General features: G+C 45.3%; 1 pseudogene; it reads right to left on the bottom strand.

Moving 5' to 3' along the window:
• Positions 1-67633: 67633 nt before the first annotated feature.
• On the bottom strand, positions 67634-68756 carry LOC123157100 (senescence-specific cysteine protease SAG39-like; annotated as a pseudogene).
• Between the last annotated feature and the right edge of the window lie 75423 nt (positions 68757-144179).

Below are 144179 nucleotides of genomic sequence, written 5' to 3'. Positions count from 1 at the left end.
ATGTTGGGTCCCACCAGTCAGAGGGTGAAACAAACAATTAATAAGAAAAATTAAAAGCGTCAGAGGTGTATCTTACCTCACACATCTCGCTACTGCTCGAGAACACTGTCCAATTGATCCCTCTATTCGCTGACATACTATTTTAAGTGGATCCTTATAATAACATGCACACAATTTTGGGCACTTGTATTCGACCTAAGTCAGTGTGCCACCGTATCTTGTACTTACTACTCCCTCCATCTAGGTGTAATAAGTCACGTTCGAAGGTGCAGCGAGACCAAGGTGCAAGCAGATTGGAGGAGAAGGAGAAACTTGACCGGTCATTCCTCCAATCAAAGCCCTGATTTCTGTCTCTCAATGCAACAAGTAATCCAAACAACTAAGAGATGCCGTTTTAGATACCATGCAGGGCCACGTATTAACTCGCATGCATGTCGACTTTGATTTCTTGACTGATCAACATGTAGTTGCGCTCCATGCATTGGGTTTCCGGGGGAGATAACAAGGTAAGTAACAACGCTCGCTAGCAACGAGGCCAGGAGGGGATTGAGATGCGAAGTTAATGGACGATGCCTAAACATTTTGGGAATATCTGATTTCCGTATGACTTAACACCTAGACGGAGGGAGTACTACTCCTCAGTCCAGGTTTGATGGAATATTCGTCACCTCTTCTCTTCTTGTATGTACTCCATTTGTATCTCACTTCCTGTGGCTTCTCACTCGCACGATTTTCCTGTTCTATGAACCTGTGTGTGCGTGTGTGTGCGCGCGCATGTATGTGTGTGTTTAACAGCATGTGTGTGTTAGAGAGAGCGACAGATCGACTGACTCCTACAGAGAGATGGTGTGTAGTGTACGGTTTTAGCCGCGAGAGTCGGTGCATCCTCTCGTTTCCTGGCGTCCGGTAGGGACAGGTGGACAGCTGGCATGCCCGCTCCTGACCAGCCTGGCCCACCCAAAGCCCCTCCATCGCCCGCGCGCTCTTCCCGCCCAAAACGGTCAGCGCCGCTCCAAAGAATTGGTGCCGCATTCATGCCCAGGCAGAGGGACGCGACCTCTCACTGGCGCAAGAGTGATGGTTGCTTCGGCCATCCAACTTACTGTTGGGTCTATGTGATTTGATGGCTCATTGGTCTTTATTACTAAGGTGGTAGGACTGCTGGATGTCCCACGCTTTCGGCGAAAGGAGGTACTACTAGATTACAATTTTCTCCATTCTTATAGCGGAGGAGTGCAAGGGCAGTGAAAACACGCAGGCTCAGTGATTACATGGCCCACCTCACACTATCACCATATTTTCTGGACATTGTGCGACACCTAACTCTTTACATAGTACTCCCTCCATTCCTAAATACTAGATGAGTCCCGCGCGTTGCTGCGGAACAGACGTATATCTCTCTGCGTAAAATTATCAATTTCATAGAACTAAAAAACTCTATAACCACATGAGAAATGTGGTAGCCAAACTAAAAAAACTCCCATCATCATTTAGATCATCCCACGTAAGGAAAAAAGATCAGCCAACTTCTACTGCGTAATGGGATTATATTTTTCTTTTTGACATGTTAATGGGACTTAAAAGCTCACTTACATGCATGCTACCGGTGCATCCTTGCATGCAGACATGTTGATGTGATTTAAAACCCACTCACATGCATGCCACGGTATTTCTGCATGCTTGCATGTGGCTTAGTGCGGAGCCTCTCAATGTCTAGATCAGACGGCTATTATGGACCGATTTAGTTCATCTAACGGCTACATTAATTTTGATGATGTGGCTCAAGGAGTGGATAGAGAATTCCTAGTAGTGGGGGCTAGCTATTACTAGTAGATAAGTCTTTGTAGAGATTCCACTAGGTGAACTACATATGGAATAAAATGAATGAATCTACACTTAAAATGCATCTATATACATCTGCATGTGGTTCATGGTGAAATCTATACAAAGACTTATATTTAGGAACGGAGGAAGTACTAGTATAGTACGTACTGTAATTTATCAGCGAGATTAATTTGTACAATGCTATGAAGCTTCCAGCTTCTGTTACATGTATCTTGCGTCCAAGGTTGCCCGTTGCAACATTTCATCAAATACAAAGGAGACTAACATGCATGCTATTGCATCTCAATGATTGATAGATCATAGCAAATATGTACTCCCTCCGTTCCAAAATAAGTGTCTCAACTTTATGCAAACTTTAGTACAAAGTTGTACTACTACTAAAGTTGACACTTATTTTGGAACATAGGCAGCTAAAGAAAAAAATGATCCATGCAGTCCCGAGCCCTTGAACTGTGAACCCTAACCAGGCTTCAATTTGCTGGCAACGTTCGAGCTTCCTAGGAAATGAAGTTTGCAATCTTTTGACCATCGGATCATTTTGTGCAGTTTCACCAAAATCGAGATGAGCATCCCTGTGCAAAGAAATTGAAGAAGCGTGATTAGAATAAGATTACTGGGACTAGTTGAGGAGACATAAACTCATCACAAATATAGTACATAGAAGCCAGTAGAGGTATGTGCGGGGCAAAGAAGTAGAGAAATATCCACATGGAGTGATGTGGGCAGCTGGAGCAGTGGTGCAAGACGGCTGTAAAGGGAGTTGTACCTGAGGGATGTCGGGACGTAGCTCAACCTTGAGGAGGGCGGCGAGAGGCGGCAACTGCCCACGTCGCGGCAGTGAGCAAGGGACGAAGGCAACCTCACCGGCTTTGTGAGAGAGAATGGCGGGGACCCTTGATCGGGATGTGCCGACAGTGGGTTTTTGCCGTCGGCGACGGCAACCACATCTACACTAAGAATCCACCCCTTCCCCCGGCGGACGTGATCCGCCGGGATGTTAGAGATGTGGCCACAGTTGTTTTGTGTGAGAGAGTGTGAAGAGAGCAACCCCAGCAAGCAACCGTGTAGGCTGGCCCGTCTTGACAATGTGTATAGTGGAGCAGTTTCCTTTTCTCTCCATATGAACCTATCATATTGCGTACGTGCCACTGAAGAAAAAAAACTTTATTTATAAATGACGCGGCACCTACTACTCGTTCTCCTATAACCTTGCGCTTGGCATCTCAAAAATATTAACCTTGCGACTGGCTCTTTGCCTCTTCGGGAAGTCGAGCAATAATGGTAGTGCGGTATATATCGTTCTAGCTATATGAGACCGAATGAATTGCTGCACGTCCACCACGTGGGCAAGGGTCGAGGGGCGAGGGAGAGTGCTACATACGGAGCAAAATGAGTGAATCTACACTCTAAAATACGTCTATATACATCAGTGTTTGGAGTATGTACTAGTAGTTCATATTGAAATCTACTAAACGACATATATATTCCAAACAATATGACAATCTCTATAACCAAGGTAGTAGGGACGAGGAGTAACCGGAGGGAGTAGTAAAATTTTCTCCTCGTCCTGCGAGCCACCGCGCGCGTGGGCGAGGGAGCGGGCGTAAGGCGTATAGTACTAAGCAAGCTTCACCTCATCCTGCGAGCCACCGCGCCCGTGGGCGGGGGAGACGGCGTACTAAGCAAGCTTCTCCTTGTTCTGCGAGTTGATGGGACACATCAAAAGTACTCTAGTGTATAGAGACTTGCCTCTAAGGTAGGCCCCACATGGTTTGCCTCTTTTCTAACATAACGCGTCAAGTCGCAATTTCCTTGTTCACCTGTGGTAGACGATCCTCCCTCCACCAAGTGGACAACTAGTACACATGCCAAATTACCACGTGGTCTGTCTTTTAGTACAGAAATGAGCTCCACCGTGTACCCGCGCGGGTGTGGTTGGGAAAGAGATAGGAGTATGTGCACCGTGCATGCACCTCTTATGTTCGTGCACGTCCCCCACCTACATGGGTGTGTGTAAGAGATACAAACCGCGTTCATGGGTGTTTTTTGTTTGGGGGTGGGGGTGGGGGTGATTTCGTGAATGTATTTGTGGGAATATGTGTCGATGACATCTCAAACAAAATTTTGCATGCAATGTGTGTGAAATGGAGGCCTATCCATATCATATATAGAGGGTCAGGCGATCCACGAGAAGAGAGGGAGGGGTCATAGATATCAATAGAGTCGAGGAGAGGATCAAGTGGGTGGGTGCGAGATCGATGAAGAGAGCCATTGAAATTGTGTGTGTGTGCAAGTCAAAGATATAGGGCGACTGACCTACCGGAACATTAGAGGGCACAGGTCAAGTTTGTGTGTGGTAGGGAGACATGACTAGAGTGCTCGATGTATCGGTGTGTGTGGGGGGAGGGGGTGGGAGAGGGGTAGGCAGAGGCCTAACTATAGAGGTAGAACAACTCGTATATGTGTTGAGAAGGAGAGATGCAGCTATGTCTTGAGGGAGATCGGTCAACATCCATACATAACTGAACGACGGGAAATATGATGGGACAGAGAGAGAAAGGGACAGATAGTGGTAGAGTGCTGGATGGGTGATGGAGTTGCTTCTCAAAGATGGTGGGAGAGGCCTACTAGACAAACTGGGGGTGGAACTGCAATGTTATCAATAAGAGTGGGGATGAGTTTCTATGTGTGCCTGTGCGTGATACATCTGTCTGGACGCATCCATGGATGATGAAGGGGAACCATGTGTTTGGTAAGCAAACGTAACTAGATCGGTAGATCAATTGTTGTTTGTCGGAGGAAGGGACAGACATAACTAATGAGGTAGATCAATCGACGCGTGGGTAAAAACGAGTTATAAGGACCTAGCTGGCTATATGTATAGCGGGAGATCGGTCGGTGTACGTCCATTTGTTAGAGGCAAATAAGGCCCAGCGAGATGGATAGACAAAGAGAATGGAGCTAGGAGGTGGTGCGAGAGGCCCAGCTGCTAGCTAGATAGGGGGAGGAGTGTGCGGTTGTGAGATCAATGCAAAGAGGGGTGAGAGTTTAGACGTGTGTGGGACCGTATGAGAGACACAAGGCAAGGACACATAAAGGAGGAGATTGAAGGTGTGTGTGTATGTTGTAGGTAGGCATCACTGGAGAGGTTTATCGATCGGTGTGTCTCGGAAAGGAGTTGTGGAGACTCTGGGAGAACGACCTAAAGAAAAAAAAGAATGTGCGTGGTGGATAGAATGTCGAGGGAGGGGGAGGGCGAGGAGGGCATGTGCATGCATGAGAGAAAGTTAGTGGTAGCTACAATGGTTAGAGGATTGTGTTGGTGTACGAGACCAACAAAGATCATAATTTGATATGAAAGTGGATTCATATATTTTAATAGGAGATCATAGTGTTTTAAACATATGCATGCATGAATATAGAGGTGATACGCGTGATGTGCACATGTTATACCATAATGTGATAATGCATGGCGTTTGCAACTCACAGCTAAATGTCGAACAATCTAAACCATACTATACATCAAACAATCTCACATTTTACTTGAATTTGTGATAATGTGTGGCGTTTGCAGCTTACAACTAAATATCGGACAATCTAAACAATACTATATATCGAACATTCTCACATTTTATTTGAATTTGTGGTAATGTGTGGTGTTTGCAACTCACATCTAAATACTTGTAGGCGTAGGGGGCGGGGCACCATACATAATGTGATAAACACATTATACGTATTAGACATGGTTTAGATTATGAAGATCTAGCTAGAGCTAGAAATGTAATGTGATTTGAAATCAACATAAAGTGGATTCAAAAAATCGAGTTCGAGTTCATATAGTACACATAGTTCATATGTAACTCGAGACTAATCATGTGGTGTGCTGTGAAGATAATACACAAACGATGGTTTAACTTGACAATAATGATGATTGTAGATCTTATTAAAACAAAGAAACGAATTCAAATGCTATGACTTCACAACAATCATTACTGTAGATCTTATTCAAATAGAGAAACGAATTCAAATTTAGTTCATATTGAAGCGGTAGATATACGTTTGGAATGCACTAAAATGTTCATTTGAGTAGTAGGTTGCATGCATTATACACGTAGCGAAATAATTTAATTGAACATAACATGAATTCAAAGTTTTGAATGACATTTGTAGTGCGAATTGATTTGATACAGTACACGTTAGGCTTGTCCGGAAATTTCAACCCGCGCCTTGTTAGCCCGAAATATTTAAGATATATCTTTGTCTCGTTGTGCTCCGACAACTCCCTCCATCTCAACCTGCGCCTTGCTATTCCGAAATTACAACGCGCGTGAAAACTCCCACCTCCTGTGAAATCCCGACACGTGAAATGCCCGTGGTACCCCTGAACCGAAAGAACCGCCTCAAATCGGTGGGGGTACTTTCGTAAGTTACCCCACATTTCGACAAGCGCGTCCCTAAGCCATGGTTCCCCACTCCCATCCCATCCACCCACCCATTCGTACACCGAGGCTGTGAAAATCCGCGACGAAGCCCCACAACCTCCTCCATCCGCCACCCAGCCAGAGCCTCTTCCCCGACGATGTCATCCACAGTAACACCTCGACGTCCCTCATCCACCGTACCGGATGAGGATCCGTCGTCGATCTCGCCGTCCCGCTGGTTCAGCCACCCCCCTCCACCTCCAAGGAGCTGCCCCAACATTCCCCTTGTCTTTCGCGCCACCTCCATTCCCACACCACCGTCTTCACCTGCACCACCGGAAGAGCATCATCATCATCATTTCCTCGGATGAAGCTGCGGCCTAATCGGCGCCACCAAAGAGGTTGTACACTAATCGCCGCATTTTCTTATTGATTTGATCTCACGTTCTGCCGGCGCTCGGTCCCAAGCCGACAGGGTGCGGCTCCATCCACGGCGGTGTCGCCGGCCACTTCCTCCACGACGTTGCTCCCTCGGCGGCGACGTCCACATCAGTAGGAGCTGCTGCTACTTTAGCTCTTGCTTGCGCTGCTGCTCTGCTCTTGCTCTCGGTCCCCTGCCTCTAGCTCTTGCTCTTGCTCGCACTGCTGCTCTCGCTCTTGCTCTTGCTTGCGATGCTGCTCCGATTTAGCTACACTTCAGTCGACTGAATTGACTTTTGGGTCAGTCAATTTTCATGGGGTGGGGGGGTGTTGGTGTCAAAATCGGTGGATCTCGGGTAGGGGGTCCCGAACTGTGTGTCTAAGGCCAATGGCAACAGGAGACAGGGGACACGATGTTTACCCAGGTTCGGGCCCTCTCGATGGAGGTAAAACCCTACTTCCTGCTTGATTGATCTTGATGATATGAGTATTACAAGAGTTGATCTACCATGAGATCGTAGAGGCTAAACCCTAGAAGCTAGCCTATGATTATGATTGTTGTTGTCCTACAGACTAAACCCTCCAATTTATATAGACAACGGAGGGGGCTAGGGTTACACAGAGTTGGTTACAGAAAAGGAGATCTACATATCCGAATTGCCAAGCTTGCCTTCCACGCAAAGGAGAGTCCCATTCGGACATGGGACGAAGTCTTCAATCTTGTATCTTCATAGTCCAATAGTCCGGCCAAAGTATATAGTCTAGCTGTCCAAGGACCCCTTAATCCAGGACTCCCTCAATAGCCCCTGAACCAAGCTTCAATGACGATGAGTCCGGCACGCAGATTGACTTCGGCATTGCAAGGCGGGTTCCTTCTCCGAATACTCCATAGAAGATTGTGAACACAAGGATCGTGTCCGGCTCGGCAAAACAAATTCCACATACCACCGTAGAAAGCACGATGTTCCATAAATCTAATCTGCTGACAGCTTTTACGCCACGGTTCGGTCATTATTCAAGCCGTTTTCCACAACTTGCCACCGCACATATCGTGAGGCAGCTTCATTGGCACGTCTTGTCGAAGCAGAGATCGTGTCCCCTTATCACGGGATTCTCATTAATATGGGTGTGGGTAACCCCACCGTGCCATCAATTGTGGCGCTCGGGGAGCAAGCGATTTCAGCGGGCAAGTGGGGAGACACAGGATCTCCGCTACCTTTATAAGGGGATAAGAACTCCCTTTTTCACCCACGCCCTTCTCTACTCATCCCTTCCTTTTCGCTCGAGCCCTAGTGCCCAAGCGCTCCTCTTCTCCGCCAAAAGAGGCTTCTCGAAAATGTCCGGATCCAGAGCAGGAGGCAAGTGGATGGACTCTACCGTGTGGGAGAAGGATATCAAAAAGCTTTGGGGGGTCGGGTATCTGGCCAAGAGAATTGGCCACCGTCTTCCGATGGCGGGACAGATCATCCCCACTCCGGAACCCCACGAGAGGGTGGTATTCCTCCCTCATTTTGTCCGCGGGCTATAGTTTCCCCTTCATCCGTTTGTTCGCGGCATCATGTATTATTACGGGATTGATTTTCATGATCTACACCCAAATTCCTTCCTCAACATCTCGACATTCATCGTCGTGTGCGAGGCCTTTCTCTGCGTCCCGCCGCACTTTGGCTTATGGCTGAAGGCTTTTAATGTGAAGCCCAAGGTAGTGAGCAGCGAGCATGCCGAGTGCGAAGGCGCCATGGTGAGCAAGATGCCCAATGTTACATGGCCAACAGGTACTTTTAATGATTCCATCAAGGACTAGCAGCAGCAGTGGTTTTACATCACTGAGTTGCGTGGCAAGGAATGGGCCGCCGCTCCATAGTTCAAATCTGGCCCCCCCGCGACTTACGTCCTAGCAAAAGAAGGGCCTGAACTGGGCTTCGTTTGACGATCTATCGGAGCTCCAAACACGCGTCCAAGAAATGGAAGACAAGAACATCAAGCTCGTCAATGTAGTCCAGGTGATGTTGGTTCGCCAGATTCTACCATGTTAACACCGGGCTTGCAATCTATGGGAGTTCGACCCAGCCAAGCACCAGACCCTGCTAGAGCTCTTTGGCTCTACGCACAAGGACATCTGGAAGGTGCTTTTTAAGTCCGGTAAACCGTGGTCGGACTCCGCCGAGGACCGTGGCTACCAACTGTCCCGCCCCGCAAGTTCGGTAAGTAACTGTATGTTGACAATTCATGTGTTTTATCTGCACATTCTTGGGAAACTACTTAACGTATTTCCCATCAATTTCCTAGGGCTGGGCAAAGAAGGCGCGGCGGATCTACTGTCCGGCCCCACTGCCAGAAGAACTTGCCGGCCCACTTCTGATGAAGATGCTGGTCTCGGCGCCTTATAAGGCGCCGAAGAAGAAGGCCGAAAAGGAGACCAAGAAGACCAGGGGCGGCCTCCATCGTTGTGGAGCCTCAGACACGAAATCCGAAGATTCCAATGCCCATCCTTCCTCCGAAGAGGAGGAGGAGGAAGACGAATCCCCCGCGGGGGGAAGAAAGAAAAAGGACGGCCTCCACATCCTTGGAGGCCGATTCGCCTAAGAGGGGAAAAACTCCTCTTCAAGAGGAGTCCACCACCGCCGCCGATAGCAGCCCGGAGTGGGATCCCAGGGCCGATCCCCTGGTCAACTCGTGAGTATAAAATACGAACACACTCATGTGTCCAGACTTGTCACGGCATGATAATTTAATCTGAGTCGTACTTTGTTCAGTCCGGCGAGGTCCCGCGCCGAACAATCCTCGTCAGAGGATTTACTGGGTTCGGATGCAATGGGGAGTGGGACACCCCCGAAGGCCCCCACCTCCAAACATATGACTGAAACCGAGGTTTCATCCCAGAAGGACCCAGGCCACGAAGGGGGGGGGGGGAGATCGCCCCATCAGCTGGAGGAGGTGTGTCTGTTCCACCGGCGACCTCTATCCAACCAGAGGTGCCGGATGCTTTATTGGCGGCGCTGAAGGGTGCCTCCATCGTTGATGAACACTGTACCCTTATGGGTGCGGTGATTGAGAAGATTCAGTCTACTGAGAGTGGACTGAATGAATCCTGTATCAGCCTCATAAGAGGCTTTGAGGTATGTTTTATGAAGTTTGGAAGAGTGTCATGGTATAGATAGCAGCCCCTGATACACTGTTCGGTGAAAGAAAGAACCGGACAGAGGATCATTTTTTATGTTCGCATGAGACTCACTTGATGACATCTATCACTCTTTTTAATAAGCAGGCGTCTGTAGCGACTGCTGCCTCTCATGCTGCGGAAGTATCCGGACTGAGGCATAGTCTGGAGCGGGCCGAAGGAGAACTTGGCCAAGTGAAGAAACAACTGGAGGGTAACCAAGGTATGCAGAAACCTTGTTTATTTAGCACAAATGAATAAATGTGAATGATGAAAATATTTTTATAATGTGCTTTAGGGGCGACGGCTGAAATTGAGGCTCTTAAGAAGGCTGTGGCCGAAGCCGAGAAGAAGGCAGCCGCAGAGCAAGCTCTCCTGAGAAGCATGAGGCCGGAGTTATTGAAGCTAAGCGGGAGCTTCAGGAGGCCGTGAAGAAATGTGAGTCCTTGGAGCATAGATTATAAGGGAAAGAATCCGAACTCTCCCAGGCTCGCCAAGCCGCCAGTGATGCCCATGGGGAAGCCCAAGGTGCCCTGAAGGAAATCCAGGAGGCGAGGAAGATTGCGGCTGGTAAGGCTTTTTCTATACAAAACGGGTATTTGAGAGGAGAAAATCAAGTTTGATAGCTTGAATTTTGATTTCTACAGGGGTATTCGCAGAGCTGCCATGCAGCATATCTGATGCCGCCCAATTCTACCAAGCTGAAGAGAGGAGTACTGCGGATAAGCTCTTCTGGATGCAGTATCTGGTGCCGAATTATCCGTTGCCTTTCTCCGATCAACTGAAGCAGCTGATCGAACTGCATAAGGCGGCTGAACTAGCCATGAAGGATTTGATTACCCGGCTGTGGCCCGCCGAGCCGATTCCAAGCAGTTACTTCGGGCTCGTGAAGCGGCTTGTGAGTGCCTGCCCTTGACTTGAAGTCATCAAGCGGTCAGTCTGCAGAGAAGGCGCGCGAATGGCCTTTGCCAGTGCAAAGGTGCATTGGGGAAGATGGATGCGGAAAAGTTGATGACCAAGGGACCGCCGGAGGGAAAGGAGCATCGCAAGACCGAGTTGTATTATGAAGGTGTCTTGAAAGGAGCCCGCCTTATGGCAGACCAATGCACCAAGGACCTTATATTTCCGTGAATACGGTCATGTTTGTCCTTTGTAATGTTTGAACAAGGTCATTTCTATTATGTATTGCCTGTTTGTTTGAAAGTTTTTCCTCTTGTGCGGCCGTCTTATATACTAATCCTGAGAGTTGGCCAGTCGTCGGCTTCCGCCCCCATGTAGTAAGTACGGGGGTGTTTAGGATAAACCTGAGCACTCTTTATCCAAGTTTTGGGTCCCTAAAGGAGGTGTTCAGCACAGCGAACCAGGCAATCGGACTATTGGGCTTTATCACTCTCACTTAGCCATAGGAGTGTTTTAAAAGGAAGGTAGGCGCAGCCCCTAGTGTTCGGTAGACCACACGACGGGCTCTATAAGCTCCTGATCGGAAAAAGGCCGTTCCATCACACGCTGCATTGGTTATGGCGGTATGCGGAAGAAATGCTTAAAGATTTTAGAACCTCTTGAATAGCTGACCAGCTCTCGCTGCATCATGATAGTCAGTTTTCGGCTTTCTCTACTAAGGTGCTCGTCCGGAAGAACTGGGACACAATCGCAGTAGTTCTCCCAGTGCTACCTTAGCCGATATAGCGGAACGTAAGGTACCAAAACATAGGAGCCGGGCAAACCCAACTATTGACCCAAGACATGATTTGAAGCTAATGCATATAATGCTATAAGTTTGGGGTGCCGAACTGCCGTGAAGGTGTTTGGAATTTTGTGTTGTAGTATGGATATGATGAAGCCCCTGGCATATTAAGGCATATCGCGAATAGTAGCTGCCTTTTAACAAAAGAGTTGTAAGTAAGAAATAGCAGCAGATGAGCATCATATAAATCCACATGTTGTATCTGAGTAATATGTCAATGCGTATGAGTACAGATAATGTGATAAAAAGAAATATGGTTGCGGAACCTGCTGAGACCAGGCGGGGGGAGTTGTATTCGGATCCAGAGTGTAGTAGGATTATCATAGGGGGGAATATCTAGAGATTCCGTTACGTGCTCGAACTATTTCCGCGCCATCCATCCCGGCCTACGTAATGGTGAACCTGCAAAGAAAATGCAAGAAATGGTTTTGCGCCACAGAGCGGTTGAACCGCGGTATGTGGCTTGTCTTTGTCATATTCCAGAGTGTTTTCAATTAAGCTTCGAGCGAGCCGAGCTATCCTATCACGCAGTAGTTCGGACACCTTTGGTGGTGTCCAGAAGCTTGGCCGTCGACTCGAGGTTCGACTGGAAGGTGCCATGTGTTGCTCTTGCTGTTAAAGCGGCGGTAGACTCTTCGGCAGTAAGGGGGAGTTCGGACCTGCCATTAACCGTGATGACGCCGCGTGGACCAGGCATCTTGAATTTACGGTAGGCATAATGTGGCACCGCATTGAACCGAGCGAACGCGGTTCGTCCGAGCAGTGCATGATGGTCACCGCGAAACAGGGCGTTGTCGAAGACTAACTCTTCGGTACGGTGATTGTTCGGAGATCTGAAGACCATTTCCAGTGTGATTGAGCCCGTGCAACAGGCCTCTACACCTGGTATGACACCTTTGAAGGTGGTTTTTGTGGGCTTGATCCTTGGGGGGTCGATGCCCATTTTGCGCAATGTATCCTGGTATAGCAGGTTCAGGTTGTTGCCTCCGTCCATAAGGACTCGTGTCAGGTGAAATCCATCAATGATGGGGTTGAGGACCAGCACGGCCGAACTGCCATGACGGATACTGGTAGGATGGTTCCTGCGATCAAAGGTGATCGGGCAAGAGGACCATAGGTTAAAATTTGGGTCGACTGGCTCCATCGCATAGACGTCCCTTAGTGCGCGCTTACACTTGGTAATGTGGCTTGCGTGTATCATATTCACCGTTTTCACCTGGGGAGGGAATTTCTTCTATCCTCCTATATTCGGTGATCGGGGCTCCTCCTCGTCATCGTCGCTTTGAGACCCCTTCTGCTTGTTTTTGGCATCTGATCTGGCAGCTTGTTTGAAGACCCAACATTCTCTATTTGTATGATTGGATGGTGTTCCTTGGGTGCCATGGATTTGGCATGGACGGTCGAGTATGCGGTCCAAACTGGACGGGCCTGAATTGTTTTTGTTGAATGGCCCTTTTAGTTGACTGGACTTGGGGCCACTGAAATCGGCATTGACTGACATGTCTTCCGCACTATCACCATTTTTGCAGCGCTTGTGTTTGTTGCGCCGTGGTTTGTCGTTGCTATCCTTGGATTTCGATGTGCCAGGATTGCTTGTTGTGTTGTTGCTACGAGCTAACCAGCTATCCTCGCCCGCACAAAAGCGGGTCATGAGTGTTGTGAGGGCTGCCATGGACTTTGGCTTTTCTTGGCCAAGATGTCGGACAAGCCACTCGTCACGGATGTTATGCTTCAAGGCCGCTAGGGCTTCTGCATCCGGACAGTCAACAATTTGGTTCTTTTTGGTTAGGAACCGGGTCCAAAATTTCCTGGCTGACTCTCCGGGCTCTTGGGTTATGTGACTTAGATCATCAGCATCCGGTGGATGCACATAGGTGCCCTGGAAGTTGTCAAGGAATGGGTCTGCCAGGTTTTCCCAACTTCTGATGGAGTTTGCCGGCAAGCTATTCAGCCAATGCCGAGTCGGTCCCTTGAGTTTTAGTGGGAGGTACTTGATAACATGTAGATCATCTCCGCGTGCCATGTGAATATGGAGGAAAAAATCTTCTATCCATACCGCGGGGTCTGTAGTACCATCATATGGTTCAATGTTCACGGGTTTAAACCCTTTTGGGAATTCATGATCCATTACTTCATTAGTGAAGCATAGGGGGTGTGCGGCGCCTCTGTGCCGGGCTACATTGTATTCGGTCCGGCCGGATTTGTTAGTGTATCCGGCGTGACGGTCCTCGTCACGCGTTGGGGTGCGCCCCCGTGATCCATAGATCGATCTTGATTGTCCTGCTTTGTTTTCCAATACGTCTCGCAGGTCCTTCGTGTAGCCCCGGGCCTTCGTGTGTTTGCTCGTTTGGCATCGGGGTGTGGGCTGGACTTCGGGCTGGTACACCGCTTTGTCGCGGCCACGGGGTGGCCGGTCAGCCGCATCATGCGCTGGTAGTATGGGCTTTAACGCATCATCCTCAAGTTGAGGTAGCAACCTGCGCTTTGGGTAACTTCTTGTCGGGCGCTCGAGTCCGTATTCCTCGGCAGCCAGGACCTGGGTCCATCTGTCAGTTAGCAGATCTTGATCAGCTTGAAGCTGTTGCTGCTTTTTCTTCAGGCTTTTTGCAGTGGCTATAAGCCGGCGCTTGAAGCGCTCCTGCTCGACGGGATCCTTGGGCACGATGAATTCTTCGTCTCCGAGGCTTACTTCATCTTCAGAGAGAGGCATGTAGTTATCATCCTCTGATTCTCCATTTGTTGTCTGTTCTTTAGGGCTAGCTTGCCCATTTCCTTGCTCGGCCTGCTTGAAGCCCGGCTGGGCAGGATTGTTTCGTCTTCGGCACCATTCCGATTGTTATCATCTCTTGTGTTGGTATCGCTATTTTTCCTATGGCAGGGCTTGGAGCGGCGCCTATAACGCTGGTGTCTAGGTTGCTTATCCAAAGGATTATCTTCGGTTGCCTCCTCGCCATTGCTTTCTTTGGGGGTGTCGACCATATATATATCATACGATGAGGTGGTTGTCCATCGCCCTATAGGCGGTGGTTCTTGTTCTTCTCCTGCATCGTCGTCCATACTGTCGATGTCTTCGGAGTTGAAGTCCAGCACATCGGTTAAGCCATCGACAGTGGCTATTAAGTGGGTGGTGGGTGGGGAACGAATTTCTTCGTCGTCCGCTTCCCACTCGAGCCGGACATAGTTCAGCCAAGAGTCCCCTGACAAAGAGAGGGGCCTTAATGAATTTAGCACGTCACCCGAGGGCGAGTGTTGAAAAATATCCGCGGAGGTGAACTCCATGACCGGTGCCCAATCAGATTTGACGGGCATGGTCGTACGCAGTTCGGATCCTATAGCCGGAGTCGAGTTCGAGGGTCTGATGATTCCGGCCTCATAGGAGGTGAGGCCAGTGTTCGGCTTCAAGGCCAAGGAGTGTGCAGCCTCCGTGGCGGGGTCCGACCACCCATCCTCTGATGGCTCGATTTGCTCCGGATTGATTCTTGGCGCCGCCGCAGGCGCGATCTCCCGAACACTGTCCGATGGCAGATCTAAGTCAAGCTCGTCGGGACCGTTTCGCGCACCTGACGTGGGCTCGAATCCGTCGAAGATTAAGTCTCCGCGGATGTCGGCAGTATAGTTCAAGCTTCCAATCCTGACCTGATGGCCAGGGGCGTAGCTATCGATTAGCTCCAGATGGCCAAATGAGTTGGCCCATAGTACGAATCCGCCAAATACGAAGATCTGTACGGGAAGAAAAACCTCCCCCTGGACTGCGTCGTTGAAGACGACTAAAGGAGCCATCAAGCCTTATCGCAACGACACAGTGGAACTCCCCATGAAAGCACCAATGTCGGTGTCAAAATCGGCGAATCTCGGGTAGGGGGTCCCGAACTGTGAGTCTAAGGCTAATGGTAATAGGAGATAGGGGACACGATGTTTACCCAGGTTCGGGCCCTCTCAATGGAGGTAATACCCTACTTCCTGCTTGATTGATCTTGATGATATGAGTATTACAAGAGTTGATCTACCACGAGATCGTAGAGGCTAAACCCTAGAAGCTAGCCTATGATTATGATTGTTGTTGTCCTACGGACTAAACCCTCCGATTTATATAGACACCGGAGGGGGCTAGGGTTACACAGAGTCGGTTATAGAGAAGGAGATCTACATATCCGAATTGCCAAGCTTGCCTTCCACGCAAAGGAGAGTCCCATCCGGACACGGGACGAAGTCTTCAATCTTGTATCTTCATAGTCCAACAGTCCGGCCAAAGTATATAGTCCGGCTGTCCGAGGACCCCTTAATCCAGGACTCCCTCAGGGGGGCTCGCCGGAGTGAAGGAAGAACCAGCCGCAGCGGGGATGGGGCTCGCCGGAGTGGTACCCCACTATCTATCTTAGGGTTCAGGGTGGGGGCGGTGGTCGTCGGCGGTGGTGGGGCGGTAGCGTGGGGATCGCTGAAGAAAAAGCTCGACATGGGGGGGCCTAGAGGGATGTCCCGGGTGGTGGCGGACCCGCGGCAGGGCGTGTTTTCGGGGCGGGCGGTGTGGTGCCCCGCCGGCCGCGGGCGGCGGGGGGCTGTTGTTTGGCCGGTGGTGGCTGGCGGCTCAGGGGGGTGGAGGTTGAATATGAACTGCAGGCCCTTGATTTCGTATCCAACGGCTACAAAATCGACTGACCGGAGATGAAAAAGTCAGTCGACTGACATGTAGCCTCACCTTGCTAGTGTGTTCAGTTTCGATAGTAAAATTCAGTTTCGACAGCAAAATTCAGTTTCGACAGTTAAGTTCAGTTTCGACAGTTAAATTCAGTTTTGACAGTTAAGTTCAGAGACGAGCGGATGATGTATTTTACATCTAGCACTTTGTGCTTATGTATTTTACGTCATCTATTGGAGATGCTATTAGAATTCCACTCAGGTTAACGTTGTCTCTCTTGTCCTGCTTCAGCCTCGGCATCATACAACTCACCGGAGCTGCTCCAACGATGAAACCCTCCATCACAGCGGAGCAGTACCTGGGGCTCCATCTCCAGACACCTAAGATCTTCTTCCCCACCTCCGACAGCCAAGTCAGTCGGAGCATCCTCACCGGCCAACCCAATCACGCTGAGATCGACATGGGTTCGCCAAAGAGGTTGTACACTTGTTGCATCTCTTTTTTACTCTACACGTTATATATATTGTCCACTGAGCACACGTAGTAAAGGGAAATACGATTATTTTATCCTACTATATGACAAGCAGTGAGGTACCAGGTAACTTAGCTATCGGTGATGGACTCTCTTGAACGCCATCATTATTTATCTCTGCGCGTTTGAGTTGTGCATTTGTCGATGGCCCTGGGAGTTTAGCTAGTAGGGCAGTAGCCTGGGTCCAAAGTAATAGAAGTAGCACAAAAAAAATTTAGTGTAGGCTTTTCCTTGCTCAAGCCTGCCTACTAGAATCGCCAGTGCTTGAAAGGAAAAGTGAATGCAAAACATAGGAATTGGAAAGTTTCCTATGGTACTACTATTCATGAATTTGGTTCAAAGGAATGGAGCAAATGAAAACTGTAGGATGTGTTCCTTTAGTGTCTCCTTGAAAGAAAAAACGTAGAAATTTTAATTTTCACTTGTCCTCCTTTTCAAATTCCTATGCATAAAGCACAAGACTAAGAGATAGTAGCATAATAGCATTAATACCGTACATTTTCTTGTGGTTTGACTTAATCTCACCATGCTTCTTTGCATCCTGTGATCTTCCAATTGTTGTGAATCAAACACCCAGATTGGCAGAAATCCTGTGTTTTTAAATTCTCTATTTTGCACATGCATTCCTATCCCTGGATTGTTGGAATCCTCGCATTCAAACGAGCCCTTACAGAATTACTTCTATTACAGATAGTTGTCAAAGAAAACCTTGCGTGGTTTGTCCGGCTCCTGCTGCGCCGTCTTCCAGCGGAGCAGGGATCTGGCCTCCAGACTGTCTTTCGCCGCCTCAGATCTTCTTCCCCGCCGCTAGCAGCCATGAAAACTGCATTACCCTCATCAACCGACCAGATGACCTCGAGGACTACATGGGTTCGCAAGAGAGGTTGCACTCTTTCGTGTCTGCTTACGTTATGCATCGCTTAATATTACATGCTACTCTATCGTCCTCTTCACTGATTAGACTCTGAGTCAGCTCCAAACTAATGATCAAACTTGAGTTTTTAAGTGGTTGTGGGGTACATATCGGGGCCGCAATCAATAGTATCTATCTACTATCCGGTTAATCTCCGGTGTCTACTATGAGTTTCATGTTGGGTGGGAAACAAACAGTAAAGAAGCCATTATCTGTATATCTTAACTGAAGCCATTATCTGCCTGCTATTATGGGTTTTGGGTCTGTCCACAGGTTGCTACCATCACTCTAGATTTCTGCATGCACTCCTTACATAATCTCACTATGTTTTATTCCTATGCATGACAGTTATTGTAAACAATGGAACTGAACATGTAGAGCAAAAGAGACGAGCCTTGCGTGGCAATAAAATTTCATGCGGACGTCGCTCCATGGTAGGTGCAAAGGCCGCCCCCCTCCACCCATTTTGGATTGTAATCGAGAGGAAGATATCTGTTCTGAGGGGGATTCATAAGGAGAAGACCACTCCTATTTACCCCATGAGGTCTTCGCTCTAACTTGGCATGCTGATGCTGGTTATATCATGCATATGGTGCCTTGCATTGCTTACTTTATACATCAAATATGTCATCTGCTTAGTTTAGACATCCTTTGTGCGAATGCCATCTGTTTAGTTTATTCATCGTTCATGTGAATTATGCAACACCATCTTGTTTAGCCAGGCATCATATATGTGAATTTTGCAATGCCATCCTGCTTAGGCAGTCATCTTATATGTAAATTATATCAGGACATCCTTTTTTCGTTACATATTACATTTGTCAACAATGTTAGTACATTCAACTGCTCTTCGTGTGCATCAGCCATTTGATACGGTGATGGCACATTCTGGAGTGAAAACAAGGTCTTCAGAGCAGACTATGCTATCTGACGAAGTGCATATCTTGCTGGTTACGGATAGCTCCTCAGAGGAGGATTCAGAGACAGATGACCAGTCCTATTCCCCCCCCCCCCGAGGTGTTGCTCATATCGTGCGTATGGTGTCTCGCATTGCTATGTCAATTGATTAGTTTAGACATGCTTTGTGTGAATGCCACCTATTCAGTGTCTAATTACCATAATGTGAATTATGCATTGCCATCTTGATGCAAGACATTATATATGTGAATTATGCAATGCTATCTTGTTGCAAAGGCATTATATATGTGAATTATGCAATGCCATGTTGTTTAGCCAATCATCATGTATGTGAATTATATCATGCTATCATTTTTTTGTATTACATGTTCCATTTGTCGACAACGTTTGCATATTCAACTACTCTTCCTGTGCATCATCCATTTGAAGTGGTGATGGAAGTATCTGGAGTGAAAACAAGGTATTCAGAGTAGACAATGCTACCTGCTGAAGCAGACATCTTGCTGGTTACAGAGAGCTCCTCAGAGGAGGATTCAGAGACTGATGACCAGTCCTATTTCCCCCATGAGGTCTATGCTCAAACTTGGCAGGGTTATATTATCCATGTCATGCATGTTGTCTTGCATTGCTTAGTTTTTACATCCTATATGGATTGTCATCTGCTTACTTGCTTACTATATAAATCATATATATGAATTATATCATGCCATCATGTTTACATAGTACATGTAAGTGCATCTAGTGCCACCCCTAGTTGGTTTTGGAGTATTGACGACAAAGTTGGTTGAGGGACTAATGCGTTTGTGAGAATTGCAGGATAACGCAGGTAGTGTCCCTCATTGATTCGGTTTACCTACCGGAGATGATCCCTAAAAATGTATGAAGACATTGAAGACAATGGTGGTATGAGAAGATATTCATATTGAAGACTATGACATGAGAAGACATTGCGTGAAGACTATGGAGCGCGAAGACTGTATGGATTCGTTACTTCCTTTTCTTCTTTGTTGAGTCATAGGAACCACCGTACTGTTAAGTGGGGTCCAAGTGAACTAAGTCAGAGTGACTGAAGTGATGCTCAACTCAAAGCCTATGTCTTCGAGCGAAGACAATGAGAGCAAACCTTATCCAGAGCTGGATGAGTCAGCTTTACTTGTAGCCCAAGTAAAGTTGCCGCGTGTGTTTGAAATCTGACCGTTGGAACACGTGTCAGTTCCTTAGTGACCCAGGGTCATTTTGGATAAATCAGGTCGGGTTGCCTAGTGGCTATAAATAGCCCACCCCCTACACCATAAATTGGTGGCTGCTCAGAGTTAGTATACGGCTTTTGTCGTTTGAGAGCAACCCACCTCGAAGCATTTGAGAGAGAGAAATCCTTGCTAGGACAAAGCCCAAACACCCAGAGCCAAAGAGTGTTAGGCATCACTAAAGTCTTTCTGTCTGTGTGACCTAAAGACTTATTACACTTGAGGACTATGTATCCTCCAGCCGGTTAGGCGTCGCGTTCTGAGCATCCAATAGTCATTGTGGATTGCCGAGTGAACAAAGTCTGAGAAGGTTTGGAAGTCTACCTTGAAGACTTACCAGAGTGATTGGGCGAGGACTAAGTGTCCTTAGCTCAAGGGGAATAAGGTGAAGACACGGTCTTGTGAGTTGAATCTCAGCCTCCCTAACCAGACGTACAGTTGTCACAGCAACTGGAACTGGTCCAACAAATCCTGTGTCTTCAACAAGTGACTGGTTCTATCTCTTCCCTCCTTTATTTTGAGTTTGTCTTCGTGAAGTCATTGCTTATCTGTCTTATCTGATTGACTTCATTGCTTGACTACTATTGTTGATTGGCTTCGTACTATCTTCCATCCTGATCCTACTACCTATCTGCTATTAGTCTTCATATGTTAACGCTATTGCATACTTGACTATGGCTTACTTGTTGTAGTTTACCTTCCGCTGCATATCAATTAGGTCAGTTCTATTGTTTGTCTTCGAAACTTCCACGTTTTGAAGACTTTGATAAAAATCGCCTATTCATCCCCCCCCCCTCTAGTCGATAACTAGCACTTTCAATTGGTATCAGAGCAAGGTACTCCCTTGTTCTGTGTGATTCGGTTTAACCACCTGGAGTTTAGCTATGTCGACAGCAGGGATAATCAAAGTCTCCGCTGCTTGCCCCGTGTTTGATGGAACAGAATATCCCTACTGGAAGAATAAGATGCGCATGCATCTTGAAGCCATTGATGTCGACCTCTAGTATGTCGTCAAGAATAGCGTTCCCAAAACTGGTGAAGGTGTCACCCCTACTAATGTCAATAAGTTCATTCAACTGGACTCGACTGCAAAGAACATCATCTGTGGTCGTCTAACCAAAGGACAGTATGGCCGTGTGAGTGCTGTGGAAACGTCAAAGCTAGTCTGGGACTGGCTGTCCAAGGTCAATGAAGGCGTATCTACACAGAGAGACCAGAGAATCATTGTTCTTCGCAATCTCTTCAATCGCTTCAAGAGAAACGGCAATGAAAATGTCCAGCTCACGTTTGATCGCCTCACCGACATCACAAATGAGCTTCAGGCTCTCGGCGCCTGAGATCACCAAGCATGAAATTGTCAAGACACTGCTGAGATCACTTGACACCTCCTTTGACACCCTTGCCCTCATGATACAAGAACGTCCTGACTTCAAGACACTCGATCCGTCTGATATACTTGAGAGGCTCAACACACATGAGTTCCAGCTTTCTGAGAAAAGAGATATCTATGGCCCCAACTATGGCCGAACTCGTGCTTTGAAGGCAAAAGTTGTTTCCTCATCTGAAGAAGAAGAATCTAACTGTGGTTCTGACGATCCTGAAGACATTGGAAGGGAGCTTGCTATGCTTGTGAAGAAGTTCCAGAAATTCACCAAGAAGAAGGGCTTCAAAAAGTCTTCATGATCCAGTTCAAGAAATGATGAAGCCTCCACTCAAGACAACAAGAAGAGAACATGTCACAAGTATAAGAAGCTTGGGCACTACATCTCTGAGTGTCCTCAGTGGGACAATGAGAAGAAGAAGAAGAAGAAGAAGAGCAAGGAATATGACTCCGATGAGAAGAAGAAGAAGAAATCTTCGAAGTCTTCTTCCAAGTCCTCATCAAGGTCTTCATCTCACAAGAAGAGCTCATCTAGCAAGGCTCGTGCTTTTGTTGGCAAGGAAATGGATTCAGAAGAGGAGTCTGCTTCTGAGGAGGCAGAGGTGGAATCTGAAGCTGAGTCCGACTCTGGCGTTACAAGTCTGGCTCTAGCCACAGCCTACGTTGCAAAGTCCATCTTCAACACTGAAGACAATGACTCCCACACCAACTCTGATGATGACAAGGACGATCCTGCTCCCACCTACTGCTTCATGGCACGCGGTGCCAAGGTAAAATCGCGTGATGCTTACTTTCAAACATCAAGTGAAGATGACTCTGATTGTGAATCTAAACCCAGCTACAAAACACTTGCTAAAATTGCTACTGAACAACAAAGGGCTATGGAACATACTCAAAAACTGTTAGACAAAAGCGATGATCTGTTGGACGCGGAAATGACACGTTCACAGTCCTTAGTTGAAGACATAAAAAATATTCATGCTAAGTATCAAGAACTTCAAAGTCTTCATGAGACGCTCTCAACCACTTATGAAAAGCTCTCCTATGATTATCTTCAAAGGAAGCAAGAGCTTGAGAAACTGAAAGCGACTCATGAAGATCTTCAAAAAGAGAATGAGTCATTTCGTGCTCAACAGATCAGTCCCGCTCAGGATGAATTTGAACCACCATGCTTAAAATGCATTGAGCGTGATAATGCTGCCTCTGTTGCTGAATGTTCCACTGCTGCTACTGTTGCTCTGTCTTCAACTACTGATGTGGTAACTAACCCCTCTTTTGAGGATACCACTACTATTACTGATGAAAATGCTAGGTTGAAGACATTGCTTGAAACAGGGATGTATAAAAGTCTGAAAGGGCATCAGACACTTTGTGATGTCCTCAAAAAGCAGATTCTGAACCGAAACCCTAGGAAAGAGGGTGTTGGGTTTGAGAGGAAAATGAATGCTGATAGTTCCTACTAGAAGCCTGAGCAGTATCCCAAAACCACATGGGTTGCTGCAAAGGAACCTTCAGTGGATCCATCCACTTTATCTGGCTTTACCTATGCTAATCCTATTATAATTGATGAATCCTTTGATGCAAACTATAAACTGTTCAAAAATCAGAATGGTGAAGTGTTTGCCAGGTATATTGGTACTAACTGCAGGAATGGACCGCCAATGAAGAAGATCTGGGTTCCTAAACGCTGTCTTGAGAATCTTCCAGTGAATGTCATCATGCAGGGAAGAAGACAAACTCCAGACCAAAGGCATCATATGGTCCAACGGCTACTTACGAACACAGGACTCAATTGAGTCACCCTAACGCCAATGTTTTGCAGGGAAATCATACTCAGACTCATGAATATGAGCGTGTGTCTTCAAACCGCTATGTTCATAGAACTAAGAACTTTTCTGCTTATTCACATGAGTATCATTCATCTCCTGCAAGGCTATTTGCTAGGGCTTCAAAGCCGAAATTCTCAGATGCTGCACTTAGACTCGTTGCTTCTAAACCACCCCTGAAAATGTGGGTGGTGAAGAAGAATTAACTCTCTTTTGCAGAATCTGCTCTCCAGCCAGCAATCAATGGCGTCCAATATAATTGCTGGGGACCTAAAACATAAAGGGACGCATGATAAAATGACTTACTATGTATTCCACATATGAATCGCTTACCTGTCATACTGTGTGCTAACTTTCATCTATGTTGTGATAATCCAAGTGTGCATCTACTGCTTATGCTTCACAACATACCTTGTGAAGCCTATCCTCCTAACTGCAGTGTAGGGCATGTCACCAAAAGCTTGAGAATGGATTATTGACAGCGGATGCACTAATCATATGACTGGTGATCAAAGTCTTCTCATGGACTCAACCTTACGTCCATCCGAGAAGAGTCAAATCACATTTGCTGACACTGGTAAAGGCAAGGTATTGGGTCTAGGTAGAGTTGCAATCTCAAAGGATCAACACATGGATAAAGTGATGCTTGTTGAATCCCTTGGATTCAACTTAATGTCTGTCTCAATGCTTTGTGACTTAAACATGATTGTGATATTTGGAAAATATCGTTGCCTTGTACTAATGGAATCTGACAAATCTCTAGTCTTTGAAGGGTATAGGAAAGGTGATCTATACATGGTAGATTTCTCAGCAGGTCCACAGCTTGCCGTATGTCTTCTTGCAAAAGCTTCAGAATGCTGGCTCTGGCATCGAAGGCTGGGGCACGCTGGCATGAGGAACTTGCACACTCTCGTCAAGAAGAAGCATGTCATAGGCATCGAAGGTGTCAAGTTCAAGAAAGATCATTTGTGTGGTGCTTGTGAAGCCGGAAAGATGACAAGGGCAAAGCACCCCTCGAAGACAATCATGACAACGTCTCAACCCTTCGAGCTGCTACACATGGACTTATTTGGACCTACTCACTACTCCACCCTCACAACAACGGCGTGTCTCTATGGCTTCGTCATTGTTGATGACTACTCAAGATATACATGGGTGCACATAATTCTCTACAAGACTGAAGTACAAGATGTCTTCAGACGATTCGCCAATCGAGCAATGAACAATTATGGCGTCAAGATCAAGCATATCAGAAGTGATAACGGCACTGAATTCAAGAACACCGGGCTTGATCTTTATCTGGATACAATGGGAATCACTCATGAATTTTCTGCTCCATACACACCTCAGCAAAACGGCATTGTTGAGCGCAAGAACAGAACCCTCATCGAGATGGCTCGAACAATGCTCGATGAGTACAAGACACCAAGAAAGTTCTGGCCTGAAGCCATTGATACAGCTTGTCATATCATCAACCGTGTCTACATCCATAAGCTTCTGGGCAAAACATCCTATGAGCTCCTTACTGGCAAGAAGCCAAATGTTAGTTACTTCAGAGTCTTTGGTGCTAGGTGCTGGATCAAGGATCCCCATCACAAGTCAAAATTTGAACCCAAAGCTCACGAAGGCTTCATGCTTGGATATGGAAAGGATTCGCACTCTTACAAATTCTTCAACCTCTTCCACTACAAAATCGTTGAAACAGTGGATGTGCGATTTGATGAAACCAATGGTTCACAAAGAGAAATTCTGCCAAGTACACTTGATGAAGCTCCTTCCAGTGAATCTATCAAGCTGATGGGAACTGGTGAAATCATGCCTTCTGAAGCACAGCCTGAAGAGGAACTTATCATTTCTGCACCAAACCAACCTGAAGACAATGCTCACACCGAAGACAATACTTCCAATGATGACAATGATCAGCATGAGCAAGGTCTTCGTCCAGTTCATCCTCGTGTTGCAAATGAAGTACAAATTGAGAAGATAATTGACAGCATCAATGCGCCTAGTCCGCTCACTCGCTCAAGAGCAACACAGTTAGCAAACTTCTGTGGGCACTTTTCATTTGTGTCAATATCAGAACCCAAGAAAGTTGCTGAAGCCTTTATGGAACCTGAATGGATTCAAGCCATGCAAGAAGAACTTCAACAGTTCAAGCTGAACAATGTTTCGGAACTGCTCAAGCGCCCTGACCCTCGCAAGCATAACATTATTGGAACAAAGTGGATATATCGAAACAAGCAAGATGAGCATGGTCAAGTCGTCAGAAACAAAGCACGTCTTGTGGCTCAAGGATATACTCAAGTTGAAGGAATTGACTTTGATGAAACATTTGCTCCTGTTGCTAGGCTTGAAGCTATTCACATACTGCTAGCCTATGCTAATCATCACAACATCTTGCTATATCAAATGGATGTAAAGAGTGCATTTCTCAATGGCAAGATTGAAGAAGAAGTATATGTCGCACAACCACCTGGCTTTGAAGATCCAAAACATCCTGATATGGTGTACAAGCTAAACAAAGCACTGTATGGTCTCAAACAAGCTCCTCGTGCCTGGTATGATACAATCAAAGACTTCCTGAAGAGCAAAGGCTTAAAACCTAGATCCCTCGATCCCACACTCTTCACGAACACATATGATGGTGAACTATTTGTGTGCCAAATATATGTGGATGACATAATCTTCGGCTCCACCAACCAGAAGTACAGTGATGAGTTTGGGTACATGATGCAAGAGCAATATCAAATGTCCATGATGGGTGAGCTGAAGTTCTTCCTCGGTCTTCAAATTCGTCAGCAACGAAATGGCATCTTCATATCTCAAGAAAAGTACCTCAAAGATTGTCTGAAGAAGTTTGGAATGGAAGACTGCAAAGGCTACACGACGCCAATGCCAGCCAAACACCATCTTGGTCCCCATGACAATGGTAAACAGTTTGATCAAAAGGTATACCGCTCCATGATTGGTTCTTTGCTTTATCTAGGACAGATATTATGCTTAGTGTTTGCATGTGTGCTCGATTCCAAGCGGCACCAAAGGAATCGCATCACTTAGCTGTGAAGCGAATTCTTTGATATTTGGCTTACACCCCAACACTCGGATTATGGTATCCAAAGGGCTCAAGGTTTTACCTAGTTGGATTCTCAGATGCTGATTATGCTGGTGACAAGGTGGATCGCAAGTCAACATTAGGCACTTGTCATTTTCTTGGTCGATCACTTGTCTGTTGGTCTTCAAAGAAGCAGAACTGTGTATCACTCTCAACTGCTGAATCTGAATACATTGCTGCTGGATCCTGTTGTGCTCAGCTTCTATGGATGAAGCAAACTCTCAAGGATTATGGCATCAACCTGAAACAAGTACCTCTCTTCTGCAACAACGAAAGTGCCATCAAGATTGCCAACAATCCAGTCCAGCACTCGAAGACAAAGCACATTGAAATTCGTCATCACTTTCTCAGAGATCATGTTATGAAGAAAGATATAGATATCATGCATGTCAACACTGAAGAGCAACTGGCAGATATCTTCACAAAGCCCTTGGATGAGAAAAGGTTTTGCAAGTTACGATGTGAGCTAAATATCTTGGAATCCTCAAATGTCCTGTGATCAGGCACACATCCTAACACTTATGCATATAGATGACTTAGATGTGCAACACACAAAGAAATGTATATCTTCAATCAATGAAGATTTACACTCTGAGTGTGAATACATTAACATGGAATTTGACTTCGGAGCGCCACGATAATTGTGCGCCGTGTCTGAGTCTAATACTTCCTATACGGTGGGTAACGCCACCACCAAATTTCTCTGTTTGAAGTGTTTCACTCATGGCGTTACTTTTGCAAAGACTTCGCATTTGGTTTGTCTTCAGTTTCAATTTATCTTCATGATTTTCTGCGCTATGATGATTTGATTGCATATATGTATACACACTAGCGCTCTGTCATCTACATCATTCACTTATAGCTATGTCTTCAAGCTGAATCTTTTGAACTAAGTGAATGTAATCGGACCCTAACCTCTCTATCCTTCCTATCTCAAACTCTATCTGTCCAAATCATATGCATTCTACTGAAACTGTCGAATGTCTTCTCCGCGTCCTAGTCAGCAGAAGACAAAGAGACAAACATTAAATCTGTTGTAAATGACTTATCTTTATTGTTGAAATCCGAAGAAGCCAGAACAACTCTCCGACATGCCTGGCGGGCGTGGGAACGTGGGAAAATTATAAGTATGTTGCATGCTTGCCACGTACCCCTCAGATGTGAACCGCCAGGGGCACCAGCGTAATTGCGCTGTGTCTCTCACCTACTTATAAATACTTGTCCCCTGCGGTACAGAAATCCTTCTTCCACCTCTCCACCTCCGTCAAAACCCTAGTGCCACTGCTAGCTCGCGACGACGCCAGCGACGAAGCGCTTAGCTGCTGCGACTTCTCCGACGCCATCCTCACGCCGGCCGCGGACATCGTCCTCTCCGCCGTCGCCATAGGTGTCCTCCATCGCCAAGTTAGGGCACGGTGGGCTGAACTGCTCGGTCTCTCATTCTTCCCATCTAGCAGTTCATCGTGCGGTAATTATAACTCTATTTTTACCACCTTTTTTATCTTCATAGATTCATCCTACTTACCGAAAGTGGTTTCTACCTACTCAATGTTAGATCTATTCTGTCTGCATCTCATAATGCCTAGTCTATTCACTTAGATTTCCTATCTAGTTTGATTCCTCACTTGTACTTATTCACGGATTGGTACAAATCTAGAACCAACTCACCACATATAAGTGAATGTCTTCGCATCATGAGGTCAATGTCTTCAAACTGATTTATCTTCAAAATCTTCTGAGAATGCATATGACCTCTTCCCCTTCCCTCGCATCTCTAATGCTGTCACAGGTACATGTCCGTGGGAGAATCCCTTGGTTCTCATAGTCTGCATTCGTTTGCAGAATACTTACAACATCATATCAATTCTCCTGAAGCCAGTTCCTTCTTGACCAGCAAGCATAAATCTCTGAAGCCTCTGACCATACTAAAGCCATTCAGCTTGGAGTTCATGGCTGCAGAAAAATCAGCAAGGAAGGGTGGCAGACAGCATCGTGGGGGAACTTCAAAGGATCTGCCTGAGGATCTGGCAGAAATGTATAAAACAGATCCTGAAGAAGATTACAATCAGCGCAAGACTCGAATCCAATGGATTCGACGCTATTGGGCTGAACAGTGGTACAAGTACAAGTTCGTCACCCAGGAGTACGCAGAGAAAAATGCTATCAAGAGCCCTTGGGGTGATATTCTCTATTGAGGCCTTCCCCCCAAGAACAAAGCTGAAGCCATTGCGCAAGAATTCTATCCTTGCATGGTCCGTGGGCCACAACCTGAAGAAGCCGACCCAACATCATTGCTCTGGTGTCGTGACGACAATCTCTTCAAGCGCAACTTCCAGTTTGCTAAGGCTTCGGCAAAGGAAAACAAGAAGTCACGGGGATTAGACTTCAATCCTGGTCCCTCTGCTCCCCATGATGATGGCACACGTGAAGCTGAAGAAAATAGAATTGGCCCCTTTGCAAACCTTGATGGCCTCATCACTTACATCTTGGTCCAAGGTGCCAAGGTAGATCATTCTGATAATGATGCTGACACTGATGAAGCCCCAGCTCCTCCTTCGAAGCCACAGAAGCAAAAGAAGCTAAAGGCTTCTAAATCAGCACCTCCAAAAGCTTTACGCGCGAAGCCTCTGGCCACTGCACCTCCTGAAGCCAGTGTGCAGTCTGAAGATCAATCCCGTATCTCCAAGAAGACGAAGAAGAAAAAGCAACTTGTCAGGCATACTGATCAAGCCTTGACTCCTGCCGCTATTCTGCGTGAAGAACCCATTGATCTATCAAGTGATGAAGATCTTGCTGATGATGCTCTTGAGCAGCTGATAAAGAGCAAGGAAGAAGCAGAAATCTTCAACAACTTGCCTCTCTTTGATGTGGCCATCATCCACAATTTCATTGATGAGTGGTTCGACACCCCCAATGTTAGCTTTGAAGATTTACAGCTTCCCATTGGCCTCAGTGTCGCCTTCAATGGCACCATTGCTTCTAAGCTGGCTCTCGCTCAGCGAATCGTTGAGCTCTTATGAGAAGGCTCAATTCAAGAAGCATGTGGCCAAGCTAAGTGTTCAAGACGTCCGAAACTTCAAAGTCATGATGCATGAGCTTAAAGAAGCTTTTCTGAAGAAGCGCCAAGAAGCTCAAGGCTCTCGCGAGCGTATGAAAAATTTGGCTGATAAGTGTGTGCTTGCCTACAATGAGGCTGAGAAGCGCAAGTCACTTGGCCGTCCTGGCATTGACCCCAGGATGGCTGCAAAGAAAAAGAAGAAGCTTCCTGCTGATCAGCCTGCACCTTCAAGCCAAGAATCTCCTCGCATTATCTTCCCAAGTAGCATGACTGGCTCGAAGCCAAAGGCCACCACAACCGCTTCAGAACAGAAGAAGACGAGGGCTGCCGAGGCTGAAGCCAGAAAGAGGAACAATACTGAAGCCTCTAATGCCGCTCCCTCCATGAAGAAGCGCAAGACCAAGAAGGGTCGGGCTGCTCCCACAGAGCCCCTTGTTGTTGAACCCATCTTAGTGGTTCGTCCTACATCTGCATCCCAAGAACTTCGCATAACTGTTCATGAGCCTGCTTCCACAGAGGCTCCTGAAGCTGAAGATATACCAGCAGCTGAACCCACCGCTGCTGAAGACATTGGTCATCATGACAATGTTGAAGATGATGAAGTTCTTCCTCAGATTGAATATAATGTGGTATCATCGCCTGTTCGTACGAACAGCGAAATCATCAGCATTGGTCGTCCTCTAACGCCAATTGCTCAGGATGCTTCATGGGCTGATCACCCGCAAGAACAAGAAACCCCAAGTACTCCCCAACAACATCAACTAACCACACCATCCGTCCAAGTTGAAGAGGATGAGGACCTTCCTACTCCATCTCCAAAGGCGTCGCCTATACTACAAAGGCTTCGCAAAGGACCAAGGCCTCAAGTCTCTCTTTCGAGCGTTCCAGAAGGAGAAGTGCACCGTTAACCTGTTGCACGTCAAGTGTTCTTTGAAGCCACTCCAACTATGAATGTCTCTGTGTCTGAAACACAAGCTGCTGAAGACAATCCGGCTGCATCAGCTGATGAAGAACGTCAAGAAGAGTGTGTCTCTACTCCCCCCATGCCTGAAGAAACAGTTCATGAAGTGAATGTGTCTGTGCCTGACCCTCCAGCTCGTCAAGTGCAGGTTGAAAATCCTGAAGCCGCCACAACCAACGCAAGTGAAGCCAATGACGTTGTCATGGCTGACGCTAATGTGGAGCTTGAACCAACCAGTGTGCCTGAAGCTAATGAGGCCACTGCACCTGAAGCTAATGAGGCTACTGCTCCTAAAGCACCTGTTGTGCAGCCTGAAGCCTCAGCTGCTGCCATTGCTCCTATTCCGCCCCCAAGGCCCTATACAATTGAGCAAGCATACAACCATGGCGAGCTCATCACAGTAAGATGGCCCGTTCTGGTCCCTCCTCCTAATGTCTCTGTTCCTCAATTTGACTATTACATTAAGCATAGGCCTCAGGTCCAGAAGCCCAAGCCAAGACTGCCAAGGTTTCCTGGTACTGCCACCGCTGTCGGGTCTTTCGATGCAAATGGCTTCAAGAGCCACAACACATTCTTTGACAGCTCGAAGAACCCCTACACGAAGCCACGAATATCATCAGATCGGTTCTGGAGTCATCGGCAGTGAAGCTATTACTCCTATGTTCTGTATGATCAAGGGCGCATTTTCCCTCATATGCGCCTCGACACTGAAGCCATTACTGGACTGCCCTGCTTAGAAAAAGCACTTGACTGCTTTCATTATGCTGGGCTGCTCAGTTTTGTCACAAATAAAGAAAACTAGAAGGAAGAGCTATTGCTTCAATTCTATGCTACTCTGCACATTCGCGGCTACAACAGAGATACGAAGACATGGGTTCTCGAGTGGATGACCGGAAATGTCCATCATGAAGCCAAAGCTATGGATATCATCGAGCTTACAGGCCTATCCACTCCAGGAGAACTCTATGAACCTGGTTGTCAAAATCACCGCAATGCTTTGGAAAGCATCTTTCATAAGCCTGAACCCAATATGAGTCAGATGTTGAGCATGATGAAGCCTTTGCCACGTGATGCTGAATATCCAACAGAGTTCTTTGTTGAAGACCTTGAGTATCTGCCACGCACCATATATCACATCATCAGGCGAACTCTATGGCCTATCAAAGGACATTCATCATCGGCAAAGCTTGAAGGAGCTATGAAGACTTTGGTCTTCTACATTCTCAATGGCATCAGCTTCAATGCGCAAGATTTCTTCATCAGACAACTTGCTGCTTCTGGCTCCGACCTATTTGGTCTTAAGTTTTATGCTCCATGGGTCATGCTCCTCATCAAGCGACACTCATCTGTCAACTATCAACCTTCTGCTCGCAATCATGTGATTTTTCTACCTGAAGTTGATATGTCAGTTGAAGCTATATACCCTGATCCTGCTAAGAAGCCTCTTTGTCTTTAGAATGCCAAGCACCAAAGCTTCACTCAGCCTATTGAAGGTGTTCAAGCAGCGACACGAATCTATCCTTTGGCTGGAAATACTCGCCTACCTCATCGAGCACCTACTGAAGCCACTGAAAGCACCATTGCCCAAAGGCCTCGGAAGCGTTCTCGCGTTCTCAATGACCGAGAACTTCTTGTGGCCCTTCATCAGAAATAGGATAAGCATCATTTCTGGCTCAAGAGACAGATGCAAAGCATCTTAGTGGATGTCAATCGCATTCGCAACCTTGCCACCAAGAATGCCTTTGTTGCTCATGAGACTTGCCGGCGATCATGGAAGAGTTTGACCCTGCTTAGTGCTGAAGCAGATCTTCAAGATGATGGCTTCAATGAAAGATTCCAGTTTGACTCCACTCCTCCCAGGACTGCTGTCCTACGTCGTACTCCATCTCTTGAAGACTCTGAATATTCTTCCTCCGCGGCGACGGTAAATGCCAGAGTGATCGATGATGAAGATGATGCTACTTCACCACCTCCTACAACTGCACGCATCGACACTGCACCAAGTTCATCTGCACCGCCACCCAACGACGACGACCCTGCTGCTTCACCTACTCATGTTAACGAGTAGATGCTCTATGTCTTCAAACCTTTTTTGTCCTTACTGACAAAAGGGGGAGAAGCATATGAGTTGATAGTCTTCAAGCCGGTTCATATGGGCGGTTGCATTATATTTCGCTGTGTGCTTACAACTCTTGCCTTTTTTGAAACATTTGGTTCTCTGAGTTGTAACACCTAAACTTGATGGTCGTCTGCTACTTATTTGCTTCACTGTGATGCGATGATAAATTCCGCATGTGCGATGGTAACTTCCGCACTTAGATCATTCTGCAGACGTCCATTTTTCATTATGCATGTCATTCTACTTGCTATATCAGTTCATGCATGATAAATTATCTTCATAAATTGAAGTGGATCTATACAAGTACAACCTGCCATGTGCATTTGCATTCCAAAAGCAAATTACTTACATGCACATCGTCAGGGGGAGCCCTTGCAACTTATGAAGACTATTTCCTATCCTTACAATTTCACATATTTATCCCTGTTGAAAACTTCAACCAGTTTGTCATCAATCACCAAAAAGGGGGAGATTGTAAGTGCATCTAGTGCCACCCCTAGTTGGTTTTGGAGTATTGACGACAAAGTTGGTTGACGGACTAATGCGTTTGTGAGAATTGCAGGATAACGCAGGTAGTGTCCCTCATTGACTCGGTTTACCTACCGGAGATGACCCCTAAAAATGTATGAAGACATTGAAGACAATGGTGGTATGAGAAGATATTTATATTGAAGACTATGACATGAGAAGACATTGCGTGAAGACTATGGAGCGTGAAGACTGTGTGGATTCGTTACTTCCTTTTCTTCTTTGTTGAGTCATAGGAACCACCGTACTGTTAAGTGGGGTCCAAGTGAACTAAGTCAGAGTGACTGAAGTGATGCTCAACTCAAAGCCTATGTCTTCGAGCGAAGACAATGAGAGCAAACCTTATCCAGAGCTGGATGAGTCAGCTTTGCTTGTAGCCTAAGTAAAGTTGCCGCGTGTGTTTGAAATCTGACCGTTGGAACACGTGTCAGTTCCTTAGTGACCCAGGGTCATTTTGGACAAATCAGGTCGGGTTGCCTAGTGGCTATAAATAGCCCACCCCCTACACCATAAATTGGTGGCTACTCAGAGTTAGTATATGGCTTTTGTCGTTTGAGAGCAACCCACCTCGAAGCATTTGAGAGAGAGAAATCCTTGCGAGGACAAAGCCCAAACACCCAGAGCCAAAGAGTGTTAGGCATCACTGAAGTCTTTCTGTCTGTGTGACCTGAAGACTTATTACACTTGAGGACTGTGTATCCTCCAGCCGGTTAGGCGTCGCGTTCTGAGCATCCAAGAGTCATTGTGGATTGCCGAGTGAACGAAGTCTGAGAAGGTTTGGAAGTCTACCTTGAAGACTTACCAGAGTGATTGCGCGAGGACTAAGTGTCCTTAGCTCAAGGGGAATAAGGTGAAGACACGGTCTTTTGAGTTGAATCTCAGCCTCCCTAACCAGACGTACAGTTGTCACAGCAACTGGAACTGGTCCAACAAATCATGTGTCTTCAACAAGTGACTGGTTCTATCTCTTCCCTCCTTTATTTTGAGTTTGTCTTCGTGAAGTCATTGCTTATCTGTCTTATCTGATTGACTTCATTGCTTGACTACTATTGTTGATTGGCTTCCTACTATCTTCCATCCTGATTCTACTACCTAGCTGCTATTAGTCTTCGTATGTTAACGCTATTGCATACTTGACTATGGCTTACTTGTTGTAGTTTACCTTCCGTTGCATATCAATTAGGTCATTTCTATTGTTTGTCTTCGAAACTTCCATGTTTTGAAGACTTTGATAAAAATCGCCTATTCACCCCCCCCCTCTAGTCGATAACTAGCACTTTTAGTACATACACATCATCTATCTGAATTATGGCATGGCAACCCATTTAATAAAGACATCATATAGTTATATCATCTCATCATGTTTAGTGTATACAGTCATCATATTTTGAATTATGGCATTCTATCCGTGAATGTATGTGAATTATGGCATGCCAACCTATTTAGTAAATACATTATATAGTTATATCATGTCATCCTGTTTACATAGTCATCATATTTTGAACTATGTCTTTCCATCTTTTTTAGTTAGCCATCATAATGTGAAATTGTGTCATGCTATCCTGTTTAGTTAGCCATCATATATGTGAAATTGTGTCATGCTATCATGTTTGGTTAGACAACATAAATGTGAATTATTTCATGCCCTCTTTTATTCCCCACTATCCATTGCACCTGTCTATCATACAATATCTATACTTTCAATTACTTTTCTGGTTTATCAGCCATTTGAATTGGAGAGGGTGATGACAGTAAGGGAGTAACAACACGGTCTTTAGAAAAGAAAGTGCTACCAGTTGATGCAGATAGAACCACGATTGTACTTGCCCAAGGACCAGATCCACCACACATAACCCAGACTCTCGTAGATTGTACCCCTACCCAGTTGGACAGAGAACCAGCTACACCCCTTCTAACCCCAACCCCGACAGATAGTAACCCAGTTCTAGTTGACACGACACCGTCTCCACCATAGAGCACCCAAACACGAGCAGTTAGTAAGGGAAATGCAGTGCCCAAAGCACAAGGACCACCACTCGGAATCCCAGATCGACGCTTAAAGGAGAAGAAGATTTGTTCTTAGGTCAGGTTCTGTAGCTATGGTTCATACTCCTTTGCTCTTGCATTACTGTATTTACTCATACCAACTATTTTCAAATTTGAAGGATGGAATTGAAACTCCAATGGTGCAACAGGTATGTTTTAAACCCGTTTCTTTAACTGGTTTGCTGTTCTAACCTGCTCTATGTTGATTTCAGTTTCAACTGAATAAACAGTTATGTTCTCATGTCATGCACATTACAAGTGTTGTTATTGCTCTATAGTTTCCCACACTTATATTATGTCTATTCTGCTTTGTCTTGAACAAATATTATTTGAACTGTGTCTCTATCTTGATTTGGCAACCAAAACTAGAATGATATAGACCATAAAGTGACCATGGTACATAGATATATGTTTGTTTCATGCTGTTATCATGTCCACTTTACTACTGAACTCATTTACCAAAATAAGTTTCATACAACATGGTAAACCTGTGATGTGTCTACTTGTTTCTCTTTTAGAATGCGGACAAAATATTGGAGAACAGTACCGCGTTATGCAATGGTAAAGGAAGTAATGCAGATAAGGTTCAAGATAGTGAGACATCCCTGTTGGTCTCCAAGAAAGCTGATAAAAACTATCTTGACGACAGTGAGAGAACCCAAAAGTCCTGTCTTGATGTAGTGTTCGAGTTACTGGCCACTACTGCCGGCACAAGCTCTTCGAACTCACTGCCTGAATCAGTTTGTCTTCTTGAGTCTCAACTTAAAGTTGAAAGATATCGATCAGATGTGCTGCAATGGGAAGCTGAAGGACTGAGGAAGTCCCTGCAAAATTCAGATGCATACTTCCTGGTGCAACATCAAGCACTGGAGGATTTAAGCGCCAAACAAGAGAAAGTTAATAAGCTTGCTAAGCATCTTGCCAGCATTATAGGTACCCAGGATATTGTTTCTTGAGATCTTATGAAGTGGTTTCAGTTCTGGATTTGTTTTGCTGCGGCGTTTATTTGCGCTGGTCGCCAACTTTGGCAACCAGTGTATATGATATGATGCTTTGTTCCCTATGTTTGCACTGGTGGTGAACTTTGATGACTTGTGGATGTAATATGTGTAATAGTCATGATAGCCTAGCGTTAGTTGCTTGCTTATTCATTTCCTTGTTGTCTTGTTTATTTGTTTGCTTGTAGTCAGTGCAGTTATTTTTCCGCGGTTTGATAGTGGCCGCAATAACCTATTTTTTAAAACTAGGCCACAATAACCATGGGCTACATATTTACTGTAGTGACACTGGGCCTCCTACCGGCCGTAGAAACAATGGGCCTTCTACGGGCCATAGAAACAATGGGCCTTCTATGGGTCGTATCGTCAATGGGCCTTATATGGGTCGTATGATCGATTGGCCAAACATGGGACAATAACAGACCGCATTATGGTCGTAAACGGGCTAGAGTTGGAATCATCCATTCATGGGCCGACCATAATGGGGCGCCGTTAATAGGACGTATTTGATGACGCTATGAAAACGGCCCAACGTATTAACAGGCCACAAACGGGCCGACTATAACAACGGGCTGAATTTGGCCCACAAGCAGAAAATGACAGTACCGGGCCATAAGTAACTGAATGCTGGAAATGACCCAAGAATAAATGGGCCCTGAGAAGGCCGAAAGATAACATGGGCTGGAAACGGCCCAATGGAATAATGGGTCGTTAATGGGTATAAAGTGATACACTGTTTATTACGGGCCAGTTTCACCACGGGTCGTTAATGGGCCAAGAGTTACAAAGGGCCTCATATGGGCCGAAAGATGTCATGGGCCATACATGGGCCGAAAGTTAAAACGGGCTGGTATCATATATTGGACGGCCCATATGACGCTACTGGGCCTAATTCAATAGGTCGTAACGGGCCCTGGGTTAGCGGGTTGTAAATGGGCTATATGCGAATAGGCCGTTAATAGGCTTTCAGTTGGCCAGCCTGCCACTGAGGGAGTCCTGGACTAGGGGGTGTCCGGATAGCCGAACTATCATCGTTGGCCGGACTCCAAGACTATGAAGATACAAGATTGAAGACTTCGTCCCGTGTCCGGATGGGACTTTCCTTGGCGTGGAAGGCAAGCTTGGCGATACGGATGTGTAGATCTCCTACCATTGTAACCGACTCTGTGTAACCCTAGCCCTCTCTGGTGTCTATATAAACCGGAGGGTTTTAGTCCATAGGACGCACAACAATCATACCATAGGCTAGCTTCTAGGGTTTAGCCTCCTTGATCTCGTGGTAGATCTACTCTTGTACTACCCATATCATCAATATTAATCAAGCAGGAGTAGGGTTTTACCTCCACCGAGAGGGCCCAAACCTAGGTAAAAACACCGTGTCCCTTGTCTCCTGTTACCATCCGCCTAGACGCACAGTTCGGGACCCCCTACCCGAGATCCGCCGGTTTTGACACCGACATTGGTGCTTTCATTGAGAGTTCATCTGTGTCGTCACCCATAGGCCCGATGGCTCCTTCGATCATCAACAACGACGCGGTCCGGGGCGAGACTTTTCTCCTCGGACAGATCTTCATATTCGGCGGCTTCGCACTACGGGCCAATTCACTTGGCCATATGGAGCAGATCAAAAGCTACGCCCCTGGCCATCAGGTCAGATTTGGAAGTTTGAACTATACGGCCGACATCCGTGAAGACTTGATCTTCGATGGATTCGAGCCACAGCCGAGCGCGCCGCACTGTCGCGAGGGGCATGATTTAGCTCTGCTGCCGGACAGTGCCCTGGAGGCCGCACAAGAGTCCTCTCCAACCCTTAGCTCGGAGCCGACTGCGCCGATCGAGGATGGGTGGCTAGACACCGCCTCGGGGGCTGCTACCTCTGCGGTGATAGAGCCGAATACCGACCCTGCCTTTCGCAAAGCCCGTAACTCCGAGGTGCCGGACTCCTCGCCGGACTCCGAACCTCCCGCGCCCCTGCCAATCGAGTCCGATTGGGCACCGATCATGGAGTTCACCGCTACAGACATCTTTCAGCACTCGCCTTTTGGCAACATCCTGAATTCGCTAAAGTGTCTCTCTTTATCAGGGGAGCCCTGGCCGGATTATGGTCAAGACAGTTGGGATGCGGACGACGAAGAAATTCGAAACCCACCCACCACCCACTTCGTAGCCACTGTCGATGACTTAACCGACATGCTAGACTTCGACTCCGAACACATCGACAGTATGGACTACGATGCCGGAGACGACCAAGAACCAGCACCCACAGGGCACTGGAAAGCCACCTCATCATACGACATATACATGGTGGACATCCCAAAGGATGGGAATGGCAATGGAACAACGGAGGATGACCCCTCCAAGAAACAGCCTAAGCGCCGGCGTCAGCGGCGCCGCTCCAAATCCCGCCACAGCAAGAATGGAGATTCCGGCACAGGAGACAATAACACCCCGGATAGTGCCGAAGACAACCCCCTCCAGCAAGATTCAGCACAGGAGGATGGAGAAACCAGCCCTCATGAGAGAGCGCCAGACAAAGAGGTAGAGGACAATCATTATATGCCTCCCTCCAAAGACGAGGCAAGCCTCGAAGACGACGAATTCGTCGTGCATGAGGATCCCGTCGAACAAGAGCGTTTCAAACGCAGGCTTATGGCTACAGCAAACAGCCTCAAGAAAAAGCAGCAACAACTTAGAGCTGATCAAGACTTGCTAGCAGACAGATGGACTGAAGTCCTTGCGGCCGAAGAGTATGAACTCGAACGCCCCTCCAAAAGCTACCCAAACACAAGCTGCTGCCCCGATTAGAGGAGGAAGCACATAAACCTACATCACCAGCGCACAATACGGCCGACCAGCCACCTCGTGGCCGCGACAGAGAGGCCTCTAGGCCCTCCACTAAAGCCATACCCCGGCGTCGCTCGAAAAGCACAAAGCCACGAGGGAATGCGCCGGACTTACGAGACATATTGGAGGATAAGGCAAGACAAACAAGATTGATCTACGGATCGCGTGGGTGCCCCACCATACGTGACGACAACCGTCACGCTGGATACAGCAATGTCGGCCGGGCCGAACACAGTAGACAAAGCTCGCTTGAGATGCGTCGTGACATCGCCCAATACAGAGGCGCCGCACACCCACTATGCTTCACAGACGAAGTAATGGATCATCAAATCCCCGAAGGTTTCAAACCCGTAAACATTGAATCCTACGATAGCACAACAGATCATGCGGTTTGGATCGAAGACTACCTCCTTCATATCCACATGGCCCGTGGTGATGATCTTCACGCCATCAAATACCTCCCACTCAAGCTTAAAGGACCAGCTCGGCATTGGCTCAACAGCTTGCCAGTAGAATCAATTGGGTGTTGGGAGGACCTGGAAGCCGCATTCCTTGAGAACTTCCAGGGCACATATGTGTGACCACCAGACGCCGATGACCTAAGCCACATAATCCAGCAGCCAGACGAATCGGCCAGACAATTCTGGACGTGGTTCTTAACCAAGAAAAATCAAATCGTCGATTGTCCGGATGCAGACGCCTTTGCAGCCCTCAAACATAACATCCGCGATGAGTGGCTTGCCCGGCACCTAGGACAGGAAAAGCCAAAATCTATGGCAGCCCTCACATCACTCATGACCCGCTTCTGTGCGGGAGAGGACAGCTGGCTAGGCCGCAGTAACAACCTCACCAAAAATTCTGGTAGTTCGGATACCAAGGATAGCAATGGCAGGTCGCGTCGCAATAAGCACAAGCGCCGCATTAACGGCAATAATGCTGAAGATACGGCAGTCAACGCCGGATTCAGAGGCTCTAAACCCGGTCAGCGGAAAAAGCCATTCAAAAGAACTACTCCGGACCCGTCCAATTTGGACCGAATACTCGATCGCTCGTGCCAGATACACGGCACCCCCGAAAAGCCAGCTAATCACACCAACAGGGATTGTTGGGTGTTCAAGCAGGCAGGCAAGTTAATTGCCGAAAACAATGACAAGGGGCTGCATAACGATGACGAGGAAGAGACCCGGCCGCCGAACAATAGAGGACAGAAGGGTTTCCCCCCACAAGTACGGACGATGAACATGATATATGCAACCCACATACCCAAAAGGGAGCGGAAGCATGCGCTCAGGGACGTATACGCGATGGAGCCAGTCGCCCCAAAGTTCAATCCGTGGTCCTCCTGCCCGATCACTTTTGATCGAAGGGACCACCCCACTAGCATCCGCCATGGCGGATTCGCCGCATTGGTTTTAGACCCAATCATCGACGGATTTCACCTCACTAGAGTCCTGATGGACGGCGGCAGCAGCCTGAACCTGCTTTATCAGGATACAGTGCGCAAGATGGGCATAGACCCCTCAAGGATTAAACCCACAAAGACGACCTTCAAAGGCGTCATACCAGGTGTAGAGGCCAATTGTACAGGCTCAGTTACACTTGAAGTGGTCTTCAGATCCCCAGATAACTTCCAAAGCGAGGAGTTAATCTTCAACATAGTTCCGTTCCGCAGCGGCTATCATGCACTGCTCGGACGAACCACATTTGCAAAGTTCAATGCGGTGCCGCACTACGCATACCTGAACCTCAAGATGTTAGGCCCTCAAGGAGTCATCACGGTCAACGGAAACACCGAACGCTCTCTCCGAACGGAGGAGCATACAACAGCTCTCGCTGCGGAAGTACAGAGTAGCCTCTCAAGGTAATTCTCGAGTCCGGCCGTTAAGCGACCGGACACCATCAAGCGCGCCCGAAGTAACCAACAACAAGACCACCTGGCACGTTTCGAGCACGCGTAGCAATGCGGCCCCAACCCCAGCCCTCGCAAAATCGTGAGACCAGTACTACGCGTACATCACTACGCTCTGGAGATACCATGGGCATAGGGGGAGGGGCACGACCACGGCATGCCCAGAGTGCGGCTCAACCACACCAGGGGCTCCCAAATGTGTCATCTTTTTTTTCTTTTTCTCTTTCTTCCTTTTTTCTTCTTATCCTCAGGACTCCGTTTCCTAGAAGCCCTGTCCGGCGGTAGACCTGCCGAACACACGATGCAACAGCCAGGGAAGCAGAAAGGCTACGACGAGTATCCAGGTGGTCTCCATTACGAGCATTATACCTGTTTTATACACCATTCTGCAGCCCACCCCTGGAGGGGGACATGTTAAATAATCCCACCCTTGCTTATCGCACTATTTGTATCGTTCTGCCTTCATTGCAGTATTTTTCGAATAAACAATGCATCACTTTTTTCCTATCGTTGCATTCCTTTTTATATATGTTCACTTATGACATGTTGCACCCGTATGCTTTTGTACGGCCAAATACACCAGGGGCTTAAGTTCCCCAAATTATGGTGTGATAAGTCCGAACACTTTCACAAGTGCGGCAGCCCGAACTTATAGCATTATATGCATCAGCTCTGAATCATGTCTTGGGTCAATAGTTGGGTTTACCCGGCTCCCATGTTTTGGTACCTTACGTTCCGTTATATCGGCTAAGGTATCGCTGGGAGAACCACTGCGATTGTGCCCCAGTTGAGTTGGGTCGAGCACCTCAGTGGAGAAAGCTAAACTGACCGCCATGATAAGGCGAGAGCTGCTCGCTGTTCAAGAGGTCTTTTCGAGTCCCTAAAGACTTATGCCGCTTAGAGCGAAGAGCTGGCTTTGTCCGGCCCCAGGCGTGGATAGCGCCCCGAATTCGGTCTTCCGAACACTAGGGGCTTCGCCAAAATTTAAAATTATAGAATTCTATGGCTAAGTGAGAGTGTTCAAGCATTATAAGTCTAGTTGCCTCGTTCGTCGTGTTGAGCACCTCCCTAGAAGGACCAAAAAATGGGAACAAGAGCGCTCATGTTTATCCCAAACACCCCAACACTCGTGGCATGGGGGCAGAAGCCAACGACTTGCCATCTCTCAGATTTGATAAACGGCCGCACAGAAGGTAATATTTTAAATTAACAAGCGTTGCTTAGCGCATATGAACAAAGTTTTCAGCGCACAGGATAACAAAATTCGAGTCTACTCAAAAATTACATCTTTGGAGCATTCACCTGCAATAATGCGGGCACCCTTCAGGACACCCTTATAATACATCTTGGGCGTGCGATACTCCTTGCCCGGCGGTGGCGCGTCCGTCACAAGCTTCTCGGCGTCCATCTTGCCCCAGTGCACCTTAGCGCAGGCAAGGGCCTGACGGGCACCTTCAATGCAGGCGGAGTGCTTGATGACGTCAACCCATGGACAGGCATCCACCAGCCGCCGCACCAGACCGAAGTAGCTCCCAGACATGGCTTCCTTGGGCCACAGCCGAACTATGAGGCCCTTCATGGCCTATTCGGCCACCTTGTGGAGCTCGACTAGCTGCTTCAGCTGGTCGCTCAGGTGCACCGGATGTCCGGCCTCAGCATACTGAGACTAGAACACCTTTTCCGTCGAGCTCCCCTCCTCAGCTCTGTAGAACGCGGCAGCATCGGACACGCTACGGGGCAGATCTTTGAACGCTCCTGGAGAGCTCCGAATTCGGGTAAGTAACAAGTAATTCACTTTTACATGCTTGCTTTGCATGAAGAATGCCTTACCCGCCGCTATCTTCTTTACTGCCTCGATTTCCTGGAGGGCCTTTTGGGCTTCGGCCTTAGCGGCTTTGGCACTCTCAAGAGCCGACGCGAGCTCGGACTCTCGAGTCCTCGAGTCACACTCCAAACTTTCGTGTTTCTCCACGAGATCCTGGAGCTCTTATCGTACCTCCGCCACCCGCGCCTCCTGCTTCTCTCGCTCGGTGTGTTCTGCGACCGCATTGCGTTCGGCCGCGGACACCGCCTCCTTCAGGGCCGCCACCTCGTTCGTAATCCCTGAAGTACCCACGTTATTCCGGTCTTTTTTTCGCAACCAAAATCCTTTTCTATAAGGTACAACTTTAATAAGGTGTTACTTACCTTCCTTGTCCTCGAGCTGCTTCTTGGCACGGCCGAGATCGATCTCGGACCGCTCGAGGCTCTGCTTCAAGGCATTGACCTCTGCAGTCAGTGCGGCAGAGGTCAGCAGCGCAGCCTGCATTCCCATATTGACATATTTGTGTTAGACTCTTGCGTATATCTTTTTAGATCCTCAATTCGGCTTTTCTTTTCGAACACCGAACCGAGCATCAGGGGCTACTGTCTATGCGGTACTATTTTTACATATCTTAAAAACATACCTCAAAGCCTGTTAGAAGGCTGGTGCAGGCTTCGGTCAGCCTGCTCTTGGCGGACTGAACCTTCCGAATCACCGCACTCATGACAGTGCGGTGCTCCGCATCGATGGAAGCACCATTGAGCGCCTCCAGCAAGTTATCCGGCGCCTCCGGTTGGACGGAGGCCACCGGTGTCGTTGTCTCGCCCTTCTCACGAAGGGGCCGCCCACTGGACTCCGGAACCACCAAGGGTTCCGGTGCGGAGTCCGGTCCAAAGTCCGGGAGGTTGCCCTGCGGCACCTCCGGGGCCTCCTGCTGGAAATATGCCCTAGAGGCAATAATAAAAGTATTATTATATTTCATTGTTCATGATAAATGTCTTTTATTCATGCTATAACTATATTATCCGGAAATCGTAATACACGTGTGAATACTTAGACCACAATATGTCCCTGGTGAGCCTCTAGTTGACTAGCTCGTTGTGATCAACAGATAGTCATGGTTTCTTGACTATGGACATTGGATGTCATTGATAACGGGATCACATCATTAGGAGAATGATGTGATGGACAAGACCCAATCCTAAGCATAGCATAAAAGATCGTGTAGTTCGTTTTGCTAGAGCTTTGCCAATGTCAAGTATCTCTTCCTTCGACCATGAGATCGTGTAACTCCCGGATACCGTAAGAGTGCCTTGGGTGTATCAAACGTCACAACGTAACTGGGTGACTATAAAGGTGCATTATAGGTATCTCCGAAAGTATCTGTTGGGTTGACACGGATCGAGACTGGGATTTGTCACTCCGTATGACGGAGAGGTATCTCTGGGCCCACTCGGTAATGCATCATCATAATGAGCTCAATGTGACCAAGGTGTTGGACACGGGATCATGCATTACGGTACGAGTAAAGTGACTTGCCGGTAACGAGACTGAACAAGGTATTGGGATACCGATGATCGAGTCTCGGGCAAGTAACGTACCGATTGACAAAGGGAATTGCATACAGGGTTTGATCGAATCCTCGACATCGTGGTTCATCCGATGACAACATCGAGGAGCATGTGGGAGCCATCATGGGTATCCAGATCCCGCTGTTGGTTATCAATCTGAGAGCGTCTCAGTCATGTCTGCATGTCTCCCGAACCCGTAGGGTCTACACACTTAAGGTTCGGTGACGCTAGGGTTATTAGGAAGACTAGTATGTGACTACCGAATGTTGTTCGGAGTCCCGGATGGGATCCTGGACGTCACGAGGAGCTCCGGAAGGGTCCGGAGGTAAAGATTTATATATGGGAAGTTGTCAAACAGACACCGAGAAGTTTCGGGGTCATACCAGTATTGTACCGGGGCCATCGGAAGGGTTCCGGGGGTCCACCGGGAGGGGCCACCCCTCCCGGGGGGGCACATGGGCTGCGTGGGGCAGGGAGCCAGCCCCTGGTGGGCTGGGCGCACCCCCTCCCTTGGGCCCTTGCGCCTAGGGTTGAGGGGGGAACCCTAGAGGGGGCGCCCCCCTTGGCTTGGGGGGCAAGCCACCCTCTCCCCCTCTCCCCTTGGCCGCCGCACCCCCCCTAGATGGGTTCTAGGGGGCCGTCCCCCTTCTCCCTTTCCCCTATAAATAGAGGGGTGAGGGGAGGGCAGCCGAACCACCCTCCAAGGCGCAGCCCTCCCCTCCCCAACACCTCTCCTCCTCTGTTGTGTGCTTGGCGAAGCCCTGTCGGAGTACTGCCTCTCCACCATCACCACGCCGTCGTGCTGCCGGTGGAGCTGTCTTCCTCAACCTCTCCTTCCCCCTTGCTGGATCAAGAAGGAGGAGACGTCTCCCGTCCCGTACGTGTGTTGAACGCGGAGGTGCTATCCGTTCAGCACTTGGTCATCGGTGATTCGAATCACGTCGAGTACGACTACATCATCACCTTGCAAGCTTCCGCACGCGATCTACAAGTGGTATGTAGATGCAAACTCTCTCCCTTGACTCGTTGCTTTGACGAACTCATAGATGGATCTTGGTGAAACCGTAGGAAAATTTTTAATTTTCTGCAATGTTCCCCAACAATGGCATCATGAGCTAGGTCTATGCGTAGTTCTCTTTGCACGAGTAGAACACAATTTTGTTGTGGGCATGGATTTTGTCATCTTACTTGCCTCTACTAGTCTTTTCTTGCTCAACGGTATTGTGGGATGAAGCGGCCTGGACCAACCTTACACGTACGCTTACGTGAGACCGGTTCCACCGACTAACATGCACTAGTTGCATAAGGTGGCTGGCGGGTGTCTGTCTCTCCCACTTTAGTTGGAGCGGAATCGATGAACAGGGCCCTTATGAAGGGTAAATAGAAGTTGACAAAATCACGTTGTGGTGATTCGTAGGTAAGAAAACGTTCTTGCTAGAACCCAATTGCAGCCACGTAAAAGATGCAACAACAATTAGAGGACGTCTAACTTGTTTTTGCAGCGATTGATCATGTGATGTGATATGGCCAGAAGTTGTGATGAATGATGAATTGTGATGTATGAGATCATGTTCTTTGTAATAGGATTCACGACTTGCATGTCGATGAGTATGATAACCGGCAGGAGCCATAGGAGTTGTCTTTATTTTTTGTATGACCTGCGTGTCATTGAAGAACGCCATGTAACTCACTTTACTTTATTGCTAAACGCGTTAGCCATAGAAGTAGAAGTAGTCGTTGGCGTGACAACTTCATGAAGACACGATGATGGAGATCATGATGATGGAGATCATGGTGTCAAGCCGGTGACAAGATGATCATGGAGCCCCGAAGATGAAGATCAATGGAGCTATATGATATTGGCCATATCATGTCACAACTATATAATTGCATGTGATGTTTATTATGTTTATGCATCTTGTTTACTTAGGACGACGGTAGTAAATAAGATGATCCCTTACAAAAATTTCAAGAAGTGTTCTCCCCTAACTGTGCACCGTTGCTACAGTTCGTCACTTCTAAGCACCACGTGATGATCGGGTGTGATGGATTCTTACGTTCACATACAACGGGTGTAAGACAGTTTTACACAGCGAAAACACTTAGGGTTAACTTGACGAACCTAGCATGTGCAGACATGGCCTCGGAACACGGAGACCGAAAGGTCGAACACGAGTCGTATGGAAGATACGATCAACATGAGAATGTTCACCGACGATGACTAGTCCGTCTCACGTGATGATCGGACACGGGCTAGTCGACTCGGATCGTGTAACACTTAGATGACTAAAGGGATGTCTAATCTGAGTGGGAGTTCATAATTTGATTAGAACTTTATTATCATGAAATTAGTCTAAAACCTTTGCAAATATGTCTTGTAGATCAATGGCCAACGCTAATGTCAACATGAACTTCAACGCGTTCCTAGAGAAAACCAAGCTGAAAGATGATGGCAGCAACTATACGGACTGGGTCCGGAACCTGAGGATCATCCTCATAGCTGCCAGGAAACAATATGTCCTAGAAGGACCGCTAGGTGACACTCCCGTCCCAGAGAACCAAGACATTATGAATGCTTGGCAAACTCGCGTTGATGATTACTCCCTCGTTCAGTGCGGCATGCTTTACAGCTTAGAACCGGGGCTCCAAAAGCGTTTTGAGCACCACGGAGCATATGAGATGTTCGAAGAGCTGAAACTAGTTTTTCAAGCTCATGCCCGGGTCGAGAGATATGATGTCTCCGACAAGTTCTACAGTTGTAAGATGGAGGAAAACAATTCTGTCAGTGAGCACATCCTAAAGATGTCTGGGTTGCACAACCATATGACCTAGCTGAACATTAACCTCCCAGATGAGGCGGTCATTGAAAGAATCCTCCAGTCGCTCCCACCAAGCTACAAGAGCTTTGTGATGAACTACAACATGCAGGGGATGGAAAAGACCATTCCTGAAGTGTTCTCGATGCTGAAGTCAGCAGAGGCTGAAATCAAGAAAGAACATCAAGTGTTGATGGTCAATAAGACCACTAAGTTCAAGAAGGGCAAGGGTAAGAAGCACTTCAAGAAGGACGGCAAAGATGCTGCCGCGCCTGGTAAGCCAGTTACCGGGAAGAAGTCAAAGAATGGACCCAAGCCTGAGACTGAGTGCTTTTATTGCAAGGGGAAGGGTCACTGGAAGCGGAACTGCCCCAAATACTTAGCGGATAAGAAGGCCGGCAAAACCAAAGGTATATTTGATATACATGTAATTGATGTGTACCTTACCAGTACTCGTAGTAACTCCTGGGTATTTGATACCGGTGCCGTTGCTCATATTTGTAACTCACAGCAGGAGCTGCGGAATAAACGGAGACTGGCGAAGGACGAGGTGACGATGCGCGTCGGGAATGGTTCCAGAGTCGATGTGATCGCCGTCGGCACGCTGCCTCTACATTTACCTACGGGATTAGTTTTGAACCTTAATAATTGTTATTTAGTGCCAAGTTTGAGCATGAACATTGTATCTGGATCTCGTTTAATACGAGATGGCTACTCATTTAAGTCTGAGAATAATGGTTGTTCGATTTATATGAGAGATATGTTTTATGGTCATGCTCCGATGGTCAATGGTTTATTCTTGATGAATCTCGAGCGTAATATTACACATGTTCATAGTGTAGATGCCAAAAGATTTAAAGTTGATAACGATAGTCCCACATACTTGTGGCACTGCCGCCTTGGTCACATTGGTGTCAAGCGCATGAAGAAGCTCCATGCCGATGGACTTTTAGAGTCTCTTGATTATGAACGTTTGACACATGCGAACCATGCCTCTTGGGCAAAATGACCAAGACTCCGTTCTCCAGAACAATGGAGCGAGCAACCAACTTGTTGGAAATCATACATACCCGATGTGTGCGGTCCAATGAGCGTTGAGGCTCGCGGAGGATATCGTTATGTTCTCACTCTCACTGATGACTTAAGTAGATATGGGTATGTCTACTTAATGAAACACAAGTCTGAGACCTTTGAAAAGTTCAAGGAATTTCAGAATGAGGTAGAGAATCAACGTGACCGAAAGATAAAATTCTTACGATCAGATCGTGGAGGAGAATACTTAAGTCACGAATTTGGCACACACTTAAGGAAATGTGGAATCGTTTCACAACTCACGCCGCCTGGAACACCTCAGCGAAACGGTGTGTCCGAACGTCGTAATCGCACTCTATTGGATATGGTGCGGTCTATGATGTCTCTTACCGATTTACCGCTATCATTTTGGGGATACGCTCTAGAGACAGCTACATTCACTTTAAATAGGGCACCGTCTAAATCCGTTGAGACGACACCATATGAATTATGGTTTGGAAAGAAACCTAAGCTGTCGTTTCTAAAAGTTTGGGGATGCGATGCTTATGTCAAGAAACTTCAACCTAAAAAGCTCGAACCCAAGTCGGAAAAATGCGTATTCATAGGATACCCTAAGGAAACTGTCGGGTATACCTTCTACTTAAGATCCGAAGGCAAGATCTTTGTTGCCAAGAACGGATGCTTTCTGGAAAAAGAGTTTCTCTCGAAAGAAGTAAGTGGGAGGAAAGTAGAACTCGATGAAGTACTACCTCTTGAACGGGAAAGTGGCGCAGCGCAGGAAACCGTTCCTGTGATGCCCACAACAACTGAAGAGGAAAACAATGATGATGATCAAGGTACTTCGGATCAAGTTACTACTAAACTTCGTAGGTCCACAAGGACACGTTCCGCACCAGAGTGGTATGGCAACCCTGTCCTGGAAATCATGTTGTTAGACAACAATGAACCTTCGAACTATGAAGAAGCGATGGCGGGCCCGGATTCCAACAAATGGCTTGAAGCCATGAAATCCGAGATAGAATCCATGTTTGAAAACAAAGTATGGACTTTGACGGACTTGCCCGATGATCGGCGAGCGATAGAAAACAAATGGATTTTTAAGAAGAAGACGGACGCGGATGGTAATGTAACCATTTATAAGGCTCGACTTGTCGCTAAGGGTTATCGACAAGTTCAAGGGATTGACTACGACGAGACTTTCTCTCCCGTAGCGAAGCTGAAGTCCGTCCGAATCATGTTAGCAATTGCCGCATACTATGATTATGAGATATGGCAAATGGACGTCAAAACGGCATTCCTTAACGGACATCTTAAGGAAGAGCTGTATATGATGCAGCCGGAAGGTTTTGTCGATCCTCGGAACACTAACAAAGTATGCAAGCTCCAGCGATCCATTTATGGACTGGTGCAAGCATCTCGGAGTTGGAACATTCGCTTTGATGAGATGATCAAAGCGTTTGGGTTTATGTAGACTTATGGAGAAGCCTGTGTTTACAAGAAAGTGAGTGGGAGCTCTGTAGCATTTCTCATATTATATGTAGATGACATACTCTTGATGGGAAATAATATAGAATTTCTGGACAGCATTAAGGCCTACTTGAATAAGTGTTTTTCAATGAAGGACCTTGGAGAAGCTGCTTACATATGAGGCATCAGGATCTATAGAGATAGATCGAGACGCCTCATAGGTCTTTCACAAAGCACATACCTTGATAAGATTTTGAAGAGGTTCAAAATGGATCAGTCCAAGAAGGGGTTCTTGCCTATGTTACAAGCTGTGAGACTGAGCTCGGCTCAGTCACCGACCACGGCAAAAGATAAAGAAGAGATGAGTGTCATCCCCTATGCTTCAGCCATAGGATCTATTATGTATGCCATGCTGTGTACCAGACCTGATGTAAACCTTGCCGTAAGTTTGGTAGCAAGATACCAAAGTAATCCCGGCAAGGAACACTGGACAGCGGTCAAGAATATCCTGAAGTACCTGAAAAGGACGAAGGACATGTTTCTCGTTTATGGAGGTGAGAAGAGCTCGTCGTAAAGGGTTACGTCGATGCTAGCTTCGACTCAGATCTGGATGACTCTAAGTCACAAACCGGATACGTGTATATGTTGAATGGTGGAGCAGTAAGCTGGTGCAGCTGCAAGCAGAGCATCGTGGCAGGATCTACATGTGAAGCGGAGTACATGGCAGCCTCGGAGGCAGCGCATGAAGCGATTTGGGTGAAGGAGTTCATCACCGACCTAGGAGTCATACCCAATGCGTCGGGGCCGATCAAACTCTTCTGTGACAACACTGGAGCTATTGCCCTCGCGAAGGAGCCCAGGTTTCACAAGAAGACCAAGCACATCAAGCGTCGTTTCAACTCCATCCGTGAAAATGTTCAAGATGGAGGCATAGAGATTTGCAAAGTGCACACGGATCTAAATGTCGCAGATCCGCTGACTAAACCTCTCTCGCGTGCAAAACATGATCAACAGCAGAACTCTATGGGTGTTCGATTCATCACAATGTAACTAGATTGGTGACTCTAGTGCAAGTGGGAGACTGTTGGAAATATGCCCTAGAGGCAATAATAAAAGTATTATTATATTTCAATGTTCATGATAAATGTCTTTTATTCATGCTATAACTGTATTATCCGGAAATCGTAATACACGTGTGAATACTTAGACCACAATATGTCCCTGGTGAGCCTCTAGTTGACTAGCTCGTTGTGATCAACAGATAGTCATGGTTTCCTGACTATGGACATTGGATGTCGTTGATAACAGGATCACATCATTAGGAGAATGATGTGATGGACAAGACCCAATCCTAAGCATAGCATAAAAGATCGTGTAGTTCGTTTTGCTAGAGCTTTGCCAGTGTCAAGTATCTCTTCCTTCGACCATGAGATCGTGTAACTCCCGGATACCGTAAGAGTGCCTTGGGTGTATCAAACGTCACAACGTAACTGGGTGACTATAAAGGTGCATTACAGGTATCTCCGAAAGTATCTGTTGGGTTGACACGGATCGAGACTGGGATTTGTCACTCCGTATGACGGAGAGGTATCTCTGGGCCCACTCGGTAATGCATCATCATAATGAGCTCAATGTGACCAAGGTGTTGGACACGGGATCATGCATTACGGTACGAGTAAAGTGACTTGCCGGTAACGAGACTGAACAAGGTATTGGGATACCGACGATCGAGTCTCGGGCAAGTAACGTACCGATTGACAAAGGGAATTGCATACAGGGTTTGATCGAATCCTCGACATCGTGGTTCATCCGATGACAACATCGAGGAGCATGTGGGAGCCATCATGGGTATCCAGATCCCGCTGTTGGTAATTGATCTGAGAGCGTCTCGGTCATGTCTGCATGTCTCCCGAACCCGTAGGGTCTACACACTTAAGGTTCGGTGACGCTAGGGTTATTAGGAAGACTAGTATGTGACTACCGAATGTTGTTCGGAGTCCCGGATGGGATCCTGGACGTCACGAGGAGCTCCGGAAGGGTCCGGAGGTAAAGATTTATATATGGGAAGTTGTCAAACGGACACCGGGAAGTTTCGGGGTCATACCGGTATTGTACCGGGGCCACCGGAAGGGTTCCGGGGGTCCACCGGGAGGGGCCACCCCTCCCGGGGGGCCACATGAGCTGCATGGGGCAGGGAGCCAGCCCCTGGTGGGCTGGGCGCACCCCCTCCCTTGGGCCCTTGCGCCTAAGGTTGTGGGGGGAACCCTAGAGGGGGCGCCCCCCTTGGCTTGGGGGGCAAGCCACCCTCTCCCCCTCTCCCCTTGGCCGCCGCACCCCCCTAGATGGGTTCTAGGGGGCCGGCCCCCTTCTCCCTTTCCCCTATAAATAGAGGGGTGAGGGGAGGGCAGCCGAACCACCCTCCAAGGCGCAGCCCTCCCCTCCCCAACACCTCTCCTCCTCCGTTGTGTGCTTGGCGAAGCCCTGTCGGAGTACTGCCTCTCCACCATCACCACGCCGTCGTGCTGCCGGTGGAGCTGTCTTCCTCAACCTCTCCTTCCCCCTTGCTGGATCAAGAAGGAGGAGACGTCTCCCGTCCCGTACGTGTGTTGAACGCGGAGGTGCTGTCCGTTCAGCACTTGGTCATCGGTGATTCGAATCACGTCGAGTACGACTACATCATCACCTTGCATGCTTCCGCACGCGATCTACAAGTGGTATGTAGATGCAAACTCTCTCCCTTGACTCGTTGCTTAGATGAACTCATAGATGGATCTTGGTGAAACCGTAGGAAAATTTTTAATTTTCTGCAATGTTCCCCAACACCTCCTTCCCCTGGCTGGTCCCCTTCTGGGACCCCACCTCGGCGTTGTCTGCGTCACCAGGGGAGGAGGCGGTCGGAAGTGAAATGCTATTCACATCCGACGAACCCAGGGACCCGCTCGACGAAGCGGGGAGATTGTCCCTGGGCGGACTACATGGTTGTATTCGGCGTTAGAAGACATTATGCAACGAAAGAAAAATCATGAGTTATTCTGGAAACCGGACACTTACGATCTCGCCAGGGGCTTCGCCCTAGAGGGCCACTCCTCTTCACCGTCGTCAGCGTTGGTGGCACAGTCCGGAAGAAGGGTCCTTCCCTTCTTGGACCCTTCGGCCTCCCCCGTTGGGGAAGCCTTCCTCTTCTTCTCTCCCCCCGCTGGGGGAGAGGCCTCTTTCTTCTCCTCCTCATCTTCATGGGAGGGGTCCGCCTCAGAGTCATCGGACGATGAGTCCGATAACACCTGGCGCCGGGAACTCCTCCGGGTTCCCGTGGCCTTCTTCTTGTCCTTCTTCTCCGGCACCACGTATGGCGCCGGAACCAGCAGCCTCGTTAGATGGGCGTCCGCTGGGTTTTCTGGAAGGGGAGCCGGACAGTTAACCTGCCCGGATGTCTTCAGCCAGGCCTATTAAAGGTAATGGGAGTTTAGATCCCACATAGAGTCAAACTATGAAAAAACAAGTTTCCCATAAAGGGTGATATTGCTTACCTTGTCAGCCTGACGCTGCAAGCTGAATCTGCGATCTTCGGTAGCGGATGCGGGAGCCTCGGCGCCCTTGAACAGCACCCTCCAGGCCTCTTCGTACGTAGTGTCGAAGAGCCTGCTCAAGGTCTGGTGCTGTGCCGGATCGAACTCCCACAAGTTGAAATCCCGCTGTTGGCATGGGAGAATCCGGCGGATGAGCATGACCTGGACTATGTTGACAAGCTTGAGCTTCTTGTTCACCAGGGTTTGGAGACAGGATTGGAGTCCGGTCAGCTCCTCCGAATCGGCCCACGACAGGCCCTTCTCTTTCCAGGAGGTGAGCCGTGTGGGGATGCCAGATCTGAATTCGGGGGCCGCTGCCCATTTAGGGTCACGCGGCTCGGTGATGTAGAACCACCCCGATTGCCACCCTTTGATGGTTTCCATGAAGGCGCCCTCGAGCTAGGTGACATTGGGCATCTTGCCCACCATGGCGCCTCCACACTCCGCTTGGCGGCCACCCACTACCATCGGCTTGACATTAAAAGTCTTTAGCCATAAGCCAAAGTGGGGTTGGATGCAGAGGAAGGCCTCACACACGACGATAAACGCCAAGATGTTGAGGATAAAATTCGGGGCCAGCTCATGGAAATCCAGGCCATAGTAGAACATGAGCCCCGGGACAAATGGATGAAGTGGGAAGCCCAGTCCGCGGAGGAAATGGGGAAGGAACACCACCCTCTCATGGGGCCTGGGGGTGGGGATGAGCTGCCCCTCGTCGGGGAGCCGCTGCGTGATATCGCTGGACAAATATCCGGCCTTGCGCAGCTTTTTGATGTGCCCCTCTATGACGGAGGAGGCCATCCACTTGCCTCCCACTCCGGACATGGTTGGAGAAGGTTGAGGCGAGATGTGCGGACTTGGGCACTGGAGCTCGAGTGCACAGAGATGGATAAGCAAAGGAGGAAGAAGGCGTAGGTAAAAAGGTGGATCCTTATCCCCTTATATATGGGCGGACGAAACTATGCGTCCCCACCAGCCCGGTAAAACTCGCTTATCTCCCAAGTGCCGCAATCAATGGCGCGGTTGGGTTACCCACGTCCGTATTGATGAGGATCCCGAAATAAGGGGACGCAATCTTTGCTTTGACAAGACGTGCCAAGGAAACCGCTTCGCTATACGTGCTGCGGTGGAGCAGTAAAAACAATTCGAGTAAAGGCTTGGCTGTGGTGTGACGTCATGCCACGAAATACGTCAGCAAATTGAACTTGTGTAAATATTATTCTCTCTACGGTGGTATGTGGAATTTATTTTGCGGAGCCGGACACTATCCTGGTGTTCAAAATCTTCTATGAATTATTCGAAGGAGGAACCCGCCTTGCAATGCCGAAGACAATATGCGCACCAGACTTGTCGTCATTAAAGCCTGGTTCAGGGGCTACTGAGGGAGTCCTGGACTAGGGGGTGTCCAGATAGCCGAACTATCATCGTTGGCCGGACTCCAAGACTATGAAGATACAAGATTGAAGACTTCGTCCCGTGTCCGGATGGGACTTTCCTTGGCGTGGAAGGCAAGCTTGGCGATACGGATGTGTAGATCTCCTACCATTGTAACCGACTCTGTGTAACCCTAGCCCTCTCCGGTGTCTATATAAACCGGAGGGTTTTAGTCCATAGGACGCACAACAATCATACCATAGGCTAGCTTCTAGGGTTTAGCCTCCTTGATCTCGTGGTAGATCTACTCTTGTACTACCCATATCATCAATATTAATCAAGCAGGAGTAGGGTTTTACCTCCACCGAGAGGGCCCGAACCTGGGTAAAAACACCGTGTCCCTTGTCTCCTGTTACCATCCGCCTAGACGCACAGTTCGGGGCCCCCTACCCGAGATCCGCCGGTTTTGACACCGACAGCCACCTTTTGACCAAGTCAAACGGGCCGGCCTTTTCACAGGAATGGGCCTTTGTTGGGCCGTGCCACGTGTCAATGTATCATAGGCGCCTTCTGTCCAATGAGTGGATGACATCTGTCCCGACGGCGAGCCGACACGTGTCTCCTCCAACCAATGATGATTTTACACGTGGAAAATCCCCATTGGTCGGGGCTGTTAACGGGTTATCAGATCCAAAACCGGACCCGATAGCTTAACGGCGTTCCGTTATGGTGGATGCCACGTGTCGGTCACCCTTGACAAAAGCACTTCTATGACGCATGATTTATCGTCATGGAAGTGGACACTTCCGTGATGATAATTTTGGTAATGTCATGGAACACTTCTACGACAGCACAGGTATGACTATCTTGATTCTGTCATAAAATCATCATGGATGTACATGCATGACAGAAAACGTGTCCTACTGTGACAAACATGTATCATCACGGAAGTGTATTTTTTTGTAGTGTATGCATGAAGAGCTACATAATTTTTAGAGGAACCAGGTGTGGATGTTGGTTGAAAAGCCCGATGAGAAGCGCAATGTCATTGGAACCAAATGGGTGTTTCAGAACAAGCAAGATGAAGATGGACAAGTTGTAAGCAACAAGGATCGTCTCGTTGCTCAAGGCTACACTCAAGTCAAAGGTATGGACTATGGTGAGACATATGCCCTCGTTGCTAGACTTGAGTCCATTCGCATCTTACTTGCTTATGCCAATCATCATGACATCACCCTATGTCAAATGAACATTAAAAGTGCTTTTCTGAATGGTGAAATAGAGGAGGAAATTTATGTTAAACAACCTCCCGGCTTTGTTAATCCCAAGAAACCTGATCATGTTTATAAACTTCACAAAGCTCTTTATGGTCTTAAACAAGATCCTAGAGCATGGTATAAATGCTTGACTAAGTTCCTTATTGAAAAAGATTTTGAGATTGGAAAGATTGATTCTACACTTTTTACTAAAAGGGTTAATGTTGAATTATTTGTGTGCCAAATTTATGTGGATGATATCATATTTGGTTTGATTAACCCTCATTTTAGTGAAAAGCTTGGAAGGCTAATATCGAAGAAGTTTGGGATGTCTATGATGAGTGAACTCAAGTTCTTTCTTGGTTTGCAAATCAAGCAAACTAAGCAGGGTACCTTTGTCTCTCAAACAAAGTACACCAAGGACTTATTCAAGAAGTTCAACATGCAAGAATGCAAAGGTATGAGTACCCCCGTGCCTACTAGTGTACTTCTTGACTTCACAAAGGATGGCGAACCAGTTGACCAAAAGGTTTACCGCTCTATGACTGGTTCATTGTTATATCTATGTGCCTCATGTCCCGATATTATGCTAAGTGTGTGCATGTGTGCACGATATCAAGAGGCCCCCAAAGAATGTCATTTTAAGGCTGTGAAAAGGATAGTGAGATACTTAATTCACACACCAAACTTTGGCATTTGGTAACCTAGGAGGTCTTCTTTTGATCTTGTTGGCTACTCCGATTCGAACTATGCCGGTGACAAGGTTGATAGAAAGTCCACTTCATGTACTTGTCAATTTCTTGGAAGATCTCTTGTGTCTTGGTCCTCCAAGAAACAAAACTCGGTATCCTTATCCACCGCTAATGCGGAATACATTGCCGCCGATTCATGTTGTGCTCAATTAATTTGGATGACCCAAACTCTTAAAGATTATGGGATATATGTGAAACATGTTCCATTGCTTTGTGACAATGAAAGTGCTATCAAGGTTGCTCATAATCCCGTGCAACATTCTCGAACTAAGCATATTGAAGTTCGTCATCATTTCATTCGAGATCATGTTGCTAAGGGAGATATCAATCTTAAGCATGTTCATACCGATAAGCAATTGGCGGATATATTCACCAAACCGCTTGATGATAAAGTGTTTTGCCGTTTGATAGGTGAATTGAACATCATTGATGCCTCAAACTTGGAGTAGAAACTCCATTTGGATGCATGCAAGGCATGAGCCTTTCTATGACTAATCCTTGATATTTCTCTTATGATGATGATCATATATATTGGATATATTTGCACCCTTGCATGCTATCTAACCCTTGTAGGTACTTGGATAAGCTCCATTCAATGAGATTGCAACTCAATCATATTCTAATCAACCTCTACATCTCCAAGTCTCTACAATATGGTGGTTGAAGACAAGGAAGCATGAATCCTTTCAATATATCCTTTGACAATTTCTATATATCAAATTTCATTTGATATCAAATTTCATGATTGTCATTTTGGATACACAAGTGCTCTTCCTTGCAAAACTAACCCACGTAGGAAGATGAACTCCAACTACAAGCCGTGCTCCCAACTCTTGATGAACTACATCAATTATGAGCACTCTACACAAGTTCACCTACATTATCAAGGTCAACACCACCACCAAGGTATGTCATTCCATCTTATAGAGGATTTACCCCAAGACATGGGTCAAAGCAACTCAACAAGATGAGAATACACCAAAATGCTTAAACAAAAAATGGCAACCCCATTTTGAGCTTAAATGATGAGTATGACCTATGATCAAGTGTCTTCACTTGACTCCCAAGTCAATATACTCTAACATAGGTGACATTGTCGTCGACCAATTCTAGATGAAGTTCTCTAGTGTTTCTCTGAGTTTTTGCATTTTGCCTCTTGCATGTTTGCTTCCTCTTTCAAAAAAAAGAAAACTTCATCTAGATTTCATTTTTTCGTTCTACATTTGCTGCATTTAATTCATTGCAAATCCTTTACTTAATTCCCTACAAATCTTTGTGACATCCTATTTGACTAGTGAGTTGAGATGACAAAATTCTTTCTCTGTGATGAACTCGGCCTCACCGATGTTTTCTTTTCGGGTAGACCGGAACAATTCAGTGTCACCAAAGAAAAGACTCGGTGTTACCGATTTCACCACTGTGGAAACATTTTGCCATTTGCATCCTACATTTCCAATCCAGCTCCACTCGATGATTCTTTTCCTCTACCTGCATCACATTTTACATATTGCTTTGCCTGTGACTCAAGGACAAAACCCTATTTTACTTATACTCTCGAAGATCCCTTCTTAGAAATTGATGTCAAGGGGGGAGATCACATCAAAGCTTAATCACATCAAAGGGAGAAAGAGACCCCATGGGAGAGAAAGACTTCTTAATCTTCCCAGATGCTTGGTAAAAAAGAGGAGAGAAGCCACATGTATTTTAGAGGGGAACGACATGTTAGTTGAAGATATTACTTTGTGCCTTTTGCTCTGTTTTTCATTTGCTTTTCATTTGCTCTAATTTTCTATTACCCTATCTTCTCCCATTATCCAATGTCAGATTCAGGGGGAGAAAGACATCTAAGGGAAGAAAATCTTTGGAATTCATTGCATAGCTTTACCCTTGGGGACATGTCAATATCCAACCAGAGTACTAAGTACTCACTCTCTACATGTCATCCCAATCTTGGTACTCTTGTGGTTTCTCATTCCTGCTCTGTTTAGTATATGTTCCTGTGTTGTCTAGCCCTGTTTTCTTAGGTTTATCTCTTCCAAAGTTAGCTCAAGACCACGAGGTATATGCATCACACTCATGTGCATGAGGATCTCTTGTTGATGTATATATTGTTTGCAAGAAGAACTCATGAACATGTGTACATTTTCTGCATTTCACATCTTTTGCTCTGATACGTATAGCCAAGATACATGTAACTCATTGCTTGCTCTGACATGTTTATGCTTTCACACACTTTAATAATCTATCTTTACATGACTGCATACACGTAGGGGGGAGCTAATGCATGTTGCATGTTCTTCCAAAGCTTTACTTGTTATACTTCATATCTTTATCTAAAGCTTTGATGTATGTTGTCATCAATTACAAAAAAAGGGGGAGATTGAAAGCACAAGTGCTCCCTGGGTGATTTTGGTAATTAATGTCAACATATCTCTTGTTGGACTAATGCTTCTACCTAGTATATTTCAGATGAGTTCAACATTGGAGTGGCAGGACAAGAGGATGTGGAACCCCTTCAAATGCTAAGGACAAACATTGGCAAAGCTCAAGACTCTACATTTTCATTTTAGTGATCCAAGATCACATTGAGTCCATAGGAAAAGCCAATACTATTAAAAGGGGATGAGGTGTGCTGAATGGCATGCTTGCTCAAAGTGCTTAGTGATATGCTCCAAAGCCCTCAACCACTTTCTCTTTTCCACATATGTCCTAAACCTAAAGTCAAACTCGGCCCCACCGATTTGATTCATCCGGCGCCACCGAGTTCACTTGACATAGCCACTGCCACAAACCCTAACCACTTTGATCTCACCAATGGGATCTCAGTCTCACCGAGATGGCCTTGCAAACTCTCTGTTACCTATTGTAGTTATTTCGGTCTCACCGAAACGTGCAATTGGTCCCATCGAGTTTGCTTGACCAAGTATATGTTTGCTTACTGCTAAAACCGGTCTCACCGAGTTCACGCTATCGGTCGCACCGAGATGAGGTTTTGCCCTAACCCTATCACATCGGTCCCACCGAGTTGACCTTGTCGGTCGCACCGAAAACTCTAACGTTCATATTTTCAACCATATATCGGTCTGACCGAGTTTCACTATTCGGCCCCACCGAGTTTGGAAGATTGTGTGTAATGGCTAGATTTTGTGTGTAGGCTATATATACCCCTCCACCCCTGCCTCCATTTGTGAGAGAGCCATCAGAACGTGCCTACACTTCCACTACTCATTTTCTAAGAGAGAACCACCTACTCATGTGTTGAGACCAAGACATTCCAATCCAACCATGAGAATCTTGATCTCTAGCCTTCCCTAGTTGCTTTTCACTCAAATCATCTTTCCACCATAGCCAAATCTGTGTGTGAGAGAGAGAGAGAGTTGAGTGTTAGGGAGACTATCATTTGAAGCACAAGAGCAAGGAGTTCATCATCAACACACCATCTATTACCTTTTGGAGTGTGGTTTCTCCTAGATTGGTTAGGTGTCACTTGGAAGCCTCTGTCAAGATTGTCGAGTTGAACCAAGGAGTTTGTATGGGCAAGGAGATCGCCTACTTTGTGAAGATCTACCCAAGTGAGGCAAGTCTTTCATGGGCGATGGCCATGGTGGGATACACAAGGTTGCTTCTTCGTGGACCCTTCGTGGGTGGAGCCCTCCGTGGACTCGCGCAATTGTTACCCTACGTGGGTTGAAGTCTCCACTAACGTGGATGTACGATGGTACCACCTATCGGAACCACGCCAAAAATCTCTGTGTCTCCAATTGCGTTTGCACACTCCAATCCCATCCCTTTACTTTCTTGCAAGTTGCATGCTTTACTTTCCTCTCCTCATATACTCTTTGCATGCTTTCTTGAATTGTATTGTGAATGCTTGAAATTGTGCTAATTTCCAAACTCAACTTGAAAAACTTAAAAACTGCTATCTTTACTTGTTGAGGGTCTAATCACCCCCCCCCCCTCTAGAAACCTCTTATCGATCCTTTCAATTGTCTCTCTGGTTGCAAACGTGTACGTACATACTGGTCGATCGGTCTCTCTGGAAGGATGAACTGTGGCCAAAAAAGGAGCGGCACGTGTTACATAGCAGTTGAGGTAGTCCTGTATAAATCGTGTACACGTACGTACAACCATGCTACAAGAAATTAAATACGGCTACGTACATACATACAGGCGGGGTCTCGAACGCGTACAGCGCTGGTGTCTTGTTCATCGGCAGCCAACAGGCTGGGTCAAAACGGAGGAAACCACGTTGTGTACATCGGGAGGCAAGCGACTGGGTCGGAAAGCGTCTTGTTCATCGGGAGCCAACCGACTTCGACGAAACAGCACAAACGGGGTCATGTTCATCGACTCGGGGCCTCGCATCCCGCAAAACAAAGGAAACTGAGTTCTCTTCGACCGCCTATGGTCGAAACGGGGTCCTATTCACCGGGAGGGGTCTTGCCTACCGCAATACAGAAGAAACAGACTTCTCTCCAACCGTGTATGATCGAAACGGGATCCTGTTCATTGGGAGGGGTCTAGCATACTGCAAAATGGAGGAAACGGACTTCTCTCAACCGCCTGCGGTTGAAACGGGGTCCTGTTCATCAAAGGGGTGTATGGCGTACCGCAAAACAGGACTCCAAGGATACTGTTCATCCAGCCTCCACGGGGTCCTGTTCATCCACCCCAACCGGCTGGGTGTGTGGCAGCCTCCTCGGGGTCCTGTTCATCTAGCAACAACTGCGTACTACTACCACGGGGTCCTGTTCATCCAGCGGCAACCACCTACACACGACCGAGGTCCTGTTCATCCAACCCCCGCCGGGAACTATTCATCAACAGCCAACCCAACCGACTTGACTCACCACGTCTCGACTTGTTCTACGTATCACGTGCACGACAGCAACGGGCACTGTTCATCCAGAGGCAACCCAACCGACTAGCTACGTCTCGCACAGGGCTTTGATCGACTTCAGTAAGCAGTAGCAGCGATTGATCGGGTTCAGTTAGCAGTGAAGGAGTCGGTCGGGTTTAGTTAGCAGCAAAGGGATCGATTGATCTGCTTCAGTACATAGCAACATGTGATCGCTCGGGTTCAGTAAGTGAACGTCTCTCGCTCGGGTTCAGTTATAACAACACGGCTCGCACCACACATGCGTACAAGAGAAAAGCGGAAACCACAATGCATCACTCGGCCCCGACAAACCCACTATAACCGGGAACTCCGCAAAATTTTCCTCGCCCTCGCTTCTACCATGATGTTTTCCGTCATGGACGGCCCAAAAAATGTCATGCATGTGCGTCCCTGGTCTGCCCAGGATGAAAAGCCCATTTTTTGTCATTATTTTTTGTCATAGAAGTAGGAACCCACCACATCTATGATGATACGTGGTTTTGTCACAATTACCGTCATAGAAGTGTCATAAGCAGGACAAAAAAATCGTTTGGGCCAAAATGTCACGGATGTGTCTTTTCTTTGTAGTGTATTGTTTTGGGGTTATGCATTAGAGACAGTTGCATTCACGTTAAATAGGGCACCGTCTAAATCCATTGAGATGACACCGTATGAACTGTGGTTTGGCAAGAAAGCTAAGCTGTTGTTTCTCAAAGTTTGGGGTTGCGACACTTATGTCAAAAGGCTTCAGCCTGATAAGCTCAAACCCAAATCGAAGAAGTGTGTCTTCATAGGATACCCTAAGGAAACAATTGGGTACACCTTCCCCCACAGATCCTAAGACAAGATTTTTGTTGCTAAGAATGGATCCTTTCTAGATAAGGAGTTTCTCTCAAAAGAAGTGAGTGGGAGGAAAGTAGAACTTGATGAGGTAATTGTACCTTCTCTCGAATTGGAAAGTAGCACATCACAGAAAACCGTTCTCGTGATGCCTACAACAACTAGAGAGGAAGCAGATGATAATGATCATGAAACTTTAGATCAAGTTACTACTGAACTTCATAGGTCGACCAGAGCATGATCCGCACCCGATTGGTACGATAATCCTATCGTGGAAGTTATCTTATTAGACCATGGCGAACCTACGAACAATGAAGAAGCTATTATGAGCCCAGATTCTGATAAATGGCTTGAGGCCATGAAATCTAAGATAGGATCCATGTATGAGAACAAAGTATGGACTTTGGTGGAGTTGCCCGATGATCGGCAAGCCATAGAATATAAATGGATCTTCAAGAAGAAGATTGGTGCTGATGGTAATGTTACTGTCTACAAAGCTCGACATGTCACAAAAGGTTTTCGACAAGTTCAAGGAGTTGACTACAATGAGACTTCCTCACCCGTAGCGATGCTTAAGTCTGTCCGAATCATGTTAGCAATTGCCGCATTTTATGATTATGAAATGTGGCAAATGGACGTCAAAACTGCATTCCTTAATGGGTTTCTTAAAGAAGAGTTGTATATCATGCAACCAGAAGGTTTTGTTGATCCTAAAGGTGCTAACAAAGTGTGCAAGCTCCAGCGATCCATCTATGGACTGGTGCAAGCATCTCGGAGTTGGAATATATGCTTTGATGAGGTGATCAAAGCATATGGTTTTATACAGAATTACGGTGAAGCATGTATTTGCAAGAAAGTGAGTGGGAGCTCTATAGCATTTCTGATATTATATATGGATGACATATTATTGATTGGAAATAATATAGAATTTCCAGATAGCATAAAAGGATACTTGAATAAGAATTTTTCAATGAAAGACCTTGGTGAAGCTGCTTATATATTGGGCATCAAGATGTATAGGGTTAGATCGAGACGCTTGATAGGACTTTCACAAAGCACATACCTTGACAAATTTTTGAAGAAGTTCAAAATGGATCAGTCAAAGAAAGGGTTCTTGCCTATGTTACAAGGTGTGAAATTGAGTTAGACTCAAAGCCCGACCACTGCAGAAGATAGAGAGAGAATGGATGTCATTCCCTATGCCTCAGCCATAGGTTCTATCATGTATGCTATGTTGTGTACCAGAACTGATGTGTGCCTTTCCATAAGTTTGGCAGGGAGGTACCAAAGTAATCTAGGAGTGGATCACTAGACAGTGGTCAAGAACATCTTGAAGTTCCTGAAAAGGACCAAGGATATGTTTCTCGTTTATGGATATTACGAAGAGCTAGTTGTAAATGGTTATGTTTATGCTAGCTTCGACACTGATCCAGATGACTCTAAGTCACAAACCGGATACGTATTTATATTGAATGGTGGAGCTTATAGTTGTGTGTTCCAAGCAGAGCGTCATGGCAGGATCTACGTGTGAAGCGGAGTACATAGCTACTTTGGAAGCAACACATGAAGGAGTCTGGATGAAGGAGTTCATATCCGATCTAGGTGCAATACCCCGTGCATCGAGTCCAATGAAAATCTTTTGTGACAACACTGGATCAATTGCCTTGGCAAAGGAATCCAGGTTTCACAAGAGAACCAAACACATCAAGGGACGCTTCAACTACATTCGTGAAAAGGTCAAGGATGGAGACATAGAGATTTGCAAAATACATACGAATCTGAATGTAGCAGACCCGTTGACTAAGCCTCTTCCGCGAGCAAAACATGATCAACAACAAGACTCCATGGATGTTAGATTCATTACAATGTAATCTAGATTATTGACTCTAGTGCAAGTGGGAGACTAAAGGGAATATGCCCTAGAGGCAATAATAAAGTTGTTATTTTATATTTCCTTATTCATGATAAAGGTTTATTATTCATGCTAGAATTGTATTGATCGGCATAAATACATGTGTGAATACATAAACAAATAATGTGTCTCTAGCAAGCCTCTACTAGACTAACTCGTTGATAAAAGATGGTTAAGGTTTCCTAACCATTGACATGTGTTATCATTTGATAACAGGATCACATCATTAGGAGAATGATGTGATGGACAAGACCCATCTGTTTGCTTAGCATATTGATCGTTTAGTTTATTGCAATTGCTTTCTTGATGACAAATACATATTCCTTCGACTATGAGATTATGCAACTCCCGGATACCGGAGGAATACGTTGTGTGCTATCAAATGTCACAACGTACCTGGGTGATCATAAATATGCTATATAGGTATCTCTAAAGGTGTTTGTTGAGTTGGCATAGATCGAAATTAGGATTTGTCACTCCGAGTATCGGAGAGGTATCTCCGGGCCCTCTCGGTAGTACACATCACAAGAAGCCTTGCAAGCAAAGTAACTAAGGAGTTATTTACAAGATGATGTATTACATAACGAGTAAAGAGACTCACCGGTAACGAGATTGAACTAGGTATGAAGATACCAACGATCGAATCTCGGGCAAGTAACATACCAATGGACAAAGGGAATTACGTATGTTGTCATAAGGTACGACCAATAAAGATCTTCGTGGAATATGTAGGAGCCAATATGGGCATCCAGGTTCCTCTATTGGTTATTGATCAGAGAGGTGTCTCGGTCATGTCTACATAGTTCTCGAACCCGTAGGGTCCGCACTCTTAACGTTCGTTGACAATATAAGTGTTATATGAGTTATATGATTTGGTGACCGAATGTTGTTCGGAGTCCTGGATGAGAGTGCGGACATGACGAAGAGCTCCGGAATGGTCCGGAGGTAAAGATTGATATATAGGACGATGGTATTCAGACACCAAAGAAGTTTCGGAGTGAACCAGGTAGTCATCGGGTCACCGGAAGGGGTTCCGGACACCCCCAGTAAGTGTATGGGCCTAATGGGCCAAAGGGGGGACAGACCAGCCCACTAGGGGACTGGCGCTCCCCTCTCCTTGGCAGGCCGGCCCTAGGGGAAGGAAAGGGGAGAGGTGGCCCCTCCTGCCTTTCCCTCCTCATGAGAGAAAGGAAAGGGAGGGCGCCTCCTCCCCCTGCCTTCCTCCTGCACTCAAATAAGGAAGGAGCGTGGCTTGGGGAAGACCCCAAGTAGGATTCGACCCTACTTGGGGCACCCCTTGGCCTCTTCCCTCTCCCCCACCTATATATATGTGGGAGGGGGGCTCCACACAAAACCACTACAATCTCTTAGCCGTGTGTGGCGCCCCCTCCACTGTTTACACCCTTGATCATATTTTCGTAGTGCTTAGGCGAAGCCCTGTGGAGATAGCATCACCATCACCGTCATCATGCCATCGTGCTGTCGGAACTCATCCACTACCTCGCCGTCTTGCTGGATCAAGAAGGCGTGGACGTCATCGAGCTGAACGTGTGCTGAACACAGAGGTGTCGCACGTTTGGTTCTCGATCGGTTGGATCGCGAAGAAGTTTAACTACAGCAACCGCGTTACTAAACGCTTCCGCTTACGGTCTACGAGGGTACGTAGACACACTCTCCCCTCTCATTTCTATGTATCTCCTTGATAGATCTTGCGTGTGCGTAGAAGTTTTTTTGTTTTCCATGCAATGTTTCCCAACTAACCCCCCGAGTCCTCCAATGTCAGCGACCTCCCTTCCCTGAGGCTTATCCCTACCCTCTGATGTAGGTGGCCCACCTTCCCTGAGCCCTACAACGACGACCACCATATCCCAAGACTACCGACACGAGGTATTTTGTGATTTTTTATTTTTAATGAACATTTAAACCCATGTAGATGTTTGTGGTTCAATGTTAAATATGATCATGTAATTATTTTCACAATATCCTTAAATTTATATTAGTTCTTTCTATGATCAATTGCACTTTAATAGGGTTCTTCAACGTTGGCCCTCTTTGACGCCACCTTTCGTAACATCGTGGCCCACTCACACCCTCCTCCCAATGACGACCTCATGAGCCCATATTGTTCCCTTCCTGCAGAGTCGATGGGATCGATCAGTGGTGGATCATGGTAAGGTGACAGCCTTGGTCTATATTTGTGGAAATGTCGATGTAGAAACCTACTTTTATTCCATTTTTTATTTGGGGTGTATATGGTTTGTGTTTCATACAATGCTTCTAAGAGGTTAATAAAATTGGAATTTCATTTGAGTAACATAAATGTTTGTGCTTGTAAATGTCTTGGTACCATTTACACATTAATCATGATTTTAATCTTGTGGGTCAGTCAAATTGGATGATGGTGAGTGAAGGCTAGGCACGAAGTGTCATCCCGAGTCTTGAGGATGAAACTTAAATCTTGCATATGAAGGTGAAGGACATGGAGGGTGTAATCTGTGACATGAAACGGTAGATAAATACAGAGATAAAGATGCACAACAAATGGATACAAATGGTGAGAAGGAGTTGCGTTTTGTACTTGTACTTGGTCTAGTTGTCATGTATGGTGTGAGTGCACTTATCATTAGGGGCTATGTTTGTGTGATTTCTACATGGTGCCCTATTAGGTGGCATTTGTGTGGTCCATTATGGGTTAGGCCTGGCCCGGACAAGCAATCGGTGACCGACAACTATGCCCGTCACTGGTAACCCAGTTACCAATGACAAGGCCAACCCTAACATGTGGCTCGTTCGTCATTGATGGGCCTTTTGGATCCGTCACTAATAGAGTTTTTGCAATAGTGATTAAATACCCAAGTTCACTTACTTGTTACAACTGAATCTCCTTTCCTTATATCATAACTCAATAATTCTTGATAATTTCCTCATATATTGGTATTTTTTTATCACCGGGTCATGTAATGTTCTTGTGTTGTTTATTCTTGTTAAGGGATGGTGGACCACATTTCCGTATTTTATGATCTTGAGCAGTTGCTCATGTTCCCTATAGGATAGATGGTTCAAACGTACTTTGAGCTTTCGAGTGAACTGGCGGAATTGCCAACTCAAAAACTTAGACGATCATTTTGCAAGTAATATGTGGGCCAAACCAAAATGCATATGTGAAAATTGCTACTCTCACCTGATGTTACACTAAATAATAATTCTATATAGTGCATATCCATTGAAATTAGTATATGGTTCACTATCTCCATGTGCCTTTTGTGGGTAAATATTAAAACACACCTCTTTATTTAAATATTTATCTGAAAATATTCAAACAAATTCAGGCATCATCTTACGTATTAAAATCACGCACTAAAATATGTGAAATTCATAATACCATGTAGAAAGCCAACAAGTTGAATTCGTTGTTGCCACACCGAGAACTTGTAGGACAGTAAACAATGAGAAACATACACACATGGATCACCTACCGTATCGTAGAATTCAATAGGCTCATTCTCATGAGGACCATGAAATCAAATATAGCAACATAAAACCAAATAAAATACATAAAGATAATACATAATCATCATGTACATATTCAACATATTTACACGATATCCATGATGTATAAATTTCCAATACATAATGACATATATTTTGACACAAAGTAAAGACATCGAACGGAATCCCTAGAGGATGTGCATATGTTTATTTAATCTTCGTGTATGTATGTGGGTGTGTGGCATTTGATGCTTTTACTATGCAGTAGGGTAGGAAGGCTCCATGGTAAGACCACACATGCCTCTCTTGTCAGAAATGTCCTTCTCCATTCTTAAGTACCCGTTCTCGCCCCATGTTGTACCCCATAAATTCTTCAATAACCAATATTTTGTGCCATCACTCGTCATTCCATAACCAATAGCTGCAATGCCATGGTCTAGGTCAGTGCCGCAAGAACCAGTCATCACTCCACCTTGGTAAAATTGGAACGTCATGTCACCACCATCCACAGCCACTGAAATAGGTTGGTTCACGACAGCCGCCATGAGGGCACCTTCATTGTTGGCTGGCACATCCTCATAGCTCTTGATGGTGGCAGCACCTTTGGATCCACTCTTGCACTTGCCATCTTCTGCCGTATATGGGTAGCTAGACTCACCAGTAAGGCCACCGTTTGAAATGATGAACTTGAAGGCATCATCCATGAGCCCACCCTCACAGCCTTGGTCCACACCGTGGACATCACAATCTACCAACTCTTGTTACGATAAAGAGATAAGCTTGCCAGTTTTTAGCTTGATGATGCCCTCGGTAGCAGCAACAGCGGACAATGCCCAACAACAACCTACAAATAATTGTATTGTGGGAAATACATGATCACATAATTTTTTAACAAAAAACATCTAGATACATATATGACATACATCATTACACTATGTACTTACAACATTGGCCCTGATCCTTGATTGGAGTGACCGCACCCTTCGTCCTCCAATCTACTGTTGCCGAAAGTGCATCCAAGCTCACGTTCTCATACCTGAATCCCGTGGGAGCCCTCTCCAAGCTCGCTTTGTATCCTTTGTTAGCCTTTGTCATCTGAAACTCCTCGTTGGTGAGGTCAGCGAATTGATTGACACCCAAATAGAACTTGTGGTTCTCAGTGTTGAAGGACTCAATGAACTCGACATTGGCCTTGAACACCTTCAACTTATGAGCCTTCTCCGTGGCATCCTTGTACACACGGCCATACTGGGCCATCCAACTCTCGTGCCATGCTACGATGGACAAGTCATCACTGAGCTTGCGAGCTGCTAGAACTGAACTACAGAGGCAGAGGCAACCGAAGATGGCAAGGAGCAGAACCTTTGGTGGGTTGGCCATGTTGACTAGATGATGTGTGTGTCTTGCTAGCAACTAACTGTAGTATGTGGTATGTCTGTGGTTTGCTTTGGTTTAACAAATGGAACTAGGTAGCATATATAGTCACCTTTACATAATTAAGTATTGGGGATAGTGAGATATGGTGCTTGCACGATGTAATGAGTAGAAAGAGGCTCCTGCGTAGCGGTAAAGTACTTCTGGTATAAAATTCTTGTTGCTTGTACGTGCGCTTGCTGCACATGTGAGAATGACCGGCCAACGTTTGATTATGTATCTGCTTTAGTTAACTATAAGTTGATTAGCTGTTCTAGAGATAGCCATTACTTCTGGTCCATATTGTTAGGCTATTCTTGTGTACCAGGTTTTCTTTGGGTATAACCGGTTAATTAATTGGCCTTTAACGATTGCAACTTCTTCTCTAGTCAGGAGAATTCTTCTTACAACTTCTTAGCTCCGAGTGCGCCAACGTCTTGCATAGATAGAGGAACACGGGAACTTCCTTTTTTTGGGGGGAAGACAACAATTATGACCTTTTTTTAGAAAAGGGGTATTACCCCAGCCTCTGCATCAGAAAGATGCATACGGCTCATATTATTAAAAAACAAAACCAGTCTCAAAGTCTCCAGTATCTGAAAGTATGAAAAGAAAATAGGATGCTCAAGCGAGCCTAATCAAGAAGCCAGAACCGGCTGGCAAATAAAATAGGAGCACTACATGCCTATCCTATTACATGACTGCCATCCAAACCGGTTGAAAATAACCCAAGCTACCATCTCCCATCGGGTAGACGCAGTAGCCAAACACCCCCTGGCCTCCGTCGGAGTGAGTAGCGACCACATACGGATGAATGTTGTGGCCCTGAAGATAACCTGCAAAAAGTGAAAGTTCGTTGCTCTGTTAAAAACCAAATCATTTCTGCAGTTCCATACTGCCCATAACAAGGCACAAACTCCAACACGAATGTGTCTTGCTATATCCAAGTTAACCCCATCAAGCCATGTTCCAAAGAACATATTGATAGAGGTAGGTGGAGTAATATTAAAAGCAATATGAATCGAACGCCAAAGAATATTAGCCAGCGGACAATCTAGAAAGAGGTGCCTGATAGTTTTGTTACGATCACAAAAACTACATCTAGCAGAACCCATCCAATTGCGTTTTGCCAGATTATCCCTTGTCAAAATGACTTGTTTATGCACAAACCACATAAACACTTTGATTCGCAAAGGTACCTTAACTTTCCAGACGTGCTTCGAGCAAGGAATGACACTAGTGTTTATGACATCCAGATACATGGATTTGACCGAGAACCTGCCGTCCTTAGTCAGTTTCCAAAACAATCTATCTGGCTGCTGAGACAGCTGGACATCCATCAGCCTTCGTACAAGATGAAGCCAGGCCTCCCAACGATCGCCTACCAGCGTCCTCCAAAAGCTAATATTTTGAGGCGTGGACTGGAAGATAGTTGCAACGTAGGCTTCTCGACGTTGAACAATGTTATACAGAGTAGGATATTGAAGTGCCAGAGGCGTCTCCCCAAGCCACGTATCCTCCTAGAACCTCGTGTTAGCCCCATCACCGACTAAGATTTTTGCCCTGTTAAAGAAGAGGGGCTTGACTCTCATCAACCCTTTCCAAAACGGTGAATCGGTCGGGCGCACAGTCACCTGAGCCAATGTTTTAGACTGAAGATACTTATTTCGTAGAATTTGAGCCCAAGTAGCCTCTGTCTCGGACGAAAGTTTAAATAGCCACTTGCTAAGGAGACATCTATTCTTGATCTCTAGATTTTCAATGCCTAGACTGCCTTGGTCCTTCGGCCTACAGATGATGTCCCATTTTGCAAGCCTATACTTTTGTTTCAACTCATCATTCTGCTAAAAGAATCAAGATCGATAAAAGTCTAACCTCTTCCTGACCCCCACCGGGACCTCAAAAAAGGATAAAAGAAACATGGGCATACTGGTGAGGACCGAATTAATCAGAATTAATCGACCTCCATATGACATGAGCTTGCCTTTCCAACAGCTCAGTTTCTTTTCAAAATGATCCTCGATGCACTTCCACTCCTTGTTCGTCAGCTTACGATGATGAATGGGTATACCTAAGTATGTAAACGGTAGCAAACCCAACTCACATCCGAACAATTGCTTATACGCCTCCTGGTCCTCATTAGCTCTTCCAAAGCAAAACAGTTCGCTCTTATGGAAGTTAATCTTGAGTCCAGACAATTGTTCAAATAAGAACAACACAAGCTTCATGTTTCTTGCTTTCGCCAAGTCATGCTCCATAAAGATGATAGTATCATCAGCATACTGCAATATGGATATACCACCATCAACTAGGTGCAGAACCAAGCCAGAAACCTGCCCCGCATCCTTAGCCCAGCCTATTAAAATAGATAACATATCAACCACTATGTTGAATAGAATCGGTGACATGGGATCTCCTTGCCTTAGTCCTTTGTGTGTCTGGAAATAGTGACCTATATCATCATTCACTTTAATCCCTACACTCCCTTTTTGCGTAAAGGACTCAATCTGGTCTCGCCAGGCCTTGTCAAATCCTTTCATACGCAAAGCTTGTTGAAGGAAAGGCCATTTAACTTTATCGTATGCTTTTTCAAAATCCACTTTAAAAACCACACCATCTAGTTTTTTTGAGTGGATCTCATGGAGCATTTCATGCAAGACGACCACCCCTTCAAGGATATTTCTATTTGGCATGAAAGCGGTCTGGGACGGTTGCACAACTGAATGCACAATCTGCGTGAGCCGGTTCGTCCCAACCTTGGTGAAAATTTCGAAACTGACATTAAGCAAACAGATAGGCCTGAACTGCTCAATGCGAATAGCCTCTGTCTTCTTAGGAAGAAGAGTTATCGTTCCAAAATTGAGCTTGAACAAATGAAGCTGGCCAATGAACAAATCATGAAACATCGGCAACAGGTCACCCTTAATGAAATGCCAGCACTTTTTGTAGAACTCTGCCGGAAACCCATCTGGTCCTGGCGCTTTATTGTTTTTTCATTTGTGCAATGGCCTCAAACACCTCCTTCTCCGTAAAAGGAGCAGTCAAAATCTCATTCTCTTACGTCTCAAGTTGAGGAACATCCTCAACTCTTGACTCATCCAGGGACACAAAACTCTCTTCCGGAGGTCCAAACAACTGCTTATAATAGTTGGTAATGTAAGCTTTCAGGTTTTCCTGACCAACTATCGTCCCTTCATCTTGTTCTAATTGAAAAATTCTCTTCTTACGATGCTTTCCATTAGCAATCATATGAAAGAATTGAGTGTTGTCCTCTCCTTGGACAACCTTACGAACCTTAGCTCTCAAAGCCCATTTCAATTCCTCCTCGCGGAGAAGCTCTTTCAACCTTAACTCGGCCTCCACTTTAGACTCCAGCTCGCTGGTATCTAATATAGAGGTTTCAGCTTTTAACTCAAGGGAGTGAATAATCATAAGGAGTCTTTCCTTCTCAGCCTTATATATCCCATTCGTATGCTTAGCCCATCCACGAAGGAACCTTCAAAGATGACGAATCTTGCACTGCCACCGCTCAATGGGTGACCTTCCCCCCGAGTCTTTAGCCCACTCTCTAGCTAACAACTCAATAAACCCTTCTCTTTCAAACCAAGCAAATTCGAAGGAGAAAATATTCTTATTACCCATATGAGTTGAGCCCCTGAGTCGACTAGTAGCGGTGTGTGATCCGAGATACCTCGTGTCAATGCCTGCACCGTTACCAGAGGAAACTTTTGTTCCCAATCGACGCTCGCCAAAACACGATCGAGCTTCTCAAAAGTCGGAATCGGTAGCGAGTTTGCCCAAGTGAATTTCCTACCCGAGAGCTCTATCTCTCTGAGATCCAAGCTTTCTATAATAGTATTGAACATAAATGACCATCTGCCGTCAAAGTTGTCATTATTCTTTTCCTCCTTTCTTCGAATAATGTTAAAATCACCACCCACTAAGACGGGTAGCTGCTCATTACCGCAAACATGGACCATATCAGCCAAGAAATCTGGCTTGAGTTCGGGTTGCGCAGCCCCATAGACTGCCACAAAAGCCCAATCAAATCCATCCGCTTTAGTTCTGACCCGAAACTTTACCGCGAACTCACCCAACAATACACTCCGAACCTCCAACGTTTCGCACTTAACCCCGAGCAGAACCCCACCGGATCTTCCTCGAGGTGGGAGGCAGTGCCAGTCAAAATCTACCCCCCCCCCCCAGATAAGGTGCTAAGAAATTGTGGAGAAAAATTACCTCGTCCAGTCTCGGACAAAGCAATAAAGTCTAAATTATGTTCAAGAGAAGCCTCTGCTAGAAACCGTCTTTTAGCCAAGTCTTTAAGACCTCTGCTATTTCAAAAGATGCCTCTCATATTTCATCATGAAATTTTTTAGAGGTACGGATCCTAGCACTTCTACGCACAGCCGACACCGGATAAACCTTCCGTTTCCATGTCCTTTTAGGCTTAACGCAAACATCAGAAGGTTCGGCACGCTCGGATTGAGCCTCTACCACCAAAGACTCATCCTCATGGTTAGAGGTTCCAGGAGAGGCATACTCATCCTCCTCCTTCGTCTCCTGTACCGCAGGGTCAGGATCAGCACACAAACCATCAAGAACCCTAACCCCAAGCACATCAATCTCCGACTCATTCGTCGGCTTAACTGCAGCTATGTTACGAATCAATTCTAAAGCTCGTTCAGCTTCCAAATCTAGCATATCATTAACAGACTTAGAAATCTGTGGATCATTATTACCAAGTGAAACTCCTAATTGGTTGGCATTTTGCACAATCTCATCATTGGTAAAATGCATAATAGAATTAGACTTATTAACAATTATGACCTGTGGAGAGTTTCCTCATGGGATAAAGTAGAAAAAATGACATACGATTATTTTTCTGCGTTAACTAAGTTGATTAGCTAACTGGTTAGTTAGCCTTCAACAGTTACGACTTCGCTCTTGTTAACGAAACTGTTATTCCCTTTTTCAGGAACAACTCTTCTCTTATTGCATTTCAAGAACAGTTGTTATTGCTTCCACGTTCGCTCTTAGTCTCTGAGAAGGTACAATTTATTTACTACTTCCTTCGTAGAAAAATATAAGAGCATCTAGATCACTACTTTAGTAATCTAAACACTTCTATATTTATGTACGGATGGAGTACGTTAGTATGAAAGACAAAGTTCTTGAATTCATCTAAGAGGATAGTTTTTTTTATGACCTCTCATGTTTTAACTTGTAGATTATCTATTGCAGAAATTTTCAGGGGCACGCAAGTGCGGGGAGGCACTCACCTGTCAAGTCCTGCCGCCCGCTCGATTTGCCTCGCGATTTGTGCAGTAGTTGGATCCTGCACGAAGGGCAGAATAAGCTTTAAATTCAACGATGAAACTTACGGTTTTTGCATCTAAAACTGCCAAGTCTCAACCAGTTTTAGAGATATAATTTTAAGCAATTTCTTTTGTCGACCGTAGACACAAAATAATTAATTTTTATCGCTCGCTCGTACTAAGTTTCAACATGGAAACTTAGCACATTTTTTTAAAAGTCACTAAAATATATTCAAAATGGATCTTATCTGAAAGCGCTGGTCAAGAGAAACACGAATATGAAAACATAACTTACTTTGAATTTTTTTTATTTAAAAATATAGAACTTTGAAAATCGGAAGCCAAAACAAAAAGGCGGCACCAAGGACCTGATAGGCCCCCGCACGTGTGTGCCCTAAATCCTCGTCCATATCCTTACTTTTAGATGTACAGAGATGGAGTTTGATTATCTAGAGATGGAGTTTCATTATAACCCGACGAGTCAAAGGTCAAGGCTCGGCCTGAGCTTACCTCCGCTTGTGGTCGGCTCAGAGAACCCCAGCACCACCTGCCAATGGTAGGTGGGGTCAAGACCGTGGGGAATGGCGGCGTGAGGTGAATGGCTCGGGAGGCGTGACAGGCATGACCATGGCGGCTTGAAGGGCATGGTTGCGGGTGGGAGAAGCATCGGCGACAACGACCTGATTGAGGTTGTGGTAGTGCTGGAGCGACAGTGTTAGGGAGCGACGGCGTGGGTGTCGGGATGAGTAAGTGTCGTTCTTGAGTGTACCTGGTTGGGCGTGGCGACGAGCCCCAAGCTCCGAATCCTAGCATTGTAGTGCATCGACGTACCGAGGAGCGAAGAGCAGCAAGGCAGCCTCGTCCAAATATCCCATTTAGGAGTAGAAACATGCTAGAGTTATATCTCGCCTATTGCAAGATGTAGCTCTGGCTCACCTCTGGCGTCCGCACGTATGGGCCGGCTCATTAGCACATTTTCTCGCTTGCTCCTCTGGCGTCCGAATTTATCGGATTTTTTCTTCTGTTTTTTGTTTGTTTCTCTATTTTTAACGATTTTCTTTTGGTTTTCATAGTGTTCCACTATTTTGCATATTTTATTCAATTTCCTTTCTTTTTATCAGTTTTCATCTATTTTATACGTTTTCACTGTGTTCCGCTATTCTGCGTTGGTTTCTTTATTTTTTTTGCTAGGATTTCTATACCGTTTTTCGTGTTTCTTTTATATTTTATTTTTCTTTCGTTTCTTCTTTGGTTTTCATCATTTTTTTATTTTTCTATTTCCTTTTTTTGCAATACGTATCTACAGTATCTCCATAAACATTTCACATTTTTGTATACAACAGAAACCTTTTTATGCACTTTTAAATATTTTTCCAATGGATGATTAATACTTTTTCAATTATATTTTTTTGATATCTAATTTTTCAAACATATTGGATATTTACAATACAACATGAACATTTTTATATACATATTGTATATTTTCGAATACATATTTTTTTCAAATATATGGTTTGAGGTCTAGTTTACTTTTCATACACATTATATACGTTTTGGTATACAATTGAACATTTTTTATGCATATTAAATGTTTTCAAATACCTGAAATACATTTTAAAATATAAGTTTGAGTTCTACTTTTTTTTCTTACACATTGTAGATTTTTGTATACACCACAATTTTTTTCTGCAGGTTAATAGTTTTTCATATACATCATTAACATTTTTGCCACACATATGCTTTTGAACTGTTTTTGGACATGTTTTAACATTTTTCAAATACAACTTAGAACAATTGTTAATGACATCAATTTTTTTACACTCCATTAACATTTTTTCCAATATATGTTTCGATGTCTAATTTTCTTCATACTCATTGTACTTTTCTTATACACTAGAAACATTTTCCTATACATGTTTAACATTTGTCTAATAGATTATCAATGTTTTTTTGAATATATGTTTTTTTAATTTTTGTAAATATGCATTACACATTTTTCAAATTTGATTTTTTAAGTAATTATAATTTTAGAAAATAAGACCAAAGAAAATAAAAAACTCACACGCTCGAGAATTCAGGGCTACTTTTATTTTTTGAGAAAAACTCACGGCTGCTACTGCTCGCGAGTGACGGGCCCCCAGGGGCCATGTACGAGGAAAGAAAAAAAGAAAGGAGCGAGCGACAACTTTGTGGGCTGGCCATTTCTCAAACAACACTACGACGAGGATATGCATGGACTGGACGCTCTACTCTCTTTACTGGGCTGACATGCCACGTATCCTAATGATGCGCTAGAATTACATGAGCTCGGAGGCCTTCACGGCCTAGTTGGGCCGAGAGGAGAAGCCCAAAATGCCGGGCGACTCATCCACCCTTAATCATAAGCCCTTTAGCAACATAAAGTGTTACAATGACTTGAACGTAGACACTGATGTTCAGGTCATTGTCACACTTTATGTAGCTTTCTCTTCAAAAAAATTAGTGTGTATAGCGCATCATACTATGTCCGAGTCGGAAATATCCTTATGCATGATGTGAATTGGTTTATTTACCTGGTCGTCATTTCTAGAATAAAAAGGCTTTCAAGTAAACCCATACCAACAATACAATCATGGAAATATAGGGTGGTAAGCCTTTTAGTAAGTGGATTTGCAAGAATATTTTTCATACTTTTATGCTTAACACTGTTTGTTTGATTAAGCATCATATCTTTTAGAATAAAAAAATCATGTCAGTGGTACTGGTTGTACCTGTTAAATTGATTTTTTTAATAGACAACTATGTTTTCATTATCACATTATAATACAAGTGGTTTATAAATGTTTTCAACCACTCGAAACCTGACAATGGACATGCAACCAAAACTGTAGCGACTTGACATGACACACACTTAGATTGCATCACCAATGATGCTATGATTGTATGTTTGGATCTTTTCCACGATATAGCTCTTTGAGTGAGGGTAAAATTATGACCTGGTTCATAATTTTAATGCTCCTCATGAAATATATTTCCGACAAACTCACAATTTCGAGGTTACTAGGCCCCTTATTATTGAGAATGTAATCTTTATTGCCTTTCATATGCCAGAAGACTTATAACGGCTTTTTGGTTGTTTAATTCTACATTAAACAAACATTTACCAAGTATATCGGTCATAAGTCATGTTGTGCACACACTGGAGCATACATGATGCTCGTGATAGCCAAAAGATAATAAACTAGCATATATGATCAATTTCAAAGTGGCTCCTTGTACACTGTCTTGTGAGGATTTCGTAGCAATACTCTGATTTGGGGTTTTTGAGAAGGCAAGGCACACCTGGATGATCTAGGACGTGATTTCACATAGTGGAGGTTTTATGTAGGTTCGGGCCCACCTATTCTAGAAGCATCATCCTACTCCTATGATATGTCTCCAACATATCTATAAAAAAATTTATTGTTCCTTGTTGTTATATTATCAATTTTGGATGTTTTATATTCATTTTATGGCAACTTTATATCATTTTTTGGGACTAACCCATTGACATAGTACCCAGTGCCAGTTGCTATTTTTTACTTTGCAAAATATTAGTACCAAGCAAAGTCCAAATGCCACGAAACTTTTTGGTGATTTTTTTCTGGACAGAAGACAACTTGGGAGCCAAGAAAGTGTCCAAGGGGAGGCCCATGGGGCCCACAAGGCACCAGGGTGAGGCAAAGGTCCCTGGCGCGCCCTGGTGGGTAGTGGGGCCCACAGGCCCCCTCTCCACCGCCTATCAGCTCTATAAATACTCTAAAATCCCCAAAACCCTAGGGGTGGAGAGATCAGAGTTTCCACCGAAGTTCCAGAACCACGAGATCCAATCTAGAGGCCTTTTCCGGCACCTTGCCGGAAGGTTCAACGACCACGGAGGGATTCTTCATCAACACCCTTGCCCCTCCGATGATGCGTGAGTAGTTTACCACACACCTACGGGTTCGTAGGCAGTTGCTAGATGGCTTCTTCTCTCTTTTTGATCTTCAATACAATGTTCTCCTCGATGTTCTTGGAGATCTATTTGATGTAACTCTTTTTTTGCAGTGTGTTTGTCGGGATCCGATTAATTGCGAGTTTATGATCAGATCTATCTATGAATATTATTTGAGTCTTTGTTGAACTCTCTTATGCATGGTTATTATAGCCTCGTATTTCTTCTCCGAATTTTGGTTTGGTTTGGCCAACTAGATTGATCTTTCTTGTAATGGGAAGAGGTGCTTTGTGATGGGTTCGATCTTGCGGTGTCCTCACCCAGTGACAAAAGGGGTAGCAAGGCACGCATGTATCGTTGCCATTAAGGATAAAAATATGGGGTCTATTCCTACATGAATAGATCTTGTCTACATCATGTCATCGTTCTTATTGCATTACCCCGTTTCTCCATGAACTTAATACACTAGATGCATACTGGATAGCGGCCGATCCGTGGAGTAATAGTAGTAGATGCAGGCAGGAGTCGGTTTACTAATCTTGGACGTGATGCCTATGTACATGATCACTGCCTTGGATATCATCGTAATTATTTGCACTTCTATCAATTGTCCAACAGTAATTTGTTTACCCACTGTATGCTATTTTCTTGAGAGAAGCCTCCAGTGAAATCTACGGTCCCGGGTCTATTTCCTATCATATTATTTTCACATATATTAATCCAAAAATCCAAAAATACCTGGCTACACTTTTTATTTACTTCTTTTGTTTTGTGTTTTTGTTAGATATATTTATTCAATCTCATACAATTTAATCTATCTCAATACCGAAGAGGGATTGACAACCCCTCTTACGCATTGGGTTGTAAGTTTTTGTTATTTGTGTGAAGGTGCTGCGTACATAGTGTGGTGGATCCTCCTACTTGATTGATACCTTGGTTTCATAACTGAGGGAAATACTTACTGTTGTTGTGTTGCATCATCCTCTCCTCTCCGTGGAAATACAAACGCGGTTTGCAGCAATCAAAAAAGAATTTCTAGCGTCGTTGCCGGGGAGGATCAAGTCCAGATCTAGCAGGTACACAATCACAAATCTCATCTCCTTGCAATTTACTTTATTTGCGATTTGCCTCTCGTTTTCATCTCCCCCACTTCTAAAACGTTTTTACAAACAAATTTTTTTTTGCCTTTTCCTCGTCCGATCTTTTGTTTGGTTGTGATCTTGCTTGCCTACCTTATTGCTATGACTAGTTCTTCTACTACTACGTGTACCCCTAAGAATGAAGTTCTCAATTCTAAGCAAAGGGGAGGAGAGAGTTTAAAAGATGCTTGGTATAGAATTTGTGATGCTCATAATAGATCTACTCGAAAGCAATCTGCTACTATTCTTCTTTTCAATTTCTATGTGGGCATTACTACTTGTTATAGATTTGTTCTTGATACTATCACCGAAGGGAATTTCTTGATGTGCCCTCCTTTGGATGCTTTTAATGCTATGGGGAATTTAGTGGGATCACCTCCTATCATTATCAATGAAACAATTTTAACTCTTGAGAATGTTATGCAAAGGTTAGATGCTATTGAAAATAAAAATCATCGAAGAACATATTGAAAACTTGGATAAAAGGATTCATAATCTTGCTAATAAAATTGGTTCAAAGGTAGGAGATACCCTTAAAAATCTAAAAGAGAAAAAACCCATAGCTAACGAAAGGTTAGAAGAGAGTCCTCCTCGGATTGATAAATTGGAAGATATTATTAGTAATTTGGGCTCAACTTTTTATTCCATTAAAACTATTGAAAAACTCCTATAAAAAATAGCAAGTCTACACATGCTACTAAGAACAAGGGTGCCACCTCTAGCAGTAACAATCAAGATCTTAAAATGATTAGTGTTCATCCCGATTTTGTTGAAGTGCTAAAAGCCCCTACTTTCAAAAGTGAACTACTTAATTGTATTCCCAGGAGCTTGAATATTGATAATATAATGTTATATATAAGAATAATGATGGATGTGTGATTGAGGAGTTGGAAACCAAAGATGACAATACTTGAATCTATGCATTATGCCTAGCTAGGGGCATAAAACAATAGCGCTTGTTGGGAAGCAACCCAATGAATAAAATTTATTTTTCACTTTTTCTTTCTATTCTGGAGTGTTTACACAATTATTCTACTGTTATGATTGTGTTTTTATGTTTTAGTTAGTATTTGTGCCATGTTGGGTGATAGTAGATTTGATGTTGTTGGAAAACAGAAACTTTTGCGTCCAGTAGAAGAATTGTTAAAATTCACATAAGAGATGAAAGCTTTTGAATTTTTCTAAGAAGAAGAGAAATTCAGAGAAACACAATGAAATATTTTTGGAGTTTTTGGTTTTCTTGAACTAGCTAAATAAAAAGGGAAAAGCAAAAATGAGAAAAACTATTTACACGGGAAGTTCCCAACAAGCAAAAAAAAGAACAAAGAAATCTTTTTTGGTTTTCTTTTAGTGCGACAGCTAACTACTCTAGAAAGAAAATCAAAAAGAAGCAGGAAATATTTTTGTATTTTCTCTCAGTTTTTCAAACACACAAGAAGAAAGCGAGAAAATAAATTTAGCATGGATAATACAATGAGAAAGTGTGAACACCGATAACTGAAATCTGTGAACATGGATGTAAAGTCGGTGAGAAACACGTACTCCCCCAAGCTTAGGCTTTTGGCCTAACTTGGTAAGCAATCAGTAGTCAAACTGTTGAGGAGCGGGCATCCATGGATCCCACTGCTAAGGTTCCTCCTCCGCTATAGCATGGTTGTTCCGGCAGGCGATGATGTCTGCAGGTATAATCCTATATCCGCCCCTGGCAATAGGATCAATAAAAACAGGTGCAGGCAGTGGAATAATATCATGAGTTCTCACACTAAAAACCAGGTTATAAGGAATAGGAATGTTAGGATAATCGATAGCAGTAAACTGGTGGCAATCCATAGCCGCACGATCTAGGTAAACCTTGGGCAAAGGATAATCATGCAGGCGTGTCTGAACATTAAAGCGAGCCGCCAAACGAGTGGCGTAAATACCTCCATGTATTTTGCCCTGATGACCCACAAGTGTAGGGGATCAATCGTAGTCCTTTCGATAAGTAAGAGTGTCGAACCCAACGAGGAGCAAAAGGAAATGATAAGCAGTTTTCGGTAAGGTTTTCTCTGCAAGCACTGAAATTGTAGGTAATAGATAGTTTTGTGATAAGATAAATAGTAACGAGTAACAACTAAATAAAGTAAGTAAAGTGCAGCAAGGTGGGTCAATCCTTTATGTAGCAAAGGATAAGCCTAGACAATTTCTAATAATGAGAAAGGAGCTCCCGAGGACACATGGGAATTATCGTCAAGCTAGTTTTCATCACGTTCATATGATTCGCGTTCAGTACTTTGATAATTTGATATGTGGGTGGACCGGTGCTTGGGTACTACCCTTACTTGGACAAGCATCCCACTTATGATTAACCCCTATTGCAAGCGTCCGCAACTACAAAAGAAGTATTAAGGTAAACCTAACCACAACATTAAACATATGGATCCAAATCAGCCCCTGACGAAGCAACGCATAAACTAGGGTTTAAGCTTCTGCCACTCTAGCAACCCATCATATACTTATTACTTCCCAATGCCTTCCTCTAGGCCCAAATAATGGTGAAGTGTCATGTAGTTGAAGTTCACATAACACCACTAGAGGAAAAGACAACATACATCTCATCAAAATATTGAACGAATACCAAATTCACATGACTACTAATAGCAAGACTTCACCCATGTTCTCAGGAACAAACGTACCTACTCACAAAGCATATTCATGTTCATAATCATAGAGGTAATAATATGCATAAAGGATCTGAACATATGATCTTCCACCAAGTAAACCAATTAGCATCAACTACAAGGAGTAATCAACACTACTAGCAACCCACAGGTACCAATTTGTGGTTTTGATACAAGATTGGATACAAGAGATGAACTAGGGTTTTGAGAGGAGATGGTTCTGGTGAAGATGTTGATGGAGATTGACCCCCTCCCAATGAGAGGATCGTTGGTGATGACGTTGATGATGATTTCCCCCTCCCGGAGGGAAGTGTCCCCGGCAGAACAGCTCCGCCAGAGCCCTAGATTGGTTCCGCCAAGGTTCCGCCTCGTGGCGGTGGAGTTTCGTCCCGTAAGCTTGCCCATGAATTTTTCCAGGGTAAAAGCTCTGATATAGCAGAAGATGGACACGGGAGGCCCACCAGGGGGCCCAGGAGATAGGGGCACGCCCAGTAGGGGGGGGGCGCCCTCCACTCTCCTGTACAGGGTGTGGGCCCCCTGGTGTATTTCTTCCGCACAATAATTCTTATTAATTCCAAAAAGATGTTTTGTGGAGTTTCAGGATTTTTGGAGCAGTGCAGAATAGGTTTCCAATGTTTGCTCCTTTTCCAGCCAGAATTCCAGCTGTCGGCATTCCCCCTCTTCATGGTAAACCTTTCAAAATAAGAGAGAATAGCCATAAGTATTGAGATATAATATGTAATAGCAGCCCATAATGCAATAAATATTGATATAAAAGCATGATGCAAAATGGACGTATCAACTCCCCCAAGCTTAGACCTCGCTTGTCCTCAAGCGGAAGCCGATATCGAAAAATATGTCCACATGTTCAGAGATAGAGGTGTCGATAAAAAATAAAATACGAACATGGGGCATCATGATCATTCTTATAATAACAACATATGTAAATTTTATCATATGATTTCTTATGCTCAAGTGACAATCAATTCACAATGTCAAGTATGGTTCAAAAACTTCATTGGGAACTAACAAACTACAATCTCAGTCATTGAAGCAATTGCAATTTATCATAACATCAGAAAGAGTCAACAATAGAGCTTTTCAGCAAGTTCACATACTCAACTATCTTGTAATCTTCTATAATTGCTAACACTCACGCAATACTTGTGGTTATGGAGTTTCAGCCGGACACTGAGAAAGATAAGGGCTTATTGTGTTGCCTCCCAACATATTCACCTTTAGGTGATGTCAACAATAATAGCCCATGCTAACTTACATCCAATTGGATATATGTATCATGATCTTTCAAACATGAGGAGCTTGCCAAAGGATAAAATGAAAAAGGGAAAGGTGTGGATCACCTTGACTCAAGCAAAAAGTAAAAGATAGGCCCTTCGCAGAGGGAAGCAGAGGTTGTCATGTGCGTTTAGGATTGATGCACAAAATCTTAATGCAAAAGAACGTCACTTTATATTGCCCCTTGTGTGTGGACCTTTATTATGCAGTCCGTCGTTTTTATTACTTCCACGACAAGATCGTACAAAGCTTATTTTCTCTGCACTAATAAGTCATACATATTCAGATAGCAATTTTTATTGCTTGCAACATGACAACTTACTTGAAGGATCTTACTCAATCCATAGGTAGGATGGTGGACTCTCATGGCAAAACTAGGTTTAAGGGTGTTTGGAAGCACAAGTAGTATCTCTACTTGGTGCAAGGAATTTGGCTAGCATGAGGGGGGAAAGGCAAGCTCAACATGTTTGGAAGGTCAATGACAATATACTTTAACTGAGATGTCGGAAAACATAAACCATTATGTTGTCTTCCTTGTCCAATGCCAACTCTTTTAGCATGTCATACTTAATGAGTGCTCCCAATTATAAAAGGTGTCCAAGATAATATATTTATATGTGAACCCCTCTTTCCTTATCACTTCCTATTAATTGCAATGATGACCAAGACTATGTTTATCAACTCTCAACAACTTGTATGCCTCATACTTTCTATATGTGAAGTCATCACTATCCATAAGATGAATATGAACTCTTCTTTTTCTTCCTACTTTCTCAAGATCATGGTAACATAGAAAAGCCCTTGACTCAACACTAATCTTTATTATAGATAGCTCACGGACTCGATTACAAAAAGAGATCACAAAGCAAAGCTCAAAACTACTTGATATCAAAACTTCAATCTACTGATCAAGATACTACTAAAAGGATCAAACTAAATAAAATGGTAAAGATAGGAGTGTGATGGTGATACAATACTGGGGCACCTCCCCCAAGCTTGGCAGTTGCCAAGGGGAGTGCCCATACCCATGTGATTATGTCCTCGGAGGTGGTGAAGTAGGAGTTGTTGATGACGTAGGCTTGTTTCTCAATTTACGCTTGAGTATAATATTTTGCTCCTTTAGGTCCTCGATCTCCTGCTCAAGGCTTAATACTCTTTTGCATAATTCCTGTTTATTTTCCTGCAAGAGACGGAAAGGGATAAACTCGATCTTTGGGTTCTTTGCTCTATCAGGGAGGCTTGACTTTTTAAACTCCACGTGCATGTCCTCGGGTTGAGGTAATGGGGCTTCGTCTTTGTTTGAACTCGTCTCCTCCTTTACTTTAGGCTCATAGTCTTCCTCTTCTTCTGAGGTCCAACCATCATGCTACAAGTCCCCGTAGACCTTAGGGTCTGCGAGGTAATCAGCCACATAACTTTCCCCTTTCGAATCCTGAGACGACATATTGGTCTAAATCTGAAACAGAACAGCTCGAAACGAAAACAGAGGATATTTGCGTGATACGGTGGTCAAAACCTTCGGGAGTATATATATAATGAATTTTTACCGACCAAAATACGTAATGTGCAAGAAAATGGAGTCCGGGAGGCACACGAGGTGCCCACGAGATAGGGGGGCGCGCCCAGTAGGAGGAGGCGCGCCCTCCAGTCTCGTGGGGGCCTCGTGTCCCTTTCAGACTACTTATTTCTTCCTAAAATTCTTAAATATTCCAAAACTGATAAAAATTTCCATTGGAGTCGGTTTACTTACCGTACCACATACCTATTCCTTTTCGGAGTCTGGAATGTTTTGGAAAGTGTCCCTTATGTATTCCTCAGGGGTTACGGTTTCAATAATATTAGTTTCAACATTGATAGGATTACCTGAAATATAATGTTTAATTCTTTGACCGTTTGCCACCCTTGGACTTGTGCCTTCGAAGTTGTTGATTTTTATGGCACCAGAACGGTAGACCTCCTCGACGACGTAAGGACCTTCCCATTTTGAGAGAAGTTTTCCTGTAAAAAACCTTAAACAAGAGTTGAATAATAATACATAGTCTCCTACATTAAACTCACGCTTTTGTATCCTCTTATCATGCCAGCATTTGACTTTTTCTTTGAATAGCTTGGCATTCTCATATGCTTCGGTTCTCCATTCATCAAGTGAGCTAATATCAAACAACCTCTTCTCACCGGCAAGTTTGAAGTCATAGTCGAGCTCTTTAATAGCCCAATATGCTTTATGTTCAAGTTCAAGATGTAAATGACACGCTTTTCCATAAACCATCTTATAAGGGGACATACCCATAGAATTTTTGTATGCAGTTCTATAGGCCCATAATGCATCATCAAGTTTTTTGGACCAATTCTTTCTAGATTATTCACAGTCTTTTGCAAAATTAATTTGAGCTCTCTATTGCTCAACTCTACTTGATCACTAGACTGCGGATGATAAGGAGATGCGATTCTATGATTGACATCATACTTAGCAAGCATCTTACGGAAAGCACCATGAATAAAATCTGAACCACCATCAGTCATAAGATATCTAAGGACTCCAAACCTTGGAAAAATAACTTCCTTCAGCATTTTAATAGAAGTGTTATGATCAGCACTACTAGTTGGAATAGCTTCTACCCACTTAGTAACATAATCAACAGCAACTAAAATATGTGTATAACCATTGGAGGCAGGAAAAGGTCCCATATAATCAAAGCCCCAAACATCAAACGGTTCAATAACAAGAGAATAATTCATAGGCATTTCTTGACGTCTACTAATGTTACCTACTCTTTGGCATTCATCACAAGATAAGACAAACTTACGAGCATCTTTGAAGATAGTAGGCCAATAAAAACCAGATTGTAGTACCTTGTGTGCAGTTCTATCTCCAGCGTGGTGTCCTCCATAAGATTCAGAGTGACACTTGCGTAGAATCTGTTCATGTTCATGCTCAGGCACACAACGTCTAATAACACCATCTACTCCTTCTTTATAAAGATGTGGGTCATCCCAGAAGTAATGTCTTAAATCATAAAAGAACTTTTTCTTTTGCTGGTATGTGCTAGGCAGTATAAATTTAGCAACAATGTAATTAGCATAATCAGCATACCAAGGAGCAGTACGAGAAGCATTAACGACCGCTAATTGTTCATCAGGAAAACTATCATCAATAGGCAGTGGGTCATCAAGAACATTCTCTAACCTAGACAAGTTGTCTGCAACGGGGTTCTCAGCTCCCTTTCTATCAATAATATGTAAATCAAATTCTTGGAGCAAGAGAACCCATCTACTGAGCCTAGGCTTAGCATCCTTCTTTTCCATAAGATATTTACTAGCAGCATGATCAGTGTGAATAGTAACTTTGGAATCAACAATATAAGGTCTAAACTTATCACATGCAAACACAACTGCTAAGAACTCTTTTTTAGTAGTAGCATAATTTCTCTGGGCAGTATCAAGAGTCTTACTAGCATACTGGATAACATTCAATTTCTTATCAACTCTTTGCCCTAGAATAGCACCTACAACATAATCACTAGCATCGCACATAATTTCAAAAGGTAAATTCCAATCAGGTGGTTGGACAATAGGTGCAGTGATCAAAGCTTTTTTAAGTATTTCAAATGCTTCCACACAATCATCATCAAAGACAAAAGGAATATCTTTTTGCAATAAATTAGTTAGAGGCCTAGAGATTTTAGAAAAGTCCTTAATGAACCTCGTATAAAAACCGGCATGACCAAGGAAACTTATTATACCTTTTATGTCCTTGGGGCATGGCATCTTTTCAATAGCATCAACTTTGGCTTTATCAACTTCAATATCTCTCTCGGAGATCTTATGCCCCAAGACAATGCCTTTGTTAACCATAAAGTGACACTTTTCCCAATTCAAGACGAGACTAGTGTCTTCGCATCTCTGCAAAACTCGATCAAGGTTGCTCAAACAATCATCAAAAGAGGATCCATAAACGGAGAAATCATCCATGAATACCTCACAAATATTTTCACAAAAATCAAAGAATATAGCCATCATGCATCTTTGAAAGGTAGCAGGTGCATTACATAAACCAAAAGGCATACGTCTATAATCAAAAGTACCAAAAGGGCGAGTAAAAGTAGTTTTAGATTGATCCTTTGCTGACACAGGTATTTGAGAGAAGCCAGAATAACCATCTAGAAAGCAAAAATGAGTGTGTTTGGATAGTCTTTCTAGCATTTAATCAATAAAAGGTAAAGGGTAATGATCTTTCTTAGTAGCTTTATTTAACTTACGGAAATCAATTACCATCATATAACCTGTAATAATTCTTTGCAGGATCAATTCATCTTTATCATTAGGAACAACGGTAATACCTCCCTTTTTAGGAACACAATGGACAAGGCTTACCCATTCAATATCAGCAACGGGATAAATAATACCTGCCTCAAGGAGCTTTAGTATCTCCTTTCTTACCACTTCTTTCATCTTGGGATTTAGTCGTCGTTGAGGATCTCTAATTGGTTTGGCATCGTCCTCCATCTTAATTTTGTGTTGGCATAACGTGGGACTAACGCCCTTAAGATCATCCAGAGTATATCCAATAGCAGCTCGGCGCTTCTTCGTAGTTTTCAATAATCTTTCTTCTTCTTGCTCTGAAAGGTTAGCACTAATAATAACATGATATATTTTCTTTTCATCAAGATAAGCATACTTAAGATTATCAGGTAAAGGTTTGAGTTCAAACACGGGATCACCCTTGGGTGGAGGGGGATCCCCAAGAATTTCAACGGGAAGGTTATGTTTCAGCATAGGTTCCTGTTTAAGGAACACTTCGTCTATTTCCCTTCTTTCCTTCATAAACATATCGTTCTCATGGTCTAGCAAGTATTATTCTAACGGATCAGTAGGAGGCACGGCAATGGAAGCAAGACCAATAATCTCATGCTTAATAGGTGGTTCCCTATCACGAGGTTGTCTACAAAACTTAGCAAAATAAAACTCATGAGACATACCATCTATGCCAACAGTGACAGCATCTTTTTCACAATTAGTTACAGCACTAGCTGTATTCAAGAAGGGTCTACCAAAAATAATGGGACAAAAATCATCTTGTGGGGAACCAAGAACAAAATCAGCAGGGTATTTAACCTTCCCACACAAGACTTCAACATCTCTAACAACCCCAATAGGTTTAATTATATCCCTATTAGCAAGCTTAATAGTAACATCAGTGCCTTCTAATTCAACGGGTGCAATGTCGTGCATAATTTCTTTATATAGATCATAAGGTATCGCACTAGCACTAGCACCCATTTCACATAAGCCATGATAACAATGATCTCCTATTAATAGAAATAACAGGCATGCCTACGACAGGTCTATGTATCTTAGTATCTGGTGTAGCAATATTAGCAATCTCACCAAGGAAATAAATAACATGCCCATCTAAATCATCATCCAAGAGATCTTTAACCATAGCAACACTAGGTTCAACATTGATTTGCTCAGGAGGTGTATAAGTCTTAGTATTACTCTTACGAACAACAGTCGAAGCTTTAGCATGATCCTTTATCCTAACAGGAAAAGGAGGTTTCTCAACATAAGTAGTAGGAACAATAGGATCACTATAGGTGACAGTCTTTTCTTCAACTGTAATAGGTGCAACTACTTTCACTTCAACAGGAGGATTATATTCAAACCACTTCTCTTTAGGGAGATCAACATGAGTAGCAAAAGATTCACAGAAAGAAGCTACTATCTCAGAGTCAAGTCCATACTTAGCGCTAAATCCACGAAAAGCATCGGTATCCATAAAAGATTTAACACAATCGAACTTAGGTGTCATACCTGACTCCTTACTGTCGTCGAAACCCCAATCTTCAGAGTTGTGTTTAATTCTTTCCAATAAGTCCCATTTGAAATCAATAGTCTTCAGCATATAAGAACCAACACAGGAAGTATCGAGCAGGTTGCGATTATCAAGAGAAAGCCGAGCATAAAAGTTTTGAATAATCATTTCCCGGGAGAGCTCATGATTGGGGCATGAATATAACATTGACTTAAGCCTCCCCCAAGCTTGAGCGATGCTTTCTCCTTCACGAGGCTAGAAATTATATATGTAATTACGATCACGATGAACAAGATGCATAGGATAGAACTTCTGGTGAAATTCCAACTTCAATCGCTTATAAATTCCAAGATCTCGTATCATCACATAGCCTATACCATGTCAATGCATCTCCCTTCAAAGATAAAGGGAAGACCTTCCTTTTGACAACATCATCGGGAATACCTGCAAGCTTAAATAATCCACAAACTTCATCCACAAAGATAAGGTGTAAATTGGGATGCAATGTTCCATCTCCTGCAAATGGATTAGCTAGCAGTTTCTCTATCATACCCGAAGGAATCTTAAAGTAAATATTTTCATAAAGTTCAGTAGGTTGAGGAGCAACTCTCTACTCTTCTGGTTTGGGTGAAGATACCCCGAACAAGCCCCTTAGTTTCCATAGTGACAAGTAACAGAAAATTTCAGCACACTATATAAATGTTTCCTTACCAAGTCCCACTCACCAAAAGCGCTACACTCCCCGGCAACGGCGCCAGGAAAGAGTCTTGATGACCCACAAGTGTAGGGGATCAATCATAGTCCTTTCGATAATTAAGAGTGTCGAACCCAACAAGGAGCAGAAGGAAATGATAAGCGGTTTTCGGTAAGGTTTTCTTTGTAAGCACTGAAATTGTGGGTAATAGATAGTTTTGTGATAAGATAAATAGTAATGAGTAACAAGTAAATAAAGTAAGTAAAGTGCAGCAAGGTGGCCCAATCCTTTATGTAGCAAAGGATAAGCTTGGACTATTTCTAATAATGAGAAAGGAGCTCCCGAGGACACATGGGAATTATCATCAAGCTAGTTTTCATCACGTTCATATGATTCGCGTTCGGTACTTTGATAATTTGATATGTGGGTGGACCGGTGCTTGGGTACTGCCCTTACTTGGACAAGCATCCCACTTATGATTAACCCCTATTGCAAGCGTCCGCAACTACAAAATAAGTATTGAGGTAAACCTAACCACATCATTAAACATATGGATACGCATAAACTAGGGTTTAAGCTTCTGTCACTCTAGCAACCCATCATCTACTTATTACTTCCCAATGCCTTCCTCTAGGCCCAAATAATGGTGAAGTGTCATGTAGTCGACGTTCACATAACACCACTAGAGGAAAAAGACAACATACATCTCATCAAAATATCGAACGAATACCAAATTCACATGACTAGTAACACTACAAAAAAGACACATACGTGACATTTTGGGCCGAACAAAAAAAATTTATGTCATACATATGACACTTCTATGACGATAATTGTGACAAAACCCGGTATCATCATAGATGTGGTGGGCTCCTACTTCTATGACAAAAAATCATGACAGAAAATGGGCTTTTCGTCCTGGGCGGGCCGGAGACGCAGCTGAATGACATTCTTTGGATCGTCCATGACGGAAAAAAGCGTGGTAGAAGCGAGCGGGAGGAAAATTTCAAGGAGTTGTCGGTTACGGTGGGAGGTCGGGGCGGAGCGATGCGCGTTTCTCTCGTACACGTACGCGCGTGTGTGCGAGGCATTGGCTCTAACTGAACCCGAGCGAGGCATTGGGCTCTAACTGAACCCGAGCGATTGCACTGCAGGCTACGCGTTACTGAACCCGAGCGATCGATCGATGGCTGTTAACTGAAGCCGATGGAGCGATTCCTTCGCTACTTCTGCTAACTGAAGCCGATCGATGCTGCCTCTGGGATGAACAGTGAGTGTTGCGAGGGGTTTGGATGAACAGTGAGCGGTGGCGTTGCCTCTGGATGAACAGGACCCCGTGGTGTGGAGGGCTGGATGAACAGTAGACGGTGGAGAGCTGGATGACCAGTAGACGTTGGAGTAGCGCACGGTAGAGGCTGGATGAACAAGAGCCCGTGGAGGTTGGAGGAGGTCGACGGTAGCCCGTGGAGGCTGGAGGAGGTCGACGGTGGAGATGAACAGTATCCCGTGGAGTCCCATTTTGCGGTACGCCACACCCTCCCGATGAACAGGACCCCCATTTCGACCGTAGGAGGTCCGTTTCATCCGTTTTACGGTACACCACACCCCTCCCGATCAACAGGACCCCCGTTTCGACCGTAGGAGGTCCATTTCCTCCGTTTTGTGGTACGCCACACCCCTCCCGATCAACAGGACCCCCGTTTCGACCGTAGGAGGTCTGTTTCGTCCGTTTTGTGGTACGCCACACCCCTCCCGATCAACAGGACCCCCGTTTCGACCGTAGGAGGTCCGTTTCGTCCGTTTTGCGGTACGCCACACCCCTCCTGATCAATAAGACCCCGTTCCGAACGTAGGAGGTCTGTTTCCTCCGTTCTGCGGTACGCCAGGCCTCGTTTCCATCGCCTGTTCTGTCCAAGCCCTCCCGATGAACACGACCACGCATTCCGTTCCGACCCAGTCAGTTGGCTCCCCATGAACACGACGACGACGTTGTTTCTCCGTTCCGACCCAACCATGTACGTATGCGCGAGTAGGCGTTCGAGACCCCGCCCGTATGTACACATACATGGCCGTATTTTCTTTCTTGCACCCTGGCCGTTGTACGTACGTGTACATGCTACGTGCGTGCCTCTACTACGACACGTGCGCGCCTCTACAACGACTAGTATGTACGTACACGTTCGCGACCAGAATGACAATGCTACGTACACTTTGACCAGGTGGGTCCTGACTGTCAGGCACTTCCTTGCGTGCGAAGGTGTAGCTGGTGGGTCCCAGCAGTCAGGGGGAAACATTTTTTTCGTGAAATACGGTGGCCCGTCCGGTGGGTCCCCGCTGTCAGGTGGAGGAATAATTATTTTCCACGTAATAAGGAGGCACTTCCTTGCTGCGGCTGTGGACCCAGTTGTCAGCCTCTCCACATACAGTCCACGTCCGATGGAAATCGTTCCTTGACCATGTTGACCACGCCGCGCCGAGAGCACCAGGGCGGTGGACGACGGCGAGGCCTAGGAAGGGGACGACGGGGAGCCGGGGAAGACGCGGCAGTGGAAGCCCGCACCAAGAGGAGTATGAGGGTTCACTGGTTAGGCTGCGGTGTGAGGCTGCCGTCGCCGCAGGGCCTGGCCAGCGGTGGGAATAGTAGGGGGCGGTGAGGCCTCCGCGGCAGCACATCCGTCCACGGGAGGCAGGAGCATGCGGCACGACCGGCGCTGCTTTGGGCGGCTGGAGCAAGAAAACCAGAGGTTGAAGAAGCACTACAGTCGCTGGATGGACATCGTACGGTCACTGGATCTAGAATCGTTTATATTGACTAAGTTGACAAAGCCCTCCGTCCCCGTTAACTTAGTAGACCCACAAGTTAGCCTCCCACCAAGGTGGGTCCCAGCTAGCTGGGGGGTATTCATTTTTTTGTGCGTAATAAGGAGGCACTTCCGGTGGGTCCGAGCTGACAGCAGGGGGAACATTTTTTTGTGAAATACGGTGGCCTGTCGGGTGGGTCCCAGCAGTCAGGGGCAAACGTTTTTTTGCGAAATACTAGTGGCTCATCCGGTGGGTCCCTGCTGTCAGGTGGAGGAATAATTATTTTCCACGTAATAAGGAGGCACTTCCTTGCGGCTGCCGTGGACCCATCTATCAGCCTCTCCACGTACAGTATTCTTTCGATGGAATTCGGTCATTGACCACATTGACCACGCCACGCCGAGAGCACCACGGCAGTGGACGACGACGAGGCCTAGGAAGGGGACGACGCGGAGCCGGGGAAGACGCGGCAGTGGATGCCCACGCGGAGAGGAGTACGAGGGTTCACTGGTTCGGCTGCGCTGCCGTCACCGCAGAATAACAGGGGGTGTGGGTGAGTGGACTGGAGGGATGGCCTAGCCAGCGGTGGGAGTAGTATGGGGGCAGTGAGGCCTCCGCGGCAGCACAGCCGGCCACGGGAGGCAGGAGCAGGCGGCACGACCGGCGCTGCTTTGGGCGGCTGGAGCAAGAAGACCAGAGGTTGAAGAAGCACTACGACCGTTGGATGGACGTCGTACGATCAGTCAAGCTAGAATCGTGCATATTGACTAAGTTGACAAAGCCCTTCATCTCCGTCAACTTAGTAGGCCCACTATATTGGGTCCCAGCTAGCAGGGGGAGTATTCTTTTTTTTGGGCGTAATAAGGAGGCACTTCCTTGCATGCGAAGATATAGCTGGTGGGTCCGAGCTGTCAGCGGCGGTAACGTTTTTTCGTGAAATACAGAGGCCCTTTCGGTGGGTCCCAGATGTCAGGTGGAGGAATCATTATTTTGCGCGTAATAAGGAGGCATTTCCTTGCGTGCGGCCATGGACCCAGCTGTCAGCCTCTCCATGTACAGTCCACTTCTGATGGATGTCGTTCATTGACCACGTTGACCAGGCCACACCGAGAGCACCAGGGCAGTGGACGACGGCGAGGCCTAGGAAGGGAACGACACGGAGCCAGGGAATACTCGGCAGTTATTTCCCACGCGGAGGAGTATGAGGGTTTATTGGTTCGTCTGCCGTCACCGGAGAATAACAGCATGTGTGGGACTGAGGGTGAGTAGAGGGATAGCTAGGCCAGCGATGGAAGTACGATGGGGCGGTGAGGCCTACGCGGCAGCACAGCCGGCCGTGGGGAGGAGGGAGGAGGCAGTCCCGCCGGCGCTTGTTTGAACGGCTGGAGCAGGAAGAGCAGAGATTGAAGAAGCACGACGGCCGTTGGATGGACATCCAACAGTATACAGGCCATTTGTGGAAAGCCTCAAATCTGTGGAAAGCAGCATACAGCCCATCTGCCATTATTTCAAATAGTTTACAGCCCATTTGCTAATTCTTACGGGTTTTTTGGATCCCATATTCTTTTTGTTAGCATTACACGCCATATTGTGGCCATGGTTAAAAAATTATACGAAATTTTGCATATGTTGGTGCGGTCTGAACTGTTTTTAATCCCGAAATTTCGAGTCACATTCATACTGATTTTAAAAATAAATGTATATCAATATAAAATCCAATAAATTGTCCACGCATAAAAATCAATGCAATTTAAGATCTCGAAATGAAAAAAAGATATTTGAAACTAATTGCCGGTTTGATGTGTTTTAAAAATGTACAACCCATTTCTCATTACTGATAGGCCATTTTCTCGGCCAGCCGAATGAAGCTCTCCTCGTCTAGCCCAACAGGCCTGATAAAGTGACTTACTTGACAAATCACAAAAAAACTGGGCTAGCCATTTTCAAAAAGAAAAAAGACTACTAGGCTGGTCTGTGGTAAACATAAAAGAAAAGGCTGTCTAGACAGGCCAGAGTGTCCCGCACAGCCCAGTTGACACCCTGCTTCCGTCTCAAAAATAAATTAGATAAATGCCACTCCAATTATGGTGATTCATAAAAATGCCACTGCAATTTCCAAACTTTGAAAAATGCCACTGCAATTTTTGCAAACTTTGAAAAACGCCACTGTAGTTTGCAAACTTTGAAAAACGCCACTCCCGACTTCAAAAAATGCCACTAAAAATGGCATGAAATGGCATTTTTCAAAGTTTGGAAATTGCAGTGGCATTTCTCAGAGGCATTTATCAAATTAACCCAAAACAAAAATAACTTGGCGAGCTGCTGGGTCCCTGGTGTCAGCCGCTCGTTGTGCAATTCTCACGTTTATTAACTACGTTGACAATGGCATGGGACCCAGATGTCAGAAATCCACTAGGAGGAGCCATTTTTTATTGGCTTGAAATAAGGAGGCACTTGCTTGCGTACTGCCATGACCTTGGCGGGTCCCTGCTGTCATCCTCTCCACATACAATCATCTCCTGATTGTGTACGCGTCAACTTGCTAGGCCCACAAGTCAGCCTCTAAACCCGTGGAGGACAAATACAACCCATTTAAAAAAATAACAACCCATTCCATACGTTCAAACGGAAAGTTCAACAGTCAGAGCAAAGTAACAGGTTTGATCCACATATAGAGTACTGAACTTCCACGTTGACAACCATCATAGCCAAGTTAACTATCTACTCCCACTAGACAAGTACTAACTTACTCTTAGCTAACTAGACGATGCCGACGGTACATGCTAAACGCCGGCACCGGCGTCCTGCGCCACGCCTCAGACTTTCCAGATGTGCGATAGGGCGCGTTGCTCGCGCGCGTTGGCCCTTTCCATGCCGGCGTGGTCCACCGAAGCTTCGGCTTCCAAGCAGGAAACCCACTTGACGAGCTGGTAGTAAAAATCAGCGTCGCGAACGCGTGCGTGCCCGACAGCCTCCAGGGCTATTTGCCGGGCACCGGCCTCCATGTAGTTGGCCCAGTTGCGGGCGCTCTAATCGCGACTCAGAGCGTCGGTGCACTGCTGCTCCATGTCCTGCTGGCAGCGCAAATCGGCAATACACAGCTCCTCCACCAGGCGGTCGCGCTCCAACAACTCCTGCTCCTCCGCCATGCGGTCGCACTCCAACAACTCCTCGATCTGTGCATTGCCATCTAAAGACAGATAGAATGCCTCCTCCCTCCGTCTGCCTTCCAGTGAAAAACCGAACACTAGTTCCGGCGGTGACCGCCTCCGGCGTCGCCTACCGCTGACGGGCGGGGGCATGGCGGACATGGCGAGCGACGTCAGGCTGGTGGGGGCTTATGAGGATATGGAGAGTTGGGTCACGGTGGCACTGGAGAAGGCCGGGAAACAGTACTTATAGGGGAAAGGTAGCGCGACGGTCATCAAAATTCAATGCATAATGGCTTAGAGCGCCAGCTTGCCGTGGAAAACTAGGGAAACTGAAACTATGACTGTGCCGTCCCGTCCCGTCTGGGTCGCACGCCAGCATGGCAGTCAAACGAGTGCACTCGAATCATCTCCCTCCTTGTCAATAATGATTTCATGGATTTAAAAAGCCCGCAACAATTAAAGCATATCTTTTTTCGCATCAGTTAGCTGCCTTAATTACGGCCGGCTGCATGCAAGCACTCAGAATCGCTCGCAGCCGAGGGCACGCATGCAGCCACTTAAATCGCTGGAATTAATTAGGCTTAAACTTCTGCATGCCGTTAATTATTCCCATGCCTTGGTCTTGCTGCTTTGCTCACGGGACTAATAAACCCAGACGGAGGGAGTACCTTGGTTGGTGAGAGGTTTGAATTAAGCCCTGCAAACCGGAAAGGAGGTACTAGTACGTGCGTGATCCGCTATTTATTCGTGTAGGATCGAGTAGGTCGTTTCTTGAATTGAGCCCTACAAACCGGAAAGGAGGTAGTACGTGCGTGATATGCTATTTATCCGTGTAGGATCGATAGTGTAGCTTGTCAGTTTCTTCAGAGGTAGGCATTTTATCTGTGTAGGATCGATAGTGTAGCTTGTCAGTTTCTTCAGAGGTAGGCATTTTTATTCAAAAAACTGCCACTTCGCATCTTGCGTCGCAAATAAAACTGCCTGGAGCGCATTTGTAGGGTAGCTAGTGATCGATCAGTAACTGTTAATGCATCTCAATGATTCACAGATCATATACAAATATCTAGCTCCAAAAGCAAAGATCAGCCACTTCGGATCTTGCGTCGCAACTAAAAGTAACTAGTATGATTCCCATACATAAGATCAACATGTTAATGCATCTCAATGATTCACAGATCATATACAAATATGTAGATCCAAAAGCAAAGATCTAGAAAAACATCTGTTCTTCCTACTAACATGGATGCTTCTCTTGGCCAACATTCAGTACAGACTAAAAGACAAATTGGTTTGTGAAGTCTACAATTCCTCTTGCAAACGTAAGTGGTTTCACCAACAGCTGGAACCATGAGAATGAACCACACATGATGGAGGAACATCCACTGCAATATGATTTGGTCTTCTCTCGATCACACCGCGAGACTATTTTCGGAATACAAACTTTAACTTAGGGAAAATGATGCCCATTGTATAATCAGACCAAAGCAATGAAGCACCAAGTGTTGGCCAGTAAATAGTATAGTACTACTTTTCTGCAGTCCATGAAGTGACTATCCAATCTTTGTGTCTATTTTCAAATGGCACTACATGCAGTGACTATACTATTCTCTTGTGCAGTTCAACCAAAATTGCGAACACTTTGTTTGTTTGCCAAATAGCAACGGGCAGACATCTCTGTCTGCACAAATATCAAGCAGCTAGTAAACATATACCACACCATGTTTGCAGTGATGGAAGAGGTGAAATCGATACAACCGAAATTGAGCATCCAATCATTGAATCTTGTCCTGCACCTCCAATGTAGGTCCACCCTGCCAATAAATTCACATGCAAACCATTAGTATTACTATCTAATGACAGTACAAAAAGAGTAGCAAGATAGTAGCAAACCATGTACCTTCGTAATGAACAGCTCATAGTGCCACCAATTGGATATAAAGGTTTGGAAAAAAACATGCTCCTAATGTTGAACCAGTTGGACTTTTTGTGCAGCTCCACTAAAATCGAGCATCCCTGTTTGCATAGATATTGAAAGTGTGATTACTATAAAAGTGGCACTAGTTGAAGCATAGACTCACAAATATAAGCATTCCAATTTCTTATGGGAAAAGGTAGCAAGACTGTTTCTAACCACCTGTTTGAAGAAATAAATAAAGCAACATCGGCTGATGTCAGGAAGGCATACATAGTTTTTTTCTGAAAAACTGAGCCATTCCTGACCTTTCCTCTTCTTTTAAGCAAATTTTGTGTAGGTCTACTAAAATAAAATGTCATCACCGCCTTGACAATTTAGTTACATTGTACAAAAGGAAATGACTTAACATTACATCATGATGTCGGGTATGTAGTAGACAGGCATTAGAGACAAACATACATACCTCCTCCGATAACATAATGAACATTAATTTTAACAAAGGTGTGACTAGCTTTACCGGGATAATTTGAGTGAACTCTACACCCTCTGTTCCTTAATATAAGACGTTTTCACGGTTCAATTTAAAGTACCCAAACATCTAGTATTTAGAAAAACAGGTAGTAGTTTTCTTGAGCACATATCTGGGAAAGCTTGCCACACTTTATTTATGTCCATACGCTAATGCAACACCATTCGAATACTACAAATATACACTAATCTAGTGGCTAGTGCAACAGTAGAGTAGTTAGTTTATTACAGGGTACAATACAATGGTTTTACTGAACAGATTTCAATAAACTTTAGCACTGGAAGGTTTCTATAAGAATTAACAATACAAAATGTAAAGGTAACAAGTTTCAGCATTGGTATACTAGCTGTGCATGAGCATTAAACCAAATATAGAAGTCTGAAGGTAACTAGCATTATTAACTAATGACAGTATAAAAAAATTGCAAACCATGTACCTCCAAGGTAAATATCATTTCGAACTCGGGGGGACCTTAAAAATTGCTATCCCAATCTTGATTATCGATCAAACATAAAAACTTGATCGAACGAATCAAGAGAACAGCCGGAGGAGGAGGTGCCCACTCTTGACCTTTCCTCTTGTCTTCATAATTGTCTGTGCAGTTTAACCAAAATAAAATGACATCAGCGCCTTGGCATTTTGGTGACACTGTACAAAAAAATTAGCTTATTCCATCTGTGCCCCCAATTCCTTAGTTGTGCTCAGTTTTCCCCACTCGCTCATTTTGCCATGGTTTTGAGCACTTTTTCAGGGGCAAAAGTGAGGAAAATGTGAAGGCAAAAATTTTGAGTCACGGGGAAAAGTGAGTAAAAAGTTAACGAATGGGGAAAAGTGAGCACAACTAAGAGACGAGGGGCATAGATTTAAATAACCCAAAAAATTAACTTATCTCATGAAAGTGAGGTATGTAATCTATAAGCATTAACAGTGCAAAAAATCTGAAGGTAGTAACAAGTTTCATTGTTGGTATACTGGCTGTGCAACAGCATTAGAATGCCTTAGCTGAAAAATCTTTAATACATCCACAATCAAGAGCTAACCCTGAAATGATCTAGTGACATTAAATGGCACTGCTTAAATTTATCTGTGGCATTAGACTGAGAGAGGCATTAGTTAAATGTGGCATCACTTTAGCAGTAGCATTGCTTGACTTGACTGCTAGCGTTATACTAACAGCAAAAAAAGTGGCAATAAGAGCATGGGAGGCCCATTCGGACAGTGGGCGCACCAGTACGATGTACCTCCACGGACGCAGAGTGGTGAGGGAGGTATGGTTGCCCAGAGCAACAAATATCCAGGCAGCATATGTGGATTACATCCCATTTTTGTTCTCTTTAGCCACCTTTTTCCTATGTGAGGACAACAAACCGATCGACCTGGTCATTCTCTATTGCGTTGTCATGCATTTCTACCCTTCTTCAACCAAGAGACATGAGACTCATTCCTTAGCTACTGATTTTCCCCTTTTCAACCTAGATGCGGGTTCGATGCCTACTCTCTTGGATAGTAGAGTCTCCCTTCCTTTCCTTATTCAACCCAGACATGCATTAGTCTGCATGAAGTAGGGTTTCCTTTAATAGTGCAAATTATGGTTTTCGTCTGCGTGGCCAGCAGAGCAGAGGATAGCAAATTGGGAAGATGGTGGAGTGAAAAAAGATCCACATGCAACGACGTGCCAGATGGGGCAACAGAACAAGGGTATGGTTCGAAAAGAGGTAGCATACCTGAGGGTCGGCGGGAAGTGGCTTCGCTCGTGGTCGTCGTCCTCCGCACACACTACGGCAGCGATCCCGCGCGGGCGCTAGGTCTGAGAGGACGGCCTTGTCGTTAGTGCATGACCTCGCTCGCCGACGACGAGTGCGTCAACGCTACACGTCCTTTTCTTCCCCGGTGGATCTGTGACCACCGGTGGGAGGGAGAGAGGGGTCGTCTTTTTTAGATCTGGAGAGAGGGTGGTAGTGTGAGAAGCAAGTGGGCAGCCCTTGGCAAGAAAGCGCTGAAGCTCCGGCCTATATATCTTCTTTATACTACTAGTACTAGAGGTGGAGTAGTAGTAGAGTAGTTTATATTTTCTCTGCGTACAGTACAAGTTAGTCGTGCTTCAAAACTGAACGGCACGCCATTAAAAAAATAAAGGCCGATAACTAATGCGGCACCTCGGGCCAATGCGGCCAGATCGCATTTTGCACGAGAAATTACACACCATGTTTCATTGACATGTGGTCCCATTCCACATATCAGTGAGACGATGACGAGTAGTAGGAGTATTTTCGAACCGACGTGTAGGCTGGGGCGCCCCTTCGTGAACCATCGCAAACTGGCAACCGTCCACCGACTGTTCGCCTTTCCCTCTCAATTTGGAACTGCTGTCGCACGCTCTTCCTCTCCCTCCTCCATTTTCATTCAGCCCTTCACCCTTTCTTCTGCCATTGTTCGATCGTCTTCTCCATGGAGGGAACAGGACAGAAACAACCCCGTTATTCTTGTCCCGATCTGAAAGATGACGTGGTGGAGGAACTCATTGATCGGTGCGACATCATCACCTCGGCTAGCATTGCAGGTTCGTTCAAGCCCATTCTCGACTCAACTAATAACATCATTACAAGGAACCCAAGAGTCAAGGAGCGGTTTGATCTCCCCTATCTTCTTCGCCGTGACCGTGATGACTAGCGCCGTCGCGATGGAGGCCTCGCCCTGTGCAAGTTGATGCCGCTTGATAATGATACATATGATGTTAAGATGCCATCGCTTGAGGGCAAGGCTTGGGCAGGCGCAAATGGAGATTGGGTTGTTTACATTGGGTCCAACTGCGAGTGGGAACTTGTGAATGTGTACACTCGTGACCGGGTTCCACTTCCAAAAATCTCAGCAGACTGCCCAGAGGTTGATCACACCAGTATTGTACGCACGTTCAAATACAATCATGGTGACTGTCTTCTATGGAAGATAGCAATTTATCGAGTCCCCAACCGCTCTTGGAATTACAACAACTATGAAGTTGTTGCTATCTTCGACAAGCTTGTTGCCGTCGTCAGTGGTTTGACTGGATGGATATTGCTCAAAAATCAGTTTCTGTACATGGATGAGTACTGTGATGCAATTCAATACGAGGGCCTTGTGTTTGCTGCCACCACTCGTGGCACTGTTTTTGCATGGCATCCTCGTTGTTTCGGTACGTTTGTCTTCCACTGTAATTATAATTGTTTCATCCACATGCATGCGGGTTAGCAAGTTTCCCTTTAGGCTGGTCATAGTGGGGAGTAACTTAGACTAGTAACATGCATATGTTACTAGTTTATGTTACTACCTCTATAGTGCATAGTATCTTAGATTAGTATCATAGGTGGTCTCATTTATTGCCATGCATGACACATAGTAGCATCACATTTATTATGTTACGGTATCTACCTATGTTACTATAACCATCTCTCTCTTCCTTAATTGCCTGCCACATAAGCATGTTTGCGAGTCCCAAGTGCATGATACTACTTATGTTACCCCCACTATGGCCAGCCTTACTAATAAACCTTCTTCTTGTGTTTCCAAGGTCCTGTGAACATTCCACCACCTATACTTGAAGATTTTTATAACCAAGGGGGAGATGATGATGGTGATGATCACGAGCATGAGGACGAGCAGCGCCCATATACTATTTGGCGCCTGGCAACTAATTTCGATGGATCACCTCTTCTCATGTGTATACAGCCCACTGATGATGTAACTGCTAAGGAAGCAGGTGTAGTCTCCCATGGTCGCACTCTCCGGACCTATTCCAACACCCGTTCCATGGTATTCGGGATGGATACTAGTGTGCTAGCGCCAACTCCTTCTCCCTAGTACGGAATTGATAGTCTTGGAGAAAACTCGCTCTTCCTTGGACAAAACTATCCAATGATGGTGAAAGGCGATCCAACTACTGTTGACACAATGTTACTACCATTTATGAGAAGCAACTGTCTATACCTTGGACATTTGGGTGGTTCTCTACCCTGGTAGTGATATAGTAGGCCACTTCAGCCTGGATGATCAGTCCTGCGTTGGTCTCCAGATCGACAATGGATGGCCCGTCCTAGAGAATCACTTGTGGTTCAAAGCAAGCGTTTCCAACGCCGAGGAATGGTTGAGTTGAAGTTCATTTCATTGCTTGTTATTTGTTGTGTGGTGAAAACTTTAGTATTTATAATGTATCCTCGTTGTCGATGTGGGTTGATGACCTGTTGTATGTAATAAAATGATATGCCTATGATAAACTTACTAAATTTATGAATGGCTTTCGAGTTGCTTCTGTGAGTGAGTGGTGCGACGAGGCAAAAAAAATATTTTCCGAATACATAATTGTACGTGCATTGCAACAGGTTATCGAATGAGGCCAATCAACAATAGTAGTACACTATTTGTACTAGCTTCACATGCTTCGCGCGTCGTGCGGGTGTTTTTGCTGTAGCCATACTGTACTACGTAACCAGCACCTTGAATCCTCGATACTAGTAGTACTACTATATACTAGTAAGTAGTAGTAGTACTAGGGTGGCATGGGCCAGAACAAGCATTAACGTCCAGGAGTACGACACACGCCACCAGCACGACTTCCATCTGACACCATATTTCTTGGAGTCTGTGCTAGAGCAATCTCTTCAACCTCATCGTTTCTCTAACTCAGCCATCGCGCGGCGGGAGAGGTGGCGGTTTGCCAATAGTCGGTTTCCTTAACTGCGGTCCCACTTGTAAGGCCAACTACAACGCACGACCCCAAACAGACCTCTGTTTTGCACGAACTCCAACGATAATTTTGACTAGAAAAGCAAGACCAAAGAAAACAAGAATCACAAGAATACATTTTACTACTCATGTAAGTTGGATTAGTGATTTCTCGATGCATTCATTGTTGATCCGCGGAGGCTCGATCTTGCGTGCTTCTTTCTTCTTCGAGTGTAAAGAAGTAGACGTTGCTTCCTCGCATCTAGTCTCATGTCTAGCCTCTATTCTAGTACTCCCTCCGGTCCGTTTTTCTCTGCGTCTAAGCAGCAACATGCATACCAAGTAGGAGTATCAACAAGTGCACTAATCTCATCTATAGCCTTTGTGCTAGCTAAAAGTGATAGAACGTCTACTAAATTGCGCTCTATCAATATATGGATGTACTCTTCTTCCCAATACAGAAACTTGCATACATTCTACTCCCTCCGTTGCACAATACATGCCTTCTATTTGTCAAAATATATATGTATCTAGACATGTTTTAGTATATAGGCACATCCATTTTTGGACAAATGGAAGTCAAGTATTTTGGAACGGAGGGAGTACACAATAAAAAATTTAAGTTAGCACAACTAGTCTAATCCGAGAGCACAACCGAAGATTTGGTCGGGTTCTTCCTCCTTTTGCCGACATGTGGGACATCCAGCATCTAGGTCGTGTCATGAAAGAAAATAGAGTGGCTGTTGAAGCCATGAGATGTGCATCTTGGGTTAAACTGTAAATAGAATCTTACTACTCTTGAGTAACTCCAAAAGCGGCCACCGAAGATCTTTCTTGGATTTGTTTTTCATCACCAGCACGTCGAGGTGAAAGATGTGCAGGTTCAGTGGGTCCGCTTGCATTTTCACTGACATGTGGGACTGCATGTGAGCAAACAGACGATGGGCTCCGCGCGTTCGCTGGCTGGCTGAGAAGAGAGATATAGAGGAGTGTTGAGCACGGACTGCAGGAAATTTGTTCTACGTACTGTACCTCGATATAGGCTCGATATAGTGGGGTGGCATGGGCCATAACTAGCATTCACGTCTAGCAGTACGACACACGCCACCCACACGAGTCCCATCCGACACCAATTTTCTTGGAGTCCATGCTACAGCCATCTCTTCTCCCTCCTGTTTTCTCAGCCATCGCGCGGTGGGCGGGGTGGGGGTTTGCCGATAGTCGGTTTGCTCAACTACGGTCCCACTTGTAAGTGAAAATGCAACACCGCACGCATTCCCGCTTGAGCGGTGTGGCAGACCAACCTTGTGGGGGTGCGACGTGAACACGGCAGGCTTTTCCTTTTGAACCCGTAACTTGTAAAATTTGATCCTGCTCCATGGCGCGATCAATATATAGAAAATAACGATTTTGCCTAGAGTAATGAGAAGTTTGGTTCTGGCGCCGTTCATGCATGGAGTACGTACGAAAATTATGAAGTTGATGCGGAAGGTAAGATAATTACTGTAGTATCATATACTACTACATGGATTTCACGGAAAGATAAAAATACAAAAGGATCCATCAATTACATCCTCACGCCCTAGTGCGCCAGGTCACCAACCGACGTGTGAGGAGCAGCGGTGTTGGCGGCGAGCTCAACGTGCTTCTGAACAGTGTCGTCCAAGGTTGCCCTGCGGTCCAAGAAGGCCAGCGTCCTATCGTCCTCCTCTTGCATGCGCGTAGACGTGGGTGATTATGTTGATGGTGTCTTGCTGTGCCAGGCGCTGCGCGGCGAGGGGCGACCTCGACGTGGACATTCTCCGGCGCGACAGCGGGCAGTCGCAGGGCCACCAGTGCGTCGAAGAGGTTGTCACCATAGTGGCCGTTGAGGGTGGCGGGCATCGCAGAGCCTGGGCGCGTCGGCTGGAGGCTTACGTCAAATTCGTCCGCGAGCTTCTTGACAACGGTGAACTTGTCGAGGAAACCAACGAGGACCTCGTCGAACAAGGAGACGAAGCTGTCGTCCAAGCGGCCCCTCGCCCTGCCGGCCTCAAGCAATACTACCTGGAGACGTTCCTTGTTGTCGGGCCGCAGGCCGGCGTCGTGGACCATCTGGCACAGCCGGCTGATGCTCGCGCTCATCGCCTCCATCGGTCTAGCTTAGCTTCTACTACCTCCGTCCTGGTTTATTGGTCCCCATTGTAATCCGTGTCAAATTTTGACCACAGATTTAACTAACAAAATGTTTACGCATGTTACTAAAAAATTATATCACTGAAAACTATGTTCAAATACAAATCCAAAAATATATTTTTTGTTGACATGCATCAACATTTTGTTAGTTAAATATTTGGTCAAAATATAGCACAAATTACAAAGGAGACTAATAAACCAGGACGGAGGTAGTAGTAGTCAACTGATCTTGCGATTCGAGTGATCACTCTTGCCCTTGGTTAGCGTGCGTAGGTGCGTAGGATTTCGTACTACTCCTTGGCCCTCTACTGCACCTGCCTTTGGCCGTATGATAGGTGGGCCAGCCACCCCTTGGGACCACGTGTCATTCACCCAAAGGCAGTTGTCGTAAGTCAATGAAGTTGCGCCCCACTCCGTGCCGGTGCAGTATAGTCATCTCACCGAACCTCTAGTTGGGGCCAAACGAGAGAAGTTTGATGTTTACTGGTTTATTGGTCCCCTTTGCATTTTGTGCCAAGTTTTGACCTCTGATTTAACTAATAAAATGTTAATGCATGTAAACAAAAATGTTGTGCAAGTCACATTACGAAAACCAAATAATCCCAAAACACTTAGGCACGGTGCATTAACTCCCTCCTTGTTTCTTATTTCATGACATATCAACCAATGAGAGATGTGGGCCGTGCATGCTTTCAATGACTTGAGACTACCAAACATGACATGCAGTGTTTAGTTCATTGCATGTAATCCTATTAAGACTCTAGTTAGCAAGAAAACATTAAGTTCTCTCGCCGATAGGAATAAAACACCATGTATTTATTTACAGAGGGAGTAGTACATTTTTTGTGACATGCATTACTAGATATTGCTAGTCAAATACTAAAATCCAGATGGACGTGGTAGTACTCCTAAATCCAGACGGTGGTGCTACTAGTACTAGTAGTAGTACTACCAATGTAGTACTCCTAGGAGTACTAGCACTATACTACCCGTTGGTCAAATTATTACGTGTTGCTCCTCACAGTGAAGTGACAAGACCCTGCGCCGGAGATGACACCTGAGTATAGGCGCCGTGTTCAGCATACCATAGTCAGCCTCACCGTCTGCAGTCACTATCATCATGGCTGTAGAGCTAGCCTGCTTACAACTAGCCCTGTTCGACATAATTTCCCGTGCGTAGATGCCCGTGCATTGCACGAAACACCAAGATTGGGGGTGGACGGCTCCGGCATCGGCCATCGCGCCAGATTTTTCCACGGCCTTCTAGATGTGGTGGGGAGGAGATAAGGTTGATTGTGAGAGACAAGGAGTTGTTTGTAAATAGGGAACAAGTGCGGGCATCTTTTTGCAAAAATGGAGAAGCTTGGTTTGTATGCGTCAGATCTAGATCAGACGACTATTGGTGAAAGATGGGAGGCACAACATCATCGCCAACTCAGGACCTGTTTGATTCGCAGGATTTTGAAAACGCAGGAATAGGACACAGCAATATTACAAGTTTCAAACTGATATTACAAATTTTAGGAGTAATGCTGCACCTAGGAAGAGGGAATTACTAGGAAGTTCACGTAAGAACTTTCGTTACTTTAGGTGGATGAAGCGTTATCGTACAAACTAAAATCCACCGCCCTAACAAGTCACTAATGGGCAAATAAGTTTTCGAGTCTCTGGCCACTTGATGTTTCAAAAACAAATTCAGCTTCTGCGGAGACTTTGTCATTTAGGCTTAGACGCTTGCGGTGATCAGCACGCCATTCATTATTGCGCCAGAGAACGCCAAACCTCATTACTTGAGCACACTTGCCTCCAGAACAAAGAACCTGGCCAATTTAATCTCAAATGTGCTACCTCGGTAGTCGATCAAATCAATTTCTGTAACATGGAGATCAAGGCATTCGATGAGATTGTTATAGTGCAGCACATTTTTCACTTTCGGGTCTTTTTTTATCTGCAAAAGAAGAGAACATATTAGAGCAGCTGGCTGCATAAGATTGTCGTGTCATCAAGAGGTACCAATATCATTCGCTCATACAATAGGGTTGGCTGGCTAGTGATATTTTTTCACTCTCTCTCTCTCTCCCTCTCTCTCTCTCTATTTCTGTTTCCTCTCATTTAACTAGGAGCATGTGAGGAGCTTGGGCATTTGTTGCCTTCCACTATGTGGCCGATGCCATATTTCACAAAAGTATGCCACATAATACGCATCAATGTCAAATCAAAAGATTTTGGCACCGCTCTCACGATGTGAGAGAGTTGGCACTGTTGTGCACACAGACCCACATGTATAAACAAATCAATCAAACCAACTACACGAGCCTCTCACTCTCCCAAACAAGTGTTTTTTTATTGCCTCAGTCCTCTCTCTCTCTCCCACGCAGTGTTTTTTCATTGCGCGAGTTAATTTGGCACCGGAGCAAAGTAGGTGATCCAGATTGGGGCACCAGGTGAGCAATGGAGGGGCATCGATGCCAAATGCATCAAAAGTGAATTTGGCACATGTTTTGGCCTACATAGCCCAGTTTTGTACTCCCTCCATCCCAAAATTCTTGTCTTAAATTTGTCTAAATATGGATGTATCTAGTTACATTTTAGTGTTAGATACATCTGTATCTAAACAAATGTAAGACAAGAATTTTGGGACGGAGGGAATACTACCTCGTATTTAGTATAAAAGTTTGACCATAGATTTACCTAAGAAAATGCCAATGCATGTCACTAAAAATTACACCATTTGAAATTATGTTCAAATACGAATCCAACGATATAGTTCTTAGTGACATGCATTAACATTTTGTCAGTTAAATCTATGGTCAAATTTTGATACTACAAAATTGGAAGAGTAAACCAGGACGGAGGTAGTACTTGCCCTTAGGGTAACCATAGAGTTACTAGAGTAGTCTAAGTTACTTTCCACTATGACTAGCCTAGGCTACTATAGTAGTACAGCATAAAAATGATGCAGGTGATCACGTGAGAAAAAAAACTAAAAACATTACTTTCGGTGCAGTGTGTAGATGTAGTTTTGAACACTACACTTGTCGTCGTAATTTGGGAAAATTATGAAAAAATTGAGCTATGTTGTGATTACCGTTTACTAATAGGAAAGAAGTTTCACCTCGATGAGTAGCTTCTCCGTGCATGGAAAGCATGTAAGGAATCCAACAACTTGATCCAGATTGGGGTCGATAGATTTTAGTGCTAAGATCTTCATTGTGCGCGTGGACTGGGTCAAGCTTGTGGGAATCATTTTCTGGAAGACGGTCGTAAATACATCAAGAAGAAATTTAAAAATGTGAATTTCAAGAAGACGGAGAAGAAGATGAGTGTTGTACCTGAATGATTACGGATCCAATAAAGAGTTCGGAGAATTTGGCAGATGGGTACACCAACGCTGTTAATTTCGGCGCGTCAATGACCCTGATTTTTGTTGGACCTTCTAGATCCGATACAAGCAATCTCTCAAGGAAAGGCGCATTCTCAATGACCATAACGTGGAACAGCTGGAGTGATCTCTTCCCAATTGATGTCTTGTTGCGGGGCCAACAACACACATAAATCCATCGAAGATTCGTCGAGGCGATGTGGAGGCTAATGAACCCGTGGATCTGCTCAAGACGAAGGTACTCGAGCGCAGTACAGCTGTGGAGCAGGTGCTCCATAGCCTTCTTTGAGATGACAACGTCGAAGAGGTCGAGCTGCTTGAGTTGAGGGAGAATAAGGGCGGGCGCGGCATTAATCTGGGGAAGATAGTAGGCGCTGAAGCTGGTGCGGCGCAGCGTTGGCGTGAGGCGGAGCGCGGACGGCGGCAGAGAGCGACATCGTCCAGCTTCAAAGCTGAGCTCCTCGAGCTGATCTAGGGCGGGGGATAAGAACCACTCATCGAACTTGGGTTGGATCTTGCATTTGGTACTGAACATGCGGATGTCAAGGCGTCTGGCTGGCCCAGGGTGCGATGAAAGGATCTTGGAGACTGCGGCCATGCATTTGCAATCCCCGTCGCAGAGGCAGCTGTCGACGGTGAGGTTGAGGAGGACGCAGCGCCAGAGGGGGTGCCACCGCCGGGAGAGCAGGGCGGTCCGCACGGCAGATTTGGTGGGGAGGAGGCCGATGATGATGAGCAGCATGTCATCGGGGAGGCTGCTGATGAAGTCCAGGCTCGCCGAATGCGGTTTTGGCTCGAGCGGCCTCCGCTTGTTGGCTGCCTCGCCATCCATCTCAACCGGCGGCGACGCCGGTGTACATGTGTGCTGGTGTGTGTTGTGTGTTGGGTGTGCGCGAGTGCATCCTTCTGTGCATGCCGCCGCGCAGTGGTGAATTGTGCGTGAGTGCGTCCTTCGCGCGCAAGAAGTTTGTCCTCAATGCACCCTCAATTTACTAGCATGCGGGGTGCTACCCCGAGTGGTTTCAACTTTGTTTCCTTCACCGCGTGTCAAATGGGCCTCTAGTTTACTTATTTTCACCCACTGCCACATGGGCCAGCACACCAAGATACAGAACACGAGCTGACAACGCAGCATGTAGATTGGTTGACCGGTCAACTAAACAATATACAGAGCTATACGCTGACACAGTGAGCATATAATCCGTCTGTATAGAGAGTTCGAGTGAGAGGGGAGGCCCGTGAGAGATAGCAGAGAGAGAGAAAGAGCTACTCCCTACGTTTGATAATGTAGTTACAACATTTTTTTAAGTCAAACTTTTGAAACTTTAACCAAGTTTATAAAGAAATTACTTATATCTGCAATACCAAAGATAAATGATAGTATGAAGTAAGTACATGTTGTGATGAATCTAATGATCGTTCCAGATGTAAATGTTTTTCTCCACATATACCTAGTCAAACTTTTCTGAGGTTTTACTTTTCAAAACATCCATATGCTTATGGACGTGACAGAGTCCCTAACGAGAGAGAGAGAGAGAGAGAGAGAGAGAGAGAGAGAGTGAAAAAAGTGTGTGTGCGTGTGTGAAAGAGACATGGACAACACACGATAAAAGTGGAGAAAAAGCGTGCATGTCTTATGCAAACATATCACACATGCATCTTTGACAACGGAGGCAAGGTGAGGAGATAGTGTGTGGTTGTTTGGAACCGAGAGAGGAAGACCCCTAGCACGTGGCCCAGAGGGGTCTGACAAACAAGGGAGAGAGGTCGAGAGAGACGTACGGAGAAAATGCAGACATGGGGAGGAGAGAGTGTATGTTTGTCATAGAGAGATCCCCTAGAGATCGTGATGGGACTACATGGGTGGGAGATCGAGTGACAAGGTGTGTGCGCGATAGAAGATGCCCCGAGAGATATCGAGATAGACGTATGGATGGAAGGAGACAATACTTAGGAGGGGGGAGTTCTTGCACCTATGGCCCTGTTTGGATACTCTAACTCAGTTAGAGGTTAGAGTTAGATTCTAACCCTGAACTAACTCTAAGTAAAGAGGTGTTTGGATGGCAGGGTTAGATGGAGCGCGGATACGGCGAGGCACCTTCACGGGCGGTGCGAGAGGGAGGGAGGGAGAGGACGAGAAGCTTCGAGGAAGTGGGGAGGGATCTGCTGCGGGGAGAGCGAGAGAAAAAAGTGTTTATTAGTGGTCCCGAGAAGAACTAACCCAAATAAGCACCTCTTGGACGGGTTAGTTTTTTTGGATGGCTTAGATGCATCTAACCTAAACTAACCCTCCTGTTTGGATCTTTTTGGGTTAGTTGACTCCAAACTAACCCAAACTAACTCTAACCCATGGATCCAAACAGAGCCTATGATGGAGTGAGGGATTATGGTACTTAGGGGGGTGCGTGTCACATGGAGAGAGAACAAGGGCGGAGAGTGTTGGATGGGTCTATATGTATAGCGTGAGCGAGACATGTGTATGTGTGAACCAGGGAGATATAAGGCCCGTTTGGCTTGTGTCGTGAGCATCTTTTGAGTGCTCTGGGGTTGTGGCTGGATTTCATGCACGCTTGTTTGGTTGCTACCCTGTGAAAAAGAAAGCCCGCCTGGGCTGGGTTCCCTTGCACTTTAATTAGCCTGACTGAACTCCAGACACTACAAGTAGCCTAGCCCAAGCGACCGATTTCGAATGCCTGGCTGTGCCTGGTCGTGCGGCCACGAGGCTAACAACAACATGGATGGATATTAGCATTAAATAATTGATGCATGGATTGATTGATGGGACATTGATGCTTTGCCTGGCCCAGGCATGAACCAAATGCTTCAGCACCACACAAGCCTGGCCAGGCAGAAATATTTTACATCTCACGTCCACACCAGGCAGTACCGACCATCAAGGCATGAGGGTCAGGTCACAAACCAAAATGACCAATAAAGTTTGAGAGAGATTAAGGAGCCCCGATAAGGCTGAGTGGTGCGTCGGATAGCTGAGAGGGCGAAAGAGATATTCCATCCGCTCGATAATGCAGTGCATGTAAATTTTTTAGAAGTCAAACTTTGATCAGGTTTACGCAAATGTTATTTATATCTACAATACCAAAGATACGTCATACAAAACTACATCTCATGGTGAATATAATGGTATATGTTTGCCGTACTAGATGTAATTCTTTTTCTCCACATACATGGTCAAACTTTGTGATGTTTGACTTTTCAATAAATCTATGTGCTATGGATGGAGGTGAGTGCCTCAGTCGAGACAGATCAAGTGTGTGTGAAGGAGAATGAGTAAGTGTGCAAAAAGAGTATGTGTGTGAAAGAGAAAGTGACAACAAATGATAAATTAGAGAGAGTGTGTGTTTTTTGGTTTCTTATGCGAACATATCATGCATGCATCTCCGAGATGGAAAAGCGAGGCGAGGAGATACACGAAGATAGCTAGTGTGTGATTGTTTGCAACGGAGAGAGACACCCCTGTAGCACATGTCCAATAGAGGTCTGGCCAACAAGGAAAAAAGGTCGAGAGGGACGCATGGGGAGGGAGAGAGGGTGTGTTTGTGATAGAGAGATCCCCTTGAGATCGTGAGGGTACCATATGGGTGGGAGATCGAGGGAGTGCGTGCGCGATAGAAAGATGCCCCGAGAGAAATCGAGATAGACCATGCACATGTTTGTGATGGAGACTAAGATTAGCTAGTCATATACATATAGGGGGGACTGCGTGTGCCTACAATTGAGTGAGAGACCATCATACTTGGCTAGCTGGGCATGAGATTGTGTGTGTGTGTGTGCGTGTGAGATGGAGAGAGAACGATGGAGAGAGATAGAGTTTTAGATGGGCCTATCGAGTGCGAGTGAGATATGCATGTGTATGTGTGACCCAGGTGGATGGAGAGTTTGAGAGAGGGGGGGAAGAGCTCCGAGACGACATAGTGGTGCGTGAGAGAGTTACGTGCAAAGATCCAAGGAATTTGTGTGCGTGCGATGAGTGCACCCAAGATATCTAGCTTGGACTAGCTAGAGTATCATACATAGTGTGCGAGAGAGACCTATAGATGGTGTATATATGAATGCGAACTAGAAAGACCCCCCCCACACACACACACACAGAGAGAGAGAGAGAGAGAAAGGGAGAGGGACCAACAAGGTTTTTGTGTTGGATGCGTGCGACAAAATTGAAGATTGTCGGCGAGAGAGTGAGTGAGAGAGAGAGAATGGGAGTCCGGGAGAGGGGGAGGTCGCGTTTTATGCATCAAAGACTGATATAAACCATGTTTCGATATAAACTTGCATTCAAATATTTAAATTGGAGAACATGTTGTCTGCAATCCACACATGAACGGATATATGCGTATATCAAACAAGTTCATTAATTTGACTTTCAACATGTTCATGCAGTACTATAATACTGTACAACATGCTACTCCATTGAGGTGTTCACTTTTGGATTTAGTTCACTATTTTGACCTACTGAACGAGCTAGTTCATTGAATCGAGATATTTTATTTTGGGTTTGATTCGCGTTTTTGAGTGGGTCAACTATTTGTCATATAGTAAATCTCTAGCAACGAGCATGTAAAAATACATTACTCCCGAGCATCATCTCTCCATCTAAAAAAGAAGTGGCAAGCTAATATTTCAAAATTTGATTCGAATCGACTTGGTAAGGTAGACGTGGATGCTCGTTCTCCAAAAATTTGAACGAACCGTTAAACATCCTCTCTGCTCGGTGGAATTCGCCCGAGCAAATAAATGGGAGACGCGAAATACCGTCCTATGTGGGACACACATCAATTGGCCCGTTGTACATCGAGGGTAGGTTCGTAACTTCATCCAAGCATGCCTTCTCCTCGGCCGAAATGACATGTGCCGAATAATTCATAAATCATGGTCGGCAAAACACGCTCTCCTCGCCCGAAATAGCTCGCGCCCACTATTTCAAAACACGCTCTCCTCCCCCGAATTCGCTCGCACCCACTATAGTTCAAAACACGCTCTCCTCGCCCGAATTCGCTCGCACCCACTATAGTTCAAAACACGCCCTCCTCGCCCGAAATCGCTCCCACCCACTATTTGGGGAGAAGCAAAGTTACTCTACTATCCCCGACCCTCAGTACACAGACCCAAGCCGAGAAGCCTATAGGCAAGGGTAGAACTGTAACTCCCCCTCACATTTCAGACAAATGCGTCCGTAAGACATGGTTCCACTCCCCTCCCAATTCCCCCCCCCCCGCCTGCCCCCATTCATACCTCATGGGCGCCAAATCACCTTCTCCCCGGGAAGCTCCCTTCTCCGGAGCCGCGAAACCTCAGCCCCACCTCCATGGCGTCCCCCACCGCACCAATTTCACAGCCGCCCTAATGCCGGAGACGCTGTCCAATTGCCGTCGTGCACTGGGTCGTGTGCCTCTTACTCCGTGCTGCTGGTGCTGCCTCGACAATGGCCGCGTGAACCGTACCGGAGTCGATTCACCCCCGCTGTTGTTCACGGCGCCGGAGCGGCTCCAACTTCAGATCCGTCTAGAGTCCTGGCGCTGCTTCCGCGTAGCCGTCGACCGTGGCGACATCGCTCTTTCCCTGCCGCCGGTCGCCACCGCAACCGCGCCGGCCTCACTGACTCGGCAGCTGGACCTGCCTACTTCACCATGCCGCCAGATAGGTCGCACCCTCATCTGAAATCACTTTATTTAGGCGTCAATTGTCTGAATTTTTATTCTGGGCCAATCAATTCCCAATGGGAAGCAGCACCCCTCGAGGCGGCGGAGCTCCTAGGCTGCCGGTTGGCTGGTGTCTAACGTAAGGGTGCGGGGCCGCAAGTTCACCGCGGAAGCAGCGCTTAGATGGCTATCTTTTAGAGTTGCGTGGGTTGAAGGTACTGTCGCCGCTGGATCTGGATGACAGGGAGTCTTTGTGGATTGTCCCGGGGGCGGCGCAACCACGGCAGTGCGGTGGGGCGGGGAGCGGGGTTTTGGCCGGGGCCACGGACGGCGGAGGCAGGCTGCTCTGCTGTTGGTTGCTGGCTCTTCGGGGAAGATTCCAAACAGTGTCAGCCGGGAGGCACAAGACGGCCATCAAGCCATCCGGCGTAGATCAGACAGTACCAAAATAAAATAAAATCGTGTGACCCCAATTTGGTCTTCAGTCAATAGACGTGTGACCACTCTCGTACCTTGCTGTTGATCTCTTAGTGTATTTCTTTGGATCAAAGAGATATGTCATTCTTAACATTATGCGTTATCTGCATCTTCAGACACACCGTCTTCCGACTCACCGCAGCTGCTCCAACAAGGGAAGCATACACCAGAAGGGAGCTACAATCCCCACTCAACAGTTCCCTGCATCGAATGCCCGTGCTCGACATGGACAGCCATAACAACAGCAGGGCCATCGACAAGTCAACACATGATGCTCACTCCTATGGATGGCAGCCAGATAGGTTGTACCCTCATTTTACTTGTGTGCAATATTTATGGCTTTGTTATTCATCTAAGCACGGAAAATAGATCATCACATTTCACTGTATATTCATGTTGATCTCTTACAGGTCTTGTTCAGGAGTTCACGCTATTCCATAGTTCAGCTAAGATACTTGTTCTTTAGGTAACGTTGTTCCATAGTTATCATCCATCAGCCAATGATATCCCACAGGCTGGTGATTATTGTATTATACCACTTCTAGTATTACCTATGTTGTTCTTTAATACTTTTGTGTGCCATCTAGTTAATCTCGAGTACAAACGATACATATTCTGTAGCTTTCATCTGTCTTCTCCCTTTAGTTTATGAGACCTGTTGCTGCTAGTTAACCCTAGTCCTACTATTTATGTCGTCTCCTACAGGCACTCATTTACATAAATCTAACTACTAGTTGTCTTCCATGCATGTCACATATAATTGCACACACTGATATATCCACAAGAACTTCACGGAGCAATGTAAAGGCCAATAAACTTGATGTCAATGATACCCAATATGATGGAACATGTAAAGGCAGTTCTTCAGAAGACTTGCAGAAAGATGATGAATCCTCTTCACCCCACAAGGTCCTTGCTCTAACTTGGCCTGTGATATGGGTACAACATGCATATAATGTCCTGGAGTGTATCTACTCTGTTGCAATGCCATGTGCTTAGCATGCTGATCATGCATGCAAATATGTCATGCCTTCCTGTTTTTCAGCACCTATTCCATTCATGATAACATGTTTTCAAATTCAAGTACTGTCATTCTACTCTATCGCAATGCCATCTTCTTAATTTGGACATCATGCTTCTGAATATCTTATGCATTGTTATTCATCAGTATGTACTTCATCTGTCTGCCATACCATGTTTTTTTATATTGAAGTGTTGTTCTAGTGCTCTATTGCAATGCCATCTTATTTTCCCAATCATACACGTGTATGTTGCCTTAGTTATTTCTATACATATTCTGCTAGCATATAGTTTTACGTTCAACTAGTTTTTTTTTTGCTATGTTGTCCTGTCGTATCCCTAGCTCTTACACCATACTCCCTCCGTCCGGATTACATGTTGCCGAAATGGATAAAAAAGGATGCATCTAGAACTGAAATACGCCTAGACCCATCCATTCTTTTCCGGATGGAGGGAATACATGTCAATATGTCCTTCATTTCTATTCTTCAGTACCTATTCCATCTCTCTGCAGTCGCATGTTTTATAATTAAAGCACCATTCTTCTATACAAGGCATGCAAGGGGAAGACGACTATGTTAGAATCTGAAGGGTTACAAACAAGGCCTTTCCAAAAGATCCAAACGCCAGGAGATAATAAACCAACTCCAGTTTTTTATGGATACTGCTCCAGCACAGAGAAACCCAACTCCTACTGATAATAAGGAGATTCCAGTGGCCAAAGAACTAGTCCGCTCCAGTCCAACAAAAATATGTCAACTCAATTGTAAGAAGCGTGTGCGTATCCTTGCATCATGAAATTTTATAGCATGCTGATCATATTTTCTACATGTTTCTTACCCATCTCTCTTTTAGAAAATAAGCTTAACAGGAAGAAGAATTTCTGCAATGGTATCATTTATGAGGAAAGATTCTTGCAGGAATTCCCTATGCTCCAATGTAGATGTAAATACCTGTTGTATATCACTATATTTTTACATCTGCGTGTATTTTCTTAATCAGCGTGAATCCAACCTTTGTCTGATCTAAATTTAGTTGTACAAAAATGTATGATTAAAGGCCACAATGTTGATTTTTGTAAGGAAAACTGCCTGGTAGTTTTGCATCCTGAGCTGCATGAGTGTACTATCTCATACCAGTGGGTTTGAACTTTGGTTCTGCAGTGGGTTTTTCAGTGTTTTTTTACTGTGTTGTCCTGTCGTATCCCTAGGTCTTACATCATACTCCCTCCGTCCAGATTAAATGTCGCAGAAATGGATAAAACTGGATGTATCTAGAACTAAAATACGCCTAGACCCGTCCATTTATTTCTGGATGGAGGGAATACATGTCAATATGTCATGCCTTTCTATTCTTCAGTACCTATTCCATCTCTGGTGTAGCATGTTTTATAACTGAATCACCATTCTTCTATATAAGGCATGCAAGGGGAAGACGGCTCTGTTATGTCAGGACCGGATTTCGGGATATTAATTTCCCAGAAAATAGCCCTTATGCTCACCAGCCCCAGGATTACTGTTAGCTGGCGAGACACAAACTTGATACAATAACTCCAAGCAAAATACATAATATGTAGTACAAGACCATTCTGGCCTATGAGTACAACCAAGGTTGTCAGAATCGTGATCTTGAATCGGATCGGAGCTTCGATGGTAGGATCGCAAATCTTAGAATCTTCACTATCAGGATCGTAGAAACGTAGATTCTAAGAACTAAAATCGTAGAATCATAGGGGTTAGTTTGGGTCGTAAAGTCGTAGAATCGTATAACAAAATCGCGATTCTGACAACCTTGAGTACAACACAAGGTTTCTAGTGGCTGATGGCGGAAGCGGTTTATGGATCATCAGCGTCTATGGGACTCCAATTCCCACAGGAACAGCTGACCTGGATAACTCCTATCTTCGCGAGGCTGCTATCACCATTGATTGGGTTTCCGGGGCTGTCATCGCAACGCTCCTCTCCGGGCAAGAAATTTGGCCAAGACAATAGCTAGGGACAAGCCAGTGAGTACTTTGAATGTACTCGCAAACATTATGAACTCAGGTATAATTATAACAAACTATAATCATGCTCTGAAATATTCTATGATCACAACGTCAGTCACAGAAATAAAATCCATGATGCACGCAAACAAGTTATTCACGTAACACATGAACAATGCAATTAGAGAGTAGAAATAGAATGCCTCAGTTGGGCGTCTAAGCGACACCACAGAAAGGGCTCATAAGTGAAATAAGTAACAAACGTGCCGCAGTCGAGCGTCTGTGCGACGCCACATAAAGGGCTTATAAAGTAAATACATAACAAGCATACCACAGTCGGGCGTCTCAGCGACACCACATAAAGGGCTTATATGGTAAATAAATAACAAACATGCCACAGTCGGGCGTCTGTGCGACACCACATAAAGGGTTTATATGGTAAATAAATAACAAGCATGCCACAGTTGGGCGTCTATGCGACACCACATAAAGGGCTTATAATAGAATAATCACAGTGAATATCCAGGAGGTAGAACCGTCCCAGGGATACTCAATAAATCAAGTAATGAAAATAGTTAGTCCATAATAATAATAATCATAATCATCATATGTCACCGGTCATAATCAATGTTCTGACTTAGTAGTTTTTCCTCCGAAGACCGACACTTGACCCAACCCAGACTGTAGTCCTTAACCATGGACACGGCTATTCGAATAGATATAATCTCTGCAGAGGGTGTACTCTTTACCCACGAGTAACGGATTCCGTTAGTCCATCCGGACTAATTCCGCCTACGGTCTTTTAATTGAAAACACACCTAACCGCACACACCAGCCTAACTTACCAGTGTCTGGAATCACCCACAACACCCATTAAGGAAAACTCTAAGTGGGGAGGCTACAACCTCGACTTAGCATGGGATCACAAAATTTATAACGTGCGCAAACTAGGGGAGCTACCCCCTTCGGCTACAACTGAAAACACCCATGCCCCTGAACCAGGTGGCATGCCTACCGGATGCCTCCGGTATCTTCCACCATGGCCTCTCTGTACGGTGTGTGCTAGGAAAGGGGTTGACAACTTACTAAATCGTACCCTACCGATGGTAGGGACAAGTGGTAGTACGAAACAAGTATGGGGGTTACCGGAACAAGACTCAATCTATGGTCGACTCAGGAGGCTTAAGTATTCCCTACATGATTAGCATAACAATTTATACTTCAACCAACAGACAGAATCACCACTCGACATACCTCCTCATGCCGTACCGGACACAACCGTCTCGACGGAGGACTAGGGACAAGCCCGTGTCTACCCAAGACAGAGGCTTTCCCGGATTTCCTTTCAGTATGCATGAAAGGCATATGATGGTGACTACTATCACAAACATTTCAAACTCCAATAGCATGAAATCATCAATATGCACTCATGAGAAGGAACATATTATCACATAAAATGACTTATACTCCGTGTCGAGGTGGTGTTGTAACCGTGTCAAATAACACACTCAATATTATGCCAGGGTTCAGAATGCTTGCCTTCAAGTTGTGGGGAGGCAGGGTGCACTCCAAAACTTTTGAAAGCTTTCTTCTCTCTCCAAAATCCTATTTAAATTTTTTGAATTAATACATATTTTCAAAAACAGTACAAAAACATTGTCTGGTTTTTTCAAATAAATCTGAAAATAAACTAGACAATATTTGAGAGAGGTAGGAAAAAGAATCAACTCATTTGGAGCTATATTTAAAAAGTTATAGCCAGTCAAAGTTTTGGTCAAATTCTGTTTTTAAAACAAAACAGGAAAAAAAACGTTTCGAAACTAACCACGTCGAAGGCGTATTCTGGAAGTACGTCTTCACTTACTCCAGCGGGGACGGCGCGTGGGTCACTGACAGTGGGTCCAGGGGGCCCACTGGTCAGGTTTGACCAGTCGCCTCTCCCTCCTCTTCCTCTGTCCGAGCGGGGGCGGAACTCCGGCGATCGTCGCCGGTGTTTGGCGGCTCCTCGTGGGGCTCTGAGGGCGGGGATGGATCCGCCAGTCCAGGGCGGTCCTCCCGGTGGTTGCTAGGCAGGTGGGGACGGAGGGAGTCGCCGGCGGTGAGCTCCGCGGCGGAGGTAGCTTTGGGATGAATTGGGGGTTTGAGCTATGGTGGCCTCCGATCGTGTTTGAGCGGCTGGGCGGCACCGCAAGGTCAAGGGGAGAAGGTTGGTGGTGCTGGATGGACGGGGAAAGGCCTGGTTGCGATGAAATGGACCGGAGGGTGACGGCGGCCGAACCGGCTGGAGACGAGGAAGACGGCCTCCTGTCGCCTTCTGCTGGCTGTGGGGACTACGAGGGGATGGCATGAGGCTTCCTGAGGTTCGAACGTGCTCGGGGGTCCCCTTTATAGCGCGGTTAGGTCGGTCCCGAGGCGGCCGGAGATAAGAACAACGGCGAACCGCCATTCTGTGCTGCAGGGCGACGTGGCGGCGACGCGAGCTAGAGGACGGGCTTGCGGATAGGATTGCGCTGTCCCAGAGGGCAGCTGGCGCGCTGGGGTGGCTCAGGTGGCGCCGTCCGGGGTAGAAACCCACTGTGGCCGGCCGCTAGCCGCTGTGGCCGACCTGGCGGCTGTGCTGTGCGGCCCCAGGGACGGGCTGGCGTGTTCTGGTGAGTGGCTGAGGCCGGGGTGGCTCTGCAGGCGAGCAAAGGCCAGGGGCGCGGGCGAGCGAACGCGGCGGCTCGGTTGTGCGCGCGTGCAAAACGTGCGCTCTGGGCGCGCCCAGAGCACGCGCGCGACATGTTCGACAGAATGCCAGGGTGGCCTAGAGTGCTTGAGCGAGGCTGGCAACTAACTATACTAGGTTAGGGTTAGCAAGAAGGTTAAAGGACATGGGGGTTAGGTCAGGGAACCAAGCTTACAATGCCAACTAAAAACCATGCCAAAACTGGTCATGCACACAAGGTGTTTGACATAATGCTAGAGGCATCTAGGCAGTTCTTGGAGTGGCCAAAATCTCCAGATCGGGGTCTCTTTAGGTGTAGGTGATGGTGGCTAGGTTAGTTTGTCAAACATAGGAACTTGTTAGTGCAAAAATTTGAGAAAATCAATTTTGGGCAAAAACTAAAGGCTATCATTTCATGTACCAAAAATATTCCAATGGGTTCATGCTCCTGGACTTAAGGGTTTTGTAGGAAGGACTACGAGCAGGAAAAGGAATCATGGGTAAAGGAGCAAGTTAAAATATGGTTGCAGTACAAATCATCAAGTTGGACCAGAATGAAAATGAGGTTGATTCACTCAAATTTTTGAAAGGACATAACTGGGTTTTTGCATAAAGATGGATAATATAATCCTACTGACCTCCCCTAATTTTGGTGGAAGTTTTAAAGAAGTATTTAAATAGGCTGTAGTGCAAAAGTGCAACTGGGCCAGATTTAAAAACTTGTGGTAAAACTCAAAATCTCCAAATGACTAAGGAATATTTTTGCATAAAAGTGATTTAGGGACATCATATGTCATCCCCAACTTTTGGTGAAAAAATTTAGATGCATTTATCAAATGGTTGCAGTGCAAAAGAGGCTCCAAAACTTATGAAAATCACTTTAAAGGAATAAAGCTCAGGAAAAACAATTATGCAAATAAAACCACTGATTAAGAATTATTTTATTGAGAGAGTGTAGAAGTCCAATAATATTTTTGGAAAGTTTCCACTTGGGGTAAAAACTCCTCAATATTAAAGAAAAGGGGTTCTGAGATCAAAAGAAAATCCAGAAAGCAGAATTTTTAAACTCCTGGCAAAATTTTAATAATTCAAAACATGGTTAAATTTTTGGGGTGTTACATGTTAGAATCTGAAGGGTTACAAACCAGGTCTTTGTAAAAGATCCAAACGCCAGGAGATAATAAACCAACTCCATTTTTCATAGATACTGCTCCAGCACAAAGAAACCCAACTCCCACTGATAATAAGCAGATTCCAGTGGCCAAAGAACTAGTTCGCTCCAGTCCAGCAAAAGAATGTCAACTCCATTCTAAGAAGCGTGTGCGTATCCTTGCATCATGAAATTTTATAGCATTCTGATCATATTTTCTACATGTTTATTACCCATCTCTCTTTTAGAAAATAAGGTTAAACGATAGAAGACTTCCTCCATTGGGATCGTATTCGAGGAAAATATCTTGCGGGAATTCTCTGTGCTCCAATGCTGATGTAAGTACCTGTTGTATATCACTATATTTTTACATCAACATGTATTTTGTTAATCGGCGTGAATCTAACCGTTATCTGATCTAAAATTAGTTGTAGCAAAATGTTAAAGGCGCCAATGTTGATTTTTGTAAGGAAAACTGCCTGGTAGTTTTGCATACTGAGCTGCATGAATGTACTATCTCATATCACGCACATTACTAAATTGCAGTGCTTCTCTGGTTGCCCATTCATTCATTGTGTCAATGTTGCTTTCGTACTACCTTACCTGGCTGATGATAGTTGTGCCATATTGTGTTAATTTGGTGTAGGCTACTTGCCCAAACGTTCGTTGTGTCAATGTTGCTTTCCTATTATCTGACTTGGCCAATGATAGCAATGCTAGTGTGTTAATTTTGTGCAGGCTGCTGAAGATAAGAAGACAAACTCTAAAAACATCAAGGCAACCCCATTGTTTCTTTCCAGTAAATCTAGGCCAGGTAATATGGCAATAACTCATGATTAATCTGTTTGGTTCCCGTCCTAATTTATGTTATGATGTAGTGGTCGAGACACTCTCCACTATCAATAATACAAGCCTGCCAAAATCGCCATCTGAATCTGTTCAGTATCCTCTGTCTCGAATGCAATGGAATAAATGTATGTTTGTGAACCAATTAATGGCTGAAGCAATGATGGAAATGGTGGATGAATCAGAGGTGCAGAGTCGTGCGACACAACAACTGATCAATGTTTTCAGAGACTGTGTAGCAAAGCAGAAAGAAATTGCCCACATGCTTATGGGCGTCATCTGTGTTGAGGTTGCAGATTGTGACGTTGTAGATGGTTAGGTTCTACTCATTTATTTGCACTGGCATCAATCTTTGATTGCCTAGTGGATGTAATTTCCTGTAATATATGTTGGATGTGCAACGTTATTCCCTGTATGCCGTACCTTTGCGTGATCGGTTTTGGTCCTGTGCATAATTTCTTGTCGTAATGGGCTCAAATTATCTAATTTGGCCTAAAGACATGTACGAAGTTTAGTGGGCCCATTAAGTTAATGGGTCGTTCCTAGGCCGAAAGTTAATGGTCGGCCCTCTTACCTCCTGGGTCGTTAACAGGCCGACATCGAAGCGGGCAATAGGTGGCCCCAGTTTATTTCACGGGCCGTTAACAGGCCGTTACTAAGTTTGGGCTACATATGGCCCAACTATACTGTAGGACTTTAGCAGGCCGAAAGAGACAGCGGGCTTGTACTGGACCATGAAGATCATGGGCCGCTAAGAGGCCGAAAGTCAGGTCGTATTGTAAATGGCCCAACTGTGTTGTGGGCCTTTAGCAGGCCGAAAGAGAAACTGGGCTGGTATTGGACCATGAAGGGCATGGGCCATTAAAAGGCCAAAACTAAGGTCCGACTACAAATGGCCCAACTAATTTATGGTCCGTTAACAGGCCGAAAGGCACACAGGGCCGGGAATTGGCCCAACACTTAAATGGGTCGCTAAAAGGCCAAAACTCAGGTCCGACTATAAATGACCCAACTGATTTATGGGCCGTCAACAGGCTAAAACTGACACCGGGCTAGAAAATTCGCCCAACACTTAAATGGGCCGCTAAAAGGCCGAAACTCGGGTCCGACAACAAATGGCCCATCAGATTTATGGGCCATCAACAGGCTGAAAGACACACCGGGCCGGAAACTAGCCCAACATTTAAAAGGGTCGCTAAAAGGCCGAAAGATGTACATCCTGAAAATTGGCCCATCCATTAAACGGGCCGTTAACAGGCCGAAATCTCATCGGGCCAATATTGAGCCCAGATATATAGCGGGCTGTTAACGGGCTCGAACTGACGATGGGCTGCAATGGTGTCAAATCTTTAACGGGCCATTGACGGGCCGAATTGGCACATCTCGTATGGGCCGTGGGCTTAAATGGACCTGACACAAGTAGGCCTTATATGGGCTGGCCTACTGATTTTTACCGGGCCAGCCTTTTCACAAGAATGGGCCTCTGTTGGGACGTGCCACGTGTCGACGTATCATAGGCGTCTTCCGTCCAATGAGTGGATGACATCTGTCCCAATGGTGAGCCGACACGTGTTTCCTCCAGCCAATGATGATTTTACACGTGGAAAATCTCCATTGGTCGGGGCTGTTAATGGGTTATCGGATCCAAAACCTGACCCGATAGCTTAACGGCGTTCCGTTACAATGGATGCCACGTGTCGGTCACCCTTGACGAAAGCACTTCTGTGATGCGTGATTTATTGTCATGGAAGTGGACACTTCCGTGATGATAATTTTGGTAATGTCATGGAACACTTCTACGATAGCACAGGTATGACTATCTTGATTCTGTCATAAATTTGTCATGGATGTACATGCATGACAAAAAACGCGACCTACTGTGACAAACACGTATCATCACGGAAGTGTATTTTTTTGTAGTGTAATAGCAAGACTTCACCCATGTCCTCAAGAACAAACATAACTACTCACAAAGCATATTCATGTTCATAATCAGAGGGGTAATAATATGCATAAAGGATCTGAACATATGATCTTCCACCAAGTAAACCAATTAGCATCAACTACAAGGAGTAATCAACACTACTAGCAACCCACGGGTACCAATTTGTGGTTTTGATACAGGATTGGATACAAGAGATGAACTAGGGTTTTGAGAGGAGATGGTGCTGGTGAAGATGTTGATGGAGATTGACCCCCTCCCAATGAGAGGATCGTTGGTGATGACGTTGATGATGATTTCCCCCTCCCAGAAGGAAGTGTCCTCTGCAAAACAGCTCTGCCATAGCCCTAGATTGGTTCCGCCAAGGTTCCGCCTCGTGGCGGCGGAGTTTCGTCCCGTAAGCTTGCCCACGAATTTTTTCAGGGTAAAAGCTCTGATATAGCAGAAGATGGACACCGGAGGCCCACCAGGGGGCCCAGGAGATAGGGGCGCCCAGTAGGGGGGGCGCCCTCCACTCTCCTAGACAGGGTGTGGGCACCCTGGTGTATTTCTTCCGCCCAATAATTCTTATTAATTCCAAAAAGATGTTTCGTGGAGTTTCAGGATTTTTGGAGCAGTGCAGAATAGGTTTCCAATGTTTGCTCCTTTTCCAGCCAGAATTCCAGCTGCCGGCATTCCCCCTCTTCATGATAAACCTTGTAAAATAAGAGAGAATAGCCATAAGTATTGAGATATAATATGTAATAACAGCCCATAATGCAATAAATATTGATATAAAAGCATGATGCAAAATGGACGTATCATGCCCTTGGACTTATTAATGTGGAGGCAACGTGCCACAATAGCTCCCAAGCTATAAGTGTTGTCGCCTTCGAGTGCATGACGTAAAACAGCAAGGTCTAGGGCACTGAGTGCACCCACCTTCTCTCTATCAAGCAGACACTTTGCAACGAAAAGAGCAAAATAATGAACAGCAGGAAAGTGTAAGCTAGTAGCGGTGACACTTGACACCCCTCTCTCATCCCCCACAGACTGAGTACGGTAAAAGCTTTCAAAGTTTGTGGGCCTAGGTTCTACCAAACTACCATCAGAAGGAAGCAAGCATATTTCACAAAATTCAGAAAGAGGTATCTGATGGGGTTCAGCATATAAACTAAATTGCACCTCAGGGGGATTATTCCTAGGAAGAAAATTAAAACTTTGCATAAAGGTGTTTGTGAGGAGATGATATTGTTCGCATTCAGCTGCGATGAAGTCGGTGAGGCCGGTATTAGCAGCATATTGTGCAAACTCTTGAAGGATTCCAACCCCTTCCATGAACGGGGTATGGGGCCATTCGCATGGCCGTACTTCCGCCAATCTCCGGGTATGGAGATCACTGTCAGACGACTCCCCAATAACTCCCTTGGAGTTCTTCTTGGAAGCAAACTTCCTAAAGATATTCATCTTTTTCCTATGAACAAAAATTCTAAAAAAATAGTCCACAAATTTTTCTCAACAAACCTCTACAAAATTGATAGCATCTACACATAGGGATGTATAGAAGCCATAGCAAGCATTCAAACTACTTAGAACTCTAAGAATTCAACATGCAAGCTCATCACAGCAACACCAAGAGTAGCTAATTATTCAAACTATAAACCACTAAAGCAAAAACTGATTGGACAAACGGAGGAGTCACATACCAAGCAACAATCCCCCGAAATAATTTCGGAAATGGAGATTCGAGCAAAGAGATCGAAATCCGTGGGTTTGAGAGCAAGAGCACGAGAGAGAGAGAGAGAGAGAGAGAGAGCAATGGTGAATTTTTTCTGGAGGTAGGTGATGATGTGGTGTGAAAGGATAAGTGAGGGGCCCACGAGGGGACCACAACCCACCAGGGCGTGCCTGGGGGTCCTGGCACGCCCAGGTGGGTTGTGCCCACCTGGTGCACCTCCCTTTGATATTATTTGCACCAGAAATTCTTAAATATTCAGAAAAAAATCGTATTGAATTTTCAGAGCATTCTGAGAACTTTTATTTTTGGGTCACTTTTTATTGCACGGGAAATTCAGAAAATAGACAAAACATGGCATTTTATTTTTTTTAACTAATAGGAACAGAAAATAAAAGGTAGGGACAGAAAGTAGTGCTTACTAAATTCATCAACTTCATACTTCTCAAAAATGATCCATTAATAAGGTTGATCAGGTCTTATTAACAACCACTCTCGATTAGCATGAAACCGAAGAACTTTTGTAAATCACTAAGTTACCTCAATGGGGATATGAATGTCCCCAACAATAAGCATTTCATATTTCTTTTTAACAGTAGGTAGAGGTAGTTGAAAAGTTCCAATAGTGATTGTCAAAGATTTTTCAATAACATTAATATCATTCACTTGGAATTGTTTCTTCGGAAAATGCACCGTATGCTCATTACCATTGATATGAAAAGTGACCTTGCTTTTATTGCAATCAATAATAGCCCCTACAGTATTCAAGAAGGGTCTACCAAGGATAATCGACATGTTGTCATCCTCAGGCATCTCAAGTATAACAAAGTCAGTCAAAATAGTAGCGTTAGCAACAACAACGGGCACATCCTCACAGATACCGATAGGTATGGCAGTTGATTTGTCAGCCATTTCCAAAGATATTTCAGTAGGTGTGAGTTTATTCAAATCAAGTCTTTTATATAAAGAGAAAGGCATAACACTACCACTAGCTCCTAAATCACAGAAAGCAGTTTTCACATAGTTACTTTTGATGGAGCAAGGAATAGTTGGTATTCCCGGATCTCCAAGTTTTTTAGGTACTCCATCTTTAAAAGTATGATTAGCAAGCATGGTGGAGATTTGAGCTTCCGGTATTTTTCTGTTATTAGTGATGATGTATTTCATGTACTTTGCATAAGGAGGCATTTTCAAGATATCAGTCAAGCGAGTATGCAAAAAGACTGGCCTCAGCATTTCAGCAAAGTGTTCAAATACTTCATCATCTTTATTTTTAGTTGACTTAGGTGGAAAAGGCATAGGTTTTTGAACCCATGGTTCTCTTTCCTTACCGTGTTTTCTAGCCACAAAGTCTCTTTTATCGTATCTTTTATTTTTAGATTGTGGGTTATCAAGATCAACAGTTGGTTCTATTTCAACATCATTATCTGGTTCTTTTTCATTGTTTGGTTGAGAATCTTCATGAACATCAACATTATCTTTTTCATTATCACTAGGTGAATGTTCATTACCAGATTGAGTTTCAGCATCAGAAATAGAAACATCATTATCATTATCAGGAGGTTTTTCTACTTCAGGTTCACTAGTAGCATGCAAAGTCCTGTCATTTTTATTTTTCTTCTTCTTTTTAGAAGGACTAGGTGCACTGGTGTTGTTCCTTTGTGAATCATGTTCTATTCTTTTTGGGTGTCCCTCAGGATAAAGTGGTTCCTGAATCATTTTACCTCCTCTATAGTTGCAACTCTAACAGCAAAGTCATGTATGTTGTTATTCATTTCATCAAGCAATTCTCTTTGAGATTTAGCAACTTGTTCTAACTGGGTTTGAACCATAGAAGCATGCTTTCCCACACCTCTAACATCATTTGAGATTCTAAATATCAAGTCACTCAAGCGAGCAATCATATCAGAATTGTATTTCAATTGTTTCATAACATTTGCATTGAAGTGATCTTGCTTTCCAATATAATTCTCAAACTCATAAAGGCATTGGCTAGGGTGCATATTATGAGGATTATCATTATCACTGAATTTCATTAGAGATTTTACCTTTACCACCTTAGGCAGTGGTGGTGTATCAAGCCCATGTATTTCTTCAATAGGAGGTAAATTTTTGGCATCCTTGGCTTTAATACCTTTTTCCTTCATAGATTTCTTTGCCTCTTGCATATCTTCAGGACTGAGATATAATATACCTCTCTTCTTCGGAATGGGCTTAGGCGGTGGTTCGGGAAGAGTCCAATCATCATAATTTTTCAATATGTTATTCAATAATTTTTCAGCTTGCCCAATAGTTTGTTCCCTAAAAACACAACCAACCCAACTATCTAGGAAGTCCTTAGATGCATCAGTTAATCCATTGTAGAAGATATCAAGTATTTCATTTTTCTTAAGAGGATGATCAGGCAAAGCATTAAGCAATTGGAGAAGCCTCCCCCAAGCTTGTGGGAGACTCTCTTCTTCAATTTGCACAAAGTTAAATATTTCCTGTAAGGCAGCTTGTTTCCTATGAGCAGGGAAATATTTTTCAGAGAAGTAATAAATCATATCCTGGGGACTATGCACACAACCAGGAGCAACAGTATTGTACCAAGCTATAGCATCACCCTTTAATGAGAATGAAAATAATTTGATAATATAGTAATAGCGAGTTTTTTCATTATGAGTAAAAAGGGTGGCTATGTCATTCAACTTAGTAAGATGTGCCACAACAGTTTTAGTTTCATAACCATGGAAAGGATCATATTCAACCAAAGTAATTAACTCTTGGTCGATAGAGAATTCATAATCCTTATCATCAATAAAGATAGGTGAGGTAGCAAACATAGGATCATATTGCATTCTAGCATTCAGAGATTTTTCTTTATACTTGCATAATAATTTCTCTAAATCATCTCTATCCTTACAAGCAAGAATATCTCTAGTTGTCTCCTCATTCATAACATAACCTTCCAGTACCTTAGGCATTTCATATCTAGGAAGGCTAGTTCTAGCAGGTGTTTCAAGATTTTTAGTTTCAAGCTCATCATCAGATTCAACAATATCATGTTGTCTTACTCTAGCAATTTGTTCATCAAGAAATTCACCTAGTGGTACATCATCATCATGCAAGGTACTAGCATCATCATAAGCATCATTCATAGCAGAAGTAGTATCATCAATAACTTGCGACATATCAGCATTGATAGCATGTGGTGTTGTTACATGATTGCTTATAACAAAAGGTGAATCTAAAGCAGAGCTAGATGGCAGTTCCTTACCTCCCCTCGTCTTAGAGGGAAAAATAGTAGTCTTAGCATCCTTCAGATTATTCATAGTGAATAACTGATAATAATCCCAAGTGACTTAACAAATATAGCTATGCTCCCCGACAACGGCGCCAGAAAAAGGTCTTGATAACCCACAAGTATAGGGGATCGCAACAGTTTTTGAGGGTAGAGTATTCAACCTTTATAGATTCGACACAAGGGGAGCCAAAGAATATTTGTAAGTATTAGCAGCTGAGTTGTCAATTTAACCACACCTAGAGATTAGTTATCTGAAGCAACATGATCAGTAGCAAAGTAATATCATAGTTTTGATAATGGTAGCAATAGCGATAGTAACGGTAACAATGATAACAGTGATTTTGTAGCAAGTGCAACGATAACAATACTAGTAGTAACTTAGCAGGAACAATATAAGATAAATTCATAGGCATTGGATCGGTGATTTGTTGGATGATACTCATCGTGTGACAGTCATAACCTAGGGTGATACGGCACTAGCTCCAGTTCATAAATATAATGTAGGCATGTATTCCATAAATAGTCATACGTGCTTATGGAAAGAACTTGCATGACATCTTTTGTCCTACCCTCCCATGGCAGCGGGGTCCTATTGGAAACTAAGGGATATTAAGGCCTCCTTTTAATAGAGAACCGGAACAAAGCATTAACACACGGTGAATACATGAACTCCTCAAACTACGTTCATCGCCGGGAGTGGTCCCGACTATTGTCACTCCGGGGTTGCCGGATCATAACACGTAGTAGGTGACTATAACTTGCAAGATCGAATCTAGAACATGGATATAATGGTGATAACATAAACGGTTCGGGTCTGAAATCATGGCACTCGGGCCCAAAGTGACAAGCATTAAGCATGGCAAAGTCATAGCAACATCAATCCCAAAACATAGTGGATACTAGGGATCAAGCCCTAACAAAACTAACTCGATTACATGATGAATCTCATCCAACTCCTCACCGACCAGCGAGCCTACGAAGGAATTACTCACTCCTGGTGGGGTGCATCATGGAATTGGCAATGGAGAAGGGTTGGTGATGACAAAGAATGAAGATCCCCTCTCCAGAGCCCCGAACGGACTCCAGATCTGGCCTCTCGATGAAGAACAGGAGGTGATGGCAGCTCCGTCTCGTGGAATGCGATAATTCTTTCTCCTTTGATTTTTTTCTGGAAAAATGTGATTTTATAGCGTAGGTTTCAGGGTCTACAGGGCCACTAGGTGGGGACAACCCACTTGGACGCGCCTGGGGGGCAGGCGTACCCTGGTGGGTTGTGCCCACCTAGGTGCCTCCCTTAGGTGACTCTTGGCTCTAGAAATTCTCTTTTATTGTATAAAAAATCCTCGCAAAGTTTTGTTCCATTCTGAGAACTTTTATTTTTGCACAAAAACAACACCATGATAGTTCTGCTGAAAACAGCTTCAGTCCGGGGTTAGTTTCACTCAAATCATGCAAATTAGAGTCCAAAACAAGAGGAAGAGCGTTAGGAAAAGTAGATACGTTGGAGATGTATCACACCTCCCCAAGGTTGGCACAAGCCTAGGGTGGTGCCCATACCCGTGTACTCAAGTGTCTTTCTTAGGGGATGGTGGTGATGATGAAGTAGTAGGCTTGTGCTTCATAATATTCATCAAGATCTCCTTTAAACTCTGAATTTCTCGGAGCACACGACGAATGATCTCAACATTCTTTTGCACTTTGACCATAATGTGTTTATTTTCTGGACCCCAAGAATTCCTTCCTGCATTTTCAAAATTATAAAATCACACATTTGTGTGCAATTTAGACATCTCTCCTTCCAATTCTTTCCTACAAATTGGAAGGTATGTGCACACAAGGAGTATTTTCAATCCCATACTTGTAAACCAAATTATGAAAATTGTTCCGATGTAACTTGTGCAAGAGCCTCCTAGGGGCAAGCCCTTCTTGTACCTCTTGGCTTCCTTGGTTGCTCGTCGTTCTCATGGCCTGACAGGGATTAGGAGTAGTGGAGATGCCAGCTAGAGTGCCCCTCTCTGAAGCCGGAGGGTGGACCTCAAGCGAATCTCCTTCATCTTCTTCCATGGTGACCTCCTCGGCCTCCTCTCTCATGAGTTCCATCTGCATCAACCAAGCATTGTCGCCCACATTATTGGAGGAGGAGGAAGACATGATGCCTGGCCTTGGAAGTGTGGCAGAAAATAGCACGAAATAAGAACAAAGGATAAACTTGTGATACGGTGGTCAAAACATCTGGGAGTATATATAAAGAATTATCATCTTGTGAAACAAGTATACATGAAGAAAACGGAGTTGGGAAGGCACACGAGGGGCCCACAAGGCAACCAGGTGCGCCCAGGGGTAGGGAACGCCCTGTTGCCTTGTGACCTCCTCGTGGATCCTCTCGGCTATTTTTTTTATAATATTCCAAAAAAGGCAGAAATAATTTTTATGAAATTTTTGGAGTTGGTTTACTTACTGTATCGCATACCTACTCATTTTCAGGGTTCTGGAGTGTTCCAGAAGGTATGTTTTATGTGTTCCTCTAGTGTCATAGTTTGAACATGTAGTTTCAACATTAATAGGTGTACCCGAGATATAATGCTTAATTCTTTGCCCATTAACCAATCTCGGATAAGTGCCCTTGGCATTGTTGATCTTGATAGCTCCAGAGCGATAAACTTCTTTGATGACATAGGATCCTTACCATTTGGAGAGAAGTTTTCCTGCAAAAAATATGATATGACAGTTGTACAATAGAACATGCTCATTGAAGGAAATATGCCCTAGAGGCAATAATAAAGTTTTTATTTTATATTTCCTTATTCATGATAAATGTTTATTATTCATGCTAGAATTGTATTAACCGAAAACTTGATACATGTATGAATACATAGACAAAACAACGTGTCCCTAGTATGCCTCTACTAGACTAGCTCGTTGATCAAAAATGGTTAAGTTTCCTAGCCATGGACATGAGTTGTCATTTGATAACAGGATCACATCATTAGTGGAATGATGTGATGGACAAGACCCATCCGTTAGCTTAGCATTATGACCGTTCAGTTTTATTGCTACTGCTTTCCTCGTGTCAAATATATATTCCTTCGACTATGAGAAATGCAACTCCCGAACACCAGAGGAATGCCTTGTGTCACTAGGGATGGCAATGGGTAGGGTATGGGTGGGTACGACCTTCTTCTACCCAAATCCATGCCCATAGAAACCTTCTATACCCACCCACTTCAATACCCATGGGTATATATTTATACCCATGTCCATACCCATCGGGTATCCTATACCCAATGGGTATCCAATGGGTACAATGTATAGCATTTAATTTTTTTAGAAGGTAGATAGATAAGTCTGAAATTCAAGTGATGACGGGCAAGCAGCATAGCGCTGATGCGGCCTCCTTCGATGGGAAGCCTCTTGGAGGAATCAAGCGAGTATGAGCAATAGCTGGTGGAAACCCGGTGCAATGGGAGCCGATGGTGGGAGTCGGCGATCGAGAGATTAATAGGAGTCTGGTGAGGATAAGTCGAGATTTTATCATTTTGAGGAGACGTGTAGGACGTAGGAGGAGTGCCAGAGCATGTGCCTATGGGCCTATGAGCTATAGCCAGTTTAGGGAGTACGGGATTTAGGGTTGGGCCATAGGAGCTGGATGTTGACCCCACATGTCATAGGAGTTATTTTCATTTATTAACTATCTGTGGGTATTCATTGGGTTACCCATGGATGTATTTTCATACCCATGCTCTATCCATATATTTTGCGGGTATGGATACCCATTACCCATGGGTACAAAATCTCTCAAACTCTTACCCATGCCCACTGTTTTCGGGTAGGGTACCCGCGGGTACCCATACCCATGGGCAAAACTGCCATCCCTATGTGTCACTGGTACACGTCGGTGCTATACAAATGGTTTTTAACCCCTTTCCGCGATGGCATTTGGAACCGTCGCCAAGTGAGTGTGGGCGATAGGGGGGTCCTTCCCACATGACCCAGAAACCGTTGGGTATAGGCCCTCCTGGAACACAAGCTGGCTCGTGTGTGATCGAGCGAGGCACCGAAACCCAGTTGTTTTCATTTGTATGTACATCCCACACGATGAATCCCAGAAAAACATTTCCGTTCGTATGTATATCACACACAGTCAATCCAAGGAGTACGTTTCCGCTTTTATGTATATCCCACACAGTGAATCCAGGGAAAACTTTTCCGTTCGTATGTACATCCCACACAGTCAATCCAGGGAAAATGTTTCCATTCGTATGTACATCCCAAACAATTAGGCCGCTATAGTCATGTGAAAAAGGTGGACATCAACATTTAATCTGCCGATATGTTTGTGATAGGTACGTTATCGCACATGGTTCAAGAATGTAAAATGTCTGCGGTGCCTCTACTAACGCCAACGTGTACATTTTCGTAACTGTGTGTGATTGGTATTCCTATCACACGCGCACACTGGTTTGAAACGTTTTCTGTATTACTACGAATCACACACGCATATGAGATGAAACCGTGTAGTCGATTTTTTTAGTCAATGGTACGCCTAGTTTATTACGAACCATCGCACAGGTAACAGACTTATGGATCATTAACGCAAAAAAACGTACATGGGTACGGCATAGAAACCGTGTGTTTTGTGATCTTCTAATGATTAACTCAAAAAAGCGCACACGGTCACACATGCTAATCAACGCTCAAAGCCCTCAAAGGATGCTCTTACCGACATTGTACGTTAATACTACAAACTTAAAGTACTACTGGTAATTTGCTCTAATACTACAAACTTAAACTACTTCTCACATGATGCCATCGGGGCATGCTGGCCAGACATCGGCGTTCTCCTTCCCAGCCTTGTAGGCGGTAGCCAACCGTGCTTCAATCTCCGCCAAGCTCTCCTCATCACGGCGTCCGGCCTCTTCTTTCTTGCGGCGGAGGGACTCTCTTTTCTTGACTGCTTTCTGCCTTTTCCGATCCTCCTGTGCGGCTTTGTCTGCCTCTAGATCCACCGCCCATTCGGCCATGGCAGCCTCAAAGTCCGCCCATGTAACTGTGTGGCCACCGGCAGCGATGAACTCGGTGCGGCGAGATTCCGTCGCTTCCTTACCATGTGTGCGGTCGCGGGCGGTGAGGAACGCGGCACCGCGGGATGCCATCGCTTCCTTACTAGTTACTGTGCACCGCGGTGCCATGAACGATGCTTGGAGAGAACTCTGGGACGGAGGGGCCAAGCAGCCATATAGTGTGGTGGTTTTTAAGAGCTCAACGACAAACGACAAAGGAAATTTGGCTTCCCTTTCAATTTTGCTCGTTCATTATTGCACACGGTTCATCTCGGTCGCTTCTGGAAACAGTGTGTGTTGAGGCTATTGTGTGTTACGTTATGATTGGTCGGAACCCCAGCCATGCAGATTGCGCATGTGCACCATAGGATGCACCACAATCGGATGGCAATCCACATGCCTCACATCACATCCGTGCCGCTGTAGCTGGATTGGATTTATATGCACCAAATGCCTAGAAAATGCACATAATCTCTTAAATATGGTAAGTGAGCCCGGAAAAATGCCAAATTTGAACACGGTGATTTGCAGGGTGTATGTCTTCGTAGAAAAAACTCCAGGGCAAAGAACAAAGAAAATTTGGATTCCCCTTCAATTTCGGTGATTTCCCTCTCGAAAGCATGGAACTTCCCCGGCGATGGTTCGATTAATGAAGGGCATGCATGACGACATAAGCCAAACCTTCTCAAGTTTTCACCAGGGCATGGTGAGGTCATATCATGGCACCATGCCAGGCCTCATGTCTTTCAATCATTTATTTCATTTTTCTATAGTTGAAAACCCAATAAACAAACGTTTGTGGTTGACTATTGCCACACATTTCATTGGAATATCTCTCCATTCCTTGTAAAAGGCATGAGAATTTACTAAATGGCACGAGCATTGTTTTCCAAACCGTTCTTGTGCACCCTTTCATGCACCGATTATTTAAACTTGAATTATGTGTATTAATGCCTAGAAAATGCACATAATCCCTAAATATGTTAAATGAACCCGGAAAAGTGTCAAATTTGAACGTGGTGATTTGCAGGGTGTATGTTCATCTTAGAAAAAAACTCATGAACAAAGGACAAAGGAAATTTGGATCCCCCTTCAATCTTGGTGATTTCCCTCTCGAAACCATGAAACTTCCTCGGTGATGGTTCGATTTATGAAAGGCGTGCATGACGACATAAGGATAACATTCTCAAATTTTTACCAGGGCATGGTGAAAGCACAAGTGCTCCCTGGGTGATTTTGGTAATTAATGTCAACATATCTCTTGTTGCACTAATACTTTCATCTAGTATATTTTAGATAAGTCCAACAGTGGAGTGGCATGGACAAGAGGATGTGGAACCCCTTCAAAATGTTAAGGACAAAAGATTGGCTCAAGCTTCAAAGTCGAAGACTCTACATTTTACTTTAGTAATCCAAGATCACATTGAGACTATAGGAAAGCCAATACTATTAAAAGGGGATGAGGTGTTGCTTAATGGCTTGCTTGCTCAAAATGCTTAGTGATATGCTCAAAAATCCCTCAACCACTTTCTCATATCCACATATGTCCAAAACCAAAAGTCAAACTCGGCCCAACCGATTTGATCCATCCGGCGCCACCGAGTTCATTTGACATAGCCATTGTCAGAAACCCTAATCAGTTCGGTCACACTGATGGGATCTCGGTCTCACCGAGATGGGCTTGCAAACTCTCTGTTGTCTATTGCAATATGTTCGGTCCCACCGAGAATATGTAATCGGTCACACAGAGTTTGCCTGACCAACTCTCTGTTTTGCTTATTACCAAATCAGTCCCACCGAGTTGTGTAATCGGTCAAACCGAGATGAGGTTTTACCCTAACCCTTGCACATCGGTCCCACCGAGTTGATCATATCGGTCCCACCGAAATTGCCTAACGGTCACATATGCACCAAATTGGTCCAACTGAGTTTTCTGATTCGGTCCCACCGAGTTTGGTATAATGTGTGTAACGGTTAGATTTTGTGTGGAGGCTATATATACCCCTCCACCCTCTCCTCATTCGTGAGGGAAGCCATCAAATCATGCCTACACTTCCACTACTCATTTTTTGAGAAAGAGCCACCTACTCATGTGTTGAGACCAAGACATTCCATTCCAATCATATGAATCTTGATCTTTAGCCTTCCCCAAGTTGCTTTCCACTCAAATCATCTTTCCACCAAATCCAATCCTATGAGAGTGAGTTGAGTGTTCGGGAGACTATCATTTGAAGCACAAGAGCAAGGAGTTCATCATCAACACACCATCTATTACCTTTTGGAGAGTGGTGTCTCCTAGATTGGTTAGGTGTCACTTGGGAGCCTCCGACAAGATTGTGGAGTGAACCAAGGAGTTTGTAATGGCAAGGAGATCGCCTACTTCATGAAGATCTACCCTAGTTGTTGGGAATATAACTATTTGTGTAAGCCGCCCAGGAGGGGCCGGGTTACGCAAAGAAGACTTACCAGAAAGAAGCCTAAGACCAAGCATGAAGATGGCGGTTCAGTAAAGGGTCTAAGGCCCATAGGCGACTTAAGGCCCGTCGTAGTAAACCGCCATAATGGCATGACTTGTATCATAAGGTAGATTTAACTAGTCACCGAGCCGGACATTGTTTATAAGCCGGCCGGGACTCTGTAATCCGCAGGGCGTCAACTCGTGTATATAAGGGGATGACCCGCCGGTGGCTCAGGGCAAGAAACAACTCATCGAGAACCGGGCATAGCATATCTCGCTCCCTGGTCATCGAAACATCAATACCAACCCAACTAGACGTAGGCTTTACCTTCACCGTAAGGGGCCGAACTAGTATAAACCTCTCGTTCCCTTATCCCGATTAACCCCTTCAAGCTTCCTAGTTGCGATGGCTCCACAACTAAGTCCTTTCACGAGGACATCTGATGTGACAATTCCACGACAGTTGGCGCCCACCGTGGGGCCAGCGCACGGTGGATTTGAGTTCTTGAAGGGCAACTTCGAAGGGCTCAAGGGATACGTAGTGGGCCGGATGACCAAGAGTCGTCGTGGAAAGATCTACATTGACGATGAAGGCTGGGGCCCCGACGCCGGCTCAATTGAGTACGGGTACCGGGCCCCCTTCGGCGAATCCACGTCTTCATCGGTCGGATTGGTGAACCAGGCCCTGAGCCGGACAACTGCACCGACCTCGTCGAGACGGCTCAGCGTGCGAGAAAGGCCCGAGTTCAACCCGTCATGAAGCGTGCCTTCGTAGGCTGCATCCACGGAGAGGAACTTTCTAAATGATCTGAAAATGGTGGTAAGACGGTCGTCCTCTCAGACGATGATTCGTCCGCCGGTTCAACAGATTCGCTATACCAAGTGCAAGATGGCGTGCATGGGGGCTGTTCCGATGGCACTAGTATTCCGGACCCCTGTGAGCCGCCAAGATGGGAAGGAGTCTTCATGGCTGGGACTCAACCCAGCCAAAATTCTATAGCCGCTACAGCAATAACGTCCGGGACGGGGGCAGCCGGGGAGGAGGCCCTGTGCGCCCGCCGACTCAGGTGCTGATAGATCTCATGGACAAGCTCACGGCCCTGTTAACCGCTACGGTTATTCCTGCAAACAAAGATGAGCATGACGCGGAGGTAGCACGGGTGCGTGAGGAGATAGCTCGGGCCAAGGAGGCCTTGGCAGCTGAGGACACTAGATTAGCCACAGAGCGGGCGGCTCTAGATGCACGGGCGCAGCGGCTACAGTTAGAAGCCTACCAGCTCACGATGAGCCTAAACGCGTCCAACGAGGTGATGAGGAGGAGACATCAGAAATCCCAGTCCCGTTTACCTCCAGTTTATGATCCTCGGAATCTTTTCGCTACACCCGGAGCCGGTCCAAGTAACCCGCTAGATGCAAATTAGTTTATGACAGTCGGAACAGGAGGACCGGCTCAGCCTCGAGAGACGGCACCTCCTCATGGGAGTATGGCTCCGCCCCGTTACGTGCCGATACCGCCAGGTCACTTTTCCAACCCCATGGAGAACTTAATCGCATCATCGGCGCGCTTGGGGCTCTCCCCGCGGACGGTGATGACCCGACAGCGGTGGAGACCCGGAGGGTCAGAGAACTTCTCCAAACGGCCCTGGCTCAGCAAGAGACTTATTCTTACAGCCGGGACAGGATTCATTCAACTCCTCTGCCTTGGTTAGCACCACCTCGTCAAAACCGGAGTCCGAGTTACAGCAGGCACATGGAGTCTGAAGCTTTGTCAAGCAACGCCCAGCGCCATAACCAGCCCAGTGTCTATAATCCGGTGCAGGACCGAGTACGTCAGGAGAACGAGCGGGCGGCTCAGCTAGCGGCTCAACAGACGGCTCATCAGGAGTTCCCAGAGTATCCGACGACTTCCGTTGAGATGGGAGTAGCCACTAGAACCGGCGGTGTTCCTTGTTTGGTACCGGCTCTGCGTAATGTGCGCCTACCCAAGGACTTCAAGGGACCTCGAAAGGTGCCGAATTACATGGCCGACTTACAGCCCGGAGCGTGGATCGAAAGTTATGAGATGGACATGCAGCTGTTGGAGGTCAGTGATGCAGCAATTGCTAAGTACTTCACCATGATGTTAGATGGAACGGCCCGGTCTTGGTTAAAGGGTTTGCCACCCAATTCCATTGGTTCATGGGCCGAGTTAAAGGTCCGTTTCATTCAGAACTTCAAAGACACTTGTAAGCAATCTATGTCGATTGTGGACTTGACAAATTGTAAGCAGGAGGAGGGTGAATACACGACTCATTGGGTACACCGGGTCAAGGAGATAATACATTCATCTGACAAGATGGATGCGGGCTCTGCAGTCCTCATGTTGGAGAAGAATTGCCGCTTTGAGCGGCTGAGGCAGAAACTGGGGCACCTTAAGCGTGATTGCAACGATATGGGTACGCTGATGGCGGCTTTAGTCAAATATGCCGACTCTGATAGTACCAAGGATCCCGCGTCTGATGAGGAAAAGACAGGGAATGGAAAGAAGAACGGCAATGGAAAGGGTCAGCAGCATAACCCGATGAATCAATGAGGCAATAAGCGTAAGGCGGATGGTGACCCGGAGTTTGTGGCCAACGCTAATGCACAAGGTAACAATCAGAGACGTAAGGGCAAGCCGCCCCCTCGATCTAGCGGGTCAGGCCCATCTCTTGAGCAGTTGCTCAATGAGCCTTGCCCGAGACACGGCACCTGGGAATGACCCGCCACCCACTTATGGAAGGATTGCATGATCATGAAGGCTTTTAAGAATTCCAACGCGTTTGGTGACAATTCTGGATTCGGCGGCGGCTCAGGAGCTGGCGGTTTTCATGGCCCGGGCGGCGGTTCAAACTCAGGCTTTCAGGGACATCAAGGCGGTTATAATCAACAGCAGTCTGGTCAAGGAGAGCAACAGCAGCAGCAGTCGGGTTATCAAAGCCATCCGAAGCAGTTGAATAGTGGGCAGTATCACGTGTTTACCACTAGCTTTGCAAACGTGACCAGAAGGTTCATAAGAGGGCTGTGAATTCTGTTGAGCCGGCAGTTCCTCGTTATTTGAGGTGGTCAGAACAACCCATTGTATGGAGCAGAGAAGATCACCCTCCACGGGTTGATAATCTGGGTCAGTTAGCCTTGGTGGTAGCACCTCAGGTTGGTGGATATAAATTCACTAAGGTACTCATGGACGGAGGTAGTAACATCAATATCCTCTATTATGAGACCTTTCGACGCATGGGGTTGACTGATAAGAATTTGAGAACAACCAACACTGTTTTCCACGGGGTGGTTCCTGGTAAGTCGGCTTACCCAGTTGGCAAGATTGAACTGGAAGTGGCCTTTGGAGATGAATATGATTCCAGGGCTAAGAAATTGACGTTTGAAGTGGTCAAAATCAGGAACCCATATCATGCTCTGTTCGGGCGGCCGGCTTATGCTAAGTTCATGGCACGACCGTGTTACATTTATTTGCAGCTCAAGATGCCGGGTCACAAGGGCACCATCACTATGCATGGGAGTCGAAACGTAGCCTTGGAGTGTGAAGAAGGCGACGCGGCTTATGCTGAGTCTGCTTGTGCAGCAGAAGAGCTCAAATTTTATCAAGACAATGCTGACCCGGTGGATATGACCTCCCTGAATAAGCCAACTACAGAGCATGACCTAGCGTTGAAGTTTAAATCGGCCGCTGAGACAAAGCTTGTTGACTTTACCCCAAACAACTCTTCTAAGCAATTCAGCATCAGTACCAATTTGGATCCTAAATAGGAAAGCGCGCTCGTCGAGTTCATCCATGAGAACCGGGACATCTTTGCATGGAAACCTTCTGACATGCCGGGTGTACCGAGGGAACTCGCTGAGCACACTCTCAATATTGATCCGAAGTATAAACCGGTCAGGCAGTTTCTTCGACGGTTTAACGAAGAGAGACGGAAAGCTATTGGAGAAGAAGTTGCCCGGCTCTTAGCGGCCGAGTTCATTGTTGAAGTTTTCCACCCGAAGTGGTTGGCTAACCCGGTGCTTGTGCTGAAAAAGAACGGCACCTGGCGGATGTGTGTGGATTACACAGACTTAAACAAGGCTTGTCCGGCTGATCCCTTTGCTCTCCCTCGTATTGATCAAATCATTGATGCTACGGCGGGTTGTGAATGTTTGAGCTTCTTGGATGCTTACTCTTGTTATCATCAGATCAAAATGGCAGTTAAGGACCCGGAGAAGACGGCTTTCATCACTCCGTTTGGAGCCTTCTATTATGTATCTATGCCGTTTGGGCTCAAGAGTGCTTAGGCGACTTATCAGCGATGTGTGCAGAACTGTTTACACGATCAAATCGGGCGTAATGTTCATGCTTACGTGGATGACATCGTGGTGAAGTCCAGAGAGAAGGAAACCTTGATATCTGACTTGAAAGAGACCTTTGATAATCTCCGGGTTTATAAGATGATGCTTAACCCGGCCAAGTGTGTGTTTGGTGTACCTGCAGGCAAGCTCTTGGGGTTTCTGGTCTCAAACAGAGGCATTGAAGCTAATCCGAAGAAGATCAAGGAGATTACCTCTCTGGCTAAACCGGCGTGCATCAATGATGTTCAGCGACTAGCAGGTCATGTTGCTGCTTTAAGCCGGTTCATAAGCCGGTTGGGTGAGAAGGCCCTGCCACTGTATCAGATGATGAAGAAAACAGACACCTTTGTCTAGAGTGATGCTGGTGATGCTGCCTTTGAAGATTTGAAGAGACAGTTGTCAGAACCACCGGTCCTTGCGGCTCCCATTGATAAGGAGCCGTTGCTGCTATATGAGGCTGCTAACTCACGAGCCGTCAGTGTTGCCATTGTGGTAGAGCGTAAGGAAGCTGGCAAGGAGCATCCGGTTCAACGGCCGGTTTACTACATCAGTGAGGTGCTCATTGAGTCTAAACAAAGGTATCCACATTGGCAGAAACTTGTTTACGGAGTGTTTATGGCAAACCAGAAGTTGAAGCAGTACCTCCAAAGTCATCCTATAACTGTGTAAGTTCTGCCCCCTTGGGAGACATCATCCAGAATAGGGAACCCACAGGACGAGTCGCCAAGTGGGCTATTGAGCTTGGGCCTCATGGTTTGAAATATATGCCATGTACTGCTATCAAGTCTCAAGCCTTGGTAGATTTTATCAATGATTGGACAGAGTTGCAGGCACCTGAGGAGAAGCCAGATAACACGTATTGGACTATTCACTTTGACGGGTCCAGACAGTTAGAAGGCTCGGGGGCTGGAGTTGTTTTAACTTCCCCTCGAGGTGACAAATTTTGTTATGTGCTCCGGCTTATGTTTCCTTGTACTAACAATGCAGCTGAGTACGAGGCCTTACTCCATGGTCTCTGGATGGCTAAGGAGATGAACTTAAGCCAGGTAAGGTGCTTGGGCGATTCAGATCTCGTGGCCCAACAGGTATCAGGCAAGTGGGATTCCAAGGATCCTCTCATGGTGGCTTATCATCGTGAAGTAGATGTTGTGGCCGGGCACTTCAAGGGCTATCAAGTGGAGCACATTGATCAAAGGAAGAATGAGGCGGCTGATGCTTTAAGCCAACTGGGATCTCAACGTAAACCGGTGCTGCCTAACATCTTTCTCGATGTTTTAAATAACCCTTCTGTCAAAGTGCCTACAGAGGAAGAATTAGCAGTGCCAGACCCGGAGGCACAGCTGGTGGCAGCTCTTCACGTCATCCCGGATTGGACAGTGCCATATTTGGCCTATATGACCCGGGGAGAATTGCCTGAGGATGAGACCTTGGCAAGACAAATCGTCAGGCGGTCCAAATCTATGATGATTGTTCATGGCGAGTTACATCACCGAAGCGTCACTAGGGCATTTCAACGTTGTGTGTCGCCTGCGGAAGGCCAAGAGATACTTCGTGAGATCCATGAAGGGGATTGTGGCCATCATGCCTGGTCAAAATCTCTTGTGGCCAAGGCTTTCCGTCATGGTTTCTACTGGCTGATGGCTCATGCTGATGCGGAGGATCTGGTCAGTAAATGTGACGGTTGTCAAAAGTTCTCACGACGAGCTCATGTGCCGGCTCAAGAGTTGAGGATGATTCCAATCACTTGGCCATTCGCAGTCTGGGGGCTTGACATGGTTGGGCCTTTCAAAAGGTGTAAAGATAAAAAGACACACCTCCTGGTGGCAGTGGATAAGTTTACAAATTGGGTTGAGGCAGAGCCAGTTAGTAAGTGTGATGCAGCCACGGTGGTTCAGTTCATGAAAAAGGTGATCTTTCATTTTGGTTTTCCACACAGCATTATAACGGATAATGGCACTAATCTCTCCAAGGGTGCCATGGAAGAGTTCTGTCAACGAGAGCATATCCGGCTTGATGTCTCGGCTGTCGCTCATCCTCAATCCAATGGTCAAGCAGAAAGAGCTAATCAAGAGATCCTGAAGTGTATCAAGCCCCGGCTCTTTGTCCCCTTACAGCAGACTCCGGGTTGTTGGGTGGAGGAGTTACCCTCTGTACTCTGGAGCATCAACACTACACCTAACAGATCTATAGGCTACACCCCCTTCTTCATGGTGTATGGTGCAGAGGTAGTCCTGCCAAGTGACATCCGGCATGATTCACCTCGCATGGCGGCTTACGTTGAGGCTTATGATGAAAAAGCCTGTCAGGATGCGCTTGACTTGTTGGATGAGGAGCGAGACTTGGCAATAGCCCACTCGGCGATTTATCAGCAAGACCTGCGCCGTTATCACAACCGCCGGGTTAGGAGCAGAACCTTTCAGGAAGGCGACTTAGTCATCCGGCTCATCCAAGATCAGTCTGACATGCACAAGCTATCCCCACCTTGGGAAGGACCCTTTGTGGTCAGCAAGAATCTGCACAACGGGTCATACTACCTCATCGATGTTCGAGAGCACAAAGACTCACGTAAGTCGGAAGAGGAGACCCGCCGGCCATGGAATATTGCTCATCTCTGGCCTTACTATACTTAAGCTACCGGCTCTCAACATGTATATATTTTTATAGTGTATATATTATATAAAGCAATAAAGCAGGACTTCTGTCCTTTTTATCTTCAAAAGTGTATATGTCTTCTTTATTAGGTGGTGAAAACAAACAACAGGGAGCGGATCATACCTGAATCCGGCTTTCCTCTTGGTCCGGCTTATGATCATATCTGAATCTAGCCATGATCACTTGGGGGCTTCCTGTTCAAACATAGGTCGTATTCGAACCAAAGAGAACATAGCTGTCGATACCCACTTGATCGGCATACTGCCAAACCCACTTGGGGGCTTCCTAATCATATTTGAATCATAGCTTAATCCCTTTGGGTCTGACGTGGATCGTATTCGAATCAGCATCATTAAACAACTCTTATGGTCACTTGGGGGCTTCCTGTTCAAACATAGGTCGTATTCGAACCAAAGAGAACATAGCTGTTGATACCCACTTGATTGGCATCGCCAAAGCCACTGGGGGCTATACGATCGTATCCGAATCTTAGCTTAACCCCTTTGGAATGGTTTACTGATCGTATTCAAATCAAAAGCCTGTGAATATTGTTT

This window comes from Triticum aestivum, chromosome 7B (genome assembly GCF_018294505.1).
Source record: "Triticum aestivum cultivar Chinese Spring chromosome 7B, IWGSC CS RefSeq v2.1, whole genome shotgun sequence".
Taxonomy (NCBI): Eukaryota; Viridiplantae; Streptophyta; class Magnoliopsida; order Poales; family Poaceae; genus Triticum; species Triticum aestivum.
The sequence above is the reverse complement of the archived record's forward strand: the minus strand, read 5'-3'. Positions and strand labels throughout refer to the sequence as shown.